The sequence below is a fragment of the Anguilla rostrata genome, chromosome 11 (assembly GCF_018555375.3).
Source record: "Anguilla rostrata isolate EN2019 chromosome 11, ASM1855537v3, whole genome shotgun sequence".
In the NCBI taxonomy this organism is placed as follows: domain Eukaryota; kingdom Metazoa; phylum Chordata; class Actinopteri; order Anguilliformes; family Anguillidae; genus Anguilla; species Anguilla rostrata.
This window is the reverse complement of record NC_057943.1, coordinates 19,704,355-19,846,701: the sequence shown is the minus strand read 5'-3', so window position 1 is coordinate 19,846,701 and position 142,347 is coordinate 19,704,355. Positions and strand designations below refer to the sequence as shown.

At 41.9% G+C, this 142,347-nt stretch overlaps 7 protein-coding genes across 25 annotated transcripts; 1 reads left to right on the top strand and 6 right to left on the bottom strand.

The window, feature by feature from the left end:
- The first annotated feature begins 3,276 nt into the window (after window positions 1-3,276).
- zhx3b (zinc fingers and homeoboxes 3b) lies at window positions 3,277-14,824 on the top strand. 2 transcript variants are annotated; one of them, XM_064298611.1, is made up of 3 exons: window positions 3,277-3,300; window positions 10,302-13,609; window positions 14,208-14,824. In XM_064298611.1, exons 2-3 carry the CDS (start codon window positions 10,489-10,491, stop codon window positions 14,216-14,218), a joined length of 3,132 nt encoding a protein of 1,043 aa, XP_064154681.1. In that variant the 5' UTR covers window positions 3,277-3,300; window positions 10,302-10,488; the 3' UTR covers window positions 14,219-14,824. The 2 variants fall into 2 exon arrangements, with proteins under 2 accessions (XP_064154681.1, XP_064154680.1); XM_064298610.1 differs by lacking the exon at window positions 3,277-3,300 and adding an exon at window positions 3,307-3,568.
- Window positions 14,825-14,906: 82 nt separating this feature from the next.
- plcg1 (phospholipase C, gamma 1) lies at window positions 14,907-53,430 on the bottom strand. Of its 5 annotated transcripts, none has more exons than XM_064298609.1 (33): window positions 53,410-53,430; window positions 51,274-51,559; window positions 39,414-39,566; window positions 39,121-39,214; window positions 38,806-38,853; window positions 37,130-37,214; window positions 35,720-35,803; window positions 34,824-34,846; window positions 34,642-34,714; window positions 34,202-34,303; window positions 31,868-31,986; window positions 31,484-31,569; window positions 31,032-31,152; window positions 30,117-30,285; window positions 29,770-29,892; window positions 29,309-29,410; window positions 28,726-28,913; window positions 27,395-27,595; window positions 26,967-27,086; window positions 25,870-26,050; window positions 25,328-25,405; window positions 24,941-25,044; window positions 24,597-24,690; window positions 24,241-24,310; window positions 23,583-23,746; window positions 23,308-23,404; window positions 22,898-23,122; window positions 21,360-21,508; window positions 20,525-20,639; window positions 20,071-20,232; window positions 19,656-19,744; window positions 18,874-19,130; window positions 14,907-18,549 (listed from the first exon to the last, which is right to left on the bottom strand). In XM_064298609.1, exons 2-33 carry the CDS (start codon window positions 51,494-51,496, stop codon window positions 18,507-18,509), a joined length of 3,942 nt encoding a protein of 1,313 aa, XP_064154679.1. In that variant the 5' UTR covers window positions 51,497-51,559; window positions 53,410-53,430; the 3' UTR covers window positions 14,907-18,506. The 5 variants fall into 5 exon arrangements, with proteins under 5 accessions (XP_064154679.1, XP_064154676.1, XP_064154674.1 ...); XM_064298606.1 differs by lacking the exon at window positions 53,410-53,430 and adding an exon at window positions 53,045-53,182; XM_064298604.1 differs by lacking the exon at window positions 53,410-53,430 and adding an exon at window positions 52,289-52,582.
- Window positions 53,431-55,573: 2,143 nt separating this feature from the next.
- top1b (DNA topoisomerase Ib) lies at window positions 55,574-82,196 on the bottom strand. Of its 5 annotated transcripts, none has more exons than XR_010324036.1 (21): window positions 82,040-82,196; window positions 81,655-81,679; window positions 72,682-72,778; window positions 71,106-71,220; window positions 70,663-70,721; window positions 70,078-70,170; window positions 69,135-69,216; window positions 68,920-69,014; window positions 68,345-68,460; window positions 67,925-68,046; window positions 67,508-67,630; window positions 67,183-67,370; window positions 62,807-62,951; window positions 61,192-61,335; window positions 59,613-59,798; window positions 58,879-58,947; window positions 58,627-58,741; window positions 58,187-58,314; window positions 57,946-58,051; window positions 57,712-57,851; window positions 55,574-56,950 (listed from the first exon to the last, which is right to left on the bottom strand). XR_010324036.1 is itself a non-coding variant. In XM_064298601.1 (21 exons), exons 1-21 carry the CDS (start codon window positions 82,070-82,072, stop codon window positions 56,848-56,850), a joined length of 2,283 nt encoding a protein of 760 aa, XP_064154671.1. In that variant the 5' UTR covers window positions 82,073-82,195; the 3' UTR covers window positions 55,574-56,847. The 5 variants fall into 5 exon arrangements, 3 of the variants coding, with proteins under 3 accessions (XP_064154671.1, XP_064154673.1, XP_064154672.1); XM_064298601.1 differs by having other exon boundaries at window positions 57,712-57,861; window positions 57,957-58,051; window positions 82,040-82,195; XR_010324037.1 differs by lacking the exon at window positions 55,574-56,950 and having other exon boundaries at window positions 57,764-57,851; window positions 57,946-58,047.
- Window positions 82,197-84,215: 2,019 nt separating this feature from the next.
- On the bottom strand, window positions 84,216-91,739 carry zgc:114123 (uncharacterized protein LOC569174 homolog). Its single transcript, XM_064300260.1, has 16 exons — window positions 90,981-91,739; window positions 90,780-90,808; window positions 90,476-90,655; window positions 89,843-90,019; window positions 89,525-89,587; window positions 89,279-89,440; window positions 88,885-88,965; window positions 88,593-88,722; window positions 88,353-88,471; window positions 88,095-88,140; window positions 87,717-87,838; window positions 85,892-86,008; window positions 85,734-85,801; window positions 85,271-85,298; window positions 85,027-85,154; window positions 84,216-84,756 (listed from the first exon to the last, which is right to left on the bottom strand). Exons 1-16 carry the CDS (start codon window positions 91,234-91,236, stop codon window positions 84,588-84,590), a joined length of 1,875 nt encoding a protein of 624 aa, XP_064156330.1. The 5' UTR covers window positions 91,237-91,739; the 3' UTR covers window positions 84,216-84,587.
- A 1,107-nt stretch (window positions 91,740-92,846) lies between these two features.
- ncoa6 (nuclear receptor coactivator 6) lies at window positions 92,847-106,694 on the bottom strand. 4 transcript variants are annotated; one of them, XM_064298597.1, is made up of 15 exons: window positions 106,472-106,693; window positions 104,632-104,935; window positions 104,138-104,293; window positions 103,423-103,545; window positions 102,004-102,132; window positions 101,054-101,890; window positions 100,789-100,935; window positions 98,852-100,127; window positions 98,639-98,760; window positions 95,241-98,504; window positions 94,963-95,019; window positions 94,636-94,666; window positions 94,008-94,049; window positions 93,555-93,718; window positions 92,847-93,212 (listed from the first exon to the last, which is right to left on the bottom strand). In XM_064298597.1, the coding sequence occupies exons 2-15, from the start codon at window positions 104,885-104,887 to the stop codon at window positions 93,163-93,165; spliced, it is 6,654 nt and encodes a 2,217-aa protein (XP_064154667.1). In that variant the 5' UTR covers window positions 104,888-104,935; window positions 106,472-106,693; the 3' UTR covers window positions 92,847-93,162. The 4 variants fall into 4 exon arrangements, with proteins under 4 accessions (XP_064154667.1, XP_064154666.1, XP_064154670.1 ...); XM_064298596.1 differs by having other exon boundaries at window positions 104,632-104,932; XM_064298600.1 differs by having other exon boundaries at window positions 100,894-100,935; window positions 104,632-104,932.
- A 3,071-nt stretch (window positions 106,695-109,765) lies between these two features.
- LOC135234217 (glutathione hydrolase 7) lies at window positions 109,766-121,752 on the bottom strand. 3 transcript variants are annotated; one of them, XM_064298588.1, is made up of 16 exons: window positions 120,835-121,752; window positions 119,659-120,087; window positions 118,790-119,016; window positions 117,966-118,117; window positions 117,546-117,663; window positions 117,231-117,298; window positions 116,564-116,637; window positions 116,242-116,435; window positions 115,845-115,932; window positions 114,662-114,789; window positions 114,384-114,472; window positions 113,961-114,113; window positions 113,544-113,661; window positions 112,945-113,082; window positions 112,539-112,638; window positions 109,766-112,335 (listed from the first exon to the last, which is right to left on the bottom strand). In XM_064298588.1, the coding sequence occupies exons 2-16, from the start codon at window positions 119,876-119,878 to the stop codon at window positions 112,166-112,168; spliced, it is 2,037 nt and encodes a 678-aa protein (XP_064154658.1). In that variant the 5' UTR covers window positions 119,879-120,087; window positions 120,835-121,752; the 3' UTR covers window positions 109,766-112,165. The 3 variants fall into 3 exon arrangements, with proteins under 3 accessions (XP_064154658.1, XP_064154659.1, XP_064154661.1); XM_064298589.1 differs by lacking the exon at window positions 120,835-121,752 and adding an exon at window positions 120,539-120,746; XM_064298591.1 differs by lacking the exon at window positions 120,835-121,752 and adding an exon at window positions 120,294-120,496.
- Window positions 121,753-122,415: 663 nt separating this feature from the next.
- LOC135234218 (tumor protein p53-inducible nuclear protein 2) lies at window positions 122,416-136,985 on the bottom strand. 5 transcript variants are annotated; one of them, XR_010324035.1, is made up of 5 exons: window positions 135,984-136,276; window positions 128,305-128,726; window positions 126,941-127,424; window positions 126,326-126,765; window positions 122,416-122,530 (listed from the first exon to the last, which is right to left on the bottom strand). XR_010324035.1 is itself a non-coding variant. In XM_064298593.1 (5 exons), exons 3-5 carry the CDS (start codon window positions 128,426-128,428, stop codon window positions 126,501-126,503), a joined length of 873 nt encoding a protein of 290 aa, XP_064154663.1. In that variant the 5' UTR covers window positions 128,429-128,726; window positions 134,624-134,840; window positions 135,984-136,278; the 3' UTR covers window positions 122,715-126,500. The 5 variants fall into 5 exon arrangements, 4 of the variants coding, with proteins under 4 accessions (XP_064154663.1, XP_064154664.1, XP_064154662.1 ...); XM_064298593.1 differs by lacking the exon at window positions 122,416-122,530 and adding an exon at window positions 134,624-134,840 and having other exon boundaries at window positions 122,715-126,765; window positions 135,984-136,278; XM_064298594.1 differs by lacking the exons at window positions 122,416-122,530; window positions 135,984-136,276 and adding an exon at window positions 136,913-136,985 and having other exon boundaries at window positions 122,715-126,765.
- Between the last annotated feature and the right edge of the window lie 5,362 nt (window positions 136,986-142,347).

Genomic DNA, 142,347 nt, shown 5'->3' with positions numbered 1-142,347 from the left:
TTGGGTCTGAAATGATAAAGTCACGCAAATACAACAGCGACATCTACAGTTGGAGTACCCAGACAATAACCCCATACCTCACCAGTCATCGCTGTCTGCGGGGAATCGTAACACATGTAGGTCTCCCTGTTCAGTGCCATCGAAGAGGCACATAATTATTTTGGTGTTCTCATCATAATTCAAAAATCACATGTTCTGTTCCAGTGACCAAAAAACGATAACCTGTCAAAATAACGATTTTTGTTTCCTGCGGCCAATGTTACAGGACCATGTTTCTCCACTGCGATGAATTTGATGCATTACAGAAAAGCAATGCTAAATAGTAAAAATAATAATAATAAAAACAATGATCATTGTAAAATAAAAAGAACTGGTGCAACAAACAGAATGAAGCAACAGTAATAAAAGCATCCACAGAATCTAGATAATGCAGATTATGAAGACAATATCTGAGCTGAATTTTATATTTGTTACATATACGCTGACATCACAGTGTATGCTTGGCTTAGTTTTTTGTCAAATGTAAAGTAGTGAGATCCAGGTTAATATAGGTAATCAGATCTGATGGAGAACTTGTAAATTAAGGTTGCTCTACTTGAAGCATTATAGATATTCTACCATCACAGTCCTCTGGAAAAGTTCTGAACTACTGATTGGAATGGCTTCTGCTTACATCATACACAGACCCTGGAGTTAGTGCCAATTACTTTAAAAACATTTTTTTTTTAATTTGTGGAAAGGGAAGGAAATGTTTACTCACTGTAACAACCGTAAAAATTAGGAAAATGCAGTAGTTAAGAAGATCTCTGTCATCCCTCTCATGTTTGAAACAGAGACTGAAATGCATTTAATGCTAAACTATTTAATATAAATAATTTATATAATAATAAATTATTTTAATCTAATATGATCGATTGCAAATATTGCTAGTAATGAATACCTAAAAACAGGCATAGGCAATGACCTCCTGCACACAGGAATCACTCTAACTAGCTTTTAATATCTGTTTAACTATTCTTATGTCCTGTTCCAGAATTAAGAATCTTTGTATATACATGCACACACGCACACACACACACACACACACATTGGGTTTTGCCTGTGAAAACTGCATTTGTGTTATAAAAGATAAACTAACATGAAGACCAGAGAGCTTAGAAAAGAGAGGAAATCGATCAGAGCCATTGCACAAGCATTGGGGATAGCTTGTAAGACAACTTGGAATGTCCTGAAAAAGAAAGAAACCGCTGGCGTACTGAGCAACAGATATCAAACAGGTCGACACAGTTATTGCAAGCAAGGGATATGCTACCAAATATTAAGTGTTACTTATTTTCATTTACTTAAATACTATCTGTTCCAATACTTTTGCTCACCTAAAAATTGGGTGGTCTGATACCAAAAGGTGCTATGTTCTAAGTACTTTAACACATCTAGGTGTAAATACCAGGAAATAAAAGCTGAAATTCTGAACTCCTGTCTCATGTTCATCTTTTTATCTCAACCCCAAATGTATTGAATGTATTGCAAAAACAAAGGAATTGGCCTTGCTGTTCCAATACTTTTGGAGGGGACTGTATATATATAGTTCAAGCACAAGAAAACTGACAAAAGGTCTTGAGTTCATTCTAGGTGTGGCATTTGCATTTGGAGTCTATTGCTGTTGTCAACATGATCAAAGAAGTGGCAATGCCAGTAAAGCAGGCCATTGTGGAGTGGAAAAATCTGAATAAATGACTCAAATATGTAGCCAAAACATGGATGTGTTAAGATCAACTTTGGTACAATGTTAAGGAGCAAGAACCCATTAGTGACCTCAGCAATAGCAACAAACAACCTGGTAGAACACAGAATACTACCGTAGTGGATTACCCAAGAACATTTTCAATAGTGGAGTAAAACCCCTTTTCAACTGTTGAACAGATCACATTCTAGGATGTAGGTATAGAGGTGTCAAAGACTAAAAGAGAGGACTACATCAGCATTACCTCAGAGGGTTCACTGTAAGATGGAAAACACTGGTCCGCTTCAAGAACAGAACAGCGAGGCTATAGTTTGAAAAAAGCGCATTTTTAAAAACTGGAACAAATTCTTATGGGCAGAGTATTAGCCTGTACCAAAGTGATGGAAAGAGAAAAGTGTGGAAAAGAAAGGAACTGCTCATGATCCAAAGCATCCACCCTCCATCATTAAAACATGGTGGAGGTTGTGTTATTGCTTGGGCATATACGGCTGCCATTGGAACTGGCTCACTTTTCTTAATTAATGATGTGATTGCTGATGGCAGCAGCAGGATGAATTCTGAAGTGTACAGAAACAGCTTTTCCACTCAGGTCCAACCAAATGCCTCAAAATTCATTGGACTGGGTTTAACCTTGCAGCAGGACAATGACCCCAAACATGCTGCTAATCCAACCAAGGAGTTTATCGGGGCCAAAAAGTGGAATGCTCTTGACTGGCCAAGTCAATCACCTGACATGAATCCAACTGAACATGCGTTTCACTTGCTGAAGACAAGACTGAAGGCAAATATCCCCTGAAACAAACAGGAATTTAACATGGCTGCCATACACGGCTGGCAGAGCATGATGGGAACACATCCAGAATCTGGTGACGTCTATGAGTTTCAGACTTTAGGCAGTCATCAAATGCAAAGGATTTGCAAGCAAGTACTAAATACGATTATTTAAGATTATGTTAATTTTTACAGTCACTTTTGGTCCCAGTAAATGGGGTATTATGTATTTTAAAAAGGCTGTAATTCCTACACGGATCACCAAATATCGATGTAAATTCCTTCCCAAGCTGACAGTCTGCACTCATATTCATTGTTTCATTTCAAATCCAATGTGCTGGTGTATAGAGCCTAAACAAAAATTGTGTCAATATCTAAATAATTATGGCCTCATAATAATACATTTAGTGTAAATATACATATATACACTAAGTGTATAAATGTGACTGTTTAAAAAATATATACACTATTTCACAAACAAAATATAAACTATTCTACATTTCTGCAGTAATACTGAGACTGCAACACTGTCCCAGCCAAGTAAGTTAGATGTATGGATGTAATTATCTAACAAGTTATGCAAAATGATAGCACCTTGCGTCTTTTGACTGCAACATGGCATAGGCAAAGGCACCTTTTACTTCAGGAACCTAGTGATGACTTCGGGGTCTATTCTATTTCTCCAAAACAAAACTTTATCCTCTTCAGTCAGAACGTACAGACCTCTCGCAGATGAGAGGGCTTTGCTGGTGGGTGACGCTTTTGATCACGTGTTCTTATCCTGGGTACGTACGTCGTATTTTCTTTTCCCCGTCTCTTTCTGGCTGGATCGATTCGAAATAAACAAGATCAGCGAGCCCATTCTACCTTGTCGCTGTGGCCGCTGTAGGGTTTAGTGCTAGATTGTACCCAAAGCAGTTCAAGGGAGAGGGTCCTCCCCCTCATCGCAACTGGCATTTACGGGAGCCCAATCGTATGTTATTTATTTATTTATTTATATGCCTAGCCACATATTTATTGTTTCAATTTCATCTTTCCCGGAGCAACTGCAAGGTAAGTTTACTTTCAGTGTTAACTTATGTTCACAGTTACAGAGTTTTACCTTTACAAAGTTGTGCTAGCTTGCTAAATGTATTTGCTCCAATGTGCAGGGCAGTGCGGCTAGCGTAGCTACATGGAGTCGCCTGAGTAAAATGGCGACAGTAAGAGGGGGGGCGAGACTCTATTTTTTGGGAGACATAGCCCCCCCTTGGGATATGTAGCTAACCCATCATGCCAAGATTGTTGCTAACTAGCTAGATAGTCCCGTTGCCAACTCCATGACTAATCGAAACTTCAGCAGCAAAGGCAAGCTTGTTAACGTTGTGAAACTACATTTTCGACAATCATCGGTCATATTTCCGATGCTCATCCACACTGATTCTTCTGTAGTTTCTGAATGTCGGTGTATCACCTGAGACAAAGGTACCTTACCAGTCTCTTATAATGTCCCATTGCACTATAGCAAGCTAACCTATGCTGCCAGCTTGCTCAGAGATAATAATACATAGTTATTTGTATCACATTGTTAATATAATAATTCGATAACTTTGGAATCTTGACCATTAATGTTCGCCAACTTGCTCCCTGTTTTAACTAATTGCTTCAACATGTAAGTTAGCAAGCCAACAGTCCTGCTGCCATAGCTAATTTAACTACCATATCCTATGGTCTCTTTTTTCAATATCACATACGTAACGTGACATACTCCGATTTAGTTTTTCCAGTTGTGTTTAAAGGGGCGTGTTCTTTATTTATTTATTTTTTGCGATATAGGCTAAACTGTGTGAAGAGCTTAGTCTAGTAAAAGATTAGTAGTGCTAGTAATAAGATTATATGGAACACCTAGAAATCTGAAGTGGGAAGTTGTTTGCAGCCAAGATCCATCTATAAAGGTTGATCTAATGTAAGCTACATTAATCAAATCGTTTTGAAGGGATGTTTCAGGTTATGAGCTGTGAGCAATATTTATTTTTCATTTCAATTCATTATTGTGATCCTCTGGATTAATTTATAGTTCTGGTTTTAAACCTTACTTATCTGGCTTTCCCTCACATGTCAGTAGTTTTGAAAAGCCTTCTTGTGCCTAAAGCTTGTTTGATCTCTACATAACATAAGCACTCCAGTCATACATCAACCAGTTTGTTCTGCGATGAGACTGACATGCTGTCTTCACCGACATGTCAGTGGTCCCTGCACAGTTTTTTAAAAAGTAAGGGGAGTGATTTTGGGGTGCACTGCACTTTGTACACAGTAATTGTTTGAGACCCCCCCTTCCAGTGCAGTACTTCTGCTAATCTGCCACTGTTTGCCTTTGAATGTGGGAAGGTGGGAAAAGAGGTCTCTCGCCCCCAGTCAGAGGCTGAGACTTTGGGTTTATTCATACTTTTGGGCATCTCAGTTCTCCCTTTGCCTCTTCAGAAACAGTGGCATGGGTAGCACTTTATCTATGGATTCTATGGTAAAATGATAACAGTGAGCCAAAGATCTTTTCCTCAAAGCAGTCCACAAAACAGCTATATGGAAGTGAGAAATTAAAATAAAATATTTTAAAATGGATCTTTGCATGATGAGAGCTTAAGAGGGTCTCATTATATGTTTTCACGTTTATTTTTTTTGTCTTTTTTGTGTGTTCTGGTGTTCTGGACCTTTAGTGGTTATACACTATGTCTCTGACTAGCCTAGTGAAGTCAATGTGAAGTGAAATTCATTACAAAATATTTTTATAGAACAGCTTAAAGAGAGAGTCCCTCTGCTGTGAGCCAAAAGGGTTTGGTCTGCAAGAGCCGACATTGTGGCTCCTCGTTGGTTAGGAGGCTGTGATGTCAGCCATTTTAGGTTGGACAGCACAGTGCACGGTGCTGCGCCATTTTTTCTTTTTAACAACCGATGTTAACGCTTGAAGTGCTGGCTACAGAATTCTGTCATTCCCCTCACCAAAAAAAAACGCATACAGCTCAATGTATAGTTCGGCTTTAATACAAATTTAAGTGTGCAATCAAAAACAATACATTAAGGGTCAGAATGATTTTGAAATATGTATTGGCCTAAATAAATACCTACAAGTCATAGGCCGAGACATTTAGCTATCTTGAATATGAAATATAGAACACAAAATCAGTGTTTGGAAAGGCAGTCTGTTGGAGTGAGAGAGAGAGTATCGGTATTGGTCTGCGGTAGCCACAGGACTGTCCTGTGCTCCAGCGGGCGGCCATTCTGCAGAGTCAGAGCTTGTTTACACCAATTACCAAGTGAAAGAGAGAACAGTCCGTCTCCCCAGTGAGCCGAACCAGTCAGTCACACAAATAGAACGCGCAGGGCAGGGCTCCGGGCAGCCAGAGAGAGGAGGCTGACCGCTCGCGAGCTCGCTCTCCCGCTGTCAGCCACACCTAAGAGGCACGTACGGCGCGTGAGCCAAACAGGCCAATGCTCGGGCTCGGAGTCGTCACTCCCAGCGGACCGTGCACAAACAGGGCTGGGAGAGTCAGGAAACCCGTCGGTGTGGAGTTGACTTCTGCACTTATGGGTGTGAGTGAGGGAGTGTTGTAGGTTGGTGGAACTGGGGGTTGGGGGTGGTGGTTGCCATGGAGACCGTAACACGCCAGTGCTGACACCAACCTGTCTCCCAGCGGGCCAGGACAAACTTACTCAGGGAAGGGAGGGGGGCGGGGAGGGAGGGAGAAAGAGAGAAAAGCGCTCCGTGCTGCACCAAGAATGCTGTGCAGATGCTCAGAAAGACAGACCGTGAGCACAGTGCATGACTCGGATTCAATCTGCATCTCAGAGAAAAGCTAGCGTCTCAGCATTCTCAGAATTAGTCAGGAAGGCAGATCACTTCTCTGTAGTGTTCAGCTGCTATAATTGACACACAAACACATGCTTGTACAGGCAGATTGGGGTAAATATGGAGGCATAAAGAACATGATATGTTTTTGAGCTCACTGCCAGGACAAGACATATTCTGCATTACGTAGGATTTTCGTTCTAAAAGACTATTAAAATAATTTACACTCTTCAAAGAAATATATACAGAGGTTGCCTACATAGTCTGTTGTTGTTGCAAAACATCTGTATTGCTGTATAGTAGGTTTCTCAATATGGATGCCATTCCTTTATTAAAGATAATAAATATTCAGACTTCTAACCCTCAGCTGCAATGCCCGGAACCCTTACCCCTGATCAGCTGCTGGTGCTGTTGACTGAATACAAGGACGAGTGAGTGAATTAGCATGAGGTTGGAAATGCACACCTAAAAATGGTTATAATGGCTATAAAATGAATACTGGTTTGTTGCAAAGGAAATATTTTGGAGCCCAGACATGACTGGAGCTGTAGCCTTTCCCTGGCTGACCATTTCCAGTTCAGTTCAGAGTGGAACATTCCAGAGGTTTTTGAGTGAGCCTAGGAGGAGGGGATGGAGTGATTGTGTGCAATCGCGGTGGGGAGGGGGTTATTGGGGTAGAACATTCTTTGCTGAAACACCTCGCTGCTTCCTCTGCAACAGCTCACCCCCCTCGCTCCCCCCCCACCACCACCACAACCACAATACTACTGCCCAACCCCCACAGACTTTCCCCCTTCCCTCAGGCTCAGAAACGTGATGGTTGGTACACGCCACCCACCCAAAAACATTTTGTGCTAGTCACGTGACCCTTGCATCTTGGTAAGACCACACCTCCTGATGCACATCTGAGGAGCGCTGGAAAATTCCCCGTCTCTGATTTTCAGTCCATTGTTGAGTTCTCACTCCAATGTCAAGGTTCTGGCTGTATCGTAGCCTTAGCCGAGGACCAAACCCTCTGACCTGTACCTAAATGACAACAATGCTCCAGTCTCGGCTGCTGTGAACATCACAGCTGATCTTTGTTTTGGCTGCCTTACGGTAGCCACAATAGAACATTGTGTTCCCTTGACTGAGGCAGACTCTCACTCTGTCCTACATCTCTTAATGATCCCCTGGTATGATAAGCATATATATTTGAATGTTATTTATGAGAATTAAGTACTTCCAAAAGATCAGCATGATCCTGAAAATCAATAGCGTCTGTCTTACTTAAAAAAGGTTTTATGTCCCTAATATTGTGATAAAAGCTGTCTGCAGTGATGGGTGTCAGGTGAAGTGCAGTTTGCAGTCTTCAGACAGAGCAATATCAGCACTCACTGTGAGCCACCTGGTGAGAGAGCATTTAAATGAGCCAGCCCAGTATATCAGTCAGCGGTAAAGATGAGTTTTCTGTGTCTACACAGTGTGGTTCCAGACTGGACTCATCATGTCGCGTTTAATACGCAACCTAATTTAACTTCCTGGCTTCATTTAACTATTGTTATTCAAAGCCATTCAGACTGGACTGTTGTCAGAGCTTGTGGGTAGAGCGTTTGTGTAGGTCTGCTGTTCGATAAATGCTTATGTAGGTTCAGATGAACCTGTCTGGGTATTATGGGCCTGTCACAATGTCTTGACTCCTGGTTTGAGGAGTTTGAAACTGATTTATTGCCTGCTCACTAGACGTGTGACAGCTTGACTTTCTGTGACTGGAGTGCTGAACTCTAAGACATTTATTTTTTGGGCCATACGTTTCTGGCATAATGTGGCTTTATGAGAGTAAATTGTCCTTCAATAGATGTAAAAAAAATAGAAAAAAAAGAAAGTCTAAATAAGAACAATTAGTGTCTAAAGAAGAACATTTAACAGCTCATTGCAGTACAGAGCTTGTTACTATGTTTACAACAAAAACCAGCATACACGATGGGTCCCCAGGAGCAAGATTGAGAAACACTTAGCTAACTACAGTGAATCTATGTACTTAGGCCCATTTGCTACTATTCATTTAGCGAATACAAAACTGTATGAAATCAGTTGATTTGGCTTTTTATTTAAAGGCCTATTGCTGATCATCAGTGAGTTTTGCGTTAAAGAGGTTGGGGAGGAGTGGGTGGCTAGCGACCCTGTACTGTGCAACAGCAAAAAGCAGACCTGCGTGGTCCTTTACTCCGTTTGCGTCGACTGCTCTCTGCGGGTTAATGGCAGGCTGATTAAATTTACCACGACCTTTCTGGCAGAATGAATGAGTGCAGTGGATGTGGCAAACTGGGATTAGAGTAAGATAGCGCTGACCTAGATCTTTGCCAGGAAGGCAGTCGTGAGGCAAAACTTCACAGAGTCTGGTGATCCAGGACCGCGATTATTTTTATTGCCGGCGGTGGAGTGAAAAATTAAGGATAGCGGTGAGAGGGTGATCTTTGATTGGGCCCTGTTCTAGCATTTGTCTCAACAAAGATAAAAACCGAATAAAAATCCATGCTAAGCCATGTTTTGCAAATATGTCATGCAGTGAAGCTTAGATCAGCACTTAAATTGCAGAACTGTGTTTGGGATGAATGGATGACGCTCTGTCACTGGGCGGGCTCTCTCATGGGAAAAGACAATAGACAACACTGGAGAGAGAAAGGCGCCGACACAGAGACCCAACCTCCCCTGACAGATCCACACGTCCTGTTTCTGTGTTCTGTGTTTGAAAACTTTATATATATATAATGCAACAACGCAAAAGAACATTTCTGTCAAGGAAACTTGTACTGAAGATTTAGCAGTCTCCTGACTGCTAAAATGATTTATGTTTATTGCTTACTAAAGGACAACAAATAAGTTTAATGCGGGAGTTTTGTTCATCAACAGTTTTTGTTTTGGTCTTTCTCTTGGCTTCACAGCCAAGTTTTCTTCAGTATGCACATCAGCCAAATTGTCAGAGATGATTAAAAAATGATTGTAAATACAGTATTTTCAGTCATGCACCATTTCTAACTGAATATTTCCATTGTTCTTTGAGATGGTTGGCTTTCACTCTGCCCTCTTTGTAAAAAAAATTACTGGTAGATTCTTCAACATGAAAAAACATGCAGCCCACAGAAGGCTGTGGGTTGGAGCAGACATCACCCTGGAAGGCGGAAATTCTGACTCAGAGCTTGCACATTCAGCTCTGTCACCGACATATCATGACATTTCAGCTCACGGTTAAAACGCAAAGGCACAATCACATTTGTGAACCTATATTTATTACAACTGTGTAAAGATGGGTGAGCTGTAGCGAAGGGTACTACAAATGGATTGATTTATTCCTCGTCAGATAAGAGTCTACTCGATCTTTTTGTGAAAAATTGAGTTTGAATGTCTTTGCCTAGGTGTATGTAAACTTTTGGCCTCAACTGTATACCCACTATGCTGCCCTAGCCAGAGTGGGCCCAGATGATGCTCAAGTGGCTGCCCCATCGGCAAACCCCTTATTTAGAAGGGTGCCTCTGTCTAGACCACTCAGCATGCCCCATCACCTTATTTCCTCCGGGAGCTGCAGGTGTGCTTGGCTGATCCGCATGCTTTTGCCCACCATAGCAGAGACGGCAGAATACTATCTGCACTGCAGTGAAGCAGGGGCTAGGCCACGTGCCTGGAGCCATCAGTGTTAGAGCTTTAGTGCTCTCCCTAGATGGAGCTTTGAGAGATGAAGCTTATTGCCCTAGCCTGCATCCTGCCTGGAGAAGGGTGTGAATACAAGATTAAAACCATCAGAACATATAGATGGGGTTTACTTCAAACTATCCCTGAAAGGAAGTGGGCTATCATGGGCACAGCTAGTAAACCATTTGAAACCAAACAGACAACAGATGAAAGCTTTCATTTACTGCAAATCATTTTTTCTGAAATATTTATGTGGAATTCTCATAAACCTTTTTCTCCCTTCTCACCCTATAGGTGTCTTTTCTGCTGTTTAAAATACACCTGAACTGTGGACCCAGCTGCAAAGATCGTCGAAGGTCATGCACCCACAGCATCTGTTATCCATGGCTGGTGCTTGACGGAAACCCAACTGCACAACATCAGACTGCATTAAACGTCTTAGCCCTTTGCCATTTCACATCCCTTTGCGTCTTTCAAAGCCATGGCCAGCAAGAGGAAATCCACCACCCCCTGTATGATCCCACTGAAATCCATGCACTTGCAAGAGGAGGTGGAGCCGGAGGGTGATCCACCAGACTGTCTGTTGCATCCAGGCAGGGACAGCAGCTCTCTCTCTGGGGAAGAGACATGTGAACAGGAGGTAGTTGACCCCTCCAGGCCAGACAGGGGCAATGCACTAGAGGATTTAGGCACTTACATCTGCCGCCCATGTGGTTTTGAATCCCAAGACTTAAATCTCTTCCTGGACCATGTCTACAGTGGACACCCTGACTTCCGGGCTGAGCCCAGCTTCTACTGCATGGACTGCGGAGTGTCCACTCCAAAATTCGAAGGACTGGCCCTGCACAACGCCCGAGCGCACCCGAGCACAGCGGCCACCACCCTGCAAGTCAGGAGGCGAGACCGGAGGATCACAGTGGAGCAGAGCTTGGTTGTTGGTGAAGGGTCCAAGGAGTCTGAGATCTCCATCACCAAGACACCCATCATGAAGATGCTCAAGGGCAAGTCTGAGCCCAAGAGAATTGTTGTGTCCCATACAGCAGATGAGCCGACCTTGGACTCTGTCACCAACAGGGAGGCGGAGAAGAAAGACATGCCTGCAGTGACACATGTGCCCACCATTGTCCACAACGGAGCACCCGGTAAGGTCACTGTCCCATCAGCTATACAGATTGTGAATAGCTCGGGAACACTGCCTGTGCTGAAGACAGCCATCACGCAGGTTGTATCCATGGTACAGAACCGGACGCTTCATCAGCAAGCCCCCATCACAGCCTCCACATCAACCTCCACCAGCAGTTCTAGAAACCTACCAAAGGTGATGATCCCTCTGAGCAGCATCCCAACCTACAACGCTGCCATGGATACCAACAGCTTCCTCAAGACGTCCTTCAGCAAGTTCCCCTACCCCACCAAGGCTGAGCTCTGCTATCTCACTGTGGTCACCAAGTACCCAGAGGAGCAGATTAAGATCTGGTTCACAGCGCAGCGGCTCAAGCAGGGCATCAGCTGGTCACCGGAGGAGATTGAAGACGCTCGCAGGAAGATGTTCAACACCATCATACAGACGGCTCCCCCCACGCCTCAGCAGCAGCAGCGTCACAGCCATCACAACCCCTCCCAACACACCATCACTGTTCTGCCTGCCTCCCTGGGCCCCAGCGGCATCCCACAAATACTTCAGGGCAGTCTGGTGGGTCAGGGAGGGGTGATCGTCACCCAACCAGTGATGGCAAACGGGATTCAAGTCAGCAGTGCCCCCGTTGCCTTGGCGGTCACCCCAAAGCCCCAAGCAGCAGCTAAGCCTCTGATGCAAGCCAGGCCCGCCGCTGCTCTGGTTGCTGACAAGGGCGCCAGCATGGTTGTAAGTACAGTTGGAAGCAGTAGCAGTGGCAGCACTGTCATTACAAGCAGCTCTGCCAGCAGTGTCATTAGCAGTAACAGCATCACCAGAAACACCAGTGTTATTAGCATTAGCGGAGGCAGCAGCAGCAACAACTTCAACAACAATTGTAACAACAACAGCAAAACCAATAGCAGTGGCAACATTAACAGCAGCACTAATAACAGCAGCACCAGCAGTACAAGCAACAACAGTAGCAGTAGCAACAGCAGCAGCAGCAGCAGCATCAGTAACAGCAACAACAGCATTAGCATCAGCAACAGCAGCAGCAGCAGCATCAGCAAGGTCACTGACTTGCAGCCACCAGCCCTTGGCGTTAGCCACAGCTCTCGGACGCTCCCCAACAGTTTCTTGGACCCCAGTTTCTACAAGAACAAGAAGTCACAGGAGCAGCTGAGCGCCCTCAAGCAGAGCTTCATCCGTTGCCAGTTCCCTGGGCAGGAGGAGGTTGAGAGGCTCACCAAGATCACTGGACTTACCGTGCGCGAAGTGCGCAAGTGGTTCAGTGACCGACGCTACCACTACCGGAACCTAAAGGGCTCACGCTCTGGCGTAGGGGGCCTTTTCAGTGGGAACTCTTTGCTTGACCTTGCTGACAGCCCTAGCTCCTCCGAAAGCTCCAAACCCAATCAGCCTGCACAAAGCCCTCCACGGCAACAGCAGCAGCAGATGTCCCCGCCTACGCCCTCCCGTCGAGCTCCACGGCAACAGACCCCAGATTTCACCGCCATCCGTTACAAGGAACGAGACCCTCAGCAGGTGCGTGCCCTGGAGGCCAGCTTTGTCCAGGACCCCTCGCCCTCTGAGGACGAGGTGGGCCGGCTGCGCGCCGAGACAAAGATGACCCGACGCGAGATCGACGGCTGGTTTTCGGAGCGCCGGAAAAAGGCGGCAGCCGAGAAAAAGAAGGAAGAGGCGGAGAAGGCAGAGGAAGACGACCTCGTCGAGAAGGATGTAGAGGAAAAACACAGTGTGGAGGATCCTTCACAGACATCATCACAGCAAGACATCAAGGATGAGAAACACAAGGATGAGGCCTCCTGCACCACACCTAAAGTCAGCCCCATAAAAATTAACCTGAAGATGCTCAAGGTGACAGAGTCCAATGGAAAGACTGAATCTGAGAGCACCCAGCCAGCACAGGTGGAGAGCCCAATTACTCCACCTCCATCCACCTCCTCCAGCCACGGAAAGAACTCACCCGACCCATTCCATCTGCTCAAGAAGTTTTTTGTACGCGCCCGCTGGCCCACCAGCGCCCAGCATGATGATCTGGCTGCGAAAACCGGGCTGCCACGGGCAGAGGTGGTGCGCTGGTTTGGGGATGCCCGCTATGGCCACAAGAACGGGCAGCTCAAGTGGCTGGAGAGCTACCAGCAGATGGGAGAGGAGAGGGAGGACCACAAAAAGGATGAAACCAAGGTACTGAAGGCTCACCTGTCTCTCCACGGGAAGCTGGACGAGGAGCACGTGAAGGGGCTGGTGGAGTCCAGCGGGCTGAGCGAGGAGCAGGTCCGCCGGTGGTTTGCCACACAAGTGCCCTCGCTGCTGGAGAGCGAGGTGGCAGCAACAGCAGAGCCAGTACCGCAGGACCAAAGGGTTGTGAAGGAGCAGCAGAATGAACGAACAGCTGATGCTGCGGTCTTGAACAATGACAGTACGCTGGCCACCAGTTCCCAGTCTGTGAATCCCAAGCAAGGTGAGTGTGTGGAGTGTTTTAGGGGAGTTTGTGTGTGCGTGAAATAATGGCTTACTACATTTTCTGACAATTTCACAATATTTAGGATACAATTAATTTAGTTTGGTGTTATGGTCATTGTGTGCCAGTGCCATTTTCCTAGTGGAACAGATGATACGTAGGCTGGGATGGTGATGGTGTTCTCAGCCAGACCTTGCTTAAACACTTTCACCATATCAATGAAAATGACTAAAATATTACAAGTGCTGCCCATCCAAGAGCTCTTTGTCAGCCCAGTAAGAACACTCCACTCTGAAATTGTGGGGGGAAAAAAAGTTTGTGCCATTTTTTAGTTTTATATTGCCTATATGTGAGAGCATGTTGTAGAAAACAGACAACAGATAGTGTGCACAGCATGTCCAGACAGGCACGCATCACTGTCGGCACCATTCCGCATGAACAGTTTTGGGGTCTGGGCTATTTTACTGTGCTGGATTCAGTTTGATATTATCCACTCCTCAGATGGGAAGGGGACACCACTGGGATTGTCCCAAGAGGAGCTGTCAGAGTACTGATTTCTCCAACTGTGATGACTTGACTATTAATGTGTGCATTTCAGGGACAGATTGAGGAGTAGGCTGTGGCAGAAGGATGAGATCTGGGATTAGAAGATGGCTTTTTTTTTGGGAGCATTCAAAATGACATCAGATGTGACTGTAACAGTATCACTGGAGACAGACTTCCCAAAGATAATCCCTAGCCCCTTCTCAAGTCTCTTTGTGAAAGAGTACCAACAGGGCATCTGTCTCAGCAACTGTTAGGAGACACCTAGCCCACCTCCTCCTGCACGGCCGGCCACTCAACTGCAGAGAAAGTTCTTGATGGGGAGAGGGAGGGGCAACTGCCAACGTGGAGCACAAAAATGGGATGGATATTGACCAAGTCAATCCAACGGAGAGGACTGTGGCATTGCAGAAAGAACAGTTTGCCAGGAAACTGGAGTATATGATAGGAATAACAGAGTGGAGGGGTTTTGTTCACGACTGACACAAAGTATGTCTTGGATACGTTTATTGTATTTTACATTTTTAGCAACCAGTACTTCAGCACAGCTGTACTCTTATCTTGGATTTTTGAAGTTAAAAAATCGTCAGTTTTGCCAGATTTGAAACTTAACAAGGCTTGTTTCCATTTTTACAGATCTCACTATTTGCAGAATAAAATGACATGAACTGAGTGAGTGTTTTTTCTTATGTCTCCATAATCAGCCAATGTAATTAGCCGTTGCAAAATGAAAATGAACCGGACAAAAACATAGTAATTGTTGAATAAGTACTTTAATTCTCAGGCTTGAATATGTATCATATGAAAGGGGAAATTAACTTATACTTGTAACATTTTCCCCCATAGCTTAGGCACATTACAGAAAGGCTTCGTTTGTAAATAGAACATCAGTAACAAAAAAAAGACATTTGAACAGGAAATCTCAGTCGTATGTACAGAGGCACGAGAAAGCAGACACAGGTCAGCGACGGCAGCGTTGGGGGAAAAGCCTGTTTCCGTTCACATGCACCGACTCCTACATCACAGACAGACATGTATTCAACCGAAAGAGAACCGCGAGGCAGGAAGCCAGAGTTGGCACCGGGGGGGAGGGGGTGTTGAGGCGCCTCCCTGCTGCCTGCACACGGAATGGAATGTTTGGACAGTGGTAGGAAGTCTGAAAGAGGGTTAATTCCATATAGCATAATGTCTAATGAACATACAGTGTAATAAGCCTGTGCTTTCTCTCATGTCTCAAAAGTATGGTTTTCATTATTCAGTCCATTTCTTCGCAGGTCAAAGGACCAAAGACAGCAGAATAATCTGGGTTGTTACTGGCTGTAAAATCAGAACTGTTGCATGATGGGATGGCCAAAAAATTTAAGGGTTTAGGATTGTTTTTTAAATCCCACAGAGGGCACGAATCTCTCGAGCTAACAGCCCACAAACTGGTTTTCACTAAACCCAAACCATATGGCTTTCATGGAAATTCAGTCGTAATATTTGACACACTTTCATTTGCAGTTGCTAGACCAGTGCAGCTCTGCAGCAGAGTAACATATTACATACAATACAAATGTATATAGCTGTATGGCTGACTTTCAAACGTCTTTGCTTTCTCCACAATCACCCCACCCCTTACCATTTCTTCTCACCTGCCTTTTCAGTACTAGAGCAGTAATCTCAAAAGATTATTTAACGAATAAGTTCCTCTGGCAAGAAGCTTCCTCTGATCTCTATCACAGGTAAAAAAAAAGTCTTGAAACAGACAATCCCATTTCATTCCACACTGTGGAGACGGGAAATGCACACAGATCGCAGAATGCTGCCTAAGACATGGGTCACTCCACTAATGGATAAATTAAAAATAAAAATGTAAAAAAAACAAAACAATAAAAGACAGTAATGGAGCAAAAACACTGTTCATTTACAGTATGAGACTGAACTAGATGCAAATTCCCGGGACTAAAAGCATGATATGGTGTGACATCTGCTGGCAGAAGGTTGTCACTGCAATATACTGCAACTTAAACCCCACCCCAGGGTGGCTTTTCATGTGCAGCACATAAATTGTGAACACAAATAAATCATCCCACAGCCATCAAGTATATCATTGCATAATGGTTTTGTTTTTTTTGTTTTTTAAATGCACACGCATTGCCACAGATACATGGACAAGCACTAAGATAGATATTGGTCCCCTATTTGCAGTATTAAAGAAATAGTTCACTTTTTAAAGTTACAAAAAAATTCAGTTTTAGTGTGGGGGGGGGAGGGATCAGGTAATTACCCTGGTACAATCCCTGGAGGCATACTGTCACTCTACATGATTCTTTGGAGTACTTGAAGTGTATTTTGCTATAAACCACCAACCTGCAAATGCCCCCATAATAGCCATTGCAAAGCTGGCAGGTAATCATAAACCTCTGAATCTAAAATATCCTTAAAAACTGTCTGGGCAAATTGAAAACATACAATAAAACTGAAATGACTATTTTTTACTCCACAGTAAACTATCCCTTTAAGGACACAAATTGCCTTTATTGTTAAATGAAACACTTTGTTCAGCTTGGTACTCATTTTAGCATACTGTGTGTGACTAGAGACAGCTCACTCATTCTGTACAAACTACACAGAATGAGCAGGGTGTCAGACTTAAACAGTCGCATTTTGTCAAAAATTAAAAGCCTTCAATCTAAATGCTAAAAAACAAATAAAAAGGCATACTCCAAGGCACCTACAAGCAACATGTGGAACACAATGTCACGGCTAAAACTGCGTCCCTTCACAATCTTTTTTTCTGAAGTTAAAAATAATAATAATCCCCCTCAAGCATAGACTTAATATTCCCAAGTCAAAAATCAAGTGGTAATAAAATGGCTTTGGCTATCACTGGGGTAACGTACAGAGAGGATTGCGGAAGGTTGGACAAGAATGACAGATTTGCATTTTTATCTTGATTCAGTTCTCCCTCAAGAGAAAAGAACAAAATAGTAAATGGAATCAACACAAACTCAGCAGTTAGTCTTGGAATTGAAACAAATCAATCACTGAGCTATAACTGAGAAATGTCAATTATATTCAAAATTAAAAAGAGGAAATGAAGCAGATTCCTCTTACCCAGTGCTCAGCAGGGGCTGACTCAATGTAGCCCTGTTCAAATCCCCACACCACCAGTGTTCGGCCCATCAGAGTACTGAACATATCATGCTCTGTGTGTGTCTGAAATCTGGACTCTTTCATTAAAATCAGTCATCGCTGTTCAAAAAATTAATTTCGCTAACGTGCGAGACAAGGTAGTTTGCATGTACAAACGAGCAGTCTGTGTCATAATTTCCTCAGTTCACATCTCTTTAAACCAACAAGGTATTCATGTCATTTCCAGGCCTCCTGTTTTTGTATTCTGCTCTGTATTCTTCGGTTTTAGCAGTTCAACACAGCATTTAATATCAACTGATTGATGATGAACCGAATGCAGTATCTTATGAATAAATCGCTTTGCACTGAAACTGTATGCATGTAATCGGTTTTTTCTACTTTACCTTTCAAATCACCCCGGATATTGGGCATCTACCAGGCGTGCAAGATTACAGCAAGCGGCCAGTCAACCATGCATCTGACCCGAGGTGAATAATTAAAAACAAATGTGAGATGATCGGTCTGATTGGTCCAATGATGGCTGCTGAAAGACAGACACAGAGCTTTCTTCCCCAGGTCTTTTCACGATTGTTGTATTCCAGCCTGACACCATCAGTGGTCGGCGTCATCTCAGGACGCTCATCTCTGCTCAGCGCAGAGCGTGAAAACGGTCACCAAGACCACCTCTTGTGGAAAAACAAAATGCCCGCATGTAGATTAAAAATAAAAATCACATTGTGAAAGTTAAAATTGAAGTTTAAATAAAAAACATGAAAAAAGAAGCTCTTTGAGAGCAGGTCAGCTGTTGCTGTTGCCGTTCCATGGCAGACACAGCAAGCTGGAATAAATATATTTATATATTTATTATATATATATATATATGCTGGAAAAAAGGGAAAAAATAACCTGGAATCCGTGTCAAACTGATGCCAACACAACCTATAGTATCCTGCTGTGTTTGTGTCTAGCACAACACAGTGTTCCCTCACAACAACTCAGATGAAAAGGCTGTACGTCTTAGCTTTAGTTTCTTTTCTTTTTTTAAACTTTCCGTGACTGATGGCTTTTCCCCTACCCACACTCACTCAAGAGCAGTTTTCTGGGGAGGCCAAGGAGAGAGTAGAGGAAGAGCTGCCTGAAATGTAGGCCAAAGCAGTGACGTTTCCATAGAAACAGCTTTCACAGCAGTCAGTGACATCATCACTACCGGAGGACCTTTATTTGGGCCTCACTCGGTCTACACTCGGTTCTCTCCGCCAACCCTGGTCCTGCGAATCAACCTAGAGGAGAGCAAAACAGAAGCCCGGGTATCATTGCTCCAGTCACACTCTTCTACAGGCACTGGCAACAAACATCCCTGAGGTGCTTCAACAGAGGCTTCCTGTGAAGCAAATCACAGGGCTGGGCTGGACTATCCTCTGGTTCATTGCTGTTGGACATCATTAGACACAGTCTCTACGCACAAGTACATTTAATATTTCAAGTGCATGGGTGACAGATTCAGAGCTGAATTGATACCACACTGACACACACTGCCGTAATTGGTCGTTGCTCAGGGCGACACGCATACACAGCCGTGCCCAAACACCGACCGCTGGACCCACCTCCTGTTCTGAGGATCCACGGGGTCCAGGAGCGTCTCCTGGGACACCCTGAAGTCATCCGGGGGCGACTGGTAGCGCGCTTCGAAGGAGCCCTCGCGCCCGCGGTAGCCCATGGCCTGTCCTGGGGAGGCGGGCAGGGAGGAGACCGACCCGGTGGAGGACGTGGACCCCGCGTCGCCCAGCCTGTCCCTGCCGACGTGGGCCACCGCCGCCACGGAAGCCCCCAGAGGAGGCGTCATCACCTCCCCGTTCTCGAGCTGTGCGAGAGGAGAAGGGGTGAGAGCTCGCTCCACACGAGTTTGATAGACAAAAGCCCAAAGACATGAGCTGCAACGAGTTTGAGCGCTCCTCATTCAAAACCCCAGTGATGGCGTACGTGGTAAATCTCGCTTTAACAGAAATTGCCAGTGCCATCGAGTTGCTTTAAGACTCTGAGTAAAGTCACACACCATTTCACCTCAAGGTTGAAAACATCACTTGGGTCAATATGACCATTTAGTAACTGATTAAAAACCATTCATTCAGCATCCTACTGGATGTTGTCATTATGTCAGTGGAGGGCCAATGAGAGGTGATGGTTTAATCCAACGGAACCATAATATACTAGCCAAAACTTGGTAAAACCAATCAGATTGCAGGAAACCAAACTCGCACAGAAAATGTAATTCTCATTCCAGACCCTCTCGAGTCAGAGAAGCTGTGGTCCAAACTCCTACCACTTGGACCTAAAGTGAGTGGAGAGATGCATGATGGGATACAGGGATAGGAGTGATGTCATCTACCCTGCCGCTGAGGATGTCCATGTGCACCAGAAGGGAAGCCAGCTCCAGGTCCTCATTGTAGCTGTTCTTCAAAAGGACAGACCTGTAGCCTGCGCAAGACAATTATGAATTATGCATTCCATTTATATATGCAATATATTGAAGATGCTTTTAATATATTTTAAACGTAATCTGAGTAACTTTACTCAAGTTAATGCTTGCATTTCTCAGCTGAAAAGTATTGACACACACACAACTTTACAGTGTAGCTCTTAGCGTTCACTGCAAATTATATTTGAACCAAGCTGGGGCATTGAATTACAGCACTGGAACATGACTGACTGGAGAATGACCGGGGGTCAGTGGCTCGTCTGTACTGTCACACAAGAGCGTGCTACTGACGGACTGCTACTTGGGCAGGGCCTGAGGTCAGTACCTGTTTTGAGGCCGGCGACGGGGAAGGTGGCCTGGGCCAGGAAGTTCTGATCACTGAACATGTCGATCTCATACACCACAAATCGCAGGAAGGCAAACTCAGAGTTGCAGACCGTGAAGCGGAATGGCTTCCTTGGCCATATGGGGTTCAGACCATTGTCAGCTGAATGGAAAGGCAGAGAAAGCAGAGAAAACAATGAGACTTTTGACAGACTTAACACAGCACACTTGTTACATACTTTAAAAACTGAAAAATGTTTTTCCTGCAATTAACTCAAATGTGCAGAACAACTCATTTTGCACTCAAGGTTTCAGACCACTGACTACCTCATCCTGTTTCCGTAACAGTCCGTTAGACAGAAATGAGCCCTTACAGGCTACACAGTGGATTGTGCCACATACACACAGGACACTAAAGAATGTCATTTCTCTCTGGAGGAAAGGTCTTTTCTCACCTTCAGAGTCGGTCTTCTGTTTGGCATTGTCATACTCCGCCCCACACACCTCCACCTCGATCAGCGGGCACACAATACCACGCCCGTGTTTGGGCAGGTGGCGAGCCCCCAGAACCTGCACCCAAGCAGAGAAGGCACATTCAGAAGCCTGGCCTGTATCACTCCTCTCCTGAAGATGGCAGACACAGCCAAGCCACACTACAAAGCTCCACCCACGCCAATTTATATTCTTCTCCAAGCTGCGACACTGGGCGTTGTGGCAAGTAAATATATCCTCTCTGACTTCAGTTAGTGGAGCGATTTTTGTCTTAAAGGGAGCAAATGAGGGGAGGGGAGTACGGAGTATTGCGGTCATCAGCATCCAGATGACAGAGACCAAGTGAAACAAAGAAAGAAAGGCAGGGTTCACACTGGCCAGAGGCATCACAACATTGCATAATACAAGGCCAAACTGACTGGAGAGCTGGAGGCAGCAAGGCAGAGCAGAGTGAATGAGTGTGCCAAAGTTCAAAATATTTCTGTAAATAGCATTTTTACAGGGCTGCTGTGCCTACGGCCAGACACAGGACCACATTTCTACAGAAGGCTGGTGCAAAGTCAGAAAGGCAAAAGGCTTTTTTTGAATAAATATTGTTCTCATGTTGATTATAATAATAACTTTAATTTAACTTTTGCTCTAGCCATCACCTCATGAACAGATGTTGGCAGATACCATTAAACCGTTTCCCCACACTCTGGTTGATGCATAATTTTGTAGCTTGCAGAAACATTCAGTGTGTGTGCAGTCTTGATTGGGGCAGTCAGTCAATGGAAATGAGGGTGACGGTGAGGGTACCTCTATTTGCAGGGTGATTGGCTCCAGGCCCCGTAGAGAGTGTCGGTCAAAAGGGTCAAAGTTCTCATCCCTCATGATGGCAGGCTGCAGCACATAACCGCTCCGACCGTTCAGCATGAACAGAGCCTGATTCATCTGCATGGGCTTATCTGGACAGAGAGAGAAACAGAGACGTGACAGCGAGTCAGTGAAAAAGAATGAGAGTGAGAGAGCATGAGTGAGTGTACGTGTGTGTGTGTGTGTGTGTGTGTTTGCGTACGCAGAGGAAATGCACAACACTTTTCAGCACAATTCTCTACCATTAAATGAAACATGTTTTTCCCATGGTCTCCAACATCAGCTGTAAATCTCCTCAACAAAACATTAATTAGAACTTGTGATGGTGTCATGTGAAAAGCCCGGTGACTTGGTAAGTGATTTGCTTGACCTTTTACCATCGACTTCATTTCAGATACGTGCCTGTACAGTGAATTTCATGTTCTAATTACTGATACATATTAGAGTGTACAGCAAAACCAGCTTTTGGCCTGTCTCAGAATAGGATTCGAGTGCTGTTCCGATGCGGTGGCAGAGTAGACAAATGATCCAACCATCTCATCACTGTAATGACTATATGCACTCGCTGGCATCATTCCCTGACATCTTCTACCTTATTTACTCCCCGGCAAGGAACCACGTCAATGATCCTTGACCATGAAAAGCAGGCTAACGTCAGCTAGCTGACCGTAATCGAGCGGTTTCACTTTGACCCTTCAACAATATCATTTTGAGAGTAACTTTGAGGTGCTCTGGCTGCCACAGATGCACAAGTGAACCCCTGCTAGCTCGCAAGCTCAGCTAAAAATAGAAAACACCCAGACCTAGCCAACTGACTGCAATAGGGGGAAAAAAAAGGAAAAATACTGCAATTTGAAAAGACAAACAGTACAGTTATAAAAAAAAAAAAATTAAAAAAAACAAGTCTACCTACCTCTTAACAGCAAACAAACTATTAGGTACTACTACTAACAAACTACTAAAATACCAAATATACAGATAAAAATGATATAGAAAATGGAACTGGAATGGAACAAGTAAAGACTAAAAAGGATTTCTTGCTAAACTAATCTAATGAGAAAAAAGCTCTGAGCAGTCTAATTTGTGCAGTTGATTTGAATACATAACACTTACCCCACAAAATCAAGAAGAGGGCGGAGATGGGGCATTAACTTGCTAATGTAGATGCTTTACCTACTTCTACATCACAAATGTGGGCTGGGCTCCAGGCAAAAGCAAACAAAACATCTTTCTTTTGGGTGCACGTGCACGGCACACAAATGCCAATTAGATTTTTTGTACAATAGTACTAATGTGATAATGATATCAAATCGATACTAACCCTAACCCTAACTCAAAAAACCTGATTTCATGTTTATTACCCCTTTAAAAGGGCCATAGTACAAACAGGAAACTGCCCAAGGTGCACTTTAAAATGTAACAGCTGATAAAAAGATACAATACATTCAGCGTCCTCCACACTCCACACTCCACACTCTCACCTGCGGTCTGGAAGTTGAGCGCCACCAGCTGGCTGCCACAGAGCCACATGGGCAGAGGGTCGTAGTTGGAGGAGTCGAGGCGCTGGCCTTTGGGGTAGATCCGGGACAGCTGCAGGCGGTTGTACTGCAGGAACTTTTTGCCCTTGATCTTGTTGACGTACTTCTCCGCTTTGGTTTCAGGGAAGGAGGACATGTCCCGGTAGCAGGCTCGCTCTGTCCCTATCTCTATCAGGGAGAGGGGGCAAGCAGGACAGAGCCATTAGGAAACACTTCCTGTACAGGTCAACCCAAGAGACACTTCTAACCATGAAGCTGGATGCACCTGAATTCATTCAGTTTTATGGAAGAAGGCTCAGATTATCTACGCAAAGACAGAGTATTTTAGGGCGGAAAATATAAAGCAGCCTTACTGTCCTCATCAAAAGGCACAGGCCGGCAATAGATGACCAGATCAGACAGTTCCAGGGCAATCTTCTTCCTCCTCTCCATCATCTTCCCCTCTTCCAGCTATCAGAGAGAATATGAGCCTTTGTAGAATACTGTATACACACTGATCATAAAGGTACAAAGCCAGCACAGTCACAACAGCAGGCTTTAGTTGTTTTCCTGATCTTTACTAGCACTGTGCCCAGGGCCTGAGGCCTGTGCTTTGCCTCCTGGACACACGTCCACGTCAGCGACTGACCTTGGCCTCCGAGGTCATGGTGACCTCTCGGATCTTCAGCACCCAGACCTTGAGCTCCTCCTGCGTGTTGGCGGCGATGTCCAGGGTCTGGCTGGGTCGGGTCGAGGCCGCCGTGAACAGGGTGAAGACGTAGGGCCGGCTGCCCTTCCCTTCGGGCCTCACCACTATCGGGAGGGAAGGTTTCCAAAATTAAAAAAATAAAAAGAGCAGCACAGCACAACCCAGTTAGTGGGCCTGACCATCCCAGCCAGGAAGGCTGCTATTTACTTAGACAGCACTTTCAGCCATTATTATACTACCATAAAAAAGCATGTTTGTGATAAACATAATAAAAGAGAGGACTCTGATATCAGACTGGCAGTACTGCAATGAGAACACTACAACCGATTACACTTTTAAACATGCAACCTTTCCCTCTTATCCCACAGAGAACACAAGTTAATGTTAGGCAGGCACAGTGTGAGTGAATGAATATGTCACGTGCACATTTAGATGTTCGTTTATTGAATCTTTAGTGCATGTCAGTGCAGATTAGAGCCAACAGCAAAGACTTCTACAGCGGGGCCCGGGGCAAGGTGACCCCGTGGGGGGGGGGGGGGGTTTATATGTTCCCCGTGCTGCACTGTGAAGAGTAGGGGAAGGGGGGGGCACCACTCACCTATCTGACAGGAAGACACGTCCACACTTCCTCTGAGGAGATCTCCCAGAGGGCTGTTCTCTGTCAGCGGCTGTGTTTGAACAGATGGGGGAGGGGAGGGGAGGGGTGTTGTTAGCACTGTAAAGCCTCACTCTGCTGTCCCTGCCTCACAGTGGTGCACAACAAACCATGTGCCTGCTGTACAGCTCCAGGCCCCTTGCTCAGTCAATATGGCCCGAGCACGTGTGCGTGGGGGGCGTTACAGCGCATGGCAGGCAGGTTTTAACACCACTAAGCCCGGCGTGCTGAATCTTTACGTGCAGGGCAAAGTGCAGAACTTCAGACATGCATTCTGAACGAGCGGGAAAGAGGCGTACAGATCTGTCAGGCTCCACGGCTGTGGGGCTGATCTCCTCCACATAGTTGGCCGGAAACCAGAGCTGCTTCTTGCCGCCACAGTCTCCCTTCCACCTGGTGAGAGAGCGAACACGTACACACTGTTCACTGGCCTCCTAAACACACATCAAAGCTCACCTAAGCTGCCTATACCGACACAATGTCCTTCTGTTAAAAAGGCTCTGAGGTAAATGGAAATGAAACCTGACATTTACACGTGGTTTCCATCGAGCACCGTGCGGCACAGTTGGCGGTGCCAGTGGGGCTACGTGACGCTCTGTAGTCACGCGCCTCTCCACTTCCTGCCTCTGTTGGCGTCACTCACCAGCCCCCTTCCTGTTTTTCCACGTTCTGGATGAGGGCGTTCTTGCTGAAGGAGAGCTCGTCGTCGCGCTGGGCCTTGTACTCGTACATGGCTTTCACAGTGCACTGTGGGGAGGCAGAGGCGTTAGGAGCGCACCGCACAGCCACACAAACACAGATCAAACCAGGAGGGAGGGGTCTCAGAAAGGCTCCCATTATCCACACACACACACACACACACGCACTCACACACGCGCACACACACACACACACACACACAACGCCACACATGTACATGCACACATTTGCATTTACAAAAACTGTAATGTGCATCCACTGTGGTTATCGGTTACACGCAGACGCAAACATCCACTCACACATATCAAGCATTACTCTGGAGCATACACACCTTAAATGTGGGCATCTGATTGGCCTCTACGTAGAATCCAGGATTGCGTCCCTCATACAAAGACCCATAGTCTGGCTCCTGTGGAGAAAAATAAAACAATTTCTAAAATGTTCTTTAATACCCAACCCTTTCTGAGAGGATTGCACCTATGAGGCAATACACAAAACAGTACTGAGATGAGGATTAAATGTCTTTACTGCACCATTTTCTGCTGAATCTGGCTGGAATAGGGGATGTGAAAAAACAGCCGTGATAAAGAGAGGGGCTTCAGACAGCGACTGCTGGCACAAGGGTACGGAGCAGCTTTGGCCTTAAGTAGAGGTGGTTATGGGGTAAGCCACAGTAAAAGGGTGTGGCCACAAGTGCAAGGTCAACAGGCACTTCTGCAAGTGCCGGTGGGAAGCGAGCTCAGAGTGAGAAGCTGAAGGGAACAGTGAAACTCACGACTTTGCTTACGCTGGTTAGGGTGTGGTGACTGGAGAGGAGGAGGAGTCGGCGGAGCTCATGTTTAAGCGCCAGGCAGGGTGTGTGCTGGGACTCACCGCAGTGCCGATCTTCTCCAGCGTCTCCTCATTGATGGGGTAGCGCAGCTTCATCTTCCTGTACAGGGGGTGCTTCTCATAGTAGCTGATGAGGTCCACCAGGCTGTCAAACTCGGAGGTCCCCAGTACCACTGTCTGACCCTCCTGCTGGACACGGCAGTGCTTGATCTTCCCCTCCGCCCTGAGGGGTCAAAAGGGAAAAGGTTCTCAGTCAGTACTGACAGAGGCAACAGACATACATAACATTCTCCATCAGTACTGACAGGGACAGGGAACACACATAACATTCTCCATCAATACTGACAGAGGCAACAGACACACATAACATTCTCCATCAGTACTGACAGGGACAGGGAACACACATAACATTCTCCATCAGTACTGACAGAGACAACGAACACACATTTTCCATCAGTACTGAGAGACAATGAACACATAACATTCTCCATCAATACTGACAGAGGCAACAGACACACATAACATTCTCCATCAGTACTGACAGAGACAGGGAACACACATAACATTCTCCATCAATACTGACAGAGGACAACATACCATTCTTCAGCACTGACAACATTCTACATCAGGACTGAGAGACAACACACACAACATATTACTCATCAGTACTGAGAGAGACAACAAACACAGGCAACATGTCTCCCAGCCAACAGTTCCGGCAGGGCACAACTGATACTGATCAGTTTCGAGCAGTAAGATATCAGCAACTTAGGTGAAGATATTAACCACATTGTCAGTTTGAGCAGAAAGGAAATAGGTCACATCCTCCCTCAGAAATGACTGAGAAAGACAGGCAGCATCCTCTGGCAACACTAACCAGGGAGAGCACATACAGCTCAGAATTACTCTCTGTAGCAAGCGCAGCAGACTAATGTTGTGTAGAAGTTCTAAATATAACAATATAACTACAGGAATAGCAGTACCAAGTACTAGAGGAAAACTACAGGAATAGTTCGTTGTAAGTATTAAAGTATGACTAAAGGCATAGTATGAAGAGTAACTATTCTCAAGATGGTGGTAAAAACTGAGTGAATACAAGGCACAGAGGAGTGGGACAGGGGAAGCAGGATTTGGGTTACCTAAAGGAAATGGCGAAGGAGTTGGGCTCCGTCCTCTTCCTCACAAGGAAGGCCCCATCCCGAGGAACCCTCATTAGCATGTTCTCTGCCTGGCTCCTCGTCAGGTTTGCATGATACCACCTTACAGGATTGCACAGAGACACAGACACACACACAACAGTTCAGCGCCACATTCTGTCACTGGTGCAGGAGACAGCATTATCATTCTTCATCCATCAAGCCTGGTGGAACTCGACTATTAACACTATCACTGATAGCCCTAACAGACCTGTGTATCACACAGCTAAACTGACAGAATGACTGGAACACAAAGGAGAGTGAGGAGCACTGGATGAAAGTGGGGATAGAGAGAGGAAGAGGAGAAGGAAGGGGATGGTCAAGCAGGGAGAGAGGAGAAAGAAGGTGAAAGGTGAAGTGGGGAGACTCACTCCTTGCTCTCGTGGGCGTTCGTCTGGGGGACGGGCTCCGTAAGCTTCATCTCAAACTCGTTGCAGCGTAGCGCAACTTGCTGGTAGTGTGTGATGAGGGCGAAGAGCGTGTCGAACACCAGGTTGTCCGTCAGGTAGAACTTGGGGCTGCCGGCCTCCTGGCGGGAGTGGATGCGGCAGTGCTGGACCCTCCCGGAGCGCCTGGGGGGGAGGGGGGGTTTGGGAAGAGCCTCAATGAGGTCAGCGTGGGTAAACTAACCTAGCTAGCGATGAGGAATGGTTCACATGACGACATGTATTACGAATATGAATGTTAATGAGCACAGGATACCCAGTCCCTGTCTGCTGAACAGATAACAATTGAAAGGTTGTCACTTCAGGGGAATATAACCAATTTAAATCTGGACCTTTAAAGAGAGGGGAAAAAAAGGACAAAAGATCGCCTATTCACCCATGGCAACGCTTATTTTTATTATGCTTAAAAAGATAGGGATCTGATATATATATATATATATATATCATGCAGCCCTAATGCAAGTGCTTACCATCTGGTTACCACAAATAATTTGTGACACAGGTGTAAAACAGCATCACATATTGCATGTACAGACAGACAACTTACAGGTAAGAGTGCAAACTGGAACAAGTAGTCTAAAAAGGAAATAAATTCTGCTAATTGAACCTAACCTTGTTTCATTCATAGCAGTTAAATTCAACAGAAATACTGTAACTGCAATGTGATGGAACACATAGGCATAGCCCTGCATGGTCAACACAGGATTTGAAAATGAAATACCAGCACACACTGCGACAACCGTATTTAATCAATGGCTGATCTATAGTTGTGGGTGATTGGTTTAGCTCAAGTCCTGGGAATGCTGCAAATGTACACATTCAGCATAGGCACTAGGCCCGCAACGGCCTTCATTTACAGGCCAAAGAAAACACAAAAGAGCCTTAATTTCAGGCTTAAGACAACACCTTCAGAGCAATACATTATGAACTACTACACAAAGTAGCACATTTATGCTTGTAACAGCACTGATTAGATCAGCATTTGATATGGTTGGGCTAATCTTGAGGAGAAAGGCTTAATTTAGAGCTGTAGCAGACAAAAGTTATTTGGCCCATTTTCTCTAAAAGTATACAATCCTTCATTCGACCATAAATTTGCAATTACAACTAAAATGTGCAAACCACAAATGTGCAATTGAAAACAAAAGTGAAAACCACAATCAGAACGACAAAGTCATCCTTAATGAGCCAATAGACTAATTCAAAATGAGGGAGGTTTGAGAGGGAAGGCCTCCAGCAGGGCAAACAGGCTTTACCAGAAGGACAGGGTGTAGTCCCCCACGAAGGTCTCGCTCTCGCGCACCAGGAAGGAGCCGTCGGGAGCGCCCGTCTCGAGGCAGTACTCCGTCAGCAGCCGCTCGGCGATCTGCCTCCCGTCCCGGCCCGCGCCCAGCTTCCCGTGGAACCACTTCTCCGTCACGTGCTGGTCCATGCCATTGGACACCTGGGACAGACAGACAGACGGATGGACAAACAGAGCCCGGCTGCAGTGAGACACCTCAGGCATTAAGCAGGTCTCTCATTTGGAGTCCTGCGCAGGATATCACTCAGAAAAGTGCCCAGCACACAAATAACCAAGAAGCCACCGCCATTAATGCTACAACTTGGGGCGACTGCTAGGCCGTCATTTAGAGGCAGAGGTCAAAGCCGAACAGGGATTCTACGGGCTGGTTAGATGGACCTTCAGATCCTTTAAATCATGAGGACATGCACATCCAACCCCATAGAATTCTTTCAGTCAGTGTTCTACAGTGTGCCACATGGCGTGGCATGTCACTTCCTGCAGCAGTAGAGTAGATTGCATCACCAAACCAAAAACAGCAGATGAGTCTTCCTCACCTCTCTGTGTTCCTCTTCGTCATCGTTGCCCTGATTGTTGGACGTCTCCTCAGAGTAGTAGATCTTGCTGCTCGTCAAGACGAAGAAGTGAGGGTACCACTCCTAAAAAAGGGACAAGAGCGATCAACCATGCCACCACAGGAGAGGAGGTTCAGACAAAAATAATACACAGTCACATTATATCATCGCCTAATCATATTCAAGCAATTTTAAGTTCTGATATGGCAACATGGCAAAGGGTTCTGATCTAGCCCGTAGCCGATCCCAATGGTGGCTGCCACCTATTTAAGCATCAGTTTTTAATGATCAAGACTAAATGATTTTTCTTTATACTCTTGATCAAGAATGCGACGGTTGATTGAGGGAGTGATCGGCAGCAGAGATTTGACAGCCCGTGAATGGCATGACCAGTGACTGAGTGAGGAGGCTTAGTGATCAGCAAGGTGATCGGTGTTGCTCACATGGTTGATGGGGTCCTCCAGGTAGAGAATGCCGTTCTTGATGGAGTTGCTGATGTCGTTCTCAGAATATGGCGTGGAAGTGGAGACTTCTTCATATGCGCTTCCCTCTGCCAGCTTCTTGTGCTGCACGCAAGGATGAAACCAGAGAAAAATGAGACAAGACCGCAAACAGCTCAGCAAAACAATCTCCTCAAAGGTTCATGCTAAAACTTATGTACCCTTTGCTCCAGCTACAGCAGGTGCTGGGACAGAGAACTGGTCCCACAGACCAAGCATGTAATATTTCAACCCCATAAACAGCCATTGCTCTGCAGGTATGAACACTGGGCACGCTCTCAGAAGCTCACCTTGATGAGGATCTTTCTCTTCAGCTGATTGGGCGAGGGGAGCCCGTCAGCGGAGATGTCCACAGCCTTGGTTAGCAGCATGTCACCAAACACCTTCTTAAAGAAGGTAGCCATGTTCCGCTGCTGAACGATGCTGCAGTGGTCCTCAATGGAGAGGATGACGGGGTACCTAAACGTGGTACGTTGGGGGAGGGTCAGACAAATTCACATTCCCCTACTAATATTTGCCATGCCATTTTCTCCCTCGCAGGTACAAAAATATGTAAAGGAGAATTAGAACTGGGCCACACAGAAACAAAAGGTTGAGGAATACTCCGAACAGCATACTTTAGTAAATATTCTCACTCAGTGGTGTTCACCCTTTCCTGCACAGTGGCTGTGTTTTGTGTGTGCGTAATCAAGCGGTTCTACTGAACAATTAAGTGTGGAGTGACACTGAAAACCTACACATCCTCTGTCTCTCCAGGGGCTAGAGTGAATACCAGCTCTAAATGGTCAACTTTGTGTTTGTCCACATCCGAAATGCATGACAGTACTCAACAGTTCCAATAGAATGCACCTTGTTCCCCTCTTGGGAAACTACTAAATGTTTGAATACCAGCAGACAATTTCAAATCCTGACCTAGCCACCATTTCTGTACCCATTAGCAAGGAACTTAAAGGGAATTGTTTCAGCAAATATCTACCGGTAAAGAAAAAAAATGTAAAGTACAGCATGGCTTCTGCTGGAATGTGCTCTGATGCAAAGAGCAGTTGAGGCCATTTTCCTGCCTTTGTGTTGAGGCCCTGGACACAAACAGGATGGGAGCTATGCAATAAGTTTGAGCAGCGCCCACACGCAGGTTAATGGCGCTGGAGGGAGGGACAGAATCGTACAGCCTGTGGGTGTTAGCGATGGACCCCATGCAGACTCACTCGGACGTTACGAAGGCGTGCTCCTTTATGGTAGTCAGGACATCGCAGAACTTGATCTTGGTGGTGAGGGTGTGTCCGTGATAAATCACCGGCATTCCGTCAGGTCCATCCCAGCAGTCCACTGAAACACACACAACAATGAATACACACATACACACCTCAGAAACATCCTCGTGGTGTTGGGCAGATCCAGAAAAACCATACAGTAATTTAGCTAGAAAACAAGCCAATCATATTGTTCAGTTTGCATTCATTTGGGAGACGAACACTGATTGACAAATGTTATATATTGCTGATTTGTAGCAGGTCTTTACAGCATATTAGTTCAAGTGGTCTATGAGTGGAGGAAAAGCCATGAGGTGTCTTGAGATCTGACTGACAGGTGGGCAGGGTGTGTGTGTGTGTGTGTGTGTGTGTGTAGGTGAAGAAATGCTGGGGGAGGGGCCACTCACATTCTATGCAGCGGCAGCCCATCCTTAGACAGCGAGAGTACGCCTCCAGAGAGGACTCGCTGGAAAACTGGTCACCTGTCAGGTAGCTAAAAATAGACACGCATTTCAGGGTCCCGGGGTATTGGGACATACGTGACAGACACGGCAGCATCTTTCAGAATACACTGTACACATGCACTGTTACACTGCAGTTCTGTACACAAGAAAGGACATAGGTGCTCTTCCATTTATCGTCACAATCTAGAACATTCCACTTCTAACAAAAAGCAACACTAAGCTGTTAATTGTATTCCTGCTGGAGTTACATGAATCATAATTTTAAACAGAAAAAAATGAACAGAAACAGTAGAGTTGTTTGGGATTTTTGTCCCCTGATTTTCTTACGTGTTGTGAGAGGAGGAAATCCAATAGTGTGACAAAGGGTTGTTCATGTCCTCAGGGCACACCTGGTCCAGCTTCCAGTCCCAGATGGTGTTTTCTTTGGAGAACAAGTAGGTAAGAAACTGTGGACAGAAAGGGGGTTGGGGGATACAAATTATGGGCTGCGTGCAGAGAGGGTGAAAGTCTATGAAAGGTAGGTACGGTTCAGGCCTCTAAAGAATAGCAGTCACCTAACTGCCTCAAAGAGGCCAGAATGGGATTTAGGATCAGCAGTCCACCAAAGAGTAAAATGTTCACATATGTCTGGGGTCCTCAAACGTCTGTTCACTGTCATTCACCATCATGCCTCTCCCCATAAACACACTTTCTCTGTTGTGCTGTGCATAAAAGGCTTGCCGTGACTCAGGTGGTGAGGCTGGTTTGGAGGATCCCCTCACGGATAATTCGCCACATACATACAAAGCAATGGTGCCGTCATTACCTTGAGGGACAGAGTGGGAGGTAGAGACACTTCAGCCTCCAGAGCCGCTGAGTCACAGCCTACCTCCGTACTTTGGGTTTGTTTTTGATAAATAATCTTTACGCTTTCCGTAAATGCATCTCAAAGGACCTGGAGTTCTTTTAATAGCTGACGATAATCTTAGCAGTCTTTGTGCCACTAAAAAGGAGCCTACAGTGCCTACATCAGGAGATCAAATCTAAAGAACTGGGGCTCACAGCAAGCACAGAGGCTGAATTCAGATTAGCACAAGCACAGGTCTGAAATATGACCACAAAACCAGAGGTTCTGCATGTGTGCTTGGGGGAGGGCTAAAGCAAAGGAGTCTTTTAATACAGGACTTTGATGTGATGACCGCCAGTGAAACAGAGCCAGAACTGGAGATGGTGAACTTCTGGTCTAACCTGATTCCATAATTTAGTGCACAGGCAGTACATTTAAGCCCCGGAAACATACTCAACTGTACTTTGTGGTGTAGTTCAGATCACCTTTGAACACTGAAAAATGGATCATTCTGAGCCCCAACATCATCGATTGTTTTCACTCAGCTCTACTTATAGAACAACTCTGTTCTAGATCTAGTCTCTCTTGCCATTGCCCCTATTTCTAAAGGATTGGATGAGTTTGGGCAGTTAAAGGGGAAACTTTTTCCAGTGTTCAATGACAAGTTTCCCTGAGCTGAATCAAGCCCGGTGTTCAAAGTCAAACCACCACCTTGAAGGTGCCACCAATAACTTCCTCTTTCAAGCTCTGTATATTTCTTCATGACTTCCTCTATGGCAGTTTTTTTCATTAATTTACTGCATTAGCTAACAAATGCTCAATGGGTAGCAGGAAACTACTGGGCTGTGAGTTTATATCACTGATGGTAAAGATATTTCTCAGTTTCTAGAACATTCTCCAGTACGAGTCACTGTTTGTTCAGCTATTTCTGAAAATGACTGTGTCTGTGTGTAGGGGGGGCTGTTATTTCCCCCATTTGTGTGTACAGACATGCTACCCACGCTGCCCAGAATGATGGAACAACATCAACCATTCAGGAAAATTCAGCACATTCCTTCCTCTGAAAATTACACCATCAAAATGAGATCAGTATTTCAACCGCTGTAAAGGGTAATTTGTGGAAAAAGTGAATCGCTACATACACTGCCAGGCCAAAAAAAAAGTCTCTATAATATTTCGTTGGACCACCTTTAGCTTTTATTACGGCGCGCATTTGTCGTGGCATTGTTTCAACAACCTTATGCAACGTCACAACATTTATTTCCGTCCAGAATTGCATTCATTTTTGGCCGAGATCTTGCACTGACGGGAGAGTCGAACCACTCCGTAAAGTCTTCTCCAGCACATCCCAAAAACTTTCAATGGGATAAAGGTCAGGACTTTGTGGTGGCCAATTCATGTGTGAAAATGATTCCTCATGCTCCCAGAACCACTCTTTCACAATTTTAGCCCGATGAATCTTGACATTGTCGTCCTGGAATATGCCCGTGCCGTCAGGGAAGAAAAAATCCATTGATGGGATAACCTGGTCATTCAGTAAATTCAGGTACTCAGCTGACTTCATTTTATTGCCGCATAACGTTGCTGAGCCTAGACCTGACCAATTGAAGCAACCCCAGATCATAACACTGCCTCCAGAGGCTTGTACAGTGGGCACTGTCCAAAAAAATCCAAACGATGACTTTTTTCTTGGCCAGGCAGTGTATATCTCAGGAACAAAGTCTTTCCTTACTGATGAGTCGTGAAAGCACCACAGTCACAGTGTGAACGCTGAAGTGAAGATGAAAACTTGGTGTCTCCTCACGTTCCTCATAGTGCCTGTAGGGAGAACTCACCTCCTCTGGGTAGAAGAAAGGCTGCTCAATCTCCCTCAGTGGATCCTTCAGGTACTTGAACATGTACTCCTGCACCTGGTTATTGTCTGTGGCCCAAAGCTCCTAAACACACACACACACACACACACACACACAAACGTCACAGAACAAGCCACTCTGAACCAGATGCACCCCCCCCCCACCACCCCCCATCCACTTTCCAGTCTCCAGGGGCATCCATTCCCCCCTTCCTGACATTCAATACCTTGTAAAACCTCCGGCTTCTGCTCCACTCCTGGGACGCTAGCACTAGCAATGCCCTTCCTGACCTATTGATATTGATATATGGATAACGGCCAACAACCTACACTGGCATGCTACAAAACCCAAGGCTGTACAAGTATCACATAATAATCTAATAGCTGAACATGTTGCCTAGATTAGCGGGTACTGCTCCTCACCTTCTGATACTCCAAAAGAAAGCTCTGGAAGTTCTCCAGCGTGACTCTGGCCTGGTCAGGTCTCTCTGTGAATCTGCAGGATACAACCGAGCAGGGCTGCATTATGTCACAGCTGCACAGTAAGAAAGCGGGTAAGGACACAGAATATTCTAGAAATATTTGATCATAAAGTAATGACTTGCCTCTGGAGGAAAGGAATTTCCATCTGGAAAAGAAATATGGGAAAATAATTTGGCATGAATACAATATATATATGCTTTGTGCACATAATGATGCCTTTTTATGACAAGCTTTAGAATCAACATTGCTTACATAATCACAGGAAGGATGCAAGAGGCAAAATTGACCTCCTGATGTGGAGAAGTAATCTCATAGTCCATATAATACTGAAATAGCACATTCATTAAATACCGTATTAATAAACAATAATCCAAGCCCTTCCAAGATTGTGTGTTCACTGTAAATATTGCACATTTCTTTACACTCACATTGCACATTTCTTTAAACCAACAAGGCATTCATAGCCAATGAAAAATAGAATGGAAAGGCAGGAGAAATACAAGGCGTTTACATTGGGCAACATTCATAGTTTTCACAATACTATAAACAATCATACATCAGAAATGAGACAGACGAATGCACGCAAGCAACATGTTTAGGGGATTAATAAAAAAATATTAAAGGTTCACTCTTCAACCGCAGAGCAGCCGTGGGCCTAATGGCTTTTACCAGAAAAATCTGTCGGGGAGCTAAACTGGGAGGTATTGATTTTCAAGCCATTTGAGAGCAAACGCACGTGGCTGATTTAGACAGGATAAAGATATTCCGTTGATGGGGGGTAGGCAGTGTCTGGGAGCTAAAATTCATGCTGAACAATTACAATTAAACAGGTGTGTGCACAGCCCCAATTTGATCACAAGACATGGGTGGATATAAATGGGAAAGGGGCAAAATTTCTCAACACCCGACTTCTGCTGTGATGCACCGAGAACTCCCTACAGTTTTTTTCCAGAAGCATTTGTAGGAGCCCCACGTTCCGGTTTGCCCTCCCCACGCCAGCCATCACACATGTACTCACAGACTTCTGCGCGTCGAACATCAGACTTCGATACAGCTGGGCGAACTGGCTGTAGCTGACGTCCCCGTTCCTCAGCTCCACATCCTGAGAGCAGCATGAAAATGATAGACGTGTCAAACAAAACTTACAGGTGCACAAGCTTTGATAAACTACTGAGGTTGCAAAATGCTGGAGTAAGGCAGACCTCAACTGCACTTCCATTGGCTGCTTTTCAGGTGCTGTATTGCAAGTTCAATAAACCCACGCCTGCACTCATGGTCACATGCACCTGGCCCACACCGGGAAACCCGAAAGACACTCAAACTGGCCGTGTGTTTTTATATCCAATGTCAGCAGAAATGCATAACCTTAGAACGCTTCTGGCAGCAGTAGTGGAACTGCCCTTCCCAACACCCTACAGCATAGCAGGGTAAATAATTGTATGCTGCAAGCATTTGTGAAGAGATGAGGTTTCCCCAAAGCAAGAAGGGCCCTGCTAAGCATTCAGCTGCACCATGTTCAGAGCCCACAGCAGCAGCCTAGCCCATTAAAACTGCACCTCCACCTATGCCAACACAACTATATATTTGGGATCTGGTCTATGAAGCCTTGCATAGCATGACTTATTATGACTTGTAATGAATGTCAACAGATTGTCACCTTTTCCCCCCAGGTGTCTTGCAGTAATGCAATAGGAAGGGGTCAAAATGTTTATTTACAGGAGGTATATGGCATGAAGTGTGAATGAGAACATCCAAGCAATAAAGATGTTAACCCAAACAGGAAACCTGACATTATTAAGAACATGTGGTGTTAGCTATTGCATAGTCACCACAGTACAAACTAAATTCAGCCTCCATTGTCAAAGCTGAAACTTCCTAATTCAACACATTTTATGAATATCCATTAAGGGCCATGACCAAAGAAAGCATGAGTAACAACAGATGATATGTCCTTGGGCAGAGCACTTCATGAATATACACAAGCAAACATGACACCAGAAGCCGTTATAGTGAACAAGTGGAGGACAGAAGGAACACAGAAGCTGACCACCTGGTCAACATAGAAAGTCTGAGCCATTACACAGTAAACAGAGTTTGGGCAGGGCTAGGCAGGTCTGAGCTACAGTGGCAACAGCAATAATGCAAATACAGTATGTTTGTTGATATCCTGAGGAAGCGAAGAGGCTTCACTTCCGAAAGTGCTCTAGCCTTTCAGAACATCACGCTACACCACTCCAAACAGGTCCAGTTTACATAAATCCAGCCAGATACACAACTGCTGCCACAGCTGACACAGGTGATTAGGCGGTTTGCACACAACCACTCTTTTATAAATGCTTTGACATTCACATCCACTTCCTGATCCAAAGGGCACGCAAGAGGCGACAGGGGTTAGGCACAGGGAATCTTATAAAGCTGAGTATGTTACCGGAAACTTCTCACGGAGGAATTTCATGTTGGGGACTCTGTAGTTGACCTGACACAGCATGCTTTTCAGATCCTTGCAGGAAATCCTAAAATAAAGCAGAGACAAACACAGGTATTAAAATAAAATCTAGAGGGCTGAGCACTGGATGCATGCCATGTTATGACACTGCTGCGGGACAATCGTGAGGAAACTGCCCGAGAACAGAATACAAACGCTTTCCGTTAATCTAACGCATCCACCTCAATTCATACTCGGTGGAAGACACGGTTACGTGTGCGGTTACACAGCAACAATGGACGTGAGGTCTCAAGTGCTGAGGAGTCTGGCCTGGCCTAGCCTCTCTCTACCCTGGCAGTGAGGGCATGTTCTCAGGTTGCCATGATGGCCGGTGACCTGAAGTGAGGTCAGCTCAAGCCTTCCTGTCCTGAAAGGGAGAGTGTCGAGTAAGGGCCTGGGACAGCAGCCCTGCATGCTCCAGCCTGAGCCAATACCAGCCCCGTCACACCTCCCACCCAGCACTCAGTGAATATAGCTATAATGGCCAAAATACAATGGATAATTACCAATTCACATCCTATTAATTAAATGTAATTAATAATTACACATCATTAAACAAAGAAGTCATAGTAACAGTAGTAGGTAAAATCCCCCATTAACACCTCAATAAAAAGGAAAAGTTTTCAGTTGAATTTTTAAAAATTGTCAAATAAATTGGCTGGCTAATTGAATGCTTCCGTGGTTCAAGCACACAAACTCAAAGACAGCCATAGACAGGCCATCCGCAAACAAACATACAAACACTGTGTGTGTGTGTGTGTGTGTGTGTGTGTGTGTGTGTGTGTGTATATACAGGCCAATTTAAAAAGTGCCAGTCTTAGCACTTTCATTCATAAAAGCTGTCAAGGGCCTTTCAACCAATGGGGAGACAGGACAGGAGAGCCTGAAAATTGAGCCTAATATCTCAGTCATAGCACATTCACCTCAGTTTAAATACCAGTACGCATCATGCAATGATCTAACAAGGTCTACTCTACAGGTGTATTCCATCTTCCAATAATGTTAGATTTGTGCATGAGACACGATATTATGAATTTATTTGTGTTATTTGATTAGATCTGAACATTTATTCCTTATGGAACTTTTCATTCCCAATACTGGCCAAGAATATCCACTAAAAATCTCCTGCAAAACAAAGGCTTGGATTCTCATTACAGTGCGTGGGATGCAATCCATGCTGTCTCACAAGTCTGCACAGGCGCGATACTTGGAATGTTAGCCAGAATCCCTATCAGATAAAATATCTACAACAGGAGCAATTGATAAGAACACAGCAACCCATTCTTACTGTAAAATGTAATTACACCAATCGCACACCTATATCCGATTCAGAGAAGACAATAAACCCCTGAAGATCACAAAAGACTGCGAGGAATCCGGAGCTTCTGGGAAAGGGGCATTGCAGATGAACAACGCCTTTCTTCTGCTACCCAGAAGGCAGCAGGAATGCCAACACTGCTCAAGCTAACCGTGATAAAGTATAGCCTCGTTTCTTCCACATAATGGGTTTAAAGACACAAATAAAATCTATCTTTATTTCTCGATAGGTGTTAAATAGGTGTGTTTTTTCCCACAAAAAAGTGGGACTAAAAGGATTTCTGAAAACAAATTATACTTACTTGTCTTCTCGGTTGCGATCAACTGCATAGAATTGTTTCCGTAACCACCTAAATGTAACAAAGAGAAATCCCAAGTGAAATTTTTAATCATTCAGCATTTACTATAAAATGCAGTTACTTTTACTGAATTTTTCAGTAGAAAAGTGCAGTGAACTGAGAGTAAAATTCAGTAACAAACAGAATTTGTTCATGAGAAAGCCTTTGCCATTCGGAGACTAGAACACATGCAGCGCAGACGCTGGCGCTGAACCTGACCTCCCCCACGGTGAATGTGAAATTTAAAGGGCTGAAGGGCAGAGGGCTGAGCACACTGACCTCTCGACCTGCAGCGGGGTGGGGGACTGCAGTGTGTCCGTTACCAGGGAGGTCAGACCCTTCACCCACATGGACATCTCCTCATCCGACGTGGCTGGAACACAGACAGGGCACAACACACATTCAGCTTCACCCTTATGCACTCTGAGGACACATGAATCTGGTCAATTAGCAAAATCTACGTGTGTCTGCGTGTCTGCGTCTCTGTGTGTGGTGTGTGTGCGTGTGTGGGGTGTGTGTGTGTATGCGTGCATGTCTGTGTGTGTGTATGCGCGCATGGTGCGGAAGGATACCTGCCAGGCTGAGGGCCTTGAGGCGAAACTCGGTGCCGTACAGGATGACGAAGCAGTGGGCCTGGTCAGGCCGGGCAGCAGAGTCCTCCACATAGCGCTCAAAGTCCCTGGACTTCTGCCCCGCCCGGATCTCCTTAATCTCCCGGATGTCAACTGGACAGGAAAGGGGGGGGGGGGCAGGCAGATGGTCAGTGCAAATGACACCACTTCCTGGGCACAGGTACTGAAACTCTCTGGCCCAGGCTCCTTCAGCACTTCACACAGTTACAGGAACACAGCAGGCTCAAGAGCGTTAGCAGCAGGGAAAACACTTGCATAAAATCTCAAATTAGAATACAGGAGGGTACAGCCTAACAGACCGCTCCAGCTTCCCTGCACCATGCCTGAGAGAATGCAACGACCCACTGACCACTTTAGGGCCTTTTTAGCAGGAGACAGACACGCCTCTGCGGACATGATATCACACTGCAGATCGCTGATGCTAGTCTCAAAGCTAGAACACAAGGGTAACAGGGGGGTGGAGCTGCAGTTCACTCGGTCCCTTTGATTGGGGGAAGAGTCAGCAGGAGGACCAGTCCCAGGACACCAACGTGCCTCACTGAGTGGTGTGCGAATTTAAATAGACCCCAGTCTGAGCAGGACAAAGGAGCACTGTCCAATGCGGAGGATGAAATTGGCGTGGACCACCCATCCCGCACAGTAGTGCCATTTAAGGGTCTCCCCATGGGTACAAATGACAATCAGCACACTCGTTTTTTTTTTTGGTTGTGTGTGTGCCCGTGTGTGTTCATTTACCACCGGTGACACTGGTCAGCATTTGTAAGAATAACCGCAGTTTTGTGAAACCCAACTGACAGAGTACACTAGTTATGTTTAAACTCTATTTTAAGACACATTTCCAAAGGAATTTTTTGAAAATGGCCAAAGTGAATTGAAATGGGACGGCAGTTACACCTTGGCGGGGCAGCACGCCCCATACCTGTACAGCACCGACAGAGTTGACCACAGACTCTCAGCACTTATTTCTGTACCTTCTGACCTCATGTCAACAGACAGAATTCACAAGTAACTTCACATGTCAACAAGATAAACTTAGAGCATTTCATGCTTTTTATTTTTTCTTTTTTTTTCTTCTTCTTCCTGCAGAATAAATCATCACAAATATTCCAGGCCCACAAAGAATATGTCTCCCCATTGGACATTTAGGTACATCAGCCATTGGATGCACATGAAAAATGAACACATATAGAGGTGTAAATGCCTTCTTCACTAGTAGGTCACTGGGTAGTGCATTTGCCTATGGGACCACTGGACGAGTGACAGGCCTGGGTTCAAATGCCCCTTGGACTCATATCTTATATCTTATCAAATCTCTTAACGCATTATACTGGCTTGCTACCTAACAAACATTTGTCAAAAAAATGTAAACAATTGGTGTTGCCATCTGTAAATGTTTGAAGGAAATTTATTAATATATCTGAAATCCAAAGAAAATACACCCACACTTTCACTTTCGGTATTTTGACTGAGTTTAACGTTAGCTACCTTGCTAACAAAACGACAGACCAAGTGTATAACGTTAGTACAGACGGCTTCAAAGTTAAGCACCAAAAGTTGCATTGAGATTCATTCCAGTAGGTAACCTTACCAGACGTATAGAAACCGGTGCAAGCAAATGACTTCTTCACGGCAGGTATATTGATTTTCTTAGTCAGAACAGTCAAATTCACCGCTGTGCCCCTACTCAACTATTTTTCAACTACGCTACTGTAGCTACCCTGCAAGCCACACTTCTAGCCATACAGATCCTCTATCAACATACAAACAATTAGTAGGTCTGTCATGTACACAATACCCCATTAAAAACACTTTAATTTAAAAACATGACAAACACTTTCATTTATTTGACATTCACAGTTAAAATTACTGAATCCACGCATATGAATTTCTTTCAGCTCGAATGCATGTCTCTTTGCATGCATTTATGTGTATATGCATGTCTCTTATAGCCTTCATTTATATACATTACCACCATCACTTTCTTTTAACACAGTACAAAAAAATTATATCTGGAGAAAGACTCACACATACAAAGCACTGTCTGCAAGGCATCAATTCAAACTTCAAAAATCTAGACCTGCCAATAAAAGCATTTATATCAAAATTAGGCCAAGTTACAAGAAACCAAATTAAACAAGCTGTATTCGAAAGCAATGCTACGCAATGTTTCCTAAATTTTTTCAAGTAACTTGGCCGTGTGTTTTTTAATCTTACAATCTCAAGACAATGTGCTCATTCAAACTTTGTGTCACAACAAAGTGTCAAATAACAAATTGCTTCCAACAAGACATTTAAATTAATGTATGAAACCACTGATGAACACCTGATGAATATGTTTATACTTGGTTGTCAAGTTCATTTTACAAAATGTACTTGCTATTATACAAGAACTAACTATACAACTTAAAATAAATACTGATTGTAAAATGAATACTGTACGCACATACATACATACACACACACACACACACACACAAATAGAATACTTAATTATCCCTTGCAGCATATAACATTCACGTTTACAAACAGACATTTATACCAAGAAACATACAATGATTCACACTACAGAAAGGTTTGGGGGGGGGGGGCTTATGTTTGCCCCATTAATGTACTGTATGGTGGAACATAGGGCCAAATAAATAATTTCAGAAACGTTGGGTAACATTACTTTGGAATTCAGCTTGTTTAATTTGTGTGAGCCAAGATAGCCAAAATAGTTTCTTGAAACTTACAGACAGTGCTTCGTATGTGTGAGTAACTTGGAATGTTGGTAGCCTATGTTGATAATGCATTTTTCTTCAGATTTAACTTTCGTGCCCACTGGAAGTTTGAGTGCCACACCGGAGTGGTGATCAGGGGCCGCAGGCTGCAGCAGTCAGCACTGCGAGGCAGCTGCCGCTGGATCTTCCTGCCCTAACCGCACTTCCTGTGCTGCTCCGCTACTTACATCACCCTGCAAGAGGTGCAGCTCAGCTCCATACCTTCTCAGGCACACACAGAAACAGACACACAGACACATACTGCACACACACACACGGTTGCCTGCCCACGTTCGGGGCACAGACACTATCACCTTATTTAAAGCTAGGCTCAAAATATATCTTTTTAGTCTCTCCTATATTTGAGGGGCAGGAGTGGGTGTCGGGCATAGCTATAGAGTCTCTGGTGGACTGAGCGGTTAGTGCTGTCACTGGATCATCATTGGTAGTGCTGTGTTAAGCTGAACCAGTCATGGTCTGGTGATGACGGTCTCAAGCCTGCCGTCATGGCTGTGTTCGCCCCTGCCTCTGTTTCCCTTAGCTATGCTGCTATAGCCTTATTCTGCCGGGGTTTTCCTTATTGCACGCAGGCACCTCTGTCTCTTCTGCTCTGCTTGCTAATCTACCTTTTGAACCCCCATTTGAACAATGGGTTTTTTCTTTCCTTTTTCGTTTTCCTCGGCTCTGGGCACCTGCCCGGAGCTCTAGCCCAAGTTTGCGGAGCCCCCCCCCCCCCCCCCCCCCGGCCCGAAGCTCCAGCCCTAGACCAGCTAGACACTCCCGCCTCCTGCCACTATTGACTTTCCATAACAAACCGGTGGCTGCCCGCGGCAGATGGGTTCCCCCTCTGAGTCCGGTTCTGCTCAAGGTTTCATCCTGCTATCAGTCAGGGACTTTTTCCTTGCCACTGTTGCCCTAGGCTCTTTGGGGGCCGGTTCTGTGTAAAGCTGCTTTGTGACAAAGCATTGTTAAAATGCTCCTGGATTCTGGCCTCAGTGACGACCTGCACCAATTCAAGCAAAGGGTACCGGACGTGAAGCTTAACAACGACAATACATTTTTCTTGTACACACATAGTTCCCCAAGCTATAGCCTATTTCAGGACTGCACCCACCTCCTGGCCCAAACTCAACAGAACTAGCACATTACATGAACTGTAATGCTAAGGGCTTTTTATTTCACATTAACAAATTACTTACTTAAATTACTTAAATTTGATAAAACAGATCATCATTTGCCGAAATGGAACGTTCAAGATTAGCTCAATTTATTAATATTCACTCAGGAGTAGTAGACCATTATCTCCCTCTCTTCTTGCCCCTATCTCCCCAAAACTCAAATCAACAGCCATAAGACTCAGGGTCCCCAGCACTCATGCCAATGTCAGTGTCTCCCAGCCCTGAAACTCTGAACCATAACGCAGGTTACGTTTTCACTCACTGTTCTCAGTCAATCAAGTTTGACTGAACAACACATTGACTACTGTTCTCCACAGGAAATGTCTTTGTGTTTATCAAAAATCTTTTTATAAAGCACTGTTCGATGTGCCCATACTAACAAACAAATTACAGCTACATTACAGTAAAGATGTTTAACAGTTGATGTTGTTGCTTAGTTTAACTAAGTGAAATAATTACATTTGGGCCCTGGGTCAAGAATGTAAAGTGTTATATGACACGTGAAATATACAATTAAATCTCAATAACTTAACATAACTTTGGCATGGGTTAATCATGGATAAAATTCAACTTTAGCCTAATCAATATTAGAAATAATAAATAAAACATCTAAATTAGCTTAATTACTAGAGACAGCTACTTTATATTATCAAGAGGCCAAATTTTACAGTTGGTCACTAAAATGCTTAATTTTCCATTTCAATTTCCAAGCTTTTCTTTTACAAATAATTTATGATAGATAACCTTTAAGAGGGATAAAATTCAGACCAATGACAATTAACAAACAGCCAAATCAAGCCAAATAAGTTCAAGGTAAAATATAAAAGAAAAAATGCACACACACACACACCACTTCCCCAAATGTCCAGACACAAGAAAATAACTGTCCTTCTCAGTGACTTCAATCACCAAAAACAGTCACACAGTAAAAAAATGTTTTCATGTAGTAGCCTAAACTGTGAAGTCTGATCTCATTCCAGTGTTAAAAAATAATATTTTCAGTGCGTGCACAGTAAATGTGAAAATATAAAACAAATACCTTAAAATAAGCTTTAAACATCACCACGAACAAAAATAAAAAATAAAAATTCCCTTTTGGGCGTGGGCTCCCTTTATCCAACGCTGTGTTTAACGCACGCACGCACGCACGCACTTTGGCAAGAGATTACACAAAATTTGTTCAATAAGTACTAAAACAAAATTGAGCACAAAATACACCTACATTTCCAATAAAGAGTGTTGCATAGCATAGCACAGAGAGCTGCAGTGAGGTGATCACTTTGTACCTCATTTGAGTGCAGTACTATTACCAGCACAGGGACACGAGAGACACTCCCCCAGTACAATAGCATCTTTTTTCATACCTATAAGTAAAGCAAAGTAAGGTCTTTCAGCCAGTGCAGGACACTACGGTCTCTAAGCTCTCTACTACTAAATAACAAACCAAAAAATTCCGCCATTGTTGCTTTCTCCCCCAGCTGTCCTCAGGCTTTTGTTTGGAAACCAATAGGATATGTCACAGAAATCACATGACTATACCAGTAAATAAATAGACAGTATTTTCTCCCAAATGACTCAGTTGGTACAGAAACTACCCACAAAACAAGACTAGACCCCATATGCTAGGTAACACAATTGAACTAGGGCTACATCGCAAGCAGTCTATGACCAGGTGTCCATACCCACGAGGCACAACTGCTTGCCCTACCCGGGGGCAGACTGGGTTTAAGTCACTACAGGTTCCTCAAAGTACCCCTGTATTAACACCTCAAGAATGCACCTTGAGGGTGCAAGTCCACATCAGCAAGCGGTACACCACTACACTGAAGGGACAGCACTCCTGTAGTACTGTGTGTCAGAGAGTGTGCACTGGATCAGGGAGGCTCAAGTCTATCAGAGAATTGGAAGCACTTCAGCAGCAATCCTTGAGTAGGTACAGGTAGAATAGAATTCACAAGAAAAATAATTTGTGCAAAACTAAGTAAGTAAAAGTAAGTCCTGTGGGAAGGGGAAAATAACATCCAGTTTAAAAAATAATTTGCTTAATGGACCACACAGTCTTATATTCCAAGAAAGCATTTCTCAAGTGCTGAAACACTTTAGTGAAACATTGGCCTTTGCGCAGGTCCATGCTGCATGTGTTCACCTAGGTTTTTTCCCCTTTTTATCTTTTAAGAGACACTGGGTTCAGCACTGCAATCAAGTTACGCCCAACCTTGCTGCCAGGCAAAAAAAGACTACAATTTGTTAAAAACACCTATATTTAAATAAGGCTTTATGCATGTCAACTGAAAATATACAGACCAGCATGAACACATTAGTTCATGTACGGTACCACTTGTACAACTTTTAAAAACAGATAAAATTCTAAATACAACCTACACATATTCTAAGCATATGGGAATGGAAAGCAACTGAAAAACATCCACAGTTTGCGGTTGAGTACCTCACAACAAGGCCATCAGTTTCCACAGAAGCGCTATAGTGTTATAGCTTACAAATACTTCCCCCAGCCCACATCCAAGGCAACTGCATTGAAACTCTGACATTTCTCTGTGTGCACTGAACATAGTGAAGGATGAAAACTGCAATTTCAAAACCCACGGAAGTTCGCACACAAACACTCATTGTGTGTGCGCGCAAATTTTTTTTTTTTTTATACTGTCAGTAAATGTGTTCAACAGCTGTGAGGCAATGAAGCTCACACACCCTACATGGAAACAATTACACTATTCCCTCCATACATTTTGTACAATTAAATAGGGCAGTAGTATTAAGTAGTATTCACCTGCTCAAATCCTAGTATGTACACATTTTTCTCTTGAGGGGGTGTGTGAAGTAGCTGTACCTTTGAAGTAGCCTATATTACTGTACATAACATTCCTGGCTCCCAGTCAAATATAGGGACCAGTGTTAGAAATGAGCTTAGTAGAAACACCCGTACAGTACATTAGACAGTGCATTTTCAATTGTTTTCTGTGCTTGTCCCTTATAAAATAAACAATATTTAAAAAAATACTGCACATGGCTTAACCCTCTTATTAAAAAATGCCCAGGAAATTTTACAATATGACTTTACTCAACCCTACTTAAATCCAGGTGACTATATTTCCACCATTCTCAAAGCAGCATCATTCTGCAATTAATGGAGCCTTATCTGACTAGAAGTAGGCTTTAGACTTAGTTAGTAGCATTCAAGAATCACTTTCGAGGATTGCCTGAAAACATTCACTTCATCTAAGACAAAGGCCAACGCAAATATAACTTTATAAGTTCAGAAACATACTAAGAATGTTGCCTTAGGCTAGGCTATATTAATCCTTGTATCCAAATGCACAATACACTGTAGCCCAGGGCTGCCCAACCCTGTTCCTGGAGATCTACCATCCCTTAGGTTTTCATTTCAACCCTAATTTGGCACAACTGATTCTACTAATCAGCAGCTCAATGAGATCTCTAGCTGTTGACTGAGGTGTGCTTTGTTAGGGCTGGAGTAAAAGCTACAGGACAGTAGATCCCCAGGAGCAGGGCTGGGCAGCCCTGACGGCCTATAGCTCATTTCATTTCATTAAAAGATAACTTCACGAAATTCTGGGGCCATATTCACAAAACATCCTTAAGCTAAAAGTAGCTCCTAACTTGTCGATTTAGGAAAACACAATGGACAAATCAGTCTTCGCTTTTGGTTTTTTGTCTAAGAGCAACTCACAAAGCATTTTACCCATACAAACAGCTCCTAAATCAGCTAAATGTTAGGGTTAGACTCCTAAGTCCTAAGACCAAACCACAAACAGTCCTAAAAATGGCTGCTCCCGCCTCATAATTTGTTTTTGTTGTTTTCCTTTGCAGGGCAATGTAGCGTCACTTGTTGCTGTCAGCCATGGTGATTCTAGCCAAAAAATTAAAAGGCAGTTTTACAAGCTGCCAGACAAGCAAGAGGCTGATATATATATATATATACACATATACACACACACTTGACTAGTCAGTGTATTATTTTGGGTTTCATGATTTCATTTGAATTTTAAAATCTTAATTTGAATATAGCAACATGATCTGTACCTCCAGCTACAGTTTTCTATGATGGTTTGCCAACACAGACCCTTGCCAATCAACCACTGGGAGCATACCAATAAGCTTGCTCTTGAACCACAATATCATTCATAGCAACAAGGTCAACCCTGCCCTTTCTCTCAACTTAAGAGTTCATCCCATTTCTTAATAAAAGTTGGTTTCAGCAGCTTTGAGAATAGGTTATAACAGTAAACTCTTAGCTGGCAACCTTTAGTGACACTTAGGACAACTCTTAAGATGCAAGACAAAACATTTTGTAAATATGGCCCCTGGTATATAACTCGACCATTTAAATTTAAATTACACAACAGTGGCCATAATGGGCCAGGACTCCAGGGACACCTCAGATGCGAGCTGGACAGTCCTCCATAAGTCCAAGTGAGGACACTGACCATGACCACGGCAGCTCACCGAAGACAGACAAAGCAGTTAGACGAAAACAGCAAATGTGTACCGCGCTGATCAACTTCCCAAAATGTATGCATTCATCATTTCATGTACGCTGTATGAATTCCTGTTGCAGCAGCGCATACAAACTTCATACAACAGCAAATGACATAACTTTTTAAGCAAAATATGGCTGTGCCAAGCTTGTGTTCTGCTGGTCTGAAAGTGAATGAGAGCTACAACGCTATCTTCTGCAGCAAAACCCCATAATCTGGGTGTGTTCTACCGGCCAGATCAACCCCAGTAGGAAGCTGACCCACATAAACTTTCGCAATCTTCAGTAAAGACCACACTTCATATCAAAGGCAGCCGCACTCTTTTGTATAAATCTTGCTGAAATTGCAGAATGTGGTCATGTCTAATCTCACAGAAGCAGCATGATCATCTCATTTAGCTATATGCTAAATGCCTGTAATGTATTGTAATATTCAACAGCAATGTTTGTTTAGTGTGAACATTTCTCATTTTTATATTCAAGTACATCACATATAGCTAGTATTATTGATGCAGACTTTAAAAGGTGGTTGGAAAATAAATGCAGCCATGTCACATGCCCAGAAAATGTAAAAATTCCATGTTGAACAGTGAATTATGCAATCAACTGTTCCATCTAGTTTCCATTCAGCAAGCAATTCCAATGACAAAGTCAAATCTCTCTCCCTTAAACTATGTTTTCCTTGGCTACAGCAGAGACAATATCAATAAAATGACCACATGGAATCTTCAACAATTCCAAGCATGCATAAAACAAGGCTAGGCTCAAGTAATTTTCACCCAAATACTGAAGTCTTTCTTTGCTGTAATTCTGTTTACAGAAGATGCATAGCTGACAGCAATATTTGTGGTATTCTGGAGTGTGGAACCATTTAATCAGAAGATTCCTGTTGTGAACATAATACGATCAACAAAGGTAAAAGTTCAAACAAAACATCTCCGACATTACAGAAATTATGGCAAAAAAGTCACATGTATCCAATCAAAATTCAAGAATTTCCCCCAAGAAAAATACTTGATATCACGTTTTTCCATTTACCAGAAGTGAATTTCTCCTTCCTCAAGTCTAAAATTGCACTGAATGACAACACTGATTAAATTTATAGACCTGAAGTAGAAATGCCAACTAGTCATTCAGATTCTGGCACTGACAAGAGTTGGAGAGAGGAGTTTCTTTGAGATGGTGTGCCATCTTTAAATCCAACAAAAAATGAACACTAAATGCAATGGGGGGACAGAATGCAATGCACACTATACCAATTTTACCAAAAATGACTTCAATTTTTCTCCCAACACCTTTGTGCAATTTAGACCTACTATGGTATGGTATAGGCTAGTAAAACCAGAGATTGCTATCCAAGTCCAATACGCAGCTGATGCTAGTGAGATATCATACAAAGGGACAGCGCGTTTGTAAAGTCACAGATTATGGATAGCATTTAATCCGAATTGTGTGCGTTGTCTTTAATTACACCTTTGTACCTTTTAAAGAGTTGTTAACTGAAAAGCGTGAAGAAGCAGATTCTTCAGATTGTTGTAGGTGTGAGTGCAATGATAGGAATCTTACAGGTGATGGAAATATAAAGCGGTGGCAAAATTATGGCGCAGCATTGCATGTTTGATCTCAAATTGAAGGACTAGTCAGTCTTACGAGACATGACCTTCCCCCTTTTAACAATCAGTGTCACCGCCTGCCTCATCCCAGATTGATTTGTGATGCTGTCAAAACCCCTCCTTTCCAGGATTCAAACAGCACTGACTGATCTCTCGCAGAGATCTCTCACTCATACCAAGGCCTACATTATATGAATCTGTGCCATAAAGTCCTACTACGGTTTGAATTGCTATTATTATGCCACAACTCGTACTGGCTGAATGTATGCATTTTTCTCATTTCTGCATAATTATTTTATGGTTCCGATGTTTGAATTTGGGTATGGTGAAAAACAATAATGATTGAAGGCAAATTTAAAGAAATCCATCCACAAAATATAATCAGGCTTGTGTGGAATTTTCAGCCTATTTTTCCCCTAGTTACCACTTTGTTCAACCACATAGTCATTACAGCCCATTTTGTTGTGCATTGTGACGGATGAGAAAACAAAATGCACTATAAAACTGTCCGTGGAATTATACTAACTGAATATTTTTCTAATTCAATTTTTTTTTTCTCCAATATACACATTACCTGTTGCACAATAATATCCTGGGTAACTGCCGTGTACCAGGAGGGAAGGAGACATTTCTACCAAACCCTGTCACCATGAAAACGGAAAACATTTACGAACGCTCCAGTAGTCACTACATTTCCCGTAGAAGCAAGCATTGCTATTTCTGTTGCTACATTATTAGGCGGTATTCGCCGATAACACCCCACTTCGAGTATCAAGTGGTGGCTGTGGCTCACATGTATGACAACCATCTACAGAGAGATTTTTTTTTTTTTTTTTTTTAATCGTTTAAGCCTTTTCCCCCCTCTGCTGCATCCGGAGCAGAGTGCAGCTGTGCGCCAGACATCCTGCATCGCCAAAAAACTGAGGGAACGACGCGATACTGGATTCAGCTTCACTTGACATTGTAGATTGGCTATTTTAATAGCCTACGCTTCGGCCTTCGGCTTCGGGTACAAGCAATTGGCCTACTATACAAGCAGAAACATAGCCTACCCCAAACACAAATACTGTAATTACAGCTATCAATATTTCATTAACATGAAATTATAATCTTTGTTTTGAAAGACTGGGCCAATGGTTGCGTCTTGCTCCAGCCAACTCGGCCTCGCACAAGGCAATACGGCAGCCAACGTGTGCATAGGCATAGGAATCGCCCATTCATTTTAAGTGTTCATTAAAAATAGTGCAACATTTTCAATGAAAACGGTAGACCATACCAAATATTACCTATCACGGCAAATGTGTTTCTGTTGGGTTCGCCCGTCATAACGTTCAATTTCTGAAAGGTGAAGACCTGTTTAGCGTCGTTACACGTTTTGTGAAGTTCATTCTCTGTACTGTAGTCACCACAAAATAACAGGGCAATTTACTAGGCTATATTAGCTCGTATACAGTAGTAACCTGTGTGCATCTGAATGCATGGAGCCTCTATCAGCTGTTAATCTCTTAGCAGTCCTACTGTGGCAAACTCGGTGTTCATCTTCTCGATCATACAGTTATCACATATTCTAAGACCTTGTTTCTATCACTGTGTACTGTATCTGCACCGCACGATTCCGAGAACACTTAGCCTACACTACTGGGTGCGTCAAAGGATTCAACTTTAAAATGTTCTGCAAAGTTTATACAATATTAATGGTCAACACGATAGTCAAGGGGTTTCCCGAATACTCACTTTCTCCTTCTATTTTATCCGTGCCTCTGGTCCATATAATTTGCCTAGTCTCGAGTTTGACTTGAAATGTTCTCCTCTCTGGCCGCTGGGACTTTTTTGAATAAAATAGTGTCAAAACGGTGCCCAGCTCCAGGTCTCGGTAAAGATTGTTAATCTCAGTGTCATTTTCAGTCCAGGAGACCGGTCCATTTGAAAAGAATCCTGTCGTTCCAGCCATGATCATTTCCCTTTTGTTGTCCTTTTTCTTCAGCACAATTTTCGACCTGTGAGTCTAAGACGAAGATGCCTAAGGTAAGAAAAACAGAAGCCGGTCAACAAAGGTTTGCCAGAGACCTGTATAATTGAGTTGTGGGCAGAATTTGTTAATAGGCTAATACGTTTTATCGATAGGTAATTAGCTGCACAGGAGCCCACCAACAACTAATCCAGATACAGCAGTTTAGAAATTAGCGTTAGATATTGAGATTTGAAATTAACAACGTTTTGTCTATCGAGTGGGAATGAGCGGAGAAGAAACTTTAACGGCAAGACATTTCTATTTATTACCGAGACGAGCCAAATAAAAGCCTTCAATTTCTGTGAGCTGGATTAGCAAACCGACACAAATTCCCCACAATGACGGGCTACTAAGGAGAAAAGCCACAGGTTTTATGGCAGTCTAATCAGTAAAACAGTTAACACAGTTTATCGCACTGCAGTCACTAGCTGCCGAGATAGCGAATTATATTAATGAGAATTCGTGTTTCCTGTCTCGCTAACAATTTAGCAAGCTAGCTACAAAGTTTCCTTCGTTGCTTCGGTCTTATGCCTTTTTGTAACTCTCAGCAGACATAAAATGCTACGGTTACTAATAATACCACATTTGGAACACGTAATGTTGGAAAATCCAGATTTTTCTACAAGGCTAAGGAAGAAGCAGATGTGACCAAGGAGAAGTATGGCTGGTCTCAGTGCAATCATTTCAGGTAGCTAGCTGCAGTATTTTTTGTCGTCTTTCTTGTACCCTTCTCCTTACCTAATCAGAATTTAATTGCCACTAGCTCAACAAAAGCAGAACAACACGTCGTCTCGCTGCAATCTCGGTCCCGCACATCGTTGTGCCAACCTTGGTGGTGTTCTTGTCTTCCTCGTTTGGTTATTATATCATCGTTAGGCTAGCTATGCTTTTTAGTCCCGAGAAAAGCCTTGTGGTTTTCCCCTCAGCGTCCTGTGAGCCTCCATCGAGTTAGCCATATGCAAGCCTGTCCGTTTCAGACACAGTAGCGGCCCTTCCCCCATCCGACCCCCTCTGTACAACAAAGCATGGGATAGATCTGCCTCTTAAAGACACAGGTTTGACTTTCTGCAATTGTTCTTCCAGTTACCTTTAAATAAACTTAAGCCATGCAACAAGCTCACTACTCAGCTGTTTTGTGAAAACTATATATGTTCAGGCGAAAAATCAATCAAAATGATAGGTGCATGCACTCCATGCCTTGTTCTTTAACCAATTTATAATAAAATTACGCGTTAAAGTTTGGATACCAGCGTGTTATGACAAACAGAACATTTTTCATGCTAATTTACGCGTTTACATCTCATGAACTTCGATTTAAAAGACTACAAGTGAGTTTCTTACACGCAGTATTCTTTGGAGAAATTATGCGTCTTGGAGACAAGTGGTACACTTAGGCTACCCAGCGCTCAGATAGATAGATAGATAAATAAATAAATAAATAAATAAAAGTTCTCCTCGGTGCTGTGGGAAAAACAAATGGACAGTAAGACATACCCAGATCAGCCGCATACTATATCATATATCGAAGACAGGTCAGACAGGCATGTAAAATAATTCTCATTTCAGAAGTTAGTCTCACGACTTCACAAAAGACAGCCTTCACATTTCGGATTGCAAGCTTGAACACTTCAACAAAACCGCAGTGCACATTTTTTTTTGCAAATGCATGCATATTGCTAAGCGTCTCTCCGGAGTCATACAGTATCAACCATATCTCATCGCTTGACGAAGTAGCATATAAGATACCTATTTTCCTCCATACATTAGAGCACACGAATAGTTTTCTCTCTCTCTATTTTCATTAGGCAATTATTTGATAAGGGGGATCAATCATTAAAAATAAAAAAGACAAAAATTACCTTCAGAGTGGAACAGGGTATGTGTGTAAATATTGTTTCTCTGTGACCATACGCGACGCTGATTACTTTTTCCCACAGCCTAATCATCACGAATGCCAAACTGAACGCTGCCATTTTAATTGATCTGTGAGGTCGCGTTTCACATTTGATTGATGAGCTCAGCGCTCTAAATGTAGGCAATTTCATGACAACGACAGATTTCAAACTGTATAAAGGTACATGCATACAGGGTAGGCTGTAGTATTTGACTATAGCATTTCCAACCCAGTGCATAAATTCTGACATACCAAAACCAGAATGAAGGCATCCATTGCATACTTAACGTAGGCTATGTGGCTTTATCCTATCAAGAAGCTCGTGGAACTGACTCAAATTGATCCAGATATTAAGAAATCAACTGCCATCATTACCATTTTTATTAATCAGTTTTATTTTACCTGAGAAAAAATTGATTGAGATGGAAATCCGTTTTCAAATGGTACCCAGAGCCAAACCTACGGTTTTGGCGGCCCCAAACTAGAATGTTGTTGTGTCCAAGTGCTCCAAAAAAAAACTTAAATTGTGTGGCCCAGAAGTATGTGTGGGCCTAAGCAACTGTATAGAGGGTTTATGCCAACGGCCAGCTATGGGGGGACCGGGCATAAAATAAATTTGAAAAATAAAGCACAACATCTCTGTTTGATAGCAAACAGAAATGACAAATCGTATAGTTGGTAGGCTGTAGTGGGAAAAAAATTCAGAAAATATGTTTTCCCAGTGTGTCAATTTTAACATCCTGTGGAAATCTGCAGTCAGAAAAATGACAACCCTCTACACCTTTTGTTAGAGCCCCCAAAGAACGATTACAGTGCACACCAGATCTCTCTCTGTAGCTAGTGATCCTGTATTAAATTAGATACATGTATAATTCCCATAAAACAGCATGATCATGAATCCACCAGAAATACTTAAAATCCAATACATTTCATACATTTATGTGCCGCTGCAGTCCCTGCATTACACGGCATGTAAACCTTAAAGGAACTGTAGCACCCTCCTATGGTCAATGGAAAAATGCACTAATGACAATCATGGTGACCATATCTCTAAAATAGGTACTTTGTACTACGAAGTGGACCCCATGAAAGTAGGTGAAAGTTTCAAAGTTTTGTTTTTAGGCTTGTAATAAATATTTATTTTAACTGTTGCATCTTATGATGCAAGAACCTCTAACGTTCTGTGGAATATGGCAAGCCATTTTAGCTTTAATTCATTTCTAGAGGATATCGCAAATTCAAATTCTAACTAGTTAGAATGCAAATTGTTGATATCAGAAATTCAATTATAACTAGTTATGTGTATTTCTGATATCAGAAATTCTATTTTAACTAGTCAGATTTAAATCATTTTTCTCATTCATTTCAATGGGAATTTGACCTAGTTAAAATGCCAATTTCTGATATCAGAAAATCCAATTACTGATATCAACAATATAATTTCAACTAGTTAAAATACCTATTTCTGATATCAATAATAGAATTTTAACTAGTTTTAATTAGAATATCCAATTTTAACTAGTTAAAATACAATTCTTGATATCAAAAATGAAAGGTCCCATTGAAATGAATGGGGAAAACGCTTGAATTATAACTAGTTACAATTGAATTTCTGATATCAAGAATTTGCATTCCAACTAGTTAGAATTGTATTTGCGATATCCTCTAGAAATGAATTAAAGCTAAAACGACTTGCCGTAGTGGAACTACTTTTGCATAACAGTGACTTCATATTTAAAATTTAATATGGACCTAAAAGGCCTAAGTCAAGGAGATCAGTGGAAATTAAGTTTACCCCCACCCAAATACAATTATATTTCCAACTGTCCACTTTAGAGCAGCTGCTGTTGGGCATGCTTCCTGCCCTCATTAATGCATCTGATAACCTGTGTGTATAGAGGGGCATATTAATGCATGCTGCTAGAGTTCTTATGTCCTACTAAGGTTCATTTGCACTTAAATTAATGTGGTGTAGCCTGTCTCAGGTCAGCCATTGTAATCTGTTTATAAAAAATGCAAACAATCCCAAATTTTTAAAATCAATTTCTATTGTAAACTCAAATTACATTGTTGCGTTATGCGGGGACAGCACTGTGCGTGCACACACACACACACAGCAGAGAACATCATGTATTTGAATTGTATTTTTTATTTTTAAATAACCTACAAGGGCAAAAATGAAGGCTTGGACAAGAGGTGGAATAAGCTGGTAAAGAATTAACATTGGCTGCTTATATTAATGCTAATGCTTCCTAGAACAAAACAAAAGTAAGTCCAGAGTTACCTGTGAGAATTCACATTAATTCATGTTAGACTGTCCTCCTTCATTCTTTACACAACTGCAAAAAAATAAACGCCCTAATTGCAGCTTAATGGTTGATTGTAGGGTTTTTTTTTGGCAAAATTGATATCCCTCACATTTTTCCATCTGACCTTTGGGAAGAAAACTTGCCCAAACTAGTACATTAAAACATAGCCATTGCTTCAAGTAACAAAGACATGACTGTTGTTCCTCTGTTAAAAACAGGCAGTAAAATTAAGTTAAAACCAAATGGTGATTCAGAACCATGTAGAAAGAGTTTCATAGGATTTAAAAGCATTGGTTCACAAATACACTGAAGAAAATAATCCCTGATAGAAACTGTAAAACAAAAAAATTCACATTCTGTCTGCTAAAGTTATATTAACAGTAATAGGATGTTTATCTATACACCCTCATTCATGTTCAGAATTACACACAATTCAAAGCTGAGCTAAAATGCACATTTACCACGTCACACGCTCACCCAAACACACAGCTTCTTCAGTCAGTTAATTCCCAGCTGGTCTTGCATTTCACTTTCTTACAAGGCGTGGGTGTACGTTAAGGAACTCTTTGATTTATCTTTTTCTATTAAAATATAGAATTCATCAATAAATCTTAGGGGCAGAAATGGACCAAGAGAGCAAAAAAACAAAACATGAAATGATAAAAACACAAGCAGTTCTCTTGAATACAGCAGCTATAAGCCACAGAGTTTGTAAAGTCAGGTGCCTCGCTGACGCAGGGTTAAGCCTGTTTGGGCCGAGCATCTGTCATTCCCCAGTCCAGGGGGATTACTGCTATGTGGTTGTTAAGGGCAGTCACTTTGCACAGTCTTCCAGTGTGGACACCTGAAGTCACATCAATCCAACTACCTAAAAGAACTTCCTTCCCATACTCCCTCTGCAACTACCCCTGACCCCCCTCGCCCATCCCCCATCCCGAGCCCTTATGCCCACCTCCTGTAATAGCCTTTTCCTCTGACCCTTCTTTCTCCTTGGTCAGGTTGACCACATGGTGGAATCAGTGATGCTACAAACATACTTTAAAAATGTCTTTTAAATTACAAGGGAAGGAAACATTTGGAACTTTAAAATGGGATTAAAATTCAAAGTCTTCGTCCGCCATGTCAATGGCCCAGGCAAACTTCTCCCGCTGGGTTTTGTTATAGATTTTCTCAATGGGCACGTTCCACTTCTTGCACCTAGAGGAAAGAGGAAGGGAAGGGAATGAAAGGGGAGAGAAAGAGAGAGAGAGAGAGAAACAAGGTTGTTTGTTATGAACTTATCAGCAGAAAGCCTTAGTGCACGCTGGCACGGTGTGAGGCATGGAGGAGACTGCTGCATGGAGTAAGGTGAATTCTTCAGAACTATGCAGGTCAGCTACCAAATGCCCAGGCAGGTTCCTACAATTCCAGAGGAGCAGGGGTGCTGGAGGAAAAACATCCATTCAGCTGGAACATTTGGCACCTCTGCAATCCTCTCCCCGTTAGTAAGGAAAGTACGGGCTGGGACGCTGTTTGGCGCTTGTGCAACCCCATTGTTCCCGCTTGCATTTTTTTCCCCTTTTGCAGCTGCTATTGTTGCACCACATTGCAAGTGCACTTCCGTCCTCAAACTCCCAATCAGGGCTACATAAAATTACTTCTGAGCTTAGGCTTTCAAAGATTAATTTAATGCTGTGAGCATCAATAAAGTGGGCATCTGAGGCACAGTCTCCATGACCAAACAACACATTCATATTTCAATCGTCAACGTTTCTTGGAAATGTAGCTTTTACTAGCTCTTCTACCCCTTATTTTATTCAAATGATTTGATTATATATAATTATTTATAAACCACCACCACTGCATGTTTGTTGTGCACCACTGCACAAAGAGTCTGTGTCATGGTAATAGCTATACTGGACAGTGGTATAATCTTTGATTACTGCTGCTACTCCTCTGAATGGTGGATGAGCACTTACCAGGCTACCGAGATGCGTGGGTCCAGGTAGTTGAGTTTGGAGGTGCCCAAAGCGATCTGCTTGTTCTCCTCACGGTCTGTTGCCTGCACTTCAAGTTTCATGAGCTGCTCCTCTATTCTCTGCACAGCCTTCTTCTTGGTCTCCACGGCTCTGAGAAGACAGGGTGAGAGAACCGCTCAGAACCTCTGTCCTCCTGCCGATGCGTGACATACAAGGCAGTGCTCCGCACCCCACCCCGCACGTACTTTTTGGTCTTCTCGTCTTTCCGCACTTTGGCATCTGCCTTGGCGCTCTTCAGCTCTCTCCTGGCATCAGAGAGCTGGTCCTTCTTGGCATCTATCTGAGACGATGCGCAATCATGAGACAGACAGACAAGAAAGCAAAAAAAAACAAAAAACAGGAAAACAGGCTGAAGGAGATGGCAGGGGGTTGGGATTCCTGTTGCCATGACGATGGTGGTGGGAACACCTCTTACCTTGGTCTGTAGGTTCTGCATGGACTTCTCAAAAGTCTTGGGCGGGGCTCTCTGATGATTGCACAGAATGGCCACGGCTCGGTTGGCCCGGTTGTAGGACAGGATCTTGGCAGGGATGTTCTCCTCAGCTGGAGAGAGAGCAGTTACAGTGGAGAGTCTGCAGTGATTCATTGATGTGCCCCACTCTCACCATTACCATCACACTGTCCATAAACCCAATGAGCTGTTGTCTGTCCTCAGATCCTATATCACACTAATATTTTAGGGAGTCCTGGAAAAATATCCTATTTTTTTATGACCTTGAAGAACTATTCAAGGTCATAAATCATCTTAAAATTTAAACTAAATCTTTATTACAGTTGCAGTACTCGGTGTGCTGAGCTCAAATCTGAGCTCTGTGTGGAGCTGCTGCTCAGTGTCTTCAGACTGGGCTCACTCACGGCTGGTCAGCTCTTTCAGCTGCTGCTGCAGGGTGATGGAGGCGTTGTAGGTACGGAACACTTTGGCCGTCAGTCCGTCCATCAGCTCCTGAAGGTGCTTGTTCAGAATTGAGGTCTGGGGGCAGGGAACAAAAATCAAGTCAGGTCTGATTACAGCATTTATTACTGTGAGGTAAAAGCATGTCACGTGTGGACCCACGCTTAAGCACCAAGGTACAGCTTTGTAGAGGAAGGCGAAACAGCCCCGCTTACATTAAGGCGGTCAAAGAGGTCATCTTCCGGCTGCTTGTTTTCCAAGAAGAGCTGAAGATTCTTGAAGACCTGGAGACAGCACAAATACCTCCATTAGCTCTGACCAAGAACCTTCCTAAAATGTCAAAACTGTCTCAAAATGTATTTAAGTGTGTATTTATGTGCGCATGTGTGCCATGGTAAATGGTAAATGGACTGCATTTATATAGCGCTTTTATCCAAAGCGCTATATAAAGCGCATTCAATGTGTGTTGAATGTACATTTCTGCCGCTTTCTTCCCCTCCCTCTCAGGATCTACCCCGTTTCTGTGCCAGTAATAGCAGGAAACAGACCTCCCTGTGAGGCAGTGCTGACGGAAACCCTTTAGAGCCTAGATCACCTGTCTGTACAAACATCCTCCCAGATAATCTCACACACACACACACACACACACATGCGCACACGCACACATACACTACCTCTACAGAACCTTTCCACTGCTGCATTGATGCAAACATATAAACATTTAAAATTGGAGTTCCCAAAAACACAAAAATAGTGAGCTGCCAACAGCCTTGCTCGCACACATTCATTTCATTTTCTATTGACATTTTTTCTATTGACAGTTTGACAGGAGTTCATTCGAACCGTACAGGACCCAGACCTGTTGCAGTCCACACTGCTTAATGTAGGAGCGTTAGAATTAAAGGCACAGACAAACAGAGTGGTTTTTGCCTCCACCTCCTCCTCTTACCCTCTTTTCCACAGGAATTTTATTGTAGTAACGGATGGAGTCTTTTCCCAGGAAATCAAACTCCACGACAAACTCCTGCCCGTCTATCTCAGGGTAAAGTTTGATGTGTTCCACACGCAGGGAGCAGCAGCCCACCGTGTCCGCCGTCTCCCCCTCCTCCTTCTCGTTCCCTGCTCGCAGGGCTAGCTGTGTTTGGAAGGACAGAAGGCACTCACTCACTTATGGCAGCGTTATGAGGCACACAAACCAAAAGCAACTTACCATATGGAATACACTATATAATATATATATATATATATATATATATATATAATACACTTTACAAAATACAACAGTGGACATGCAATTGTTTTTACTTGTTAGGTTACACTATAATAAGAGGTGTACACAACAGGCTGGGTATTTTACAATGTAAACAAGGGAAAAAAGTGTGAACATATAAAAACACCCCTGATTTAAAATTGTGCTATGCAGGATTTTTAACCCTGCTGTGGTCCTGTGTTTTCAATTAAAGAATTATCCTCTATCCTCAAGCCCACCCATTCACCACCTTTAAAATCAAGAAACATGCTTGAGTGCAGGCAGCCTGGCTACCTGGATAGCTAGAGGTAAGGTTACTTACAGGTACAACAGAAAACAACTCCATGTTGCTTTTCATCCCCTTGGTGAACTTTGGCTGTTGCCATTGAGGAAAAGCAGTTCCGAGGCTGATTCTGGTTTTTGAACAAGCCATTGTGGCTTTTCGTTTCACTTCACTATATTTGTGCTTCTTCACCTTGCAGTAGCTAGCTAGTGACAAATTCTCCTTTGAAACCCGATAACACTGCACAGACTCTGTAGCCACACCCACCCATCCCCATGCAGAAAAGACCATCACACCCAGAAATGTCCCAAACACATTTTAGAATAAAAAAAGAGCAGAGATTTGGCAAATATGAGCAAAGCCTGAGATTGTCAGCACATCATATAGATGACTAAGCATGATAATTTTAGAATATTTTCAAGGTGAAAATCCTGCATAGTATTCCTTTAACCACATTTCTGAAGGAACGCATCAGTGAAGTGAACATCAGCAAGTACAAGCATCCAGTTGACAAACAATCCACAGCTGTACTCAGCTCTATTTCTTGTTCCAACGATGAACGCTATGCTTATATGGGGTCAAAGAGTCAAGGATGTTAAAATGGCTGCCAAACTACTCTTTTAAAAAAGGCAAAAGGAGATCTCATCTGACACAGCAAAAACATAACCCATTAATTTACATGGGAAAAATGCCAGTGTTGTGCTGCATGTGTATCATTACTCTGCAGTCACTAAGTGGGTGATGCACAGGAAGGTTTGCTTACTGTTCTAAAGAATGCATATTTTACTGGCACCTTGTTCCACTTGACCTAAAAATGGCTGACTTATGGGTTGAGACTACTTTGTAGTGGCAATTTAAAAAAGAAAATCAATGTTGCTAAAACAACATCACCACCATCTTTTCAGAATAAAAGAAACCCTTTTCAGTGTGGAATTAGATGTCATTTCTGATGCATCCACAGAGTGCCGCTGTTTTCCCCGGATTTTTGTTCTTCACCTTGTCGATGAAATACAGGGCTACTGCTCTCTGGCGGATCCTCATCTCTTTGGACTTCCAGTCATCCCGGTACTGAGACCGGAGTCGGTCCACGCACTTCTTTAGTCTGCGGGCCGTCTCGTACTTCTGCCAGTCCTTCTCTCCCTATAGGTGGGAGTGGAAATGCAAGGACATGCAAGAAGCGGTTACTTTCAGGGCCTCAGATACACAAACCTTTATCAACTTTTTTTATTCATCGTTTCATATTCCTGAGTGTTCGTGAATCTCTATGGTGTTTTTATATCTCTCTCTCTTTGTCTCTCTCAAAAACATACTAATGTGAAACCTTTGGTTTTCAAGTAAGCTGAACTTCTAAATTCAACACTGAGTCATGGAATTTATGAGAATAACACTCGTTTTCTAGCCAGGGAACATCATGTCTTTGTGTCAGCAGTAATAAAGACAGTTGCCTGGATTTATGGTTTTATTTTGGTTTGGACTGTTTCTGGAAAAAATACTTGCCATAACACAGCATAGAGATAGTATTCTGCTACACTCTGCTGAAATGACTAGATATTGAGATGAATTACGTATGCCCTTTATTACAAAGGTACTTTGAAAACTTCAGAAAACTGCAACAGCAACAGCACTGGTCATCTCCTAGAGTGCTCATGTTGATGTGCAGAGCAGGGGGTGTGGCAGCTGATGGGGAAAATTTACACCTCAGGAGAATCATTCAACCCAGTGAATAAGGGGCACCAGCAACCCAGCTGGACACAGGCTTCAGTCAATAATCTGCAGTTTATGCATATGCAGAAACAGCACTCTTTCTGTTTAAGCCACAAGTCCCCATTTACCCCCAATTCTCTGCCTTTGCTATGCAACTCACTATTATCATACTGAACGTGATTGTACAGGAGCTGAAAATGGTTAAAATAACCATAAATGATCACAGAGGGATGTATCCACAACACATCCACCAAATATCTATTGAAAGTAATGCCAATAACTATAATAACACATAGTACATTTCAAGTCAGACATAAAATCTGTAATGAAAGAACCCTGAGTATTTTATGGCCGTGGTCGGGACGTCCCCGCCACCCCACCTCCTCCCCTCAACTGCACACATGTTCTAAAAACATACCACCCACAAGGAAACAACCACATATGGTTAGTGTAGCTACATCTATTGAGAATGGCAGAGGGCTTCATGGTTGCGAGTGCATTGAAACGGGCAGCAAGATCTGACAACAAGAGACACAGTACAGTGCCAGCCACATCAAACAAATACAGTAGAATCCAATTAATTGCATAACAGATTATCACATAATTCAGGCACTTGCACAGAATCACCAAATCCCAAACCATTTTCAATTCATTTCATTGTTAAGAAATTACATATTTGCATAAACTATTATGAAGCATAAAACATATTTTGGATATTTGCATTAAATTATGGCCAATTACATTGTATAATGATCTAAAAATTAGCAATAACAGAGGAAATCACGAGGGGGCATACATTTCATGGGACTGTTCATATGTTAACATATTTTATATTTGAACAGACATTAGATAGATTAGATCAGATTAGCAGATTAGCAAATGAGGAAGTGAATATAACTTTGTTGACCTTGATCCTGGAGCTGGGGTTCAGCATGATGTACTTGATGGAGCCCTGGATGTTCTCTGTCCAGGACACCAGCCATGTCACCTTGTTGTCATGTCGCACCTCCTTCCACTTGGTGCCTGGAGGAGGCTTGGGGTGTTTGGAGTCCCTGGAAATAGCACAGCATTTTGGACACAAATTATTACAACATGCAGATCACGCAATCTATGTCCCACTGCAGGAGGTACACAGCAATAAGATACAGTTACATACACAGGGTTAGGTGTCAGTACACAAGCCTAGAACAACCATCAAGTGCCACAGCAGGCACAAGAGCGAGTTCTTCCAGGATCTACTAAGGGCATATGAGACTTTCAAACCTGCAGAGATTTAAACAACAAACATCTTTATTGTTCTTGTTTTCTGACTTCCATAACTCACCCTGACACCGCTCCACTGAAAGTGGGTATGGTTAAGTGTACTATGGAGCTTGTGAAAACATTATTTAAGATTATACATAAAACCTGTATTTCACCTAGTCAAACTGACCGTATTTATCAGTGGGAAATGGGAAATGTTTCATGTAGGGACGAGGAAACAATATTACATGGCCTTCCATTTTCCTCCTTTTGTTCAGGTACCATTAAACCACAATGGGAGTGGCCCAATCAGTCTGCTCGTTTGGTCGAGTCTGTACACCTGAAAGGGGGAAAAAACTATTCCTTGGAAACCAATGCATGAAACATAAACAAATTCCACTGATTTGTTTCAATTAACTAAATATGTATTTACTGGTCTTAGTTTGTCCAGCTGAAAAACTTCATCTGGAAATCAAGAACACTTTGTCCACCAGGCCTCCATCTGGACCTCAGAGGTCCTCAGAGCCATGTTATTGTTAGCACATGCAAGGCTAGTGGCAACATGTGCAGGAAACGGCCTTTGACACACTGTCACAGGCGAACACTGGGGTAAACACAACGGCACCATGTGGCCCCCCACGACACCGCAAGAAGCATACAGGATGGTATGCAGAGTTTAAATCCTCTGGCTAAAAATAGCACCACTGCCAACAGCAAAACATCAAGCCCCACTACCACGATGATGATGATGATGATGACAAAAACTATGACAGAAATACTCTGGGGCGGAGCTGGGGAGGAGGTTATCTAGCAGAGGAACAATGGTTTCTTGGGAAGCGGAGGGCAGGACAATGCATATGGAGAGGAGGGGGGCTCTTTCACACACAACTCCCTTCTGGTCAAAGGATGCAGAGACCCCCACACCCAAGAGAGAATGACATCAGCCACAATAAGCGCTGATAAAGATCACATAATCGACACAGTGTTCCCGACCACCTACTGCAGTCACAGTAAACAGACAAGTATGCTTAAATACTGTTTACCAAGTACTGGAAATTATTATAGAAGCTGTATAACGTAGTCCAGTTGCAGTAGTCCAGTTCAGCTATCAAAGGGCGTTTGTATGAACTGGACCACTGCAACTCCCTCCTTGCAGGTCTACCTGTTTCTTCTGGAAAACCCCTTCAACTCATTCAGAATGCTGTAGCCCGGCAGGTCTTTAACCTGCCCAGTTTTTTACACCTCACTCCTGCTGCACTCACTCCACTGACTCCCAGTTGCTGCTCACATCCAGTTCAAAACACTGGTGATGACCTACAAGGCCCTCAAAGGCGCAGCTCCTGACTACAGTACCTCCAGGCCACGGTTCACTCACACCACGGTTCCCTCCCTGTGACAGCCTGGCCATCGCTTGGCCTGGTCCAGACTCCCAGGCCCCAGGCGGTGGAACGACCTCCCCCCTTCATTCAGCACTGCGGAGGCATGCCCCAGTTTCCGTCGCAAACTGAAAACTCGTCTCAAGCAACACCTCACTTCCAGCTCTAGCCACAGCACCTTACATGATCCATCCTAACCTAGACTTACAACGCTTGCTCACTGTGCACTGGCACTTGGACTCTAGTGTCAAGTTATTGCAATGCACTCCTTGCTTGCTAGAGTTAGCTGTATGCTCTGCACTTTGCTTTGTACTAGACATGTCTGTATGCTTCTGTGGTCTATTCGTTACTGTCAGTGCACATTCTTGTTTTCATGGTACTCGGAAGTTAATTATTGACCCTGCCAGTGTCAAATGTTCACTCCTGATGAAGTACTACTTCATAAGTCACTCGGGATAAGAGCATCTGCTAAATACCTAATTGTAATTGTAAATTCTAAACGTGACAGGTCAACGGTGTTGTAAGAAGAAGCATGGTACAGAGGTTTGCCAGTTTTAACACTTTGTAGCCCACTTCATTGTATCCTTGACCGAGGTACCTAACACTATTCAAGTCATCTTTGCAATATTCATTAAAATGCAAGTTGCTGCAAAAAAACTGCTCCAAAATAATTTGTTCTTGATATCATTCAAAGGCACATAGAGGCCTCTTGTGGTTGAAAAAAGCAAATGCATGCATGACGAAGATGAAGCCGTGGTAGTGCTGCCAGACCTTTTTACCAACACAATATAGACCACAGATAACCACTGAAAGAGACACCATTTCAATATTTGCAAACGGTGTAACACTTACTTTTCTTAATTGTCCCTGTATTCCCATCTCAATGAAAATGTTTTTAAAAAATTCATTTAAATTCCAAGTTACTCACATCCACAGCACGCAACTTACCATTAAAAAAAGAACATACGCATAAAAACATGATAGCTATATAGATGCACTTTTCTTCTACAATTTCTTCAAACTAGAACTCTCAAAAAAAATTGTCTTCCCAGGTTTCACTTGAAACAATTTCAATGCATTTCACAAAATAACTATAATCCATTCATGTGTGATGTGAAAGGGAATGTTAATGTGTTTACATTTACATTTATTCTTCAATACAGTAAACTGCCTAAGATTTCATTTTATGAGTAGGGCCCCATAAAAAAAGCCTGTAATTCAACTGAAATAGGTTTGGCAAAATGCCCCCATGTCTAGTAAAACACAACTGGCCATGATTAAGTGGCAATTACTTAACTAGTTTACATAGGTGATCATGTAAATAGAAAGTATCAACATTGCTAGGAATAGACAGTATTAGGATATTATATAATATTTACACATGTTTAGTCATTTAGCAGATAGTCTTATCCAGACCAACTTACACAAGTGCAATACTGAAATATTATGGAAATGACAACCATTTTTTATGAGCCAATTACAATGTACTGAAATGTTCTGACACATGACCACACTGAATGTTTTTATTCAAATTCTTTAAAATTGTCTAGTGGCATTTTACAATGAAGTATCAACAAAGCTGATTTAACTGTAAGTGTGGAAATACTGAGAAACATGAATAGCACAAAAGCAAAATATTTATATTTTATTATTCTGCAACTGATTCAAAAGCCATCTCTATTCTCTCTCCAGTAAAACATCCCAAAATCAACAGTCGACAAATTATATTCTGCCACTGGTAAACACTAGTGTATTACTGACAGGTCAACATGAGTACTGCTGAACAAAACAAATAAATGTGTGTCAATCGCCATGGGCACCACTCTGAATCAGGATGCAAATTAGTGTAATTAGTTGTAATTAAAATAGCTTGCTGGAATGATTCAGGAGCCATAATGGGATGTTGTTAATTGTCCAACAGGAGGCTCCAAGAGGAGGGCTTATCGGCACCTTGCCACTAGAGAACTGCTTTATAATCTATAAAACCCATTCAGTGGAAATACATTACCTTATTTATGAGCACATTTGAGGGGCGTTCTCCCCTCAGTTCTCGGCTCCAGACCAGTGGTTCTCAAACTTTGAGCCCACAACCCGCAAATGAGCAAACAGATTCAGCGACCTCACCCCTTATTAAAGTTTACCCAGACATATGCCCAAATACGGAATTAATATGTTTTCAACATAAACAAAGTCAACTGTGTGTATACTGTCATCAGAACATTGTACGTAAGCAGTGCAGTGTTAAATTTCACTGGTGTGTTGGAGGAAAGTATATTACCTACAGTTACTTTTTTGATATGTAGTTTGCGGCAGACCTCCCATGAACCCGTGTGGGTCTAGAGCCCAGCTGTTCTCTATGAAGGCAGTTTTTACGAACTGCTTTATTGCAATTGAATTAGTTCCAGCAAGAATTAACAAATGATGTTATGTTATAGGTGATTGTTATGTTATATATGTTGTATATATGTTGTCTAGCTTACGTTGCTTTCTTTCATGTTGTCTGGTAGTCTAATGTAACTGCATTGAACAACCTCCCATAAACTATGTAGCAACAAGGAAAGGTGTAACTGGGTTAGAAATGTGAAAGAAATGTAAATAAGAGCATCAGTTGTCACTTCTGGGGAATAAAAGCACAATCTGAACGCCCTCTCCTGGGCTCACTCACTTGCTGCAGTTGATGATGATGTCCTCCGGCCGGATGCGGCGTTTCAGCATGCCCATCTTGGGGTGGTCCCCTCGCCCACGGAATAGACCTGGGGGCTCAATACGGAAGTTTCCGATTCGCTCCCTGTGGTTGTCCATCACGCAGAAGCCATATTCCTGCAGGATACGCTCGTTCTCCTCCTTGATTTTCTACAGGCCACAAAGACAAATAAAAAAACAAATGATTCATTTAAAATCGGCCCAAGTGCAGTTGTTCGTTGCGTTTTGATGGCGCCACACTCCACATAGGCCAGGAGAGGCTAACCTCCTGGATTTAAACTATTCACCTGCTTCTCCTCTTTTGACATCTGCTTTCTGGCCTCAGACTGTACTTTGAAGTAATCACTCATCTCAGTGAAATCGCACTTGTTCAAGTCGGTGATCTTTGATTTCTCCTCAGATGTCATTTCCTGGGGATGGGCGCCAAAGTAACAAACAAAACAAACCAAATGATTATTAGTCCATTTAATTGTAAGAGACTCACTAAAATTTCACTGAAAGATCCCTTTCCCTTTGGGACTTCATGAATGCAAGAAAGTTCTCAAATCTGTGAGGGCGTAAATTTCCACAACCAAGTTCAATCTGGAAATGTATTAAATAAAAGAAAAACGAATCTGTCATCGCTTGTTAAACCAAACACGTTTTCCTGGCCATGCATCACAATTTTCTGAGAACAGGGACACCGGAAAAACAAAACCCCTTACCTTCCTCCAGTCTTTGAAGAAGTTTTTACGGAAGATGTCCTTGGTAGTGTACTCATGGTCCAGCATTTTGGCGAAGAAGGTGGCAACTTCCTCAGCTGGTGCACTCAGCTTCATTGGCTTCCCTGTAGAGAACCCACAATGGGGTAGGAGAAGAGGCACTTTAAACAGACGGCTCACCCAGATTACAATGCATGACTCCTCAAGACAGTTCAAGAGAACCAACATCACAAACTATATAGACCATTCTTTCAACATAACAAAGCTACGGATTCTGTGAGAACATTCAAAGCATAAATGCCCATTTCACCAAAATTCTTGTTTGTGTTTTACCTTACACATTAAAATATCAAAAATACAAAAGCATGCTATGGTTATTTTTTTCCAGACCAGTTAATAATATATATTTTTTAAGTAACGTACCATCATAGTAAAACTTTACTTTGCTGGGAAGTGGTTCATATGGAGGTGCAAAGACAGGTCCCTTGTGTTCCAGAAACCTCCATTTTGAGCCATCGGTGTACCTCTCTTCCTCCCACCTACAGACCATGGTGAAAGTGATAAGACATCGATGTATCAGGAAAGGGTGTTAACTGACACACATTGTTGTATATTGATTGGAGGCCTTTTTACAATTTCCATGGAGGAATTTTTGATATTTTTCCACATATACTGCACTCAAACTCAAAATGGTAAACGGAAAATAAAATACTGCTGCCGATTTCTCTCGAATTTGATAACTTGCTTTTTCTTCCCCACTTCGAGCGCTAAATTGAGATCTCTCTTTCTCTATAACCTTGATTGATGCAGTAACACTTATACTTACTGGTAATCCAAAGGTCCACTCATCAGTCAATGTCGAAACTAAGCAAGTCAAATACATAAAGTATAGATTTTAGTGAGTTGTTCATCTTTTGTCTCCTGAATCACATTAGACCTGGGCCAGAGCTAAGCTTCACTGTCACAGTCAAAGTCCCAACTTCCCCTTGCAGTCGTACCATTTCCACTTCTCCTCTGGCTCCTTCTTGGCCTTCTTTTTGCCATCGCCTTCTCCTCCTTTTTTATCTTTTGTCTTCTTTTTGGGTTTTATATCCTGACACATCCAAAATGAAATGAGCAGTTAACTGGGGAAAGAATTCCCTTATCTCTGCAAAGGTAAAATAACTGATGAGAGGAGGAAAAAGAGAACAGGAGACGGCACCATGGCGCTTACCTCCTCCTCATCCTCCTCTTGTTTCCTCTTTTTTGCCTTCTTTTCATTTTCAATCTTAATTTTTTTAGGCTTGAAATCATAACTGTATGGGACACACAACCAGATAGCATTACCTTCTAAATTAATACTGATGAAATTACAGTTCTTTGCACAACTTTTTCAGTCCAAAACAGTTCATTACCTTGACTTGAACACCTGAGTTTCACATATACTCATAACATTCCAATGGGTATCTGTGCAGCCCCAGAATGCAGTAACTTGGACTTACGTGACGGCCAAGAGATTTGGCAACATTTTTTCAAAGCCTTCAGTTCCCTGGTACCAATGATTCAGAAAAAAACATGAAGCTTTGATTCACTAAATGTATGCAAGTGCTTGCATATTTGATAGTATACAGTGGAGTATCTTACAGCATTCAATGATTACTAAGAAGGTCAATTTGCAACTTGCTTAAATTACACTGTACTGAACTGCCTTGACTGTCAAGTTCTGAAGAGAATATGCCGAGGTGTTAAGGGGATTAAGAGTAATTAAACACTGGTTCAAATTCACAGAGTATTATATGAACAAATGTCTTGTTGGCTGTGATTCCTCCATTTTGTTTTTGTGGTCCCATTTAAAACAAAATAATGCAGCCGTCTTCAGTGAAGAGACTGCGAGAAACATTCCAGATCTTTTCCAATTGCATGACACATCAGCAGACAACTGATAAGTATTCGACTGCCAAATCTAAAAATTAAATTAATTTAGTCAAATACCATATCTGGTACAGTATGAAATGTGACATTTTCATAATAGTAGAAGAGTGAAAAGCATTTCGAAATCATAAGAGAGGTAACCTCCAAATGACCTCCCCAAAAAAATAAAATACTTCAGTTAACATAAGTAGAGAGATATCTCCTCAGACGGACGTCCACAAAGTGACAACAGCAGACAAACTCACTCTTCGTCGTCCCGTTCCCGCTTCAGAGACTTCTCGTGTTTGGGAGAGTGGTAGAAGTCATCATTTTCAGCTTCAGACTTGAAGCGAGGGGGACTGAGGGAACACGACAGCCATTTTAGTCATTTAGGCAAATGTAACCCAAGTTGTGCAACTAATGGCACCATGTTTCTGAGAAATGCACAGAATCAGAGAGAGATATGGAGTTTACACCAGCAATTAATCTTACAGCAAATCTTATGAAGAGATCATCTTTAAAAGTCTATATTTGCATGTAGGTTTGACATCATGAGTCACGCAATAGTGTGACTATGCTATGAAAATTATGAAAGGCACTGTGATTATTGATGAAAACTATACAGTATAGATCATCCTGTATGTTTTTAGACCAAATGCAATCCTGCAAAACAATCAACATGAATTTGAAGTTGTAATACCAATTATAACGATTGTGTGTGTGTTTGAGTATGCATGTGTGTGCATTTGTTTGTTTGAGAAAAACAATCCATAAAACATGTCAAATGACACTGGAGTCTCCATAGGTATTCAATGTGTTCACTTAAAACGGCAACAAGGTCATACAACTACCTGGCAAACCCGTTTTCCTTTTCTTTCTTGGGTTTGCCATCGACACTCGAGAACTTGATCTGGGGGGACAGTGAAGAGACTTTGATAGATCATAATGAAATCAAAACAGCCCTTCCAAAACCTCTGTCTCTTGCATGCCATCACAACCTTTCAAAAAATATATATTATGTAATCCTCAAACAAATTCATACTTCTTAGCACTAAAGTTGGGATCTGTATAACTGAAAAAATGGTACTTAAAGAACTTTACGGAACAAAACATTATATAGAGAAAATGCCACACCCTCATGAAATGCAGCAGGCAACCCTCAGAAAGACTACATCCACTCTGTTTAAGCTGTTCAAATTTCATTAAGATTGATAACTGAGCAATGCCACTTGAGACCAACAATATGCCCTAGGGTGTTGTGGGTAATGACAAATTCTTCTTCCAGTGAGCTTACCTTTTCCTCTCTTCTCTTCTCCTTGTCCTTGTGCTTGTCCTTGTGTCTCTCCAAACTTCCATCTTTGTGCTTCACTTTGTCTTTGTGTTTCTTTTCGGAGAAATCCTTGTATTCGCTGGAAATTGTAATCAAAAACAAAATGCGGCAGAGATTAGTCAGATGTGCTAGAGCACACAGATTAAGGGAAATCCAGGTGGACTATCCAGCTAAAGCCAAGCAGAGATGCACCCCAGAATCTGGCATGGGATCCTGACTGTGCCACAAGGCCATAGAGCTGCCCCAGGGTGGGACGGCCTCAGTCAGCAGGGTATCCCCATCTCACCACTGAATGGAAACTCTGCTGGCTGAGTCCACTACAGCAGCAACTGCGCAGTTCAGCTGCTGTACTGCAGAGTGAAGAGGACCAACGGTTAACAGCGTGCCTTCCAAAGCAGATTAAAATGATTTCAAGAACACACACAAAAAAAAGCACAAGAGCCCTTGGAGCCCATTGCCTGATATTTCAAATATTCGGTTTCGTAAGCGCTAATCCGAACCCAGCCAAAATACATAGACCACACCATTTCAAAAACAAGACGGCAAATCATTTGCAGATGTCATTGAAGTGCGTTCCATTCTTGAACAACCCTGTGACCGAGTGTGCCAACAGAGAGGACCACATTACAATATGTACACTAGCTTGTACTCAATGTGTAGCAAAGTTATTTTAAAAATGCTTTAATTATGACATGACTGCTAAAGGGTATGATTTAAAAGCAAGCCCCCTTGGATTAGTGACCTCCTGGAATCCACACAATATTAAAATAACTACTATTCAGAGTTGCAACAGGAGAAAGAAACAAGGAGAACATGCGTACATGCGCGTGTGCATGTGCGCACGCACTTAGCTGGGGGGACACTGATAGCATCAAGCACCTATGTGTACCCGGTCACTTCCCCACCCATCAGCAGTGTGTACAAGAGGGAGGGATGATGGATGGGCTGAGCCAGGCACTACACATTACACGTTCTAGAGTACAGCCTGGACTGCTGTAGCCATGTAATCCACTAAAGGACAATTTCATGCTTTAATGAAACTGCTTGACATTGCTGCTCAGGGTGATCTCACCAAATAATATATTCACACAATCATGCCTTTGTTTATTGAAATATGGTGTGGTTCTTCACTATATATGCATTCACATGCACTTGACTGCAGAGAGGACCAGCTTTTATCAAGACAGGCCTCCACTCCACAACACTGATCCACCCCCTTCATGTATGGGGAAAAGGGGGGGTGGGTTCAAAGGGAGGTCAGGAGAAAGCACAGAGTGGACTTAAGGGGATGACAGCTGTGAGAGAATTGGCTTCAGGTACTTGTGAAGTTTACAGCCCTGTCTAGGAAGCACTTCCTGTCGGGCAATATGACACTGTCAATCACTGCCCTTCAGGACAGAAAACAACTCAGAACTCGCAGAACAAAAGCGAGATGATGGTGTGACAGAGTGACAGGCAGAAGAGTGACAGTCGTAAAGGCTAACTGTTAGTGTGGGTGATGAATGAGACAGAAAACAGAGAAGGGAGGGGGATGGCATACCTGTTAGTACACTTGGACTTCTCCCTCTCCTTGTCTTTCTTGTGGTCTTTGTGTTTGCGTTCTTTGTCCTTATGCTTGTCTTTGTGTTTGTGAGAATCTGTGCAAGGAGAAACCCACGTTAAAGAGTTTTGCCCACAATAAGAAAGACAATTTAACTGGAGCTCTGTCTGGCAAGACAAGAAAACCTTGACAATGTCACAGTTGACAAGGATACAACTCGGAAACAAGGTGAGAGGTGGCACAGCAGAGAATGGCATCCTGCAGGCTTCCACCAATCTGTGTTCTCCAACTACAACTCCACTTTGCAAGATTACAGTCAGGAAAGTTCTAGAATTTAAATTCAGTCCATTTCCTGAAACATTGGTTTTCTCAAGGCAGGCCAAATGGACACAAAATCTGCAAGGCAGAGCCAGGACCAACGCATCGGAGAGTGTGTGCATGATGGGTCAGATCATTTTTTAGAACCAATCAGGTTGCCACCTTCCACTCTCATAAATTTTAACATCCCTATTAAACTGAAAACATCTGGGTTCAATACCAGTTCTTCATAACATCCCCGCTCTCTGGCTAGGAAAGACTGACTGGCTGACTGGCAGGAGACATTAACACAACAACACCCGGGGTCTGACACAGAACTCTGCATCCACACTGGGGTGTGAAACTCACACTGACATCCCTCCAACTGCAGAGGCAGCTGCCCCAAGCATGCGATACAGTGCACAGTGTTGGCCTAAAACCCTAAAACACAGATCCTCCTAAGGGACTGAACTGTATTGTAATGGTCTACTGCATGCATGAAGGCACAAGCTAGTAGGTGTTGAGAGAAAATTTAAAGTGACCATAGAGGTAAATCCGTGAATGGTTTCAGACTACATTATAATTGCGATAATTTGTTATGCAATTAAGTGGATTCTACTGTATATGTTTGAAGTAGCAGGCAATGACCTGTATATCTTCATCAGATGTCTATGGGCAACCTGAAATGCCTAATCTAGCTAGCAGTCTTAGTTTTGGCAGGCGGGTATGTGGGTTTAGGCTGGTGTAGTGCGGATCTGAGGTTGGTCAGCAGCGCTTGATGATAGGCTGATACTGAGTGCCCTGTCACGCTGAGTGAAGTGAAATTACGGGTTGGTTACTAACAGCATTAGTAGAATTTCTAGATATTTTTCTGTGCAAGCTAGCTATTTTTAGTGATCAGAATATCTTTGTTTTGTTATCTGATATGCTTGCTGTCAGTATCATTGCACTCACAGCCATGAAGCCTTCTGCCATTCTCAATATAGGCTAGATGTAGCCACAGTAGCCACATGTCAGTCCACACCAATACAATCCTCAGGTTTTTTCAAATACAGATTTTATGCCGGGTTTGAAATGTGTGTCATTATAGTTATTGACATTACTTTTAATAGATATTTGGTGGATGTGTAGTGGATACATCCCTCTGTGATAATGTATGGTTATTTCAACTATTCTCAGCCACTGTGCAATCACCTTAAACGGTGGGGAGGAAGCAGGGCAAAAATACATTCTCTTTGAAGCAAAATGATTAAAATAACAGAATGAACAAGAGTGAGTACAAGTGCTGAGATGACCCATCGTGAGATTGAGGATCACAATGCTTTGATTCTGGCACCGAAAAATGGATTATGATACATAACGCCCGAGTAGACATGTGGGTAAAATCAGAAATGTACAGGATATTTTTCAGCTGCTTTTTTATTGAGCACAGTGTATACAGTGTTCGCTAAAATCAGCTAATATAATTAGCAATTAGCATGCACATGCAACATACACTAACTTAACTAATAATTTACTTTTCTTAAAGGACTAGCTCTATATCAGTTAATAGTACATATGTGTCTGTAATATCAGAATTTAAAACAACTTGGTAAAGTTGGAGGAAAAAAAAGTTGTATATTAGTATTTTTTAAACCCTCTGTCAAACACCATGCTGCATCACTTTTTCATATGGTAAAGTGATGTCATAAATGCTAACAAAGGCTGAAGTGAATGCTCCACTTGGCATATTGCCCGTTAATTATCAGCCCATCTTTAATGCTGCACCTGTGTTCATGGAATATTGCCAAATTCTCACTTGTCGGTACATGTGAGACTATACCATCATAGTAACATGATCCATGTCAGACAGTAGCCTTAGTATTGGTGTCAGAGGGCTGGCTGTACCATCTCACCCCAGGAAAGGCGGGGTTTAATTATCTAATAACTGATACCAGTAGTGACTTAGGATAACACTCCAGTCTTGCGAAATGATGTTTGTGCTCTGGAAAATCAGAAACCTCCTCTGTCAGTATTAAGGCCTAGCTCCTCCTGCTCCCCTACTCAGTCCTTCACAAGGGCAAGTGAAAACCAATTCACTCTATGACTTCAATCCAGTTTCCATCATGGCTTTGTTCGGCATGCAAGTCAAAATCAAAGGAAAAAAACAGCAACACCAGTATCTGAGCAGCGTTTCCCAAAGTCCCTCATAACTGCACAAAGCACAACCAAATCTCAGAACAGTTTTTACGCTATTCAACCAGACCAATAAGGACAGACGCAGTGCCAAATCTGCAGCAATAGTCTGTCTTTAATCACTGGTACTAAGCCTTTACCAGTCACTTAAAACACCTCTTTGGACTTTTGTGTGCTTGTGCACAAATATATAGCTATATATATATATATATTTTTTTTTTTTTTTTTTATGCAACAGCATTAAAATCACCAGCATACATTGTGTTTGCCTGTCCCTGAAATGCAAAATAGTGGTATCAGAAATCTACAATCACAACACCAAGAGTCACACACACAACCACAGTTAACCACAGTTTAGATATACAATTACACATAGCAACGTCCAAGCTAGAAATATTAGCATGTAGGTTCCAGGTCATATCATCAATGTCCAAAGCAGTAGAAATGCCAATTTATTCAGCTAACCACATAAAAGTTTGTTCACCTATTTTTTTAGGAGGCTTATTCTGAGAATTCACTCCTTCCAGCACTGTTCTTCCTAAACTGAAAGTCTACTTAAGCATTCTCCCCACTTCTCAGGATTGATTCAATCTTCCATCTGAAAACACACTTCATCTAACTCAAACCTCATTTGGAATTTATTTAGCTACTTTATAAGGTAAATTTATGAGGCAAAGTCTGCCAAAGGTATAAACAGATGAGAATTTAGGATGATTTACTTTTTTACTCAAAAACAAGGTTATCACAGCAACCTCATCACAGAGCACATTGTGGTATCACTTGGTAATGAGTAAGAAAAAAACCTTTATAGTGTGCATTAATTCTCATTGGTGTAATGACCGTGCAGCATAAAGCGTTGATAAGATTAAATTCAGGTTATGAGGTTGTCACCATGCAATGGCAGAAAGAAGGCATTCAATGGAATGAGATTTGCTTGAGAATTTCTAGAAAGCGAACTAAAAAAAGACTAAATTAACAGGAAAACCGAAATACGGTCTTTTGTTTCTGCTGAAGGAATTCACTCAAGGGAAATTGTCAAAATCAACCCCAGCTTTTCCAGCTGGCATTGTTTGGTTTAAGAGGTTTCTGCCAAACTACCGCAGGATAAAAATGAATGGCTAGCCACTGCAGTCCATCAATACAGAAAAAATAAAAACTGTATTTCAGATTAAGTTCCATTAGACTAATTGTCTCTTTTCTTGATTCCAGACAGGTGTTTATTCTGCTCTGAATTTCCATAGTGAGCATTTTGCTTATTCAAGACGTCCAATAATCAATATTCACTATGTCACTGTCTGCATCCTAGTGGGCTGTACAACACCGAGCAGAAAGTTGGACCAGAGGAACAGCTGCAATGATTATTCAAATAATTTCAGAGCACTGAGTGCCATTAATTGGCATGCCACTGTCAAATCTCAAAATAGAAGTGTGACCCTGTCAAATGGTTTGTAATAGTTCTTATCGCATCACAATCCTTTATGACTGCATGGCCAACTCAACAAATGACAACCAAGCAAGGGCAGCTTCTGCAATATCTGGGGTATATGCTTTCATAATAAATAAAATAAATATTAAATACTGTACTGACATCTCTAAGGTGAAAAAAAAGAAATAAATTCTTAAAAGAAAGAATGGCAGAGCACCCTGGTGATGTGCAATTCATTTTGCCCATTTTCAGTTCAGCTGGCTCACAGGCAAATTCACCAGAGAGAACATACTGTACCTCAGGTGTTTGCAAAATGCAAACAAATAAGCCAAAAAAACATATGCAATGCATTGGCCTCGTGCGCACTTTCTATTTGTAATGTTACGTTATTAGGAAGGTGACATCTAGAGACAAGATGTTCTGTATTGTACTGCTCCACCACAGAAGTCACGCTAAAATACCTTCTTCACCAAGGCCTCTCAGGCCTGCTAAAGATGTGGGAAGGATGTACAAAAAGGAACAGAAGGACCATGAAAAGACTGAAAAGTCTTAATACACTGGAGGACTGGAAAACAAAATTTAAAAAAAACCGTATGAAAACTGACAACTGATTTTTTTTCTGGACATATTGATCATTATGTAAAAATGTAAACAGAATTTTTTTATGTAATTATGCAGGTCTGGTGAGTAAGTAGGACACATCCTCAGAAATCATGTAGCACAACACAACATATAAACTAAAAACACACATAAATGTCTCATCATTTAAAAGAAGGGGACCTAAAATAATGCATTTTGTATCCGCATTCAGTGGCATATTTCTGACAAACAGGGACAAAAGGGTGCTCTAACAAAAGAGAAGTCCACGAGAACTGACCAGTGTTGTGAGTAATGTTGCCTGAGGAAACCCCCAGGAATTATATGCAAACTAGAATTGCTCAAGATCCAGTAATGAAAAAAGTAATAAACAAGTCTGTTCCTCAGACTTAGGAAAACTGGGTTGGAATGCAGTTTGTGATGGGACGTTTCAAGCATACAGCCTAGCCTATGTGAGGAAACACCATTCCGATGAGAAAATTACTCTCTGATGGCACTTTCTGAAAACAGACCTGGGATTTCCAAGTAAAAGTACCACTCAAGGAAAAAATATGACAAAAACATCTAGGCAAACAAGATCCTATGCATGTGCATATATATGTGTTATTTGTAACGGTTTTCAATATCATGTAAGGTAACCTTGAGTATGAAAGGCACCAAATGAAAAGTATTATTAAGATTATTGTAAATAATTATTCTAATAATAATGATGCAGTGAAGGCATAAAAAATACAATTAATAAATGCAAAGATCAAGTGTCCGTACCCAACATATCATAATTAATTTCTGACATACAATCAAAATCTCAGGATGAATGACTTTATAATCATTCACAACTGCTATCTTGGTACCATACAGTACATGTGTTTGCAGAGTAGAATACTGCATTACTCATTTTAAAATAATACTGGCACTCAACAGACCCACAAATATAGTTTCTGCAACACCTATGTGAAAGAGAGCAATAAAAATTCACTATGATGATTAAAATCTGTGTTGTTATGACATGGATACTGTGGTCACTAGTTTGTAAATGATTATGACAATGATAGAGTAGCATCAAAAAAACAAACATCTGTAGACAATAATGTTAAGAAGGCATCAGAGAAGTTATTCGCATGATGTCACATCCTTGCTCAGTTTAGACTTGTGCATCTTCAACTGTATTAGGTACAACACCATTATAGGCACTTGAGCGTTAGATCAGGTTACAAAGCAAAGCTGTGTTTCCAAGGGTAAGCAATACTTTTACTACAAAGGAGAAACTCAAACAGGGTCTCATGCTATACTGCTGGACAAAGTTGTCAACAAACAAGGTGTAAAAGGGTAAATTTGACCTGAACTTCACCTGTTCTCAGTGTGTGAACATATGTATATTCCTTTTACTCCTTGGCCAGAAACAAGGATAGGCAGAGCACTGTCATGCTTTGTAGAGGCCATTCAAAACAGTTACTTGCATTTTTGCTCATTTTTTGCATGTATACTTGACTGCATATCCACAGCGGATCTGCAGTCAAATGGGCCCTGGAACAGAGGTACACCTCCCATCACTCCACCCCCCTGTATGCAAGCTGCTAAAGATGGTGGTTGAAGCAAGTGGTGCTTGATGATTTCAAAGAGCATCACATAGCATAAAAATGGCGTTTTTTTCCATTTAGGGTTTTTCCATGTGGAAATCAACTAGAATGATGAAATATAGAACCTATGGAGAACAAAATATTACTGTTCATCTAAATTATTTGTATAGACCAGTTTTATCTTTTACACCTGCTGTATTCAAAATATTTACAGCACCCTGGCAGCAATAAAGTTACACTCAACACAATAGGTATGTTACTGTAGACATTTCAGAGTTATACAGTAAGAGACTGGCTCCCGCTCAGGCCAAGGCAGCCTACACCTAAAGGGAACATAAACTTGCCAAACTTGTCATGTCAAAGGTATAGCTAACTCCACGTTGCCATATATACTTCACTGTAAGTATCCAAAATTGGGCAAAGCCCTTAAAATCACTAGGCCCAAAGGTAAAGCTTTTTTACACACTTTACTTTCAAAGCTTAACATCTTTAAAAAATCAAGTTTGATAAACAAACACACCACAGTAGCAAGACAATAGGCACTGGATCACCTACAACCCAGCACCTGTCTGAACATCAACATCAAATGTTAAGCAAAGGCAGGGCAAAAAAAACAATCACCTTAAGCATAGGCCTAATTTTCAGGAATGAAACAAGCCAGACAGACACATTATTATTTACTTAGGTCATAAATAAAACATATGTGCATGTTACTGAAAATGTATTTTCAGTATGTGAAGTTAAAGGGGAATCATATCCTTATTCCATAGCTACATCTTGTGAAAAATCAATGGTCAATTGGAAGAATATTTAGCCTCATCATTTTTCAGAAACTTAGCCTATGTGCCACCGAGGTTCTGGCTAGCTACCCAAACAGAGTGCTGGGTAACAATATTTAGCTTATAAACTACATGAATTTGATGATGTAGTTCACAACAGATGTGATGCAGAAGCTTGGGGATGTCAATGTATTGCTTGAAAGCCTAACATTAAGGACATTAGGCACTGTTAAAATGGCATATTTTGGCACTGCATGTTAGTTCTGACAGTGTGCCAAAATTGGTATCATATAAAGTTAAAAATGACTGGCCCTAATTGAGTAATATCTGCTCATTCTATTCTAAAATTTTAATTGTGTTCTTTGGGAATGTTGCCCCTTTATCTCTTGGTCCCAGTGGAGTTCCATGACTCTTGACGTAGTATCAGCATATTCCATTGGCTATCTATCCCTGTTACCAGTGAATAGGCATTCTTGCAGATGGTATCCAGTGTGAACACACATAAGGGACACCTGTGTGCATGCACTTGAGATATAGAATGCACAACTGCACCACCAAAGGGAAGGACCCAACACTGCATCCTGTAGGACAGACTAAGTCAAGTGAGTGTGCCTAACTGTTAAACTTGCACTGTTATGTATTGTAATAAAAATAATTAGTATTGGGGCAAACTAGCCCATGGCAAGATGTCAATAGCTTCAAATACAGCCTAAAGGGAAAGATACATAGCAATTTTTGAAACAGAGATAACTTTTTGTACTTAAAAAAGTACAAATAATCAACATGAACAAAAATATGACTAAGCTTAATTTTAAATAGGCCTATATAGTTTATAAATGACAACCAAAAGCATACCAGGCCTGCTTTAATTATGTTTTTAAATGGACAAAATTAAGTACCTCGCTCATTGCAATCAAAAACCACTGTCATATAACCAATAGATTTGGCCGTTTTATAAAACTGAAGTACACTTTAAATATCATCTGAATTTCTGAAATGAATAATAAAACAAGTATATGGCTACCAGATACAATCTTATTGAAACGTCTTTTTAGAATGCTAGTTGAATGTGTTGAAGGCAAAGTAAATTGTTCACCCAAATAAAGTGCTGACACTAAAATAAAGCTCAGAGGTTCTGTGCCCCTTTGACTCATTCCACTGTGTTCCTCAATAACTTTGCAATTAAATGCAATTAGTGGTACTGTAAGATTCATCATAACAGTTAAATTGAGCTACTGTACATAACAAAGCTTGAGCAACATTTCATATCATATTTTTAAAAATACAATTTACCATGCAAATTACCATAATAATTTGATGCCAAAAAGTTCTCCAAAACAAACTGGCATCAGAATAACTGTACACTATGGTTTCCATAAAACTATTCTAATTGAATTAAACACTTAATTAGTAATCCTTTATTTGTTAAGTTGGATTCAATCATAATAATTAAGATGGCTTGCCAGAAACCCTGCTGGTATTTATCCTGAAAATCCAAGATGACTTGGCCAGATGTAAACATTTGGAATGATAAAAGTTTGAATCGTAAACTCAAATAAACAAATGTGATTTTTCTTCTTGAAAATGAAACAAATTAAACTTGTATTAAAAGGTGCTTAGCGCACAACCTGCAACTGAACACATAGCATCCCCTCGCCCCTCCATGCTCAGCCTCCATATCACGGCGATCTGCTCTTCGTGTTCTCGGTACTCAGACAGCTCAGCAGACTGAGCAGAGGAAAAGAAAATGGCGCAGAGACTAAGTCCTCAACCCCCAAACCACTACTTTCGGCACCATAATACGACCCTTTAAGGCAGTCACTGAGAACAAATAAGGTCATTTGTTTAAAAACAATGTACGGCTCTACCAGAATCCGTGTTCAGATGTAAATATAAAATGTAATAAGTGCGATTTATAAGCCCTTCATTTGAACAATAGGCGCTTGTGAGCAGAGCAGAAGGGACTTAGTCTCTGGGACGCCATTTCTGTCCTTAAAACTAGCTAGCTGGCGACTAGCTAACGTACCAAGCTATAGATAAAACGTTTTTTTTTTTTTTTTTAAACTAATGGGTCAGTATTAAGAAACATTCACAGCTTATTGGGGTGGTATATCAAACTTACCATTAAGCCGATACCCACAATCGCTCTGCAAAAAATAAGAATATTTATACAAGTCACTAGGCAGTAACGTTAATTGTTCAAAGGACACTAGACTAAGTTTCAACTAGCTGGATAGCATGCCAAGTACAATTAGGTAAGAAAATGTATTTTTAAAAACACAATATTTGAATATTACTGTTAAACTTATGAACATAATAGCTATGCATTACTGACTACATGTGGCTTGCTCGTTAGCTAATTATCATCATGACCACTGGGCAGTCTGTTTTGCTGTGTACATTTTTTCACTGTTGTCAGTTAGCATAATTGTCTGCAGTTGTGATACGACTAAGCAAAGCTTTATCGACCATGACACAACGAAATATTTCTGAAATTAGATATATACCTGGGAGTCCTTGTGTCCATGATCCCCACTCATTGTCCGTTTGATTTATTTAAAAAAATAAAATAAGAAATGTCTGGGAGGAAATGCCGGCGTGCAGCGGTGCACAGAATGGAGATTGAAATAGTTGTGTAACAGACTAAGTCCGAATTTTCATGAACTGCGCATGCTCCAGTTCGTTTAAATTTAAAAAAAGTGATCATGTAAGAACCTCCCCTTTCGAAGACACTAGGGGTCTTTACTAGTCTGTGACTTTACTAGTCTACATTTTACTGAGGTAGGAACCGCTAGTCATGTGGCGATGAAAAAACACTATAACTACCAGCATTTCATCTGGAATCCGACCTGGATGCCTGGGTGGGTAGTGTTTGGCTGCAATGTCAAGGGCAGAAGTACTGCAACCAGCTTCCACGAGAATTATCGTTGGATGAAAATTAAACTGTAGCGCATTACCGGATATCATTTAGTCTCCTTAAATAATTTATTTCGCGTAACCAATAGGTTTAGCAAATTTTGTGAGGAAATTCTGATTGAAGGCAATCATTAAAATATCATTATCAAATATCAAACAATTATTTAAAAAATTTGTGTGGCCGTTAACGTGTGAAACAGTCCCAGGGAAAGGAACAAGCCTGTGTGTTTTTTTTTTTTTTTTTGTTTTTTCACAGAAAATATTGTACAGGAATATGAAGAAAATGAATGCGTGCTATTATATTGCTTCAGTTCATTATGGTGTGAGGCGCTCACATTTTTGTCTACAATTATGTATGATTTCTTTATTTATAGGCTGATTTCATTTGTGCTCCTGGAGGATTTGCACAAACCATTTTTCAATGTTTGTTTGGTAATAACTGTTTGTTATTGTATCTTTGTTTTCTTTATGTTGAATTTGACATCAGTGAAAAGGTAAATCAATCTTAAGTAATTTGAAGGTCCTATTCCAGAAATCTTAAAACCTAAAAATCATGCCTACTCTTCCACAGCAGTGTATTTTAGAAGTTTGCTTTTTCAATTAATTGGATTGATTGGACATCAAAGAGATTACACACACATGCATTCATAATACCTGCATGAGGATTAATTTGATCTGATACGCAAAATAAACCTGAAAGGTAAAGACAAAATAACAGGTAATGGGTGCTTGGCAGACATTGCATCCTTCATAGTCAAAGTTGTTAGATTCTATACAAGTAGGCTCCGGACAATCAGATAATTAGGTGCACCCATGGGTCATGCATCCATCTGAACAACATCCCATTAAATTCTTCTGAACTAGCGGGTCACTGCACGCTCACTGAAGAACAGCATGTATACAGGAGTACTTTTGAATGTAGAATGTGTTCCAGGTGCAAACATTTTGCAGTTCAAGCGAAAGCTGAAAGCTTGTGCATATCCTTATGTATGCTCCTGAGGGGCTGATTCAACAAGGATAAGAATAACAATTTTCTTGTCCCATGAAATTACACAAATCCTCATCAATTTCTCCTTTAAAAAGCAAAAATATGTGGAAGATTTGCATAGCTACTGTATAGATCTTTTTTTGGATATGTATAAAAGAGCAGATATAAAAGAGCAAATTGTAGTATGCCAAGATTGAGTCAAAAAGATATACATATACTATGGTGGTTCCAGGATCTCGGAATGGGCAAGTATTGCCCAAACTAAGTCTAGGTTGGTAGAGCTACCCAAACTGATTTGAGCAAAAGGAGCTTCCGCCATGTACCGATTCAGAGGCATGTACACATTTATACAACCCAGGTATTAAAGATTTATATTTCAAATTCTTAGAAATTCAGAGGCATGTACACATTTATACAACCCAGGTATTAAAGATTTATATTTCCAGTTCTTAGAAATTGACTATTTTTTCAGCATGAGCAAATTAAGGTGGAAAAACTAGATCTAATTTATTTTCATTTAAGGCTGTTACATAAAGTGTTATTGCATTTCTGAATTGCTAAGCAACTAATATTACCATTTCAAATCTCTGGCCTACAATCCTTCCTCATGACTTCTGGAAGATTATAGGCTAGGTTAGGTTGGTATGCATGCATCACTCACTTTCACAACCAAGGACCAGCATGGTGTGTGTTTCCCCAATATGTCAGGTCAACACTAAATCACTAATTATATGGGCATTGTGCTTCATTAAAACAGAAAAATGACAAATTCCCAAAACTCTATATTAGGAATATTTATTTGATTATAGAAATGTCTTTAAAATCACATTAAATGTTATAAAATGCAAAACACATAGAACTGAGAACTTTGTGGAACAATGAGGAGGATTTTGGGCTTTTAAGTTTGTTGTGCAAATCACATTTAAATAAATACACACAGTTGAACAACATACTTAAACAAATGGTGGCAACAAACCCTAGATCACCTTGGTGAATGGAAATATTGCTTTGGTTTAGGAACAGTGCTGATGGTGCAGGTGGTGACAAAAGTCTACACAAAAGTGGGAAAAACTAGCCTGACGGCAAAGCAAAAGGTGTTTGGGTGGTGCAGCGGTCGAGGGGAACATTCAGACATCCTGGGAGAGCGTTGGTCAAATTTCCTTGGAGCTAGGTATAGGCCTCAGGCGGAACACAGAATCGCAGGCCTCCAGCAGAAAGCCCTTGCATTCTGTACATATGTCTTGGCTGTACCAGTCTCTCATGGCTAAACCAGGCAGGGGGGATGCATTTCTGATAGGAGACTCCAGGACAAGAGGAACCCTTCAAAAACAAAAACCCGGAGACACAAAATCAAGACTGAATCCAACATGGATATATAAACAAATTAAGATCTATTTTCCTTCTGCACAATGTGAGGTCCCCACTATAAGCATCAAAATTCTGCAATGTGTTCCAACATTGGCCTTCCTGTTAAATGGCAATAATTTTTATTAAATGTTGCCTTTCAAATATTCAAGCATTACCCTGCAATAATGCACAAGTACTGTCTGATGCCAATAGGTTAGGTGAAACAATATAACCTGAAATAACCTGGTATGTTCCCAAATCAAGCGCTCTCTCCAGAAGTTAGACACATCCTGTTCGCAGTCCTTGTTCAACACAATCTTCTTGAAAAAGCTCACTGGCAAGTTCACACACCACTTATAGGGCAGGTTCATCTGTGACATGTTCCAGGGTTGGGTTGTGTAAAGACAGCCATTCCAGAAAGCAACAGTGTGAGAACAGAATAGCATTTAACTCATCCCAGTTTGAAAGAAGAATGAACTGCACTTACCTTCATGCAACATTCAGGGCACACAACCCTGTGGGACAATCAGAATTGAGCTCAAATTCATTAAAAGGCACATAAACAGAAGGCTCTCAGACAGCCCATCCCATATACTAATGTGTACTGTACCAGATGATGCTGCAACATTAAGGATGATAGAATTTTTGCTCATCTGTAGGTCTTACCATGTAAATGTCCTGTTCCTTGTTTGGCTAAAAGCAAAATGACTAAATTGTAAATCGTAAAATAGAGAATTATTCTCCAGTGGTCTAGTCAATAAATTATACCTTTTTTTAATAAAGGAAAAACTTCAGTGAAAAGGTAAGAATATATTTTAAATGGACTGTCAATTATGTTAAAGTAATGTGTGTGTACAATATTAAATATTATTATTAAAGTATAATGTGTGTTGAAAAACAACTAGGCATCCCTATAAGCTGGAATGTGCATTGTGGAGGGAGTACTTTACCGGTTGCAAAGGAAACAACAGTTATGCCAGGTGAAATAAAGGCTTCTCTTTGAACAACTTGAACATACCTGCAGAATGACAATGAAAACATAAGTTAAATTTATGTTAACTATCAGAGATGTCAGGGAGCCACAATGACAACTTAGATACTTCCTCACCCTCCATTTTCTGAGTCTGTCACAGTATACAGTTTTCAAGGTCTTCATTTCAGTCTGGCGCCTCTTGATGACATCAGAAATAGTAAGGGGAACATTAACCTTGGCACAGCTCCTTTCCTTAAAAAAAACAATGGCTTCCATTAAAATACATTGGCATGGGAACATTTGCATCTCTGAACTTTATGTAGCCAGCAAATAATTTCCTTAAGTAACCTTGAATCTGTGAATTACAAGGAACCAATTTTATTGAAACGTCAACTTATACTGGTCTAAACATTTCCATCTATTCCTTTGGTTGAGATTAAATGGGTGGAGTTCAATTTATTACCAAAGTCTGAGTTATTGGGTCCAGGTCCTTCATGACATCATGGCCAATAAATGTCTTCGTCTCATTGCACATCTCCTCCCATAGTTTGAGGCAAATAAATGTATTCTGTCTGAGAAAAATACTTCTTTGCCTTAGAACAGGGGTCCCCAATCTTATCCAAAAAGGGCCAGTGTGGGTGCAGGTTTTTGTTTCAGCTCAGTACCAAGACACCCTATTCAACTAATTACATAATCATGGTCTTCAATGAAAACTGTTATGAGTAGAATCAGGAGTCTTAGAGCTAGGTTAAATCACAAACTTGCACTCACACCGGCCCATTTTTGATAGGATTGGGGACCCCTGCCATAGAGAATCGTTGTTTATATTAACAATAGATCTTTGTAATGGTTAGCTGTAGTTATTTCACTGCATTTCCACTCTTAATCATTCTACCAACCTTATCGCTCTCCCAGTCTTTCTCCTTCTCCATCCCTTTGTGGTGGTGGTACCTAGCTAGTTGGCTAGTTAGGCTAGTTGTATTACCCCTAGAACTATAGTTTTTGTGTCGTTATTTTCATTTCGTCATCAAGCCTCACTTTGCATTGCAAGCATTGTTTTTTACCCCATGAATGTGTCCTCCCTGGATGCACAAACAAAGAGGATGAGGAAAAGGGTAACACTATGGTGTCATGTTTTTCAACTTCCTAAAAATGACAATTCAAAAGAAATGGGTGGCATTTTTGGAAAGCTATGGCTACACTAGCATGACCAGTGCACGCATCCACTTGTGCAGTGACCATTTCAGAAAACTGGACAGACTCCAAAATTATAACCAGCCTTCTTTGTGTGGCCAAATTCCTAAAACTTTTCGCTGTGGCTGTTCCCGGTTGAGGCTCCTCTCATACATATATTTGACCGATTGCAATTGCAGCCAATGACGTCCTCTGCCATTCTCGATAGATAGATGTAGCCACGCTAAGATGTGTTTGTTTACTTGTGTGTGGTATGTTCTGGGAAGAGTTGAGGGAGGAGGTGGCAGGGCAGTCCCGACCACGCCCATACAATCCTCAGGTGTTTTTTCAATGCAGATTTTAGGTGTGAATTGAAATGTGTGGTGTTATAGTTCTTTACATTACTTTGAATAGATATTTGATGGATGGTACAGTGGATACATCCCTGTGATCATTTGTGGTTATTCTATTTCCAGTTCCATTACGAAAACCAAATTCAAGATGGCGGCCGTGGCAGCCATATTGAATGAGCGGTGGCATCACCAATCGAAGCCAGCCTTTGTGTGGTCAAGTCCAATTCACCACCAAAAAATCAGCCCGATTGGCAAAGGTGTTTTCTGTTAAATGAGCAGAAACCTAATTGTTGACGGACGACGGATGGGCAGACGGGGCCTTGACATAATGCCCCTCCTGCCTCCTACGAAGGCTGGGGGCATAAAAACCCACAAAGGATTAGTTGCCCTGTAAACACCCTAATGTCTAGAAATAGATATTAAAAGTAACACACTGGCTTGGAGACTTCAAGGTGGCTGCCAAGTGAACAGGATCTAGATTTTCTTCTTGATGAGCCACAGAAGGGGTCCAGTGGCGAAGATGAGAGAGAAGGAAGGAATTTCAACTCTGGATCCACTGTGGGAAAAAAATCCAAGACAGGTGTGATTTTCCCAGTTCCTTGACATTAGAAACAACACAATGTTGTAGTGGGAACAGTGCGTGAAATCTGATGGTTGCACATTCAAAGTTTGAAGTGCGTTAGTAAATATCCTTCTATGATTATTTCTAGAGAATAAAATCTATACTACATAGACCAGCAAAGGGCATTCACAAATCAAGCAATAATGTAAAACAACAAAGTGTGGCAGAGGTCATTTTGGCAACCTTATACCTCTAGTGTTGACTTGCTGGAATACTCTCTCTTTGCATGCCTCCTCCTACCACAAAGAGAGGTCATCCTTTACATACAATTCCATAAAAAAATATTCAATTCAAAGTTTGATGTCATCACAGAAGGGGGTTAGAGCTCAATATTTAGTTTCAGTTTCAGTGGAGCTTCAAAGAACTTGCTACTCCCTTTCCAATATAGTGTCCACATTTAGCAGGCTCAAAGAACAGTGAAGTCAGTAGAACTCATGCCAGACTCCACCTCAATCTCTGCCTCCTGAAGGTCAAGTGTTGGAATGGGGCTTAACAGGTAGGAGTCGTCTTTAGTTGTGGTGTCCTCACCATAGGGAATTGGACAGCTCAGGGGTGAGAAACATTCATCTACGTTGATAAGCAAACATAAGATGGGGGGTACCCAAAATCAATATCACTCCTGGCATCAACATCTGTAGAATAGGATGAAACAAAGATGATGGGGGTAAAGATATAGCACATAAGGTACCTTTATAAGAAAACCGCTTTTTGTGTGAAGATAAGAGTGTCTGTTGGTTAGCTGTTCGGATTTCCCCCATCAGCAGCTCATGGAGACTGGATTCTGCTTTGGGCCGTGTCTTTAGTTTCCGTTCCAAAACCTGCAGAAGATTAACAAGCAAACACGACCAATCTCTAACCAAGTCATGGATCACTTCAAGTTATCACGCAGTATAACGTCCTGCACAACAAGGTGGCAGGTGAAGTGAACGAGTCCCCTCCTACTCACATAGGAGGAGACTTTGACATCCTTTAAAACTCACAGGTTTCAACTTTGGCCTTGAGGAGATGGCCATCAGGAGAGCCTCGTGATGTCCAGACGCCATATATGTTTTTCCAATTCTCTATATGTAAAATAGTGAGAGAGCAATATGAGGCAATACAAGAAGGCAGCATTCAAGCACATATGCATCAAGCTAGCAATGTCGTGCCTTTCGTCAATAAAAATCACACTAACGCACAGCCTTATGTGCATAATGAGCTCAGGATGAAGAGAAAACTGACATGCTCCATTAGGGATATTATGTGAAGGGGACTTGGGACAGTCTGAATTTGTGTTCAGACAGCTGGCCTTGTAAATCAAAATTCCAACAGAGATCCACGTGAGACAATGAATCCGCTGCCCTGAAACATGAGGAAAGCCAATAGGTGCCTCACCTGGACTTTGCGGAGCGTGTACCTCTTGAGCTTTATGTCATCCAAGAGCTGCTGGAAAGGAGAGCGCTTAACAGGAAGGGGAGCAGTTATGTTTAACCATTCCACTGGCCTGAGTGCTACCCCTCTGATTAAGTCCTCTATCAAGTGCTTCCATGAAAACACCTAGGGGAGGAAAGGAGCTGCACTGACCACCCACAAGGTAATAAGTAATCTACTGCTTTGTCTCATCTCATGTATTGTGCTTACCCAGCGTGCTGCATCCTGAGAAACAGTTCTTGTTTCTGGTTCAATGATGAGCTTCTGCAGACCCTAGTAATATTTAACATGACATAAACCAGTGATAAAACTGAATACATTTGCAAAGGGTTTAGCTGTTTGAAAGTTACTTCATGCAGGCCTTATATCATCAATTAGCAAGTGTTTGGCTTCAAGTATGAGTCCATAAATCAATAGAGTCCATTTGGTTTCTGCTGGGTCCACAAATTATGGACAAGCAACAACACAGCCAATGTAACTTTCATCACTGATTGGTGCAATTAATCTAACCACAGCATACTGCCCTACAGTCAGATCACCCCATACACTTTCTTGCTGGAGACCCCTCCCATCATAGCTTACATCTTTGCGCTGAACGTTGTGGAAGTACTGGCACAGTTCCAAAGTCTCTGAGAAGAGTGCTGAACAGGTGGCTCTGTAGTGACGTGCAGCTTGAGCCGGTTCATAAAGACGGTTCTCACAGACCTGATGGAGAAACCATGGTTTGAATCTCACAGGCAACATTGCGTAATGGGAAAATGTAAATACAGCAGTAACTACAGTAGTAAATACAGTTCTAACTCATCCCCTTTAAGAGCTTCTCTTCACACATTCACTTCTCCACTGGCCATATATGCATTAGGCATGTGCTTTATCATAATGTAATTCCATATGTATTCATGGATTTCGATGTGTGCTACAACATGCAGTACCACAAGGGGTATAAATTTAATAAAATCAAGATAATTTTACCCACAGTCAGGGAATCACAGTCAGGAAATCATTCAAAAGGCAGTATGTTACACTGTCGTTATAATAAAAGGATGGCAAGAAAATGCCCTCTGTTGATTCACAAAGAGCTAGTCAGGAAGATTGCTTTCATGGCACAACCTAAGACAGGTCAACCCCATGGTAGATAAAAAAAAACTCAAGGGCACATACCTGGATGACCTCAGAGAATGTACACAAGGGCTGGAAGGACTCCTGCATACTCTGGCTGAGCTTCACCTTGGTCATCTGGCACAGTAGAACCTCGAGGGTCTCATTTAGCTCCCTCTCCACACTGCTATCCAGACCCCAATCTAGGCAGGAGTAGATCAGCCTTCCCAGGTAATCCACCATCTGCAGGGGAAAATGCAATCACAGGCATGAAAGAACAGGAGGACATGAGAAAAGGAATAATGTTCCACATAAATCAGTTGAATTTCTCTCCAATATAACAGGAATAAATATGAACATAATTTACCTCATCTTCAGTCTCAAAGGCAAAGTAGTCTAAAAGATGAAAAACACAATCACTTCAAAAATTTTAAATTAGAAAACAAGAGTTAGTGTCCAAATTTAAGCTTATTATATCTGCCAACATTTCATTTTTACAGTGAATTATCACAGCAAGTGCAAAGGCCATGAGTTCTGATTTGAAATACTGAAATAAAGGTAATCTTACCTGTGCTGCTGTCATCCATTCTGAGACAAACATTCCCGTCATTCATCAGTAAAATGTTATTTATTCCAGGGAGTTGCAACATTCTACCGGACGTGTAGTACTCGCATCTTCTCCCATATTGATCTACAGATAATAGGGTACACAGCTGGTAACAGAGTGCCCAGGCCTGTTCTTCGCTTATAGGCTGGGCCTGCAGCTCCAATATTTTGTTGAAAGAAATTTGACCGGCAGCAGTGACATGTACGGGGTATTCCATTAACAATGGCGTAGATTCGTTAGAATGTATCTTGGTAAAATTGTTTTGTCTTGTTTTCCAAGTATTGCCTTTGATAGGCCAAGCTTGCTTTCAAATTTTAAAATACAATCAGAATCTTAAGAGCGCTCCTATTCGAACATTAATTTTTCAAGTTCCGTGTAACCAGCTAAAGCTTCTGTAGATCTGGAACGTTTTTTTTACGTGAATTAAAATTTACGGCGAATACAGATGGGCCTCTGATTAGCCGAATATCAAACACCTGTTCAGCATAGCGAGGGCTGAAAGAGTCAAGGAGCTGGCAATCAAAGACAGGCCTATCTCTTGGCGATGCAGCTACATTTATTTCTTATTAACGTAGGGAAATCGAAATAAAGCTAGCTACATAAATAAATTGGCTTTAAAAGGGTGAAGTGGAAACAACGCCCAGTAATTCTTGCGTGCATATATTTGTATTTTCAGTTGCAATTGTCCACGCAGCCTAATTCCTGGGAAGTGGGCTGTATCCTATGGAAACCCATGGGCTACAGTCCGAACGGTTTCAGATGTTACCGGGAACTTGAAACTACGAGCAATTGAGATAAATATTGTGTTAAAGAATGTATTGGATTAAACTACACGACAATTATAACACTATTGAATAAACTCACTATTTGAATTTAAGGTTAAGGTCATTAAGGATATTTATTTTTTAAATTATTTATTCTAATTATTTAATATTTTTCTAGAAATGAAAACAACGATCAGAATAAATGCATGAAGGCCTATTCTATCATGACTAGGCTCATTTAAACCTATTACTTCTCTTAATTAGAACACATTAACTAAACACTAAATGTGTTTCCATCCTGTACCATGTTTGCTTGTTTCCTGTGTAGAAAAGAAAAGTAGGTTTCATTAAAAAAACATAGTCGCCGTCTTTGTGGTTGAGAAATAAAACCAACGCTACGCAGTTCTTCTGTGAGAACCTTCGGATCTGTTCAAGTGGGGGGAAAGCAAAACACAGGCTATGATTTGGGTTTTATGTCAACAAAATGGAAAACAATCACTGAAATTAGTGAATGAAAATATGTTTGAAGACATTTATGATGTAAAATCATTTTCAGTGGAAAAAGATCAGACTAAAGCAAAAATATTCAAATTGTCGTTTTTCCATTCAAATGAATGAAAAATGATAACCACGACGATATAAATTAAGATGTTTCTGAATACATTTATGATGAAACCAGTATTAGTTCCATTAGTTGAGCTTTGATTGAATAGAAAGTGCCCTTAAACTGGATATGTATGTTTGAATGAATGTAAGTGAAAAAACTTAAACCTCACTGACACCATGAGGCCAGAGTGAGCAATGACATTTTCAGTCGTCTACCCCATTGTGCCTAGCAGATTTTGAAAAGTTGCCCTAACCAGAAAGACAGTACAAGAAAGTACTGTTCAGACTATAATGCAACAAGGCTAATAAATACAAGACAAGTTTTACTTTTCCAATTAATTGCAGCAAATGTGTTGACACCGAATTGATTATTGTGTGCATTCTAATCCCTCCACTGCCAAACCCTTGAATTCTTCCCCAGAATCTGAATCATGGTAAAGATGTTGAACAAATCATAACCGGCTTCATCCATTTATTCACAGGAGTAAAGTAGTAGAAAATTTAATTCAGCTTTGCGACAAAATTATACAATACAGACGTGACATTTTTCATTACCAGGCACCTAAACATAATTAATCCAGCATTTGAAACATAAACAAAAAATCAAAAAAACTGTCTAAATAAAACCTCACATTGCAGCGGGAGACAAACACCAATATCATAATTCTTATTAAAACAATTATCTGTACATGGTTAATCCATTAAAAAACACATGGAAAAGGCAAAAAAATAATTCACAAACATTTACAATTCACAGGTTAATAGTACAGGTGTCATTTTGATTTCCTTCGCTTGGCCTGTGTAGGACTGGGGGTGTTTGCATCTGAGAGAAAGAGAGAGAGAGAGGTATCAAAGCACCAGTTCAATAAAATCCAATTTGTTGCATTTCATATATCCTTAGCAAAATACGCATTTTTTTCTAGGCCTGTGTAACAATACATAATGCAATTTATCATAAAATTAGCAATACATTAACAGAGCACCTTATACAAAGCACTAAGTCTTTGCCTCAAAGCAAAAGATTCACAGACTGATAGCACAAACTGATCTGAGCATCTTAGTCTTAGATGAAGGCTTGTATGAGCTGATGAGTTTCTAAGATTTCTGAAGCCCTTCTCCAGTAGTGAGCATATGCTAGTGAGAGTGAGACTCCGTGCATAAGTACCTTTGACAGTGGTGGCAACGGTGGAGGAGGCGGATCCTGGCCTTGCTGTCCTTTTCCTCTGCCCATTGTCAGATGCTTCCAGTGCAACCGTGGCCCCTTCTTCGGACTCCTTCTCCGCTCGCGAACTGCGCCGGCTTGGGCCCTTCACCTTCTCTGGGGCTCCCCTGAAGAGCAGGGCCAGGAGGGTCATTAAGAACAGCAAGAGTGCAGTGATCTCAGGGGCATTTTGAAGTCATTACCTGTGCCTTCCTTGGTGTTGCCAGGCATTTATTTAGTCATTTTATGAATCTGTTTGAAATGTTATTCTGCTTTTCAATGGCTCTCCAGCTTGTGCTGACTGGGACGTCTTTTAGCTGTTTTTCCCCGCCTAGCACAGATTACGTCCGTCTTCACTCAACAGTATTGGAAATAGCTGACATCATGTGTGTACGTCCAAGCAACACACATACATACCTTGAGACAAGGCTGACGGGCGTCTTTCTTTTCTTTACCAATCTGTTATAGAAGTGGAAAAACAGCAGTAAAATACTGTGATGTTTTTAATGACAGATTCAAGTGAGAGGATGACAGTCTGATCAAAGTTCCCAAAATGCCTCCTAGACTCTGGAAATGCCACTGAAAATAAAGTCGAAGTTATAGTTGAGAAGTAACTTTTATGAAAGACCATTTCTCTAGAAGTTCTGTTGACCTCTGTTTTGATTAAAACAAGCAGTGTACAACACAAGCTCAATAAGTCCCACATTTCACTAAATCGGCTTGAATTAATTAAGTTTATCCATTTCAACTTCTCAAAAGCTTAAATCTTCTGAAGGAATATATAATTAAAATCAATGACTATATGTGTTGTATAAGATGCATAATATCATTCTGATGTGTGATGTCTTTTGTTATTGTGTGTAGCCTGTCTAAAATCTTGTGTCCCCCATGTTTCCATGTTCCTCCCTCCATGTACAAAACTGCATACATACCAGATACAATCAACAAAACAAGGAGGAAAGGTTAACAGTACACAACACCAACATTACTTTGATTAATTTAAGCTTAAGCTCATTCATTTTGAAATAAATTCAGGACATCTTACCCCTGCTCAGTTACAGTAGCCGCTTCATCTCCTGTGTAGAAAAAATAAAATAATATGAACCGCTACTTTAAATAAAAGTATTTATATCCAGACCTCAAACTAACAGCTCTCCAGGTTTATCTTTTCCAGCACTTTGCAACAAGACTCTGTTCCATATCATATTTACATAGAATGAAAATGAATCAAAAATAATTTTAATGTGATAAAAGTAAATATTTTTTCTCTGCTATTCCACAGTAAACACAGCTGTAAAAATCCATAGCATTGTTTTAGCCACTTTTTTATTTGAATATGAATCATGCTTTTGAGTTGCTCTCAATAACTTACCAGTTTTCTCACAAGTAGGTCCTCCTTCTTGCTGTGGAGGTTCAGACTGAACCGACACTGAATGGAAAATGGTTTAAAAAAAAACATTACAGAAGCAAGGTTGTTTAGCAAAAATAAAATTACCATATGATGCTCATCAGCTATACTGTACCTTAAACAACCCATCACCTGTACACAAACTCTGCATTTAATTGAGAAACATGTCCATTGGCCAAAGAATTATTCCAATGGTATGGAACCTGAGGATATTTATGTTAACAATGTGAATTCATCTTTACCAGCACTCTGGCTACTCTCAGGCAGTCCCACGACTTCAGGTGCATCATTCTGTGGAGCTGGCTGGCTGATCTCCATCACTGTGGTAGGGTTCTGTCCCCCCTTGGGGTCAGGTGGTGTTGCTGTTGCTGGAGAGCCATCTGATGCGTTAGGAGGCCCAGGTTTTGTTGGGGCAGCTGGAGAGTAAACGGAAGGAGTGGGGACATGGACAGGGGTGGGGGTGGAGACGGAAGAAGTGGGGGGTTTTACAGGGGCCGTGGCCACATTTCCATCCGCAGCCTCCAGAGAGGCTGTGCTCCCGGAAGCTTGCTCTGGCTGTGCTCTGGCCTCGAGGGGCTGAGTCAGCGGGCCACTAGCTTTCTGCAGAGGGTCAGACCCAGTTGTGCCTCTCTTAGAGACAATATCTTGCCCTGGTTTGCCCTTGGCAGAAGCAGCTGTTGGAGACAGAGGGCTCCCCCGGGTACTAACAGCAGTTCCTGGGCTGGAGCAGATAGGAGGTGATGCTAGGGGTTGGGAGAAGGGGGGGTTGGGGCGGGGAGATGGCTGACCGACAGGGCTTGACTTCAGCACAGGTGTCTCGGTAGAGCTGCTATCCTGTTTAATGGTCCCAGAGAGTAGCTGTTGAGGAGGCTGGGGCAGTGAACTCATGGTGGTTGTCTGGCTTGAGGGTCTCTGAACCTGTCCAACAACTGCACGACCGGCTTGGCTGCTCGCCGTGTTACCTGGGGAGGGCTGGGCTGTAGTCACTGCTGGTGCGACTGGTATGTTTGTTGACATCTGAATTGGTCCCACCATGTTTCCTGGCTGGGACATTACATTTGTGTTGGGAGGCATGGAAGAGGCAGGGACTTGAAAGATGGAATTTATGAACACAGGGGTGGTGAGGAACTGGGCGGGGCGAGTGTTAGCACCAGCTGGAGTCGATGTTTGCCGCCCCTCCTGAGACCTAATATTTTTATTAGGAAGAGTAACTACAGTTGAAACCAAAGCAGGGGCTACGTGGGAGGTTGTGGTGGCTGAACTGAGAGGGTTGGAAGTAACAAAGACAGTGATCTGGTTGGGAGAGATGGTGGCAGATGAAGAAGCCCTCTGCAAGACTGCAGAAACATTTGCCAAGGAGTTAGGGCCAGAGTTTGGGTTCATGGTGGGGTTTGGATTGGGACTGGAACTGACATTTGAGTTGGGACTAGAACTAAAGGTTGTATTAGGACTGACGTTAATCTTAATGTTGGGACTGGCATTTGGGTTGAATTTGGGACTTGGCATTGGACTAAGCTTAGATTTCGGGTCATTTGGGTCGTTTGGCATAGGGGGAGCACCAATTTCAGAGCTCTGAGAAGTGCTTGAATTTCTTTGAGTCTCTGGGTCCATGGAGAGACGAGGGCTCTCTCCCTGGCTCTGATTTCCTTCAGGGAAACTGTCCTGGGTATGCTTCAGGGGAGTTGTAGAGGCACAGGAACTATCCAGCAATTGATTCAGAGAGGTTGGGGCCTCCCTGAGTACAAGTGAAGAATTACATTTAGGTTCCTGTTGGGTTGGCACCTGGGCCTGGACCTTCTCTGTCACAGATGCATCCCTTGCTGGTTCTTCCATCACAACTTTAAGCTCCTGGGAGACATGCAAGCTAGTCAGCTTTGACAGCGGAGAATCTCTTTGAGGCTGGACCAATTGACGCTGCTCTACGGAGGTTACTTGATTAATTTCAGGGGTATTACAATGGATACCTTGTAAAGGTATCTGAGCCTGCTGTAGGTCCAGCTGAGCTGGTGAAATAGCAGCTGGGCTAGAGAGGACATGAGATGGATTAACCATGACGTTTTGAGGGTTAACGATGGTTTGCTGGTGTGGGGGAGAGGTGAGGGCAATCTTGGGTCCTTTCTGCCTCCCTGGACTGGGTGTAGTTTTACGGTTCAAGGCTGGACTGGGTCGCCGACTGTTGCCTGGACTGGTTCTTTTTGTTGGGCCACCAGTGGGGTGCTTATCAATTTTCCCACTTACAGCAGCTGTGCTGTTGCCTGTAGAGAATGTCTGCTGGCCACTGTTGTTATTATTTGTTAAAGAAGTCAGATTAGGTGGTGCCTGTCCAATAGCTTTCAGGGTTGTGGGATTGAGACCCTGCTGGTCAAAACCACGATTCAGATTAGGCTGCCTGGGAGGTAAGGGGATGTTTATCTTGGGTGGAAAGAGCCCAGCAATGGATGCATTTAATCTCTCAGGGGACAGGCTGATCTCAGAGGGTTCTGTACTGGGAGGGCGATTCGTGGGAGTGAGTGGGTGGTGGTATGCCTTGGGGCTGGCTCGATTGGGGGTCTTAGGTCGGGAGCTTTGTGAAGTGGTGGGCACGCTAGGAAAATGGAGGCCATGTGAGACTGGCATAGGACCTGCTTGCTGGGGCTGCATCTGCTGCTGCTGCTGAGGGCTCGCCCCCTGATGTTGCGGGACAGGTGAAGGCCCCGACTTTATCAGGTGCGGGTTAGGGCCTTGGTTAAGGACCATCTGAGGAGCACTGCTGCCAGTCTGTTGAACCATTTCATGGGCTGATCTTTCCTGCATGGCGTGCATGCCAGCAACTTCCTCTGAGCTGAGTGGTGGACCTCCCTGGAGTCCCTCAGGGACTGGCATCCTCCGAGCACTGCCAGCTAACTGAGGGTTGACCATGAGGGACCCTCCCCTGACCTTTTCTGGGGAAGGTGGGACACCATGCCCCTGGAGATTGATCATCACTGGCATGCTGCCTTGCTGAGAAACAGGCATTTTCTGCCCATCTGTTGGATTTAAGAGGCCCCTGGGTGTTTGCCCACCCTGTGGCACAGGCATCCTGTTCTTAGCTTCCTGCATCATGAGCATCATCATCATATGCTGCTGCTGTTGCTGTTGCTGTTGCTGCTGCTGCTGCTGCTGCTGCTGCAGCTGCTGCTGCAGTTGCTGCTGCTGCTGCTGTTGCTGCTGTTGTTGCTGCTGCTGCTGCTGCTGTTGATGTTGTAGTGGTTGTTGTTGCTGGTGGTGGTGTTGCTGTTGTTGTTGCTGCTGTAGCTGTAATTGATGTTGATGGATCTGGGGCTGACCTTGGGGAATCATCCCTCCCTGACCGGGTGGTACCTGCATGGTCTGCATCTGTTGCTGCTGCAGTTGCTGCTGCTGCTGTTGTTGTTGCTGCTGCTGCTGTTGTTGTTGTTGTTGTTGTTGTTGCTGCTGCTGCTGCTGCTGTATGAACTGAACTGGCATTTGCTGCAGGGTCCTTTGGTCTCCTGGTTGACCTGGAAACCCTAAAAGACAGCAAAGTTGAAGGTAAGAACAATTCCATCCCTAAATGAGCCAGGAGAATAAAAGCCACACCCACTTTCCACCCTAACTGCAGGGAAATTATTTATTTTATTTTATTATTTAACTTGATAACCACCTGATGGCCTGTTGTTGAAGTCCGAGAGTTTTTGGCCAATTGGGTCCATTCCAGTGCTCTGATCCCCACTCAAGCCCTGTGCTTCAGGATCCTCCATCCCAGGTGGCTGCACGTCAAGACCACTGTGGGAAAAGCCAAAACCCCAGAATGCCTTCAGTCCAATCAACAACAACAAGAATTACTGACGAAATGCAAAACAAATATTATTCTTACCTCATAATGTGGTCGGGTTGCTCTCCCACCAGTCCACCATTTCCTTTGGCCTTCTTCTTACGCGGGGGCTTCTTTTTCTTGGGCTTGGCCTGGTTAGCACCTCCCTGCTTTCCACCAGGACCAAACTGACTAGCCGAAATGTCACTCTGCAGCAGGTTGACCAGCAAGGGGCTTGTGAGGGTAACATCTTTGTTTCCTGGGAAATTGCCTCCTTGAGGACATGGGCCTCCCATACCCATCTGTCCACCAAACTGGGGGTTGAAGGGCATCCCGTGGGCAGGGAAGTGACCGTTGCCCACCTGCACGTGCTGACCACCCACCATCATCTGTTGCTGCTGGGCCTGTATTTCAGGTAGCATTTGCTGTAGGGCCATTTCTCCTGTGCCTCCGCTGGCATCTCCAAGCTGCTGGGAGTGCTGCTGCTGTTGTTGCTGCAGCTGCTGAACAACTTGTTGCTGTTGTTTTTGTTGCTGCTGCTGCTGTTGCTGCTGCTGCTGCTGCTGAAGTTGCTGCTGCTGCTGCTGAACCAAATGGTGGCCTCCTGGAAGCCTCATCTGTTGTCCATGGAGGCCCATGGCTTGGTTAGGATTGCCATTCATTGGAACTTGCTGGGGTTGCTGCTGTTGCTGATGTTGCTGTTGCAGATGCTGCGGTTGCTGCTGCTGTTGTTGCTGCTGCTGCTGTGGCTGTTGCTGGGTAACCTGAGTCTGGAACTGGGACAGATTACCCTGCACATTTGGCGAAGGGCCCCGCATCATCTGACCCTGCATGACAGCAGCCTGACCTTTAGCCCCAAAGGACTGCTTGTTTCCTTGCATCTGACTGGCCATCATCTGCTCCATCATAGCATTCTGCTGCTGCTGCAACATTGCTTGGTGCCCCTGTGTTCCACCAAGCTGGCCATGTCCCTGCATCATTGCCTGACCCTGCTGGGGCATCATCTGCTTGGGAGGGGTCATCCCTCGCTGCGGGCCCATGTTCTGGCCACCCATCAGCATTTGTCCCTGGTTGACAAGCTGTGGCCTGGATAGAACTGTCTGACCCCCACCTTGGCCTTGTACCATCTGACTAGGTGAAGAGGAGATGGGCTGGTGCTGCATTCCCATCATCTGAGGCTGGACACCCTGTGAGGACGGCCCCATGTTTCCTGCAGCAGTGGTTCCTGGAGGTTGGTTAGCCACACCACTGTGAATGCCCATCATGTTGCTCTGAATAGCATTAGGCTGACTATGGGACCCCTGCATGTGGTTTGGTCCTGAAGTAGTGGCTTGAACACCTGAAATACAATTACAGTATAACAACAAACTGAGAAGGACTGATTGGTGGTAGCCCTGTAAAGTAAACTAAACTATAGGGATAAACACATCTGTTCCTGCCCAGGGACTACTGATGCAAATTAGCTACTTGGCTAACTCTGATGCAACTACTATCTTGTGCAAGGTCCCTGTTAAATAAACTAATAAATTAAACTAAACATCTGCAGAAAAATTATTGGAATGTGAAGACTTCAATAAAACCCTCATCTTCAGCTAAACTTGTGCATGAGCAGCATGGCCCAATCATTTGAGAGATTAACCCAGATGTTTTCTCCGGACAAGCAAGTGATTGTGTATTAGAAATACCATGAAAATTGTGTAGTTTCTCATCATGATGTGAGTACCCATGGTATTACATGGTGCATTTATGGTATCAGATTAGCATGAAAGGTCTTGCACTGCTGTACTACGTTTGCTGATAATGCTCTTTTCTGGAGACACACCTGACACATTGCTCAAGCAACAGAAATGAAAACTTCCTGATTAATAAATGCAGGCTTTAAATGTAAATAAGGCCATAGGCTTTTGAGGCAGCTGTGTCAGGGCTGTAATAGGACCATCTTGTCTGTAATAATTTACAAAGCCACTGCATTCACACTTGTAAGGGACTGCTTACTGTACCTGTATGTTGAATGTTCTGACTACTCTGCAACTGGGAATTGGTGCTTGACACAGGAGTCCCTGCTGAGCTGGGTGTCAACTGGCCTTGTATGAAGTTCTGATTACCTTGTGCATTTGGGTACCCCAAGGGGAGACGTTTGGACATGCCTGCAATTAAAGAGCTGGTTTAGTTTCTGTGTTACATATTCCAAAATGGGATGAACATGAAAGCACTATATAAATCAAATGTAATATTTTTTTTTGTATCCTGTACTGAAACACCTACCTCCCATTCCAGGGTGGGGTACTTGACCCTGCTGGGACATAACCATGAACCCAGATTGCACATTCCCCTGCTGTCCCAGCACCGCCCTACCTGGAGAGCTTACAGCCTGAGGAAAACCCTGAGGCGTGCTGGAACGAGGGCCCAGTTGGCCTTGGTTCTGACCCATCATTGGGGGAGTTCCAGGAGAGCCTTGTTGGAAGGGAGAAGGGGAGGAAACAGGGGACTTAGCAGTGAGGTGGCCCTGTGGAGTTGCAGACTGGGGCGAAGGTGGAGGTGGCCCCCTTGGCCCACCTAACCCTTGTGGTCCCTGGAGCGACTTTGGCTGGGGTGAGGCAAACTGAGGATTTCCTGGTTGCTGCTGCTGCTGTTGTTGCTGCTGCTGCTGCCCCATGGTGTTGAAGACCTGGCCAGCTTGCTGGCTGCCAAAAGGGTATGGAGGTGGAGGATGGCTTGGTGTCTGGACTGTTGCGAGAGAAGGACGTGGTCCCATCTGACCATGTGGGGGGCCCTTCCTCCAGGCTGTACCCATGGGGCCTTGGGCTGGAGGGGGCTGCAGGACCCCAGATGGCAGCTGGTTCCAGCCAGTTGGGACAGGCATCTGATTTTGGGTGAATGGGGGGCGAGCACCGCCTAACTGCGCAAGCTGAGCCTGCTGCTGCTGGTGCTGTTGCTGGAGCTGCTGCAGTGTGGCTGGGTTGAGCTGGCGGCTGGCCTGCATGGCTTGCATGTGGTGACCCTGTGGAGGTATGGGGGTTGGGCCATGGGGAGGCTGTGGGTGTTGAACTTGCTGTTGCTGTTGCTGCATGGCCAGGCCTGACAGCATAGGGTCCAATGAGTCTGAGTGCAAATCACAGGGAGAAAACAAAATGAACTGCACATTGCAACTGTACTAATACACATTTGATACTGTACTGCGTTTCAGAAGTGCTCATTGCTTCCTTTCCTCTTACCAGTCTGGGAAGGAGGTCGGGGAGCCCTCGTCTGCATCTGCCCGCTGCCCCCCGCAACCATAACCTGACCCGACATGCCTGGCCCTTGGGGCCCCATTGGAACTGAGGGGTTGTTCATCCGCAAGCCTCCTATGAGTCAATAAAACTTCCATAAAATTTCAATTTTCCAAAATGGAGGGGTATCATCAGTTTGCAATGATTTCACTGGGCTAAAATTTATCTCAAAAAGGTCACTGCTCACAAGAAATGGAAACACGTGGGAAATTCTTAAATAATAAAAAAATCTGAGATCACTTATTTTCAAATGTGTGGTTATAAAGCCAAAAAAGACCTTGCATCTCTCAACTGGGAATTACGACCTTTTGGCATTCACTTGCCAAATAAGAAAATAAGCTTACTTGTAACTGCACTAGGTTAAGGTGAGGAGTTTGCATTACTCTACATTAAAAAAACTGGAGGCAAAATACCAGCAGAGTGGCAAACAATAAAATAAAAAAATAGGTGTTGCTAAAAATAAAGGAAGCACCACAAGAGAGTGGTGGATTGATGCAACTTCCTTATAGATTACAATGAAACAGCACATTGTAATAAATAGCTTAATAAAGCTTTGCATGTATGAGCTTGCCAGTATAGCAGGGTAAAGAACTACAGCACCATGACATACAACCTGTTTTCAAAGAACACACTATTCTTAAAATTAGCATGCCTTTTCACAACATGATATTGTGTTTCAATAGAACACACTGCATACAACTAATGGAATACAACCACAAGATGTCACAAAGCAGATATTTGAAACATTGTGCATTAGTTAAGTGATAGATGGTGCTTGCACATTCAAAAGGTGATCATTTAAACAGTGCTTTTACTTACTAGTCCTAGACATAAATAATTTGCCTGAGACTTTTTCAATAATAAGCACAGACTACCTGTCTTATTTTCCATATTAATATGTCCTATGTCCATTTACTTAAATGTTCTTCTGCCAGATTTGGACTGTCTAATTTACCAGCGAATGTATTAAGTCAGCCTGCCCTTCCACTTTGATAAATTGCTTCAACAGATTCTCACTAGCTTCCTATAACTGTTAAGTCTACCTTAACTCCCGATATAGGGCCAGCCAGTGGAGGAAGGGCTTGCCTTCTATAGCCAAGTACCACCACAGATTTCCTCCCACTAAGGTTTTTTTCTTGCTACTGTTTGCGTGTTTTTTTTTCTCCCCCAATAGGGAGTTATGTCATCACTCGCTGTTTTTTGGGGGTTCAGGCTCAGCATTTTCAAATTTTTCCATTTTGATTTTTTCTGTAAAGCAAGCTATATAAATAAAACTGAATTGACCCAAATACAAAATTAAGGCTAATCCTCTAATAAAGAATAATATGAAGTGCACATTTTCACCATCTTAATACAATTCCTTACCAGGGCCTTGTTGCATTGGGAAACCCACATCCATCCTCATCGGATTGGCTGCAGCAAGTGGTCCATTCACCCTGACCTCCTGACCTCGGTTTTGCCCCATGGCCACATTTATAACACCTTCCCCTGAACATAAAAGAGCATGCAGAGAGAGATTAGTCTCTTTTTGTTAGTCAACCGGTTGATTTTCTGGTAGCATTTACTCATTTTGTTAACTTCTATCTGAACATACAAAACAGGTATTAGCCTGTATAATAGTTTAATTACTACTACTACTATTTTGAAAATCATTACCATGCAACCACTTTGATAAATCAAACGAAACAATCAAATCTAATTATGTCGCCTGTTCTGGTCTTTTGTTTCCATCAACTAAGGTTGGCAGGGTGGCCATTTTCCCATTCTATAAAAGTACATGGTCAGCTCCTGACTATCCGCATGACCACTTTACTATTTAAAATATATATAAAATCTTCAGCTTCTGAGCAGTCAGCACAGTACATTTTTTAAATCATGGCTTATTTTATATATTGTAGAGTACAACTCTTGACAGTCTAGTAGTAACAGGAATACCTGAAACAGCATAAAATGCTCAAACATCCATAATAAAAAACAAAATTTCTTCAGCACAATACAATGTCTAATTATACGTTGGTTGGTATGAGCTAAACCTTCCAATTTGAGTACAGTATTAATGGATTACATATTTGGTTTGTACCCTCAATCTGGACAGACAGGATTCCCAGATCACGCAGTTGCTGGTGGTTGTTCTGTGCCAGGAGGCGCAAGCGATCTGCCGCATCTCGCGGGATGTTGAAAGTGACACGCACACTGTTCCATGGCTCCACGCGTTTGGGCTGCAGCCTCTCCGAGTCTGGGAGACGGTGCGCAGACAGAAGGTGTGAATACGTGGACATTCAAATCGGTGCAAGTGCACGAGTTTACATAATTACTGGTCAGACCAGCTTGATTACTGGTTGTAGGGTAAGTATGTCCATTTGAGATCCTTGATGGCTGGCTACTTTTACTGGAATTGAAAAATGCAACTGGTATAATCTCTACATCACCATATTATGTAGTATTCCCCAAACAGTTTTGCTGTAAAAACATGTGACAAGGGGGGTTCTGAATCCACTAAATGTGCACATAAAAGGATAAGTTACTGACAAACATTCAACCTCAATTCTCAAAAGGCCACCCATTCATCCTTACCTAGTTGCAACATATCAGGCACATTATTTAAAATGTTGTCCAATTTCTCTTTGAAATCATCATCCTCCATATTTCCCTGGAAGGCAATGAACACGGTAGAGTCTTTCATCCGGGCAAGGGATCCATATGGAAAGTCGTTGCCATGGTTACTATCCTCATCCTCCACTCCAGAGTCCTGCTCTGCTTTGGGATCACCCGTGAGGGCGACTTTCCCCATCAAAGCCTCAGTCTTAGCCAGTCCCTGTCGGTGCACCATGGCTCCTTGTCAAGGGCAGTGAAGTATGGTATGACACTGTTGACCCTGCTGGGCACAAAACCAGTTAGCTAGAGATGTGTGTACGACTGAAAAAATAAAACATCCAATAGGCCAATAAGAACCACTTTCAGGACGCATAATTTTCACAGGTTGAATCAGGGCGCACACGCAATCCAACCATCATAAACAACACTTAACATTTTAGGGCAAGACACGACTACACAGTAACTAGCTATTGTACCATATAAAACACCGTTGGGCTGTTCTAGTGTATTTTGTTATCCGTTTGATTCCTTGCCTGGCATCACTGACCAGTGGTTATGATGTACTTTTTTTGGTTAAACCCATTTTCTACATAAAAGCAACACACAGCAATAGACACCATCAGGCAACAAACTATCCATAAAATAACAAACCTGAGCCAAGTAGCCTAATTTTCAAAGTGAACTATAAATTACAAAGCTTCGGATTATGAACATTAGACATGAGTATTTCACAATCCACACAATTCAATATCAGGTAAAGGTCAAGCATGGGAAACTTTGGAAATAAAATGTTTACCAATTACATTTGAACTTAAAAGCTGTAATCTGTAAATGTCAAGTTACGTAAACGGTACAGTCTACAGCATCAGTTACCAAGCTGACTACAATGCAATAATAGCGAAGTTGCTGCAAATGGATTACTTAACGTCGATAGACAGCTTGGTGATCTCAACGATAACAAATCGTGATCTATGGTACCAAACCAGATTGTTGGCTGTCTGATCAGCTGTAATTCAATTCCCAATAAATTACTGTAGAATTTAGTCAACTAGCTAGCCACATCTATAGCCTTATATTATCAACAAAAATACCTTCTCACATTCTCAATTTGCTTATAGTCAACTTAGTGACGTTATTTCGAAGCAACGTTACAGCTAGGTAGCTAACGTTAGCTACCCATCTCAAAAGCACAGACCATCTGAAATGTATTATAATTATGAGAAATCGAATGAATAATACTATTCTTAAAGGCTAAATTAAGAACGAACATGTATTTAAGTACAATGACTATTAAAAGACCACTACAGTGTCTTTTTCATGATGCACTTCGGATGAAGGCGATGCAGCGAAACCCCCTAAATGACATTTAGCGACTTGGATGGCGAACGCGCATTTCCTCGCTTAAACCTTAGCTGAGTAGCTAGCTAGCCAGTAAGCTAACGTTGACAATCCACTCAACCAGCTGTATTATGAGTATGGAGATAGTTAACTTAGGTATGTATATATCTACAGTTCCTCAACTATCCCGTATGTTTGCCTCTGCAATGCATATCTTCCTAGCTTAATTTTAAAACTCAAAACTGGCCAGACTTCCGAGGTATAGCTAAGTAGCCATCCACCGCAGGCCCAGGGTTAGCTTGCTTGCTAGCCTACACACCGGCTCCTCAACTGGCTAGATCGCTAAATAGTGATCAAGTAAAACATCGAAAGTACAGTTGCCGGTGGATGGATAGCGGGGTTTAAGTAACGTTAGTAACGTTGCATCTTTTTGATTTATTTGAATAAAATTGATCCTACAAATAAATAAATTAACCCTTACCAGATCACTCCATTGGAAATAACCCCTCCTGTTCATTAACAAAACACGGATCAAGCAACTGTGACAACACGGAGGGGGGCGGGGGGTTGGAAGAAGGGAGGGTTCCAGTCGGAATAAATTTGAACCCCTTTCTTTTTCTCCAGTTTCTCAGAAAGCTTTGGCAACATCCATTATCATGACAAGCGTGAAAGTATGCAAGAGAAATGGTGGAGCCAAATAGCACTATTTTACATTTTTATAGATTTTTTTTCATAATCATATAAAGTCTCCACTTTACGCTACATGCTGCTCAATCTGCGTAACCCTAAAGCGGAAACGCCTAGCATTTCAACAAAAGTGAATTCTATTGGCTGGCAGCTGCCTAAAAATTGAGTAAGACGAAACTTGTCGAAGACAACTCGGCCAATCGTTAAGATGATTTTCAACGCAGTGAAATAATTATCGGCGCAGGAAAGATCAGTTTCCACAGGGTGCTATTTTGTTTGAGTAGGACACTTCTATGCGATATTCCTTTTGACTTATAACCAGTTAGGGATACAGGTAAAATTCAGCAGCTTACTTTTTTATAACAAGACTTGAATCCTAGTTTGCAAAGAAAGAAAAGGAAAAACGGTATACAAAAGCCAACATGGATAATACAGTGAATTTTTTAAAGTAGTGTTTCATTTGCCTTAGGATTTCATGATGTGAACCAGTAACCACCATCCGACGTCCAAAAGGTAGCGTAAAAAGGAGGGACGTGCATAAAACCGTTAACCTTTTGGGATAAAATATTTCCCCGGTACAGTAATTTAGTCTGGTTGTTTGTACAATTGGTAGATTTAGCTGCAGTTGTTTTGCGAGGATATCCCTCGAAAACTCAGAAATCCTCACAAGTTGTTCTTGCAAGTTGTGCTTTTTCATGTTTCAGGGGTAATCACAAAAACACAACTTAACAATGTATTTATTTCCTATTGTCCAGACTGTCCTTCCATTAATGCTGCTAAAGAAATCATGTATAAAAAAGACATGTCCATGTCATTGCACCGATTCTGTGAAATGATTCTTCAAGAGAATGTTGTGGAGCCATAAAGTCAATCTGATCAATGTAAAATTCATGATGAGGTATAAGATGCAGAGTTTACATACATTTCAAAAAGCAATGCCATTCCAGATAACTGCAAATACTCTGGAACTTACTGCAAATACAGTTTTCTTCAAAATTGAAAGTGGCTTGCCCCTACTATCAAAAATATTATTTAAAAAAATCAGTTTAACCCACTGACCCAAAAATATATTTTTAAAAAGTATGCACCTGGTGCTCTTATTCAACCCTGAAAACCCTTAAGCTCTTGTGCATAACAGTCAATAAACAAAAGTTTAATAATTTAACAGAGTATACTGGGGCTATAGACAGAATTTTAATTACTCAGTTGTTGAGCTGAGGATTGAACAAATTTATTTTTGTACCTATTTAATTTGCAGCTAGGGACCCTAAAATGTCAGTTTGATGGCAGGAGGTCTGATGAGATTTTAAGAGCCAGTCTCTGCATATTCTTCTAATAAATCACAGGTTGTGATAAGTTCCCATTTATTTAAAATTGTGTCACCATCCAACCTTGAAGTGTCATGAATAAATGATTTGGATTGTTTATTTGTATTGGTCCGGGACATATTTCTGTTTTATGCTGGAGAAAAATAAACAAGACAAGCTTGTATGTACTGGATTTCTTTCATTGCTGGTGTATGAAATAATACAGTTTTTCAGTGCTGAAAAATGCAATTAACTTTCCACAGTGATGCTATTTTCATGATAGACAATGCTATTCGTTCAAAGTGAAAATGTTTTATTGTAAAAAGTCATTAATTATTTGTTCGGTTTGCTGTTAGTGTTCTTTCTTGTGTTTGTCAATAACTATACGTTTGTTCACCATCCTTCTAGGTAGATTAGCAAATTCATTAATTCATTAGCTCAGGCAGAGGGTAATAATATCCATATGTTTGAGTTTAAATTGATGAGACGCACTGCTCATATCCGCTGCTGCAGTTATACTGTCATCAGAAGAACTGTCCAAAGATAGAATGGAAGTTGTCTTCCTGTTCCAGATTGTGCAGCTCCTATAAGCAGGTCTGCTCTACATCACTGCTCAAGTGCTTTATCAGTCTTTACAGCATCGGATGCTGCTGCACACTGCACCTCAGTCTGCCAAGCTGTCCTATAGTATGATATGGCTAGGCGTGTGAGGCCAAGCACTGAATTCTTAGGCTGCATTCAGACCAGATCAGGCAATGCGGCACCTTCCCGCAGGGTTGTGCAGAGGTGTGGACGTGTCACTACATGGCCCATTTGTGTGATGTCATGTCGTGAACTTTAACCCCCCCCCTCCATTTCCTGTCCACGAACTCAAACAAATGGACACAAACCGAAGGAAGCTTCTTGCTATCGTTATATTGCAGTGTAGACTGCAAGCCAGATCCAGACGTCGAAACTGGGTACACAAAATAAACCAAGCGAGGACACAACTGGGAGAGTATCATCATTTGGTCCATGAACTCTGCCTGGATAGCACCCGGTTTCAGCTATATTCCAGTCTCTCTTCCATATCTTCACAGTGGCTTGGTAAACAGCAGAATGCTACATGGTAATTTAAACAAGGCTCTTCTTCCCATGGGCGATTGGCCAACGCAGCATTATGTTGGGTTGCGTTACGGCAAAAGTTGATTCTGGTTCTACTTCTTCCCGCACGGCCGCTGCTTTTTTTTTCTGCACCCCATGCGGTCCCCACTCCCGCAGCCTAAACGCACTACCCCTATTCAAATGAATGGGAGGACTGCCATTTTCCCCGCGTTGCCTGATCTGGTCTGAATGCAACCTTATAGGAACGTGTTGTCATCCACCTCTAGCACTTCCTGGAGTTTGGGGACAATGGAATGGAGTTCAGCAAGTCAAAATACAAGTATTAGTCATTTATTTCCAATGGAAATTCAGTTGAGTTTGGGATATTACAATTAGGAAACCTTGCATAGCAGTCATTCCTTCCAGGCTGAGTGGTGTTGCTGCAATTAGGAATGTGGGTCCAAATCTTTTAGTGATGAAATGTCTAAATGTGCTGCAGTATTGGAGTCTACTGTCTTTCTCTGCTGTTCCTTGCGTTTTGTTATAAAGGTACGCTTTTGCTTTAAGAGGATTTACTGTTTTCTATTTTATCAGTTTATACATTAAAATATTTTACACAGCTTGTTGCAGCCAGAAAATAAATGTGCCCTTTGTATACATGTGTATTACAACAATGAAATTTAACAGAAGAAAAAGTGTCAATTTGAAGTTTTCCACCTCTTTATTATAAAAAACAACTGAGCACAAGTTCAATAAACAATATCCATTGTATTAACATTAAAATATGAATCTAGTACACATTACATAAAGGCAAATGCATTAGTGTCTGCTTTTCAATAGGATGAAATTATTTTAATTTACACATTGAAGGTGCACTCAATCAAATGTGGCATTAAATAAGCATACATCAGCCAAAATGATAAAGTGCGCATTACATAATTCAGTATGCATCATAATTCATGTCAGGTTACCCCCCTATTTAAAGCAATGAGCATCATTTCTTTTTTCAGATCATGCTCTTTATGCCATATCTCTTCATTATGACTTCCAAAAAGCAACCATTAAAAGAAATGAATCTAAAAATTCAACAGTGAAAGCCAGTGGCCCATGACATACAAACTGGAGAATAAGAGTATATCAGACAGATGGAGGAATAAAGATCAGTGGATAAAGACCTCTGAATTTTAAAGAACAAAAATAAATTTAAAGACTTTCTCCTGACTTTGGTATCTGGATAGAAAATCAAATTTCTTCAGTTTCTTCCATTTCTGAGCTTTACAACTTTTTTGCAACAAACTCCACAGTAATTACAAGTATCCCAATAACCTAATGTGCATTTAGAAAAAAAAAATCAACTTGATGGGCAGCAGTCACTGAAACCATTAAAATGTACACAAGTGCCCTAAATTACTTCCCTTAATTCCCTCAAACGAATTAGTCTAATATAATATTCACAAAGAAAAATATGTTAATGTGTGTGGTTTCATAGAAATAAAACCTTTTGAGACAGGCTCATCATAATCTAAGGAATAAGAAATGAGTTTATAAGGGTAAACATATTTCTGTAGAACCTTTAAACTTCATCACACCAAAAGTATAACATCACCACATGCAGGTATTGCACACAGAAGCCATTTGTGCCATGGATAGGTTGCACAAATACTTGTTTGTTGGACAAGGAGTAGAGTAGGCTGTATTAACAAGCAAAATCAGGGCCATTTAAACCACAGTAAAAGATGGCAACAGTTGAAATTTGAATGCAATTTGTCAAGGCATGCTGTGACCATTTAATTCACATATAAAATAAGCTTTTATAGAAAGCATATTATTAATGCAAATCTCACAACACAGGAAATGTGTTGAGTGGGTCTGCCTAAAGAGGAATAAACCAACAGACTGACTAAGTTTCTATCTTAGTATCAATCAAAAGCATACCTTTATTTTAGGCACACATTTTCAATCCATTACTTTGAGAACGTTCTATAAGAATAAAAAACCAACAACAAAAAAAGTACTTGATCCCAAGGGAAAGGTAATGTGATATTCCCCTAAAAACTAAACTAAGCTAAATTACCTGTTTAGACTTCACCATAAATGCAGATATGGTATTTGCCTCAGATAAAAGTTCCAAGTACAAATAAATAAATTTAAAATGGAAAAAATAACAAGTGCATTGACAATTCTATGTTCAATCTGTAAATTCTGTGTTGCCTCAAGCAAACTGATTGGCTTTAATAGTGCAAATGACAAAAGTACAAGAACATAAGGTACATTTATCAATTAAATAGACAAAAATACAACATTGCAGGAACACCTCCGTTTGCATGAAATAACTTTATGCTCCATCAGTCTTTCATCATACATTCAAGAAAACTCCCTTTCAAAAGACCACAAATGCAGCCTAAAAATCAACAACTCAACAACTCTTCCTGCCAAATATTGCTGTTGATCAACAAGTTTAGACAAATAACATTCAATGTGAGGAGGAAGCTGTATATTACAAAAGGAACGCTCTTGTCTTCATGTTTCAGCAAACTTAAAACTCAACACATTAAACTGGTACCCAACAGCCATAGTTTGCTACTAAAATAGCAAGGACTGTACTTTTCAAGCAACTCACAATTTGGTCAAAACAATTTCACACAGTGAGTAAATTCACGAAGTTATCAAAATGGACAGACCTGTGGATATGTGTAGATGTGGCTTCCCTACTTCCAGTGTTCCAGCCATTATGGTACTAGCTGTATATTATTCACTCACATGCATCTTCCATTCAGAATGGGATAAAAATGACTTTAGAGTCATGTATATGATTCGGCTCAGATCAGGATGGGGTGTTGGTGTCTCGGAGTGACAGCTAGAGGTGACTGTATCATGAGAGTGCACATGCAGGATGGCGGGGTTTGTTTCTGACCGTTTCCCCACGGGGACAGCATAGCTTTTTCAGTGCCTATTTACAGTGAGCCTAGGACTACACAAGACGGCTGACAACATATACCTTTTCCTCATGCCAGCTCTGCAAAGGCAAATTGACTTAGCTGCTTGGACCAACCCCCCATCTCCCCACTCCTCAAGCCACTCCTCTGACCCTGCAGCAGTCAGGGCATGGACATGGTCATAGCTGAGGCATCTGCACTGCGAGGGTCCTTCACCCCAATAATCAGGTCATTGGTCCTTCTTGTCCCCTCCACCAGAGAGAGAACATCCACCTTCTGCACCTCATGCCCCTTCAGCTGCAGGACCTCTATGTCCTCTTCAAGGAACTCAGCTGAGGGCAGCGAGAGGAGGGAGTTTGGGATGGGAAGAAGAGAAATTGAAACATGACAGTGGACAAAGAATATATTCAGCCATTAACTGGCCTAGACTACAGCCAATCAGAATTTTGAACACAGGGTATTGCAGCCACAGGTATAAAAAGTTAAGCAGCAGAGAAACCCTGAGCAGAAATTGAGTAGAAGTAGCACTACTCACAGTCCACTAGAAGGTTGTTGGGCTGAAGTTGAGGGTGAAGCCTTCCATACGAGAGACTGTCACTTAGGTTTTTGCGGAATGATAAGACATTCATTACCACCTGCAAAATCAAAATTTACACAATTAGAGAAGAAAAAATATGAAATCTCTCGCTAATTGAAATGACCCCAAGTGGTCTAATGATAATGGAATCACAAACTGTCTATGGTAACCAGACGGTCGGTTCCTGCATACCTTCTATCCTCTCATTGTGGGTAACACGAGATTCTGAGAGGTTATGAAGTAGGACCGGACATTCATTGCCTCATTGGGGCCGAGACCAAACAAAAACCAAATACCATACTGGCCATCTGGTCAGTCGGATGAATTGGTGATGGAAGCAGGAGAACTGGGCAGAGTCACTAACCTGGGAAATGCCACTAAGAGCACGGTCTCCATTGGAAGAACCCAGGGCCATGTAGGTGCCACAGAAGCCTGATGATGGCCTCACTACTGTAGGCAAAAGAAAGGACAGGGGCCTCTTCCCTGGCTGAACACTGTTCCGCTGGATAGAAACATATCAAAGATGCTCAACAAAGGCTGCGCTTGTAGAAGTCCGCCGTAACAAACCAGTTTAATCCTCTGGTATGTGTAAGCTGTTGTGTATGTCTGTTATAGATACACACTACAAACACATGCACACACACACTATTTTATTCTGTACATCCTGTTCAATGGAACATTGTTATGTTTCATTTTTGACATTAAAAATAATTTCATTTTTTCTGTCAAACACTACACTCTTGTATGCAATTGTATATACGCACTCCTAGCATTATAATGTTCCTGCATTCTACATCTGCTGTATAGCTCATTACTGAGGGTAGTTTGAGGTCAAAATGAAAATCAAGATAAACACACTCATGTAAACACAGTTGAGAGCATATATAGATGTGAATCATTTGCCGCAATTATAAAAGTTTGCTTAAGTAAATTTAAGATGAACAAATGGATAGGCGTCAGTACTGGGTTGGGTGGGGTTGGACTCCGAGTTTTGTTTGGCCAGGAGAAGTCTAGTATCTGGCTGTTTAGGAGAATCCCAGAGGAGGTCACAATTCCACTTCCAAAAGGCTGGTTCAGGGAGCTGGAAGATCATACAAACATCCACATTCGCACTCCGCATTCTAAGTGTGAGGCTTACAGTAGAACACAAGCAGTTCAAGGACAACAATTAACAAGCTTTCCAAGCTGTTGCAGATTTAATAAAGAATAAATGTGTCTAGAATGACGGTAGGAAGGTTTCACATTTACATCCACTACTTTTTCTTAACCTACCTGCTTCCCCATCACAAAATAAAAAACATTTTGACTCGCATTATTTTCCTTTCTTTTGCCTTTATAGCCCCCCTTTAAAAAAAACATTTAAAAAATGGAAGGGAGTACCTCATGACAGATACAATGAAGTCGTCTGGACCCATGACCATCACCTGGCCTGCAACTGCCCCTTTCTCCAGGGCATAGAAAGGGGTGTAATGTCCAGGAGGGGAGGCCAGGGAGTCGTTGATCATTTGACGAAACAAAGCAGCCTGGGACTTACTGAAACCCGAAAGAAAAATTATACAGCTGTGAATGGGGTACATTATATACCATCTCTACCATGCCTAGAAATGTTCTTCAATTTCTTTTTGCATCACTTCTTGCAATACCAGCAATCTCTGTGTCTTCATAAATTACAACCAAGCTGTGGAGGATGCAGATTAAATATAGGACAGGTGACGCTCAAACAGAACCTGTTATTTCATGCAGTGTTTATTAAGCCTTTCCTGGCATCTACCTAATGCCTACTCCAGAAGACCACAAACTTACCTCAACATCTGAGCTACTGACTCAGAGACAGAGGAGTCAAACATGGGGTCACCCAAGCCACTGGCCATTGCTAGCGCAATTTTCAGAGCCTAAAGGAAAAATAAAGGAAGGGTTGGAAATAAGGACAACGTCATAGGTTAAAAGTTTACAGCAGACTTTTGTGGGGGCAGGAGTTTGTTACAGATATAAAGTTGAAGGATTAAATATTGATATCTTTGTCCATGTAAGCAGGAAGATGGCTCAAGATGACCCTGTCAAGAGGTCTCAGGCAGTAGTACCTCAGCCATTAAGTGGTAGGTACTGTTCCTTAGGACCTGGCTGCTGATGTTGAAGCCCTCCAGGATGTTGAGGGCTGCAATCAGTGCCGCCCCAGAATGAGGGGCGGGTGCTGCCAAAATTTGATTACCTGCAGAAAAAATATTTATTCTTATACCGTTTAGTGCAACAGAAACTCTGACCAGGACTGACCTGTCAACCAAACAGGTATGAATCTACAACAACAAACAGAATTATGCTTTATCAATAAAGCTCTTTATTATTACTTGATATAAAAAAAATTTGAATAAACTGAGAGCTGAAATGCTTTACATTGATAGCACTTATCACTGTTGCTAAATAACAAAAAATGGAAAAATAAACAATGTTTGACATTATGATGGGTGACAACAAACTCAAACAGCTTGCAAAAAATGCCAAAGGTTATCACTGAAAAGGAAATGTATTGCTTAAAAGGTTGATGTTTTAAAAAAATCCAGTTCTAATGAGATCCTCAATACCACTGGGTTTATCATTAAAACTAAGTTTTAAAGTTACAGTAGCTTATTTAAAGAATAAGGTTAATGTATGCAAGTAACAATCCCACAAATAAATAATTCAAATGTGTTAAATTTCCATTTTCTAAGATCACTTTCTGGATGGCAGATTCTCAACTTTTCCAAACAACTTCCATTCCTGTAGCATTTGCATCTCAGATTCTACTGTAGTCCTCAATTTGATAGCTGCCCTTAAGCATAGCATTGGTAGAACCAAGTACACAGTGAATTATAAAGTTCAAATAACAACAAAATGAAACTAAAACTGAATGGTATTTGAAGTCCAATTGTAGTTTCAATACAGGTCTGGATGATTGACCAAAGTACTGCTTGAAGAGGGAAGTCCTCAGGCATGAAATCAGGATGACTCTACCATTCTTTCTTCAATGTCATTTCATTGAGAATATATTTAAATTAATATTCTTGGACTGTTTGACATTTGCATTTCTATTAGAACCTCTACTGCACATGCAAATCTAATTGTTATTGCAGCATCAAATGAGCAATATTCCAGATGAACTACCCAATATGGAGAGTAAAATAAATAAAAAGTAAAGCTTTTCCCTCCTTATCTTCACTCCTAGGACAAAGAAATTCTAGTTCAATCTGCCACTGGCCATTCCTGAAATATAAAGTTCTAGAATCTTACCCTGATATAGGCCCTCCACTGGCTGCTGTAAAACAGTGCTGTAGTTACTGAAATCCTCTTCAGTGAGAACTCCCCCTGCAGCTCGCACCTATTGAAATTAATAATGAATGAATAAGTCTTGAATTAGTGACACTCAACTCATAAATGCTTACTATTTTAGTTTGTGTAAAATGGACCAATATGCAGCAAGACTATGGCTGGGATTCAATTAAAAGAAAGATTTGTTTTCCTTCACACAGTTTGGCAAGTTTAGCAATCACAAAACAACTCCGTAAACTTGAGCTTGTGAAGACAAATCCTAATGCTTGAATATATTTATAAGCCAAACTTGGACAAATGTTGATTGGATACAAGCTTGTGTTGCTCGCAAGCAGTCACATATCTGAGATACACTCACCTCTGCTGCCATTTCCTGGGTCAAGTTGCCATTGTAGAACTCAGAAATCCCGCTGACTGCGATTGTGTCCAGGATGGCTGCCAGATCAAGGCGTCTTGTGAACAAGCCAGAAAGAGGAGGCTGTCCATCAGGAAGAAACAAATCCCTGAAATTTTCTGAAATATTCTGATCCTTCACTTTGGACAAGGCCTCAGCTGGAATTAGTGAAAGGAACATGAAGAAACAAGTAAAACTTAGAAGTAAAAATACATTAAATAATATTATGTATTTGGACTACACAGAGTTAAAAAAACAAAACAAGTTTATTAAAGAAAACATCTACCCAGATCATGGGTAACATTAAATCCATTTCTGGCGACATCTGCAGCCATAGTAACCACCTCATTCCATGGCATTCTGGGGGGAAAAAATCAAGACCAGATTCAGGTTTACATAATGCGTACAACTACCCAACATTATCAAAATATTTTCAACCAATGAAAAAGCACTGGAAAGTGTCCCCTGACAACAATTAGAGTTGCCCTTTAGTTAATTAAGCCCTGTTATACACAGCATCTGTGAATACAATCCTAGGTGCAAGTTTAAGGTGCGTTTAAATTTCAAGGCTTGAACTCATTCTCAAGAGTTAAGCAGAGGTTTTGCATACAGTCCCAGAAGTTTGAGCCACTACTATAGTGTGTTCTCAAGCCAAGATTAAAGGCTGAGGGTGTGTCAAGATTAATGTGTCATATGGGCATGCTGGTTTTGAGGGAGATGAGAAAAGGACTGAAATAAATGTCCTTACCCAGTATTTTTTGCAGTGAAAAGGAAATGGGAACATATAGCATCACATTATGAGAAACAATTTTGAACTTATGTTAATGAGACTTCCACCTTTCTCACACATTATCCTTGAGAACAGACAGTAGTAGGTTTATCTGCACAATGTGTACATAAGCAAAATGACTCATTCTCTCTCAATCACACACTAATGAAACAACTCGGTTTACCTTCCATAGAGCTGATGGGCCTGGTGCAACCCACTGAGCATGCCTGGGACACCTACTAGCAGGCCGGGCTGGAACACAGTGGCAAGGACACAGAAACTGATTGACAGGCAAAATGTCTACATTCCTTAAATCCCTTATACCACAGAACATACTGCCATGGAACACATTACAGAATACACACTATTCTCTAACTTTCCTGTTTAACTATTTTTTACAAATATTGCCACAACTGCCTAAATTCCCTGAAGGTATGCTGTTTTCATGAAGAGGAGTAGGGTGAGCAGTAAGCATAGACACACATTATCATATTCTTACCTTATGCTCCAGGTTGAACTGCAACATGTCCTCATGGATGGCAGAGGGTGCTGTTTCACGGAAGTCAATCACCCGGCTCTCATTCTTTCGTATATCATGAACCAGCATTACACCTCCACTGAAAAGAAGGAACATTTATCAAACTCTATCATTTTTAACTGTGCTCTACAATGGTACCAACCCCAAAGACTTACTGGAATTTACTATAAATGTGTCCTCCTTCTCTATGAATGTAATCACTTATGAAACACCCCGTTTGGAACCTACCAGACTGGTTTGCCAGACAGAGGCATAACCATAAAATTAGGTGACCAGGGTTTCACTGGTTCGCATCTTATTGCTTCACAGTAATAAGATGCTAGTCAAGCCAAAGAGTAGTCCAATTCCATGGAAATAGATTGCAGAAACATTCAAACCTACCCCCCAATGCCAGACGTGTGCGGGTGAATGATGCCCAGACAGAGGGCAGCAACAATGGCAGCATCTGCAGAAGAGCCCTGCTTACTCAGGACCTCAAACCCAAGAGAGGTGCAGTGTGCTACATCTGTCACCACAGCTCCCTGACTGAAGATCTGATGAGAAAGATGGAGGGGGGAGGGTTGCCACAGAAACAAAATCTTTCTGACACAGACAAATTAAAATCCCAACTCAACAAGTTTGGTTGCAAATTATCTTACAAGAGATATGACCCTGAATAAAAATTGTTACCAGGTAGCCAAAAAACCCTTGGGACATCAGACAACATTGGTTGAAAACACTAAAATGAATCAAGCACACCACAAGCTCTCTGCTGCCCCTCCATGACGGTGGTCAACACATTATTATCAGCATGAGTAAAAAATTACTTTCCCATGTACCCTTAAAAAATTAACAGGATTAGTCTTCACTGAGCCATTGCTTAATCGAGTTGTCCTCCAACAACCCCAAGAGATGTTTCTACAGTCTACATGTCATGTTATGTTTAGCGTATAAGCTACTTGGCTATTTTTTGGAATATGGCTTTTCAGGGGTTTGTGGTCTCTAAAGCATGAAAATAGCAGTTTGTATGGTAATGTTATTCCTCCAGAGGTTCAGAAAATGAAGAATCATTTTAACAAGGTGAAGTACAAAGTGAACTATCACTTTAAAGTTCAATGGAGGACAAATGCATATACTGCAGTCTGTGACAGGCCCCCAACTTCTGTTTAAGTCTGCTTTGGGAATGAACAGCCGGTAAAAACTGGTCACTGTTCGTGGAAGCACACCTGTGGGTCTCCAAAGTAGATCTGCATGACTAGGGCAACAGTGACCCCTGTTGCAAACGTGAGACAGGCAGTGATGATGATTGTGAGGCCGTCCTGCCGACAGCTGCAGTCTTCAGCTAGGGGATCGCGATGGGTCTCCCTCAGGGGTGTGGCATCATGACTGGCTAGGTCTGAAGCTGAAGAGGGAAGCCGCTGAAGTCGGGCCGACTTCAGAAAAAGGTCAGGGTCTGTGAATTGTTGCAGGTAACAAAATTAAGAAAAACTCTGATCACTCAGCATTTAAGAATGAAGTGTTTTTTTGCACTTTGTGTGATTTATTTGCTTAACAGACACACTCCAGAGGGACTTACACAGCTTTTTTTTACCTGATAACCATTCACACATCTGGTAAAGTGACTTAAGCACCTTGCTCAAGGGCAAAACAACGGTTGCCCACCTGAAAATGGAATCTGCTACTTCAGTTATGTACCCAGTTCCCAAACCATTACACTACACTGTCACCCATATTTACAAGCGTGTAGCCATTTAAACCAAGCGGAATATTAAAGATGATAAAGGATTCTCTTATCCACTGCACACAATCCCTGCTCAGACAGCATAACTATTTGTTATGTAAACTTGTGTCAAATTAGCCTGTTTTATGCCATAGTACAGTTCAGTTTAATACACCACTCAGATAATACTTGAAATTCCGCATATGTGTCTAATTTATCTTGTCATTTTAAACGAACGACGTCGTATGAAAGACGCAAACATTGCACCTGTACTATAAAAAACATGCGCAAAAATGAAGGTGTGTTTCTGAGGCCGGCATTGAAACGGCATCAAAATTATAGGCTATTGCGCACGTTGACAAGCTCGGAACTTACCTGTGTCTTGTTCGCTCAGAAAGTTGTCGTCGTCTTTGCGGGATTTCACCGTATTCTCCCCCGACAAACCATCGTCCTCTGGAAGGCGAGGGAAGCTGGTGATGCTCATATAATCGACTGGCGAGTAGGCACTCCCAAGCGTTGTCTCCTGGCTAGTATCCTTATCTGCCATATTGCCACTGGAATATCCGGCCACGGCGTCAGCGGCGGGCGTATACATTACTAAATCGACGATCAAACACTACGCACCAGTTTTCCACGCCTATATAGAAGGACTTTATAAACAGATCGTAAAAACCTGTTGAGGTTGCACCTTCTTCGAAGGTTCCGGTTATAGATGGCCTAAAATGGATTCATTGTCGATACAATTAGAATACCGTTGAGCATGTTTCACCGGACGATACACGACTTCACTGCCATATTTCAGACCTGAAAACAGAACGAAGATGTATTAGAACTACATATTCTTGGAGCACCTTGTCTGACGTTAGAGAAAATCATGCGCAAAATTGCTGGTTTGCACCAGCTACTCTTAAATGTTGTCTTGCCTTGATGCTTACAACGAAAACGCAAAGGGTTATCAAAAACTGTTTCAACACTAACCAACTTCTATCAGGGATAAAATAGTAATTTACCTCTAAAAGACGCTGTCTGGCATAAAAATACAACTGCACTCGGATTGCAGTTATTAAATGAAACGCAACATAAATCGCAATTTCCCACAAGTCACGTTTCTTGGCAAAATACACTTCTCATTCTGAGCTATATGGTTTCAGAGCCTGCCGATTGAGATAATAGCCATTATGCACGCTTAACAGACATATATTGACGCATTTCTATGGCTTCTCGCATAGCGGTCTTTCAGTAAAAAATAATGTACCTTTTAAATATCAGCGCTATAGATATTGATCATCGATGATACGTATGTTCCGTATAATGAGCTTGCCAACGCAAACGGCGTTTTGTACAGGTTCTCCTCCAGCCACCACCAAACAGAAAAAAACTCAAAGATCAGCTGACCGCAGAGACAATGTCACGGTTTTAAAGGTACAAGGCAGTCGGTTTGAATCAAAATGTGTAGCGACGTAGCTCAGGTTTGTATTTTTAGCTTTATCAGAGCGTGGGTTATATATAAATGTAGTAGGCTATCTAGAAATATAAATGTAGATCACATACCTTAATGTTCTGATGATCATCGGGAGTTTGTTTCCCTATAACATAAAATAAATGATGCCTGCAGTCTAAATTTGTAACCGGTGGAGGCTGTAATCACAGATTCAGAATGTTACTGTCATCGCACATTTAGACGAATGGATACAGTTAGCAATACTGGTCCAAACCCAATGGTACAAACAAAAAATAAAAGAAACGCTGACACTTTCAGGAAGTGAAAAATCACATAGCCTATATGTCAGAGCAGTGGAACAAGTTCATTCCTTTCCTTTTCAATTAAAACCTGGATCATATTGCTGGGCGTGCACAAAGCGAAAATGTGGGCTAACGCGCTTCTATTATATGCTCGTGTTTACCACACAGTTGCGCAGCTGCAATGAGTACGTTGGGCTGACCTTCTTTAAATCTTAATTTTCCGTCTCGTGTGTCGTCTGTGTAGAGCCTGTTCGAAATTTGTGTTTGATATCTCATTTAAAAAACGAATAGTTAGCTATTGAAGTTATTTGGTCTATATGTCTGTCTCACTGACGCTTGTATTCTGTAAATGTGCCGTTATTAACAGAGTTAATATACATTGCAGGAAAACATATTCCGTTAGAATATTAAGATGTATCCATTTAAGTTATGCAAAAGCATAATATTTGTTGCTCAAGCAGCCATGTCATTCAGCTTATAACTTGATGTCTACACATTTAATTGCATTATAAATAAGCTTCATTGCAGTTCTACTAAATAGCTTTTTTGGTGTCCATGCTTGCTGCCGAGCTTGTTTTGTATGGTTTAGGCTTACTGGCCCCGTAATTTTGTTCAGTTATGGTTTTAAGTGTGGTAGTTTACATTGTTATGTGGTGGTTTATGTGGTATGTTTAATTCAACTGCATGGTATAAAATAATTTATTCTAGTGTGATCTGAATCCTAGACCCTCCCCTCTCATGCCCCTGAAAATAACTCATAGACATGCGTATTTATCTAGACAGGCGAGCTAAGCTTGTTAAGTCCCGGAAGTAAGCCTGTACTGCGCGCGTTGAGGGAAAAACATTGGAGCTTCCATGAAAGTGAATGAGGAATATCAGACTTTTGATGTCAAAATAAAACGTCATCGATGGTATTTTGAAACTGGATTAAGGACCGTTACGTTTCATATGAAAAGCAGATTGAAAAATATGCATTATGTAATAAAATATGCACAATATAATAAGTATTTTCCAAAGACTTCTGGACCAAAACAGCCATTGTTTCAGAAACTGCTGCACATAATGAAATGTATGATCACAAAAAAGGGACCGATGATGTTCTCTTTGGTTGTTAAATCACCTTGGTTTCTACATTGAATTCAATGGGCAGCAATACCTTTTGCCCTCAAGCATGCTCAGTAGAGGCTGTTTCCTGTTACTTCCTAGGTTCACCGCCTGGCCCCTCCTACCGTCTGTAGTTCCTATGTAGGCTCTATGCAACAACTATCCAGCTCCACACCAGCTATTCCCCTACACCCACGTGCACATGTGCACAGACGCGCTCTTTTCAATTGGCACTTCGGAGGCCTCATGTCCCCATGAACCAGGGATTCAAATAATGAGACATGATTCAGGTGTGAACCTGAGTGTTTATTGATCTTTTTGCCTGGTACCTGCATTTCAGAATGGTTGCTGGAACCCCATCCTTTGTTTGCATATGTCTCTACTGTTGATGGACTTCTGTCTATTGGGGATGGAAAAATCAGTACATCACAAAAACCATGCAGAAAAGTGAAAGGCACAATCACCATAGACATCAGATACACCAAGTTTTTTTTAATATGTTTTTTTTTTTTTTTTGGGGGGGGGGGGTTGGTGTTGGTGGGGTGTTACACAACGTATTGGTAAACCCCTAACCAGCTTAATCATTTGGATGCATCTGGTGTTCATTCTGTTTCTCTGAAGCTGCCATATTTCAAGGGTGCAGAGCAAATAAAACCCCCAACATTCAACCCTTATATCTGAAACATTAGAGTAACAATAGTTCTAATAGCAATAGGACAAAACACAAGCAATTTTTCAAATAATTTCTTCATTAAATCTATGCCCCCCCGGCCTTCCCCTCCCATACCGCCACTCACATTACTCCCATTACACACAGATAAACCTGGTGGACCTGTTATGTCACATAATCCTCCAAACCACTCTACCTCACATCTCAGTGAAACATTTTTCTCACAGAAGAACAAAAACAAAAAACAAAAAAAACAAAAAGGGACCAGAGGTGAGAGGGCTAAAAGAAAATAAGAATGAGAAATAAGACATTGTGGTGGGCCCCAAGCTAACCCCTCTTTAAGGATGGGCCCCTGCAGTTCCACGGTTACATGTCCCTTGGTCTCCAGGGAACCTCTTTATAAGAAGCACCATGAAGTGAGTCAGAATATCAACCCTAGAGGCACTGTGGTTTAGCAATCAGAGTAAAAAGTGGGCCAAACAGGGCTGAAAGGAGCCAAGTGGGAGCCACAGGGAGCTAGTGCATTTACTTTCCGGTAACATACTCAATACCAGTTCTCATGCTTTTAGGGTGTCCCAACAGTGTCTCAAAATAATCAAACAGATATACACAGTAATTCTAAATGAATATATATATATATATATATATATATATATATATATATACGCACACAATATAATTGGCAGCAACAGTATAGGGAAATGCTGGTTTGTGATTTGTGTTAGAAAAAATAGGATTTTCTACAAAGATAAATAATATAATACCAAAAATCATATTTTATGCTAACTGAAGCAGCCTCCCCACTACACTAAAGCTCAGAAAGTATTGGATTTCTCTTAAATTACTTAAAAGACCCCAACATCTTAGCAATCATAACAAAGACATAGCCATCTTAAATTTAGTTGATCAATTCTCAGTATTACCTCTAGGGGGCAATCCTGAAACAGTTCCTGGTAAAAAGGCTGTCTCCTGTGGAATAAGTCAGTGAATTCAACAACTTTAACTAGATGTAGGAAACCAAGGGAGGTGGGGTTCAGCATGTATCTTTTGAAACTACATCATACGACTACTAAGCCTTTATGCATGTGGTTGAATGGGGAGATTAAGTAAATATATCCTGAGTACTTCTGACACTTTGATCTCTTAAGAGCAGGGGTAAAATTTAAAACTACAAGAAAACAAATGATTAATTCTCAGTCTAGCTTTTAAAAATGCACATTTTAACCTGTACATGAAAGCATACATCTCTCATACACAAATTTCAGATAGGAACAACACACAGCACACTGCTAAAACTTCAACTCACAAAAAGATAAGACAAAAAATGCAAACTTATATCAATTATTTTCAATTTACAAACTTTAGTATATATATTCATATACTTCAGCACCATACGTAATGCTAGGCTTTTTTGTTACTATTTTTAATAAATATATGCATATCTTTAAGTGGAGGACATGGTTACATTTGGATGAGCTATCAAAGAAAGATATCATGGGGAAAATACATCATGGTTAGAAACATTCTGTCCTTGGAGACTGCAAGTTTGAACCAAAAGACCAGATCAAGTTAACACTGATCAGAGGACATAATGAAAACAGAAGGGGGGAAGGGGAGCCGGAGGGGCAGGGGACATACAAACTGGCTTCCTCCCCAAGCACACTCATAATACTGATTCGCAATGATGGGATTGGCTTCAGTAGGACACTTTTCCTGGAAATGTGATGATGTCACGCGGGTTATGGAAATGGTACTGCTTTAACAGAACAAATGTGGGAGGCGCAAAGAGGAAGATGGTTTTTCTCTGCTTTCTTAAGGTATATGTTTCACAGTGATGGCATGAACTCGGCCAAACTGCAGCACTTAGATTTGTGGAAAAATGGCATCAATTGCTATTAGTCTTAACCTCTTAGCCACTACAAGGACAGGCTTTCACAGTGAGACAATGTAACCAGTAGACACTGGGAAAAGGGAGCCCTACAATGCCTAAAGGTTTAGTTTCCATAATCTTGGGGAAAAGTACAAATGCTCAGAAAAAATGATAAAGAATGGCCTTCTATACCGTGTTTTAACTTACTTAACACACCTCATCCCACAACCCTCCAAGAACCCTAAAATGTATATACATTCTTTCAAAATACTCAAAACTCTTGCAAAACACTATTGCAATTCTCATTTATGCTGCTTATCACATCTATATGCAAAGTGTCTAAAAGTATACGATGAGATAGACTGTCCTAAACATAAAGAAGTTTAAGTCACAGTTATGATACATGGTCAGAACTTCAAATGGCAAGATATAATGATCAAATGTTCCTTTCATAGTACTGCAGCATATTTTGAGAAATTGCTTTATTGCATGTGATTATTGCTATATTGATGAGATATCACTTAAATAAAACTGTCATTAGATGTTCATAGGGTTACTCTTTACATACAACATTTCCTTCCCTTGTTCTCTACTTCAACTATCATGTACATCAGGGTTCTTCAAAATACCATTTCACGAGGGCCAGATATTTAAAAATGATGCTTACAAGCCAGATATTTTCCAAAAGTAATTTATCAAACAATATGTCAATAAGCAATATGTTCATTTGTATGCATTCTTAGAATATGTCTGCGTCTTAATTATTATTTTGTCAGTGGTGGAAGGTATGTGAACACTGTGCAGATGCAGACCTGGACATCGTGACAATTGTTTATGCATGTGCATAATGCATTTTGTACATGCTTTTTAATTATCAAATGGCTAATAGCTGAACAGCCCTGATGTACATCCTTTTAATTTCGTTTTCGTCTTGCTCTTACATTCCTTTACATGTCTTTAACCCTCAGTGTTAGAAAAAACCCTTCCCCTGTCCCTGAGTACCGATTTCTGTCCATTATCTCCTTGCAGGGTAAACTAAATAGACTTCACTAAACATGACCTGAGATGCTTCATTGCTCCAGGAACAGGGAAAGGAAGTTTAACACATTCCACGGTATTATTTTCTTCCTCTTTGGAATCAAAAAATAAACTATTATTTTTTCAATTCATACTTGAAAGCAAATAAGGAACTGATACTTCATATGGATGTCCTTGTCCTGTCCTTTCTGTAAAGATCCCTGTCTATTAAAATGATCACTTATGTAGACATGCTCAGATAGTCACACATGCACGTACACTGTACCAAGGCAGAACTGTCCATAGTGTGTCTTTGAGGAAAGCCTGTCCTTGTGCAGAGATCACCTTAAGACAAGGTTTTAACTTTAGCCTCTCCACACCCAGGTTTAAAGCCTTCTTGAGCTCCCAGCGCAAAGAAATGTTTTAAGCATGTGGGAGTTAATGCCGTCCTAAATTTCATTGCTAAATAAAAAAGGGGCCTCAATCTATTTCAGTGATTCCTTGGGTGTTTGGGTCAAATGCGTTCCCTTCGGGAGAATGAGAAAGGAAAGAAAAATGAATAACATTTGAGAGACGAGTGAAACAGACATGCAGGCAACAGTAAGTCTTTTTTCTAGTATTACAATGCTAACAGGTACCTTGGGTGGACAAACACAGGACCACCTAGAGTGTGAAGGAGGGCTTGATGGCAGAGAGGATGAAAGGAGGCGCCTGTGATGGAGTCAGGGGCTGGAGAAGGTGCAGAGGGGGTGACAGGGTGTGAGTGAGGGAGTTATAATGCCCTCGGTGTAAACAGCACCCCCTCCAGGCACCTCAGTGGCTGCAGCTACGCTGGCACGGCTGATGCAGGAAGGAGCCGCGGGCATGGGCGGTGTGGCGGGGGGCCTGCTCTCGGACGCGGTTCTGCCGCTGCAGGCGGTTGCGGCTAAGGTGGCGGCGGTCGGCCCGCGCCTTGGCCCGCTGCACGCGGGGCATCTGGGTCACTTTGCCCAGTTGCCCCGCCTGTGAGGCCATCCCCCGGGTGACTCTGCGGGGCGCGTTGGTCTGCACAGCAGGGGGTGCGGGATCCGTCACCATGCTGAGAGAGGCGGATGCAGAGGAAACAGTAGAACAAGAGGAAAAAAGGAGAGAGGATGGGTGATACGGGCAGGAATTAAGTAATAAAGAGAATGCACAATCAAGGAATTTGGTTATTAGTAAAGTAAGACAGCATAATCTGTTGTTACAGATCCTGTGACAAAGTCCCTGCTTACCTTACGCTGACACCCAGGCTGGCTGTACTCTCCTCGACGATAGACAGGTTGCTAGGGGAGACGTAGACGGACATGCTGGGGTGTTCAATTAGGAGGTCTTCCATGGGGCTGGTTTCAGCAGTGGCCCCTTCTGCAGTGAAACAGGGGGGAGGGGTGACAAACCAGCTCTCATCCATACAGCAGCGCTCAGGGCCGCTGCTACAGTCACTCCGAGAGCCTGGGGATGCTGGGGTGGAGCCTTGCGGGAGAGGGGAGGAGCCAAAGAGTACTGCCCTGTCCTCTGACCCATCAGGAAAGACAAGGAAAGAGAGTTCTACTGCTCTCATCACACCAACTTTAGTCCTGCGGTGATTGCATGGGGGAGGGGCTGCTGTCTGTGAGGGCTTGCATGGCTCCACCACCAGACAATCATTGTGTGCCAAAGAACATGGTGGCGCTGGCGTTTCAGTACTGCCTTTCACCGACTCTACCCAGCCATCTTCCCCTGGCAACATTCCAAGGGACCAGCAAGTAGGGAGCGTTCATACACACCAGTGCATTTTTGGGAAAGGCAGGGGAAAAAACACCCATGCAGGCATGGAGGAATATAAGCACAATGGATACACACACACAAACACACCAGTGTAGAAAGGTGTGAAGATTCAAATAAAATGGAGGGAAAAGGAAGAAGATAAAAACAACAAAGAAAATAAAAAACAGGAATCATTAGTTACTATATCGCCCTGTGTTTTACTTTGATACAGGCCAGAAACAGACCTTGCCTCACTCTCATACTAATGCTTTACCACTGTAACCAACCCTGTTCCTGGAGATCTACCATCTTGTTGGTTTTCATTTCAACCCTAATTTTACACCCCTGACTCTACTAATTATCATCTCAACAAGATCTCAAGCTGTTGAATGAGCTTTGTTTTGGTTGCAATGAAAACCTATAGGATGGTAGATCTCCAGAAACATAGTTGGTTACCCCTGCTTTGGGGCACAAGGCTAATTTATATGCAGGTGCCAAAGCCTTTGTAAACTGTTTGATAGATCATGTTATTTAAAATATTTTTAAATAGTGATTTCAACAGCCACTTTTCAGAAGTTACAATAAAAAACTCATTTGGAAATGGGGAAAAAAAAAAAAAATTTGCACTAGCTTTAATTGGCCAAACTCCATCCATCCCCTGGTGGTGCTGTCTCCCATCCCCCAGTTCAGACTCAGCTGGAATTTGAGGTTATTCAGTCATACGGACAGTACACGAAGCAACATGGATGAGAGCCTGTGGATCCATGGATTACTGGATCACACTGGGTCTGTCCCCAGCCAAGAACATAGATGCAGAGGGGAAGTCCTAGCCAGACTCCAGAGCAACACTCACCAGGCAGGTTTACTAGCAGCCAGCCTTCCTCGTCTGCTTCTGTCACACATGGCTTGGGCCCCTTCAGGTCTGTGGATGCATCTTCAACCTCTCCGAAGAACAGACTGCTCAGACGCTGGAACATGGCCGAGTTGAAGGGTTCTGCGATGGGATCAGGTGGAATTTGGGGTGGTCCTCAATAGAAGTTGCCTTTTCTATTCAAAATTCTGCCCAACTGACTATTATCTGTCTTTGAATGGTTCTTTATTTCTTTATATTTCCACGACTAGCGAGAGCAGAAGGTGTATGCACGTTGCCTTGGCTTTCTTCACTTCACCTCACACTTTAGCCCCTTCTTGATCTTGTTGGTGGACAATTTCCAGTGGAGCCAAAATGCTTCCTTAGTGCAAATGTAAGGGTTCAGTTGATATTGGTGCAAAGGCCTGTTTGATTCAGAGATGAGAGACACAAGATAATTGCATTAATTACAACTGCTATTCCTAAGCATACTGTAATAGAGTACATTGCTTGTCTCCCACATGGATCACTTGACCATCATTCTCTCAGTATAACATTCTCAATGCACTGCACTTATCATAAGCAATATTAGGTCCCTTCTTAACAAAGCATTCTTCGTACCCATGTTTTTCCTTAACCGGTTCCCACCACATGTCACTCACTCACACATTCACACACTCACACACACAATTTCACATAGAAACCACCGATTATAATTTGTATGTGGTACTCTGGAGTAGGAAAACAAACAAAACCAATGTGATGCACAGTCGCAGCAGATCCCGTCTGGACCTGAGAGATTGAATCTATTGGCCAGACTGCTATTTCCTCTGAGAGGAAAAACTTGTGACTGAATCAAGACTTTTTTTTTTTTTTTTAAAAAGAAAAACCTAAATATTTGACATTCCTGTGACCTTTTACTGTGTTTTTCCACAGTTTATTAGATTACTCTTAGAAGAAGCCATTTTCTCAGAGGAGGATTATCAATGTGCATCAGGTTTTATCATCTCTTCCACACAGGGATGGTCTGGCTGACAGTTGTGAAATTAAGCAAGCTTACTGTAATAGAATGACATATCTTTCTTATTAGATCAGAGCAGCTGATGATTTTTTTATTGGTTCATTCAGGATGGAGGCATGCAGGCCCTAATTATATAGAAGAGTCAACCTACCATGATGTTGCTTTATGAACATGATTTCTTTGGGTGATATATATATGTTGTGCTAAATAAAAACATCTTATATCTTACATGGGATTGCCTCATTTGATAAAATCTGCAGTGAGGAGTAAGAATAGGCCTCTGTCAGATTAGTGTGGGAAGTGAACTAAGGCCTTTACACCCAAGGATCTGCAATCTGTATCTCTGTCAACCCAAATGAAAAGACCCAGGTCATGCGTTACAGATTAACAGTGTGTCAAAGTCCAGATGCTGTGAAGATGTTCTTTTCCCTTCAGATCTCAGATGATGCTGAGCTGAGGTGACATTGCTGGGAACAGGTAAGTCAGTTTATATGGCTTTAATTTTCTTAAAGTATACAGTCACAGTGACATTAAAAGAGAGTATTGGGTACTAAATATGAAGCAGTGAAAAAGTGAAGCAGTTAATTAGTATGTCAAGAGTGAGATATATGGTGGGCATACTGCTACAAAATTCCTCTAAACACTGAGAGGCTGATGGAACTGTCACAGGTACTCAATTTACTAAAGAGTTAGACCTCAGTCTGAATGACATTAAATGATCATATCATATATCATAAATGTTCATATGTCAATTTGAAGCCAAAAGCATTATGGTGTTCTATCACATTATAAATATTCATCAAGGAGTGCAACCAAAGACAGACTATCCAGAGCTGAGACTTTGAGTGAATATCTGTGTCTATAACAAATGCACCAGCACAAAATGTACCAGACCTCTATTACCAACCAGAACATCCTAGACATGGAAGTACAGGGAACAGCCTGATTGTACGGTCTCTGCTGCATTTATGTGTGACAGTAATCAATGAAGCCATTTTGATGCTTACAGTTTTCACTCTTATACAAACTGAAGCATCTCCTTAAAATGGCTTCCCAGTCTTTTCTTGTTATATCGACAGATCTACTATTATATCACAGGGAAGCTATGTGTTTTGGTTAAGTTACAGTTCTCACTGATAACTTCACACACAGACGATCCATTCTCTGGCTTATGCTGAAGTTGGCACACCCGATATTCTGTAAATTGTTTTGGAAACTAACTGAGATCTGGGCTTTGGCCACTATAATTATTTCTCATAATACTCATTAACTTTATGAAGGACTGAGTCCATTTTTTTCAAATAAGAAGTTATTCATTTCCTAAATTGGGCTTTAATGTTATTTTCATGCTATTGTTGTACACATATACACTAAACAATGAATAATACTGCACAAATGTATAGTGGATTAGGAGTGAAATCATTCAGCCACGGAAAACCAGAAGTGCCCCACCATAGATTCGAAACCACCAGAACATAGGACCCAGTGTCCTGTTCTGCTTTACATTACCTTTTCATGAAAATGAACAAGACACACTCATTTGAAAAGCTACCACTTTAATTTTCATACACGGTGAATGGCTAATGACTGAACACAATCAAATTCACAGGGGACAACTGCCCTCCTGCTGAGTCCCATTGTCAGAGGCCAGCTGCTTGAGAGCACATGGGGGATGGGTGGCTAACATGACCACCGATTAAGAAGAATCTGCCTGCCAGGCCTGCCAAGGTCTGAGGAGGTGTTTGCTGATAAACGGAAAATAACTCAACCAAGAGTTTCTCTGAAGATCACTCCAACAATGAAAGACACACAGCGGTCGAAAAGTGTAAGGTCTCGTCCCCTTAGTGAGTCCAGGTGGCTGACCTCAGCAGATCAACCAGCACTGCAGCCGTGAATAATATAATAAAACTCTTATACATACAGGCACTCATAGTTGCATGTCCCATTTGACTTCACCATGGCAATGTTTAATAGCTCAACCCTCAAAAAGATAGGCCAAACTACTTCCTTAGCTCATGATGCCAAAATGATAAATGGAAAATATGTGTCATTTTCATATTTCACTTGTTTGGCTTGGCCACTGGACAGGTTTCCAGGTCTATGACAGACAGTTTGTTTTTGTTACAGCTTGAGAGAGCATTCCACTAAGCATGGTAACACTAAATTAAATTTTCTGAAAAAAAGGCCTTCAAGTAGGTTGACACCACAAACATACAGTATATTAGAGGAAATCTATGCTTGTCAATTGCTTTAAACCTTGATAGTGCAAGTAAAACAGTACATGGATGGACAAGGTATATTGATAACATGAATAATAAAGAGAGATCAAAATTTAAAAGATGACAATCCTATTCCTCACAGTACTTTCTGTTATAGTAGAGGGTTTGCTAGCACTACCAGAATAAACTAAATATTGACTAAAATATTGAGTGGTGAGGTTAAGAAGACACCGTACATACTTTCTGAAGCAGAACTGCATCAGAGAAAGAAAGCTGTGTATGTGTGTGTGTGTGTGTGTTTGTTTGTTGGGGGGAGGGGGGGTGTCCAAGGGAATACTGACACTGTGGCTGCATGACTATAATACGTGCATCCAAATGAAAGACATTCTCTCAGAAAATAAGCCCATTCGAATCCTGGGTCTGTTTAAAATGGAAATCCATTCTGATATGAATAAGGGCTAAGCCCTGAAATTACAACAGATGAACTGAACACTTCTTTACTTTATGTCCCTTTGTCTTAAAAATGAAATCTGCTCTGCAATAATCTCTGCAATCTATGAACTGCCTGTTTTTGTCCAAGACAAAAAAAAACAGGGGAGGACAATTATTTTGCAAACAGACTGGGAAACAATGGTAAATGGTACATGGAATACATATATATTGTGCTTTTATTCAAAGCGCTTTACAATTGATGCCTCTCATTAACCAGAGCAGTTAGGGGTTGGGTGTCTTGCTCAGGGACACTTTGACACGCCCAGGGTGGGGATCGAACCAGCAACCCTCCGACTGCCAGACAACCGCTCTTACCTCCTGAGCTATGTCGCCCCATAAACAATGATAAATTACTTGATATGATGTGCTTTATGCCAGTGAACAAAGCCCTCTTCTACTTTTAGTGAAACAAGCCCAGGGAGCTTGATTTGACCTTCAGGTCACAATCAACCAAGACTCATTGTTAACACTTGGCAAGGGAGGTAGTCACTCGATAAAATGTCATCTGCAGCAAGGAAATTGGTTTTGTGAATTCCCGTTGATTACTGGCAACTGACACAGCAAAAAACAAACAAACAGAAAAAACTGTTATGGTGCAGAAAATCTAAAAAGCAAATCAGAAAAATTACACTCCAGTTGCTTTGCATTTCCACACCCCCCATCATTCCTGGAACTGTAGGCACAGCAGAACATTATTATCAATGGTGGACCCATGATCTCATCATTTTATGAACTACAATTTCCCCAAATGAATACAAAAGAAATATTCATACTTTTAGATTGGCTAAGATGCGACAAGAAAAATTTGAAATTACAAGTCTGCTGTATGCATTGCACTTAAGTGTAGCCTTATACAGAACACAGTACCTCAGAGCAGTTCAATGTCTTCCTTGGTATCTTTGCTCAGTAATGTTTGCCATTTTGAGTCAAAGAGGTTTAATATAATAATAATAATAATAATAATAATAATGCAGTTTCTTTATTTTATTCTCCCCATTCAGACAGGACAGTCTCAGTACCTTATTTCCCCAAAGAGCAAGGATGTAAATATTTTCTTACTCTGGGTAAGTCAGAGTCAGTTCAACACACTTCTGGACCGCATTGTCACAAATTTTTTATAAGATTTGGCATGCTTGTTTGGTCTTATAAGAAATCACTTGGACTGAAATTACACTAGTCTTGGATCGTTATTAAGGGAGACACTGGCCAACAAAGTTTTGGCAAATCCACAATATTGATGTGTCATATCTATAACATTACTATAGGTCATAGAGAAATGTTTCTTATATCATTTTAAAGATCTTTTCCAGCTCCATCTTTCTATCATATTACGTTAACGGAGTTAGGGTACCAGGCATATGAGTGACTATATTCTTGAAAGTTTATCTGGAAAAAACGGATTATGACCTGACTAGACTCTGATAGTGTTGGGTGGCACAGTGGTGCAGTGGGTAGCACTGTTACCTCACAACATGACTGGGTTCAAATCCTAGTCTATTGGAGGCTAATTGGAGACTCGAAATTGGCCATAGGTATGAGTGTATGAGTGGATGGTGTGTGTGGCGCCCTGCGATAGATTGGCAACCTGTCCAGGATGAATTCCTGCCTCTCACCCAAAGCACAGGGAAAAACAGTCGGAAAAAAAAAAAAGAAGTTTAGTAAACATTTTACGGATGTGCTTGGAGGGAACTCTCAAACATTAAACATCTTTGTATACTCTTAAAAATAGACAAATAAAAATATCACTTGTAATAAAACTCAAAGTTAATCTTTCCATTTGTAGCAGGATGAAACCAGGGTGTGACATAGAAAAGAAAGGAAACCCATCCCCAATAATATTTACTTACATGTAATTTGCAAGGAAAATCGAGACATTACATTACATTATAGGCATTTAGCAGACGCTCTTATCCAGAGCGACGTACAACAAGTGCATAGGTTTCATGATGTAGAGGCGCAAAAGAAACGCAAGCAATGCATGTATGGTGTTATCATGGTATGTGGTACGTGTCCTAGCAGGTATGTAATGTTTCGATTAATGAACGAAATTTAGTAAACAAGACAACCAACTCCTGATACTGAAGTGAGAAAGTATGATTAACATAAATCACGCACATCTTTTTTCTGGGAGCATGTAAGCTTCAACTTACAGACGGAATTAATGTTTCCTTTTCCAATATTGCCAACATTTAGAACGTCCAGCAATCAAAATGTTGAGAGTTAACTCAATACAAGTATGATGATTACATAGGCTATTTTAAGAACCAACGATATCAGTGTTGGGATCTGCGGTATTTAAATCAAAAAGATTCAAATATTAATATATATACAAACAGTATGTGAAGAAAAAACCCAGAACCGACACAGAGGAGATGCAACTAACTATAGGTGTAAAAGTCATGGATATTTCTAATCACTTTATCCGCCTTGAATTACGCCTACTCATCACTGTGTTACTAGATTATATGAGCCAGTAGAACAGTCAGACTGCAAGAGCATGGAGTAAATCTTAACATTATTTATATTTCTTCCACATGGTTAAGGACATGGCGCATGTTAAAAATAAGCAAAACTCCAAGCGTAAAAGTACCTATCTGACAGATGGGACGCGAACGTTACGCTACGCAGAGTTCAATCAGTAACAGCTTGGACTTGAGTGCCAAAGTGGGAGGGACAGCTGAAGTAGGCTCGAAGTAGGAGGAAGGAGGAGCTTTGCAAACAAAACAAGACCTCGTACGTAGGCTATCGCATGACGATATACTTTGACGTCACCGAAGCTGCTTGTCGGCCAGCCTACCTTACAGGGGCTGAAAAAAACAGGGAAAAGATAAAAGAAAAAATAGGAAAGGGGGGTTAAAAAATAGAAATATTGCGGCCATTATTATGAAATTAGCGTATCCGTCTTCCAGCGAAAGCAATGGGGACTGTTTTCCGTTCTCTAGCATTTGCACCGCATTCATTCAAAACATGCAAATCCAAAAAGGAAAAAGAAAAAACATCGCAGTCCATGGATACAACATCACAAGCAAAGCCATGGTTACGTCTGTAACAAGCCAAGATTACGTTTTGAAGGTTTTTTCTTTTGCTGTCTATTTAAAGGGGGCTAAATCCTTGGAATAAATCCTTGTCAAATGCACAGGCTAAACATTAATTATCCGTGTAAGCTAAACGTCCGTTCTACAGAGCGGGGAGAGCAAGGGGTCAGAGCAATGACAGATCGACACTATGAAAACTGACGTTGAAGAATCGATTGATCCACAGGGATCCGTTTTCTCTAAAATGTTGAATGCGGCATTAATGTTACAGAAAACACTGATGCATTTCATTTACAAAAAACAAAAAAATTTTTATATTTTCGTTCTTCTTTCCAAGTATCTGTGTCAAGCCTTGACAATTCAGTCAGCCTTACGAATGTTTCCACTGGTTTTTTTTTTTTTTTGGTTCACATGAACCATCGCCTAGCGCTACATGCCATAATTAGGCTTCTGTTAAGGCTCTGGAAATGAAATTCCCGAACATTAGTTATCACAGATGCGAAGCTACTGAACAGAGAAAAACCCTCCATAAACTAGGAAAATCCCTGTACATTGTCTGTAGCGTAGGCTACTGTAGGTGACAAGAGTCGCCAGAATGTGAAAAGAAATTTCACCCAAGCCACAGTGTGCAGAATAGTCTAATTATCATCGTAATAGTAATCATAATAGTGTATACTGGTGCATAGTACAGCAAATATGATCAAAATGGAAATCGTCTTTCTTTTGAAAATATTGAATGCATTATTGATAGGCTACTTGACTCGTATCGCAATTAGCATATTCTTCGGTAGTGTAGCTGAATAGGTACATTTTGTCCAGAGCACAAAAAATATCTCTGACGGTAGTGGCCCTTATGTTAGATGTCAACAACAAACACGAAATACAAAAATAACGTAAATTATATTAACCGCTTACCTGCCTCCGCAATGTTTTTCAAGTTGTAAACACGGTGATCAAAACATTTAAAATAACAGTTAAATCTTAAAGCACAGCTTTAGGTAGCCTTTCGATGAGGTAGATTTTTATACTATAAAAATAAAAAGGCTTTCTTCTCAGAAGAAATACTCCATGTAAAACTGAATTTTCGCCGCTTATTTTTCTTAAAACCTGCAGCTTTACACTTGTTTTCCTCCTGCAGATTTTTCTGCTGTTATTGCTGCGCCCAGCTGATCCTTGGATCAGAATTTAGAACATACCAAACAGCTGATCGTGAGATCACAACGCTCATAGTAACGCCCTTTCTCCGCCCATTTGCGCTGTAGACCAATCCAAATTTTACACAAGCCACAAGCTCGGCCTCAATTTAAAACGACGGGGGTGGGGAGACTGAAATGTCACCTTGTTCAGTGAGTAGAGCAATTCCACACAGCGTAGGCTATCGAACAGAAGGAAGCCATCGAAGTGCTGCGGCACTATGATTAAAACAATGAGTCCGTTGATTTGATCTTAGCATTTAGCTAGTCTATATCTGACCGAAAAGCAGTTCAATTTTACTACTATGATTTACATTTAATGTTAATTGCATACAAATACGTTCAACCGAAATAACTATTTGAATTGGCTCGCAATTGTTTTAAGTAAACAGGTTGTTTTAATGAGAAAGAATATAAATTATTACTCGGTCAATTAATCATGTTTTTTTTTTTCGAATTTCGTTATCAAATTTATACCCGATACATTTTCCAACAGTATATCCCCCTCCCTCCAAAAAACTTCCAACTACTCCTGTTTTGTAAATATGCCTTTTTTGTGCATTGTGCAGTAAATGAATGTGACTTGTCTTAAAGTTATTTTTCATTAACGATAATTTTCATATTCAAAGTCTGATAAAACAAGTCGCTCACCTCCCCCAACAATCATGTAATACAATATAAATGCATATCACACGGCTAAAAATAACTGCTGTTGTAGCACTTCCTCTTCATATCTTTGTAATGTTCAAATTATGTTCATCCCCCTCCCCTTCCATCATTTTTCTCTGACGTAAAGGGGAGGAGCTTCAAATGCTGCTCCAGACAAATAGCCATTTCGGCAGGATCCAGTCTGAATGCAGTGCCTAAGCAGCCAATGGGAGCCCATTGCTTTAAAAGCTTTGCTCTTAGTCTTGGTAAAGCATTTCCAGTGAGAACCACACACACTTGCATTACTCTATTTTTATTTATTTATTATAATTTGACCAAATAGAAGTCCATAAATATGTGTATGAGTGTGTGTGCATGTGTGTGTGTGAGTGTGAGAGAGAGGGGGAAGCAGTGGATTTGAGGACTTGAGGGTGAGGGAGGAGTGAGTGAATGGTAAAACAATTATAGGCGGTATGGGTATCATCACAAACCTGAGTGTGTCATCATGATTTAGGCAGCACTGCCATTTGTGTGAGTACACCTGTGAAAAGATGCGAGAGATCAGCAAAATATCCCAGATTTTTAACGTACACATCATTTATTAGTTACCCTCTCATCCTGACAAATAGAAAGTTGGGAAAACCAATAAAAAGTCACAGATCCATTTTTTTAAAAATTAAACATTCACAATGTCTTCTCTGCTGCAATTTTATTTTTACATTAAAATATTTTAAAACATATGTGTCACTTGACTTCACACGGATGAATAGGAAGCAAAACAAAGAACACAGTCAGCTCAAAAAACAGTTTTTACATTTTACTTTACATTTTATTTAAAGCTGGGAGGTGTTGTTATCAGCTGTAGCAGATAGCAATGTACAGTGCGCCTTTAAGTCAAGAATGCATGCCATCCTTTTAAGGTGCCTGAGCTCAGCTCCCAACACAGGGCAAGGACCTGTCGGAGTTGTCATCAGACTGAGAAGGACACTGGTCCTCACCTGATCTCACACCCCCCCTTAAAAGGGCTTGAGCCAGGCTTCAGATCCCTTCAGCGGGCGTGAGGAATGAAGGTGATGGCTAATGGGATTCAGACTGGCTGGGAGGGAGGCTCTGGGTATATTATTGCCTAATCCAGGGGACAGGGCAAAGAGACATGCTCAATATGACACAGAGACATTTGACACCCTGGTATCATTTTGTCATCTCTGTTGACCCAGGCCCATACAGGAAAGGGCCTGTCAGTGCACAGCTGAGGTCAGTTATGATCTGGGATAATGAAGTCCAAACAGTCTGACAGCATTGACACTGGAGAATATTCAGGATGTGTTAGTAAAAGAAAGTTTTTAAAATTAAAAAATGCTGTTTACATTCACTACTCCATGTCAACTAGGCTTTCAGAGTGGTTTCTGGACTGCCATTCTTGGCCCAAAACTGATAATCTCACAGATTATAGTTAGCCAGTTCCTTGAAGGGTTGGTCTAATCTTCAACATTGCCACTTCTGGTAATTCACTACAAACTATTTACTATTTAAATGCACTAACATCTATAATCTCTCGTTAAATATATATGTCTCAGTGATGGAAAAACCTCAATTTAAACATTAAAAACAGATCATAGTTTTTTCTGTCACATTTCTGTATAGTATTCATCTGGTGCATTTGTGCATGTGTTTTGGTAAGACTGCACACATGAAACTCAGACTGAAAAGGGATTGAAGATGTTGAGGGAGCTGAGTCAGCACATTCAGTTCTATATCCGCTGCTCCTCACCTTGTTGGCGTCTTTCAAGGTGGCCTTTAAGGGCCAGCGCATTGAGCGTGTCCTGCTGCAATGTGATCACAACATGCTGCTGCTGCACCTTGCCTTGGGCCTGGGCCTCTTCTGTTACCAGGTGCTAAGCAACATGCGACGCGAGAAGGACAAACCACCTTCTTTTTCATTCCGTGCCTGCCTGACACCTGCAGCATGGGAAATTCCAGATCAAATACACCCAATAATAAGTGTATAAACTGTACATAATATATGCATGAATAAATGTATGTGTACTACCAATCTTGTGAGGATAAATAGTACCCACACACTGCTGTTCCTTCCAAGTGCAATTGTTTTGTTGCACAATCAGATGGACAATGTTGACACTGTATTAAGCAGTGATCAGTGTGATCCAAATCATCAATTGAACAATGAACACATTCCAACTGGAAGTCACGAGTGTGCTATATAGTGTGCTATCATGGTACTATAGTTATGTTGGATCTGTGTACATGTGTTGTTAGAATAATTCCAATTACACTATTTTGAATCGTCATTACCTTAAATGTGTAAAGTACACTTCAGCGTGATATAAAACTAAGATAAAGGCAACACATCATAGTGCAATCCAAAAAGCATTGCACTATGACAAGCAAGAAAGTGGCGGTACATGGAAGCAGGGCATTGCTGCAAAAGAGCATCTGTGCTCAGTGAACCTACCCTGGGTAAATAAAGGTTAAATAAAAATTTTTAAAATACATGGAGGTAACTGCTTCTATATAGAAAAGACACATTCAGATCTTTACCAGCTGTTGGGTCCCTGGACAGCTCAACGGACTTTATAGTTTTTCCTGAGCTCCGGGCCTTTTCCCCTTCAGAAGTAGGAGAAAGGTCAGGTCCTGTGGAATTCCTGTCTCCATTGGGTGCTGAACTGTGGCGTCATGTCAATGCTGTGCAGACTGACCCCTTACGGGTCATTAAATTATGCAATGAGCTGAGTGCGCATCACACACAGGACCCTGTGCTGCTGCAGGTACAATGGGGTCTGCTCTGTGAGGCTGAGGTATGCTGATGTCTATACTAACCCAGAGACAGTCATTGTGCCCAATCCAGGGTTTGGTGTTCAGGGCAATGTATGACTTTATGAGAATTGTCTCTAGAGCAGACCAGGGGATTTACAGGAGGGAATGGATCAGAGAGATTGGTAGGTTGTGTGGTAAAACTGATGCTCTTAGCTCAGATGTTAAAAGAGAAGGAAGGGAGGCAGAGTTAGCTCAGTGTTTGACTAGCACTGCAAAGCCACCCGTGCACCACGGTGTGATTCAGTTCTCCCGACCCATCCGAGAGTGATGTTTATAAGACGGTGCTGGGCATTGCATGCTGCAGCTGCTCTCCCCCAGTGTCATGCTCGCGTCTCTTCCTCTGAATGCTGCTGGCTGGTGATAAGGTGTCAGTTGAAGCAGATAGCCTTGGCAGTTTTGGACTTATCAACCGGTTTCAGCTCTGAGGGTTTTTAGAGAACGAATGTCACGGCCGAACATGAAGCATTAGGTTGCGGCCATTTGAATTTGTCATTTTCATAAACAAAGTAATGCCAGAACTATGCGCCAGTTTCACACGACACAGTTTCACACATGGACATTTGATTAAAGAGAAAGCTTCACTTTTTGGAGTTTTGAAAATATTATTTCAGTTTTATTATGCATTTTCATTTGGCTCAGACAGTTCAATGTGAGATATTTAAGATATCTATAGAAGTTTGAGTTTGTGGATTAAAGCAAGACAATACACTTCAAGTAATTGCCAAGCACCTTGTACAGAGATATTATGTCTCCAGGGGTTGAAAATGTGAGCACGACAGTACTACATGTGACAGAAGCACCTCCAAACAGCAACTAATTTGCAGGAAAAAAAGTCTTAATGTCACTACTTTTAGGTAACCCAGATCTATTGAAAATGCAGATAGTGGTCCTAAAATTGCATGACAGTGCACTGGTTCACTTTCGCTTTTTGGCCCCTCAGCCTCTATCTGTTGTAACTCCTGATCCTTGAATTTTGGCTTTAACGCATAATGTTCAGCCATGCAGGTGAAACTCATTTCTGTTTCACAGTCAGACATAATCGCAGGTTCAATGTCAGTTTATAAGTAGCTTGGTAAACACTAGACATGTAAGAACACATACACGAGCATACTGGAGAGAAGTATCAGCACAAAATAAAACACACATTTTTTATAACCGAATAAATGCTATACAAATAATATGCTCCTATGTATGACCTCTGGTCATAACTTTGCTGTAGAAGCTGCTTTGGAGTTACTCGAAGTGTATTTTCTTGCTTTAAACCAAAAATCTAAAAGAAGCTGGCAGGTCATCAGAAACTCATATAATTATATAAAACTGTCTGCACCAAAAGAAAAAATATATTAAAACTGAAATATTATTTTAAAAACTCCCTTTTTAAAATATTATTTTAAGTAATTTAAGTAAACTTCAATTAATGTATTCTCTCATTCTTCTCTCTCTACTTTTCGGTACGGCACCACAAATCCAACAGGAAATGACATGAAAGAGACCAGATTGTATTACAGGCCTGTTGTCACACGCTGGCCGCATTGTGTGCACTAGTCTACAGTTTCCTGTCCTCTCAGCTCTGCTGATTTTACCTTGAGATCTCTCGGGTCCTCTGCCACTTGCAGAACCAGCGCAGTGGTGGCAATGAGCCAGGGGCTCCCAGTATGCTTTTCTGCTCCCTCCTCCAAAGATGGACACTTGAGTGCCCTCGTGCCATCTTCGCCCTACAAGGCAAATGCCACCACCGCACGTTGTCCTTGGCAGCACAGGGCACACTCTACGGGACAGGCAGTGCGCTGCGGGATCAACACAGAGGAGCCAGCCAGACACTTCCACACAGACTATTACTAGTCCTAACAAGTCAGCTATTTCAATCCCAGATGGATTAGGGTTTCCTGGCTACCGCTGTGAAAGTGCAAAGGACCAACCCTCTCACCCAAGCCAAAGGACACTTTCATAACAGTACATTGCCCGGGGTTGTTTCCTTCTATAATTACATTTAAGAGGAAATGAATGTAAAATCCATGGTTTGACAGGTTGATTTTGAAGCATTTAAAAACAAGTGCTTTTCCTACACTGCATTATAGCATGTAATATTATTTAAAATGCACTTTAATAATTTTCATTTAGTGTACAGAGTTCAAAATAGTATATATCTGTGTCTGTATTTGTTGGTGTCTATTTAATCTACCACATTTATATACCAATCTCATCAAGCACACTCTGAGAACGCTATTCCAACAGTAGAATACAAAAAGGACATTATGGGCCATAATGGGCCGTTGCTGAAATATATTAGAGAAACCAGGTATCCTGATTAAGGTATTCCTGTAGTAAAATAGAAACCCAAGAATACGGTGTGCCATTACTTAAAAGGAGCTGAAAATCAAGGCCACCAAGTCTGTTGTGGAATACCATAATATTTTAGTGCAGCGAAGATGTCAATGAAAGAATTATTCATTAATACAAACAAAATCCCAGATGACTGAAATAAGTTAAGGATTATTTGTAGAACTGACCAAAAGTGAAACATAAGGTAGTAGAAAAGGGGCAGTCCTGTCCAGAGTAGAATCCAACAGGGGAGACGGGCAATGAAGATCCTGAAGTTATGT

What these genes read in the sequence shown, in the direction of transcription:
- zhx3b (XM_064298611.1), top strand. Translation starts at nt 10,489, where the DNA reads ATGGCCAGCAAGAGGAAATCCACCACCCCCTGTATGATCCCACTGAAA.
- plcg1 (XM_064298609.1), bottom strand. Translation starts at nt 51,496, where the DNA reads ATGATCATGGCTGGAACGACAGGATTCTTTTCAAATGGACCGGTCTCC. An exon ending in AACGCCCACGAGAGCAAGGA is followed by an intron (nt 27,087 to 27,394) that starts GTGAGTCTCCCC and finishes CAATCCTGTAAG; the next exon opens with GTGGTATCATGCAAACCTGA. An exon ending in CAATCACCCTGCAAATAGAG is followed by an intron (nt 20,640 to 21,359) that starts GTACCCTCACCG and finishes GCTTGGGTGCAG; the next exon opens with GTTCTGGGGGCTCGCCACCT.
- top1b (XM_064298601.1), bottom strand. Translation starts at nt 82,072, where the DNA reads ATGAGTGGGGATCATGGACACAAGGACTCCCAG. An exon ending in TCTTCAAAGACTGGAGGAAG is followed by an intron (nt 67,631 to 67,924) that starts GTAAGGGGTTTT and finishes GCCCATCCCCAG; the next exon opens with GAAATGACATCTGAGGAGAA. An exon ending in GCTGAAAGAGCTGACCAGCC is followed by an intron (nt 58,315 to 58,626) that starts GTGAGTGAGCCC and finishes CTCTCTCTCCAG; the next exon opens with CTGAGGAGAACATCCCTGCC.
- zgc:114123 (XM_064300260.1), bottom strand. Translation starts at nt 91,236, where the DNA reads ATGGAATACCCCGTACATGTCACTGCTGCCGGTCAAATTTCTTTCAAC. An exon ending in AATGGATGACAGCAGCACAG is followed by an intron (nt 90,809 to 90,980) that starts GTAAGATTACCT and finishes TTCATCTTTTAG; the next exon opens with ACTACTTTGCCTTTGAGACT. An exon ending in CCTTTGAGACTGAAGATGAG is followed by an intron (nt 90,656 to 90,779) that starts GTAAATTATGTT and finishes TTTCCCCTGCAG; the next exon opens with ATGGTGGATTACCTGGGAAG.
- ncoa6 (XM_064298597.1), bottom strand. Translation starts at nt 104,887, where the DNA reads ATGGTGCACCGACAGGGACTGGCTAAGACTGAGGCTTTGATGGGGAAA. An exon ending in CCCAATGCAACAAGGCCCTG is followed by an intron (nt 102,133 to 103,422) that starts GTAAGGAATTGT and finishes ATTGACTCATAG; the next exon opens with GAGGCTTGCGGATGAACAAC. An exon ending in ACCCCACCCTGGAATGGGAG is followed by an intron (nt 100,936 to 101,053) that starts GTAGGTGTTTCA and finishes CTTTAATTGCAG; the next exon opens with GCATGTCCAAACGTCTCCCC.
- LOC135234217 (XM_064298588.1), bottom strand. Translation starts at nt 119,878, where the DNA reads ATGTATACGCCCGCCGCTGACGCCGTGGCCGGATATTCCAGTGGCAAT. An exon ending in CCCAGGAAATGGCAGCAGAG is followed by an intron (nt 115,933 to 116,241) that starts GTGAGTGTATCT and finishes TAATTTCAATAG; the next exon opens with GTGCGAGCTGCAGGGGGAGT. An exon ending in CAACAACCTTCTAGTGGACT is followed by an intron (nt 112,336 to 112,538) that starts GTGAGTAGTGCT and finishes CGCTGCCCTCAG; the next exon opens with CTGAGTTCCTTGAAGAGGAC.
- LOC135234218 (XM_064298594.1), bottom strand. Translation starts at nt 128,428, where the DNA reads ATGTTCCAGCGTCTGAGCAGTCTGTTCTTCGGAGAGGTTGAAGATGCA. An exon ending in GCTGCTAGTAAACCTGCCTG is followed by an intron (nt 127,425 to 128,304) that starts GTGAGTGTTGCT and finishes GAATGTTGCCAG; the next exon opens with GGGAAGATGGCTGGGTAGAG. An exon ending in AGCCTGGGTGTCAGCGTAAG is followed by an intron (nt 126,766 to 126,940) that starts GTAAGCAGGGAC and finishes CGCCTCTCTCAG; the next exon opens with CATGGTGACGGATCCCGCAC.